This window comes from Aulonocara stuartgranti, assembly GCF_965226115.1.
Source record: "Aulonocara stuartgranti genome assembly, chromosome: 10".
NCBI lineage: Eukaryota > Metazoa > Chordata > Actinopteri > Cichliformes > Cichlidae > Aulonocara > Aulonocara stuartgranti.
The window spans coordinates 5,198,037-5,337,854 of NC_138946.1; the positions used below are offsets into that span (position 1 = coordinate 5,198,037).

The window sequence follows — 139,818 nt, forward strand, 5'->3', positions numbered from 1 at the left end:
CAGAGCTGAACTGAACAAGTACACGACAGAAAGCCTCATCATTTACCTGTCCGAGTATCACAATCACATTTACATTCACAACAATGTGCAAAAAGTAGCCGTTATACTCAGATTTAATAAATAATTATGTTTTTGTGTACCATCCTTTACCCAAGTTAACAGCTTGAAAAGGTTTGTCCAAAGAGAATTAAAGTTAAAGTTCTTCAGTCCAAATGACAATTTGGTTTTCCAGTAATTTCATCATTTTAAAAAAAATATTAGTTTACATGTATCATGTTGAATGAATCGAAGACAATTGTATATTAACTAAATGTTCAATATTATCCACATTTACATGGATACATCTGAAAATGCTGTTTGCACATCAAAGGTTTCCATCCAAGAAAAGCATTATAAACATATACTGCAGCATATGTTTATAGTACTTCAGTATATTAATGGAAGTTATTGAGGAGGAAACAAAACAATTAAATTTAACAAACAAAACAAAAACCCAAGTTTGAAATCAGGCAGGTCTGCACTTTTTCCTTCTGCCTAGAATTCCCTGCTGATATTTTTTAATAAAAGAAATTATTAAACAGACTTAGAACTGCAGCATTGTTACTTAAGTGTGGACTGAAGCCAAAACTGAAGACACATCTTTGTTTTCAGATGCAGACAAAAAATAAAACTGAAGTGCAAAAATCAGTACTCCGTACACTCAGTGCAGTGATGAGCTGTCAGAACAGGACTGGAAGAATATAATTACAGAATATCATCTCTAACAGGTGATTGATGTACAGTGTAAGGCTGTAACAGCACAACGCTCCCAGGACTCCAGGAAAACCTATTTTAAAGTGACCTCTGAAAGCAGCACGTCACACTTAGACGTACAAAGACGCAAAGTGAAACGGCTCACTACAAACTCTGGAGCACAAACTGGAAAAGAAATTAAACGCTACAGCAGTTTGAGGACAGGTAAAACCTACCAACTCCTCCTCGGAAAACTTTATTCACCATTAGTCACTTTAAAAACTGTGCACAGGACGACAGCATTTACACTGGAAGACTGTCTGTTTTACTTAGGATTTTAAAGTCAGGCTCAATTAAGGAGAACTCAGTGGGTACCATGTGCCCCGTTTGTTTGATTAGCATCATTAGAGTACACAGAGACCCAGGCTTAAGCAGGGCACTTAAACAGCTGCCTTTATGAAAATTGTGTTACGCAGTTAACAAATTGTTCCAATTAAACTACAAGATGCATAAAATTATGATCCTAATGCTCCTATGGAAGAGTGCTGCCCAAAGGTGTTTGAAAGAGACAAGCAAGCATGATAGAGAAGAGTCGAGATGCTGAGACAAAGTAAAGCGCTCTCAGGGGCAGATTATTAAGCACATGTAATTAAAGGGCAGGAAAGGAGGACTACTGTACGTAGTGCAAATGCAGCCTAAAAAAACAAACAAACAAAAAACAAAACCCAGACATTTCTGCAGCCGCAATGATTCAGTACCAGTGGACACCGTGTGCGTCTTTTAATCAAAACTAGAGGAGACTGGGTGATGCAATTAGAAGAAACAGATTCACAAAATCCAATCAGGTTTTTTTTTTTAGCATTTGAGAGAAAGATGGCACAGCTATGTGGATGAGTATGACCAACGTGGTGCTGGTTTATGAAATATTAGTCAAATATAACCTAAAGAGCACGGCTGCCTATAACAGTGCTGTTAAAGGATTTTGATAAATTAAGCAAAAAATAAATAAATAAATAAAAAAAACTGAATTTGACCAGCACCCAGACACAAAATGAGGAAGAAAAAAATGTTTATTTTAAATAAAATTTAAACAAGCAGTTAAAAATAAATGTAAATATGTCTGGTCTGTTTTACATGGGTGGAGTTCAGAGAATGTGATTTACAAATGTGCACATGTCACCGAGTAATCTACATCAACTACAGTGACTTATTACAAAGACCAAGTGCAAGTTCGGGACGGGACGCAATTTGGCACAGGAACTGAGGTTAAAAGAGGAACGATAAGGCCTTGTATGTACAGGAACATGCCTCAGGTAAAATACATCCACCTCTGAGTGTGAATGTGTCTGTACATACATTTACACTATGTACTGATTGTTCTCTTGTTTGTGTGGCAGCAAGCTCTCTGCCCACCACCGACTACATCCTAATACTGATTCAGATGGATGTGAACAGAACTGAAAAAAATAAACAAAACAACCTTTTTGTTAAGGATTGGCTGCTGCTTTGAATCAAGTACTTCTTAATAAGAGCTGATGTGCTATTTACTCTTCACAGGCTCAGATGGTTCAGATTTCTGACTGTAAAACAACAGAACAAATGAATAACAAAAACCTTTAGATGAACACAAAGCTCACTGGAAGAGCCATCATCTCTCTGTAACAGTGTCAACTCTGTTGTACCTTCATCTCTCTTATTACTGTGACTACCAGTAACAGTCACTTTGTCACGTGTACCACTCATTCGCGCCATTCCTCTGTTCAGCAGTTAAAATGAGATTTTCTGAGCAAATTTCATGCACCATCTTTCCCCTAAAACAAAGCTTTCTACACATTCTTTTTAAAATCTAACACCCTTTTTCCTCCGTACGTGCATCAGCTGTGTCTAAGAATCCTGAGCAAATAATTAGAAATTTTCACTCTGTCCTCAGAAAGTCCAAGTTTAAAAATCCAGTTATGCAATCCACACTAATCTATTTCTCATCAGCTGAGAAAAACAAAACAAAACACATTGTCCTCTAAGCTTTCCCTCTTTTGCTAGAACTACGCATTTAGCTGCCTGAGGAGTGTGAAATGGTGAGCGAAATCATTAACCACAGCAGTCTTTAAAACAGAATCAGTAACAATAAAAAAAAACAAACAAACAAAAAAAAAAACCCACAAACAAACAAAAAAAACAACCTTGAAATGAAACTGGTTTTCGTTCAAAGGGAGTGTGAATATAGATTTGCCAAATCGCCTGGTGCCATGCTCATGCCCCACTTATCTCTGACACAGTCCAACCGACCCACACAGTCGCACTACCGGCTCTTGTTAAAATGGGAGCTTCTTCAGCTGCTCAAAGGTGATGAAGAACTGAGAAGTATGTTAAGGAAACAGACAGTGGATTGGCAGATACAAATACTTCAATGCATTTACCTTGCAAAAAAAGTTGGTATTCAAATTGCACCAATGAAAACACTGACAGAGAGCATCATTGCCAGCACTACGATGGTTCATGGGGTAGGCTGAACAAACTCACCAAGTCCATTACTTGATTGCCATACAAGTCAATTTAATTTGTACTGTGCAAAAGTCTCAAGCCTCCTTTAATTTCTTTATATTTTTCGTTCAAGGAGCCAGACTTTCTTTAAAAGTACAGCCAGTGGCCAGCCGTTACCAAAAAAAAAAAAAAAAAGTTATTTAGCAATACAAAACAAACAAAAAGAAACATACTTCACTCATAAATATAAACTGATTAGTGTGTAATTATGTTATCTAAGAAACTGATGCATTCTCATAAATGCATAAAATGAATCCAATAAAAATACATAGGAGTAGGCACTGGTTTTGAACAGTGGCTGAGATGGACATCATCCTTCTGCTTAATGGAGTAATGGAATGCAAAGGTCGAGGAGAGGAGAACTCATAGGCATTTATGTGACATGGAGGCAGTGAAATTAATTAAGTTGAGGATAAAATAAGCTTTCTATACATTTGAACCTTGAATACAGGAGGAGCGATGCAGTTTTCGTCCTGGTCGTGGAACACTGGACCAGCTCTTTATCCTCTCGAGGATACTCGAGGGCGCATGGGAGTTTGCCCAACCGGTCTACATGTGTTTTGTGGACTTGGAGAAGGCATTCGACCGTGTCCCTCGGGGGGTCCTGTGGAGGGTGCTCTGGCAGTATGGGGTGTCTGGCCCATTGCTATGGGCCATTCAGTCCTTATACGACCGTTGCAAGAGCTTGGTCCGCATAGCCGGCAATAAGTCTGACTCGTTCCTGGTGGGTGATGGGCTCCGCCAGGGCTGCCCTTTGTCTCCGGTTCTGTTCATAATTTTTATGGACAGAATTTCTAGGTGTAGCAAGTGGCGGAAGGCTTTCACTTCAGTGGTCTCAGGATCTCATCTCTGCTTTTTGCAGAGGATGTGGTTCTGTTGGCTTCATCAGGTGATGGCATCCAGCTCGCCTTGGAACGGTTTGCAGCCAAGTGTGAAGTTGTGGGAATGAGAATCAGCACCTCCAAATCTGAGGCCATGGTCCTCAGCCGGAAAAGGGTGGAGTGCCCACTCCGGGTCAGGGTCTCGTCCCTGACCTGGAGGGGTCTTGTTCATGAGTGACGGGAGAAGGGAGCCGGAGATCGACAGACGGATTGGTGTAGCGGTTGCAATGATGCGGACGCTGTACCGGTCTGTTGTGGTGAAGAGAGAGCTGAGTGTAAAAGCGAAGCTCTCAATTTACCGGTCGATCCACGTCCCTCCCCTCACCTATGGTCATGAGCTGTGGGTAGTGACCGAAAGAACGAGATCGTGAACACAAGCTGCGGAAATGGGCTTCCTCCGAAGGGTGGCTGGCCTCTCCCTTAGAGATAGGGTGATAAGTTCGGCCATTTGGGAGGGGCTCAGAGTAGAGCCACTGCTCCTCCACATCAAAAGGAGACAGTTGAGGTGGTTCGGGTATCTGAAAAGGATGCCTCCTGGGCGAGGTTTTCCAGGCATGTCCCACTGGGAAGAGGCCCCGGGGCAGACCCAGATCATGCTGGAGAGATTATATCTCTCGGCTGGCCTGGGAACGCCTGGGTGTTCCCCCAGATAAGCTGGAGGAGGTGACTATGGAGAGGGAGGTCTGGGCTTCTCTGCTTGGGCTGCTGCCCTCGCGACCCAGCCCCGGATAAGTGGAAGAAAATGGATGGATGGACAAAATAAGAAGTGGCAGGCCTAAAAACTGGAAGTCATGTCCACTGGGATTTATAACTACCCTGGTATACCATAACACCATGATATAGCCCGAGTCTAATAGGGATGGCCAAATGCTAAATTTTAAAGTACTAGCAGTTTTTTTCCATATTATATATCTAGATTTACTGTTTCTGATCCTATTCCAGGTCTTTTATGGAATTAATTATTTTTCTAAGAACTAGAAATGATCCAAGTTCAAGTTTTGTTTACTTTAAAGGATACAATGATGTTCCAAGGTCCCAGTCGTAGCCAGTTAGGCCAAAATCCCTTGTAGAGAGCAAAGAAGCCTTCATTCCTCCACGTCTGCATCAGTCCATCCAATGTTCCTTTGTAAATGGGGTTTCCAGACAAAACTCGCTGGTTCATCATTCGAGTTCTGACCACATCTACAGGATTGGAGGCCAGTGCCCCCGCCAAGCCACATGCAAAACTTGAACTGCAGAAAAACACAGAATGCAGATTAACTACAGCTGTTGCCACTGCACAGCTAAAGACAGACTTTAAGAATAGTTTAAACTTACATGAAATGTGCTAAAATAGTGTCTCCCATGAGGCCGGAACGAAGGAGGTGCTTCTTTGTTATGTCATAGACAGGAAGTTCCACTCCGACAACAATAGCTGCTCGCTGTGCTGTGGGGATGACACCCTGAAGACGTGAAGGATGGAGAAAATGAATCAGACCGTAACACACTTACAGTGCAACTCAGTGAACAGAATGAAGCAAGATGGGTGCCTATTTTCCTTGGGGGCATAGAAAAGTTGCTTTTAGGCTTTGTGCTAAACTGTGGATAGATTGGACCAGATTAATTTGTAAAGAAATCACGTGAAGAGCTAGACCAGACCTTACTGTAACTTTTATGGTCAAAAACACCTTGACCTAGCTATACAGCGAAATGCAGCACTCACTCTCCACAGCCCTCTGGTGCCCTCTGTCTGGTAGATGTTGATGAAGTTGGACATCATGCTGCCTTGGAGCAGGCTGCCCTGTGCCTGCATTCTGATCTAAAACAAATGGAAACACAAAACAGTTGCTAAACCTTTGGCTCATGGATTAGGTTTAAAAACAGAAAAAGGTTCAACTATAAAGTTACTAGTATTATGTTTCATGAGTGAGTATTTCTCAGCATATCAGTGTCACAACTGCTGTTTAATAAATAATAAAGCAGTGCTTTGATATTGACAGCACACACATTCCAATATCCTAGGGCTTACTGCCAACATTAGTAGTCACCTTGAGAACATCTGTAGGGTTGGCCAAAGAGGACGACAGGACTCCAGACACGACGCCGCAGAAGACGTTGATGACCATCGTCTCATCTGTCACAAAATTACACAAATTGAGTCAAGGCAGAGCCAAAACCAACCAGCAAACTAGCAAATACTAGATCATCCTATAATTAACTATGAATTGATGTCTAAAGGGTTATTTCTAGAGATAACGTAAATTTTATGAACACTTAATTCTTGCTTTGTGTATCAGTTTTGGTACACTATTGCATCTTCTCTGGGTCTAAACATCAGTGTAATTATTTAGAACAGCAACCGAGACAACTCAGTACAATTATTATTATTCTTCTTAATGTCTGTAGATTACAGAACAAAGTGTTAATTTTGCAAGGATCCAGTTACTGTATAGTGTATACAGTTTAAAATATAAATACAATTTCTTTAATGCAAACTAACTTAAAGTGTTGACTTTTTGTGACATTAACAAAAAAAAAAAAAAACCCCACATATTGGCATTATTTTAGGGCCTGTTTTGAAACATCTGTTGAGGAAGAAAAGTTCAATTGTTTTTGCACCTTGTACTTTCAACATCTCACATCAACGTCTGATCACAATGAGAAAAATCGACATATCAAAGAATCAACCCTTTTAAATATCTTACATCCTTAAAAAATGACAAATCAAGAGTAGAGCTCAACTGATATATCAGTCTCTCTCATTTCAGCATTAGTGTAAATGTTGATGTTGTTGTTCACACTTTTTTACATTTCTTATAATGCTGAAAATAATCCTCATGAAAATGTATAAATGGTATTATCACAGTTCAGTGTTTACAGCTGTTTCTAGACAGATATGAGAGTTTTCTTGCAGTCCAACAGTACTAGCCATTAAAGTCTGAGCATGCGCTAAAAAAAAACGAAACCCAAAGTTGCCAAAAATAAATTTAAATTAAAAAAAGGAAATGGCCTGAAAACAACAACATAAAGCAGAATGGAGTAGGCAACACGGCTAAGCAGACAATGCATAGTCAAGTGACACCTTAATGGCAAGTTGTTAACTAACTTGTATAAGATCTTTTGCTAGTAGGTGAGAACCTACCCAACCTCTGACTATTTTTCTCTTTAAATGCATACTACAGAATATTGTGTATCAACAGTAGCAAATGATACACTGGAATTATTTGAACTCCACAGAAATCATTATTAGCCTCAAAAAGAAACATTAGCCGTTAGCCTGTCTCTTAACTAGAGCCTGTCTGAAATGAAGTTCTCTTAATTTTGAGTAAAAGCTACAAAATTAGGATAGCTATTTCTGGAAGGTGGAAAGGTTAAAAATATGCTAAAAGGCACCAAGTTGAAATTACAGATTCCTATTCAGAGCTCTTATCAAGCACACAGTACTTCACAGTCAGTTTTAAGAGAAGAGAGAAGGAGAAAATCAAAGGCGTAACCATTGTTTGGCTTATCTAATTTTCTCATATTTTCTATAATCTACATTGTGCATACTGGCTTAAAAACATTCAGATGGTTGATCTCATTTGTAGTAACCAAATGTGGTGTCTACACTGGATCAAGGAATAGAAATCTGACATTAGCAGTACAACAGTGTAATCGCTGTGTTGCTTATTAAGGACAGAAATGTACACATTTCCCTGTGATTTGTGGTCTCAAATAAGGTCAGTGCAAGTACAAGCTGGCAAGTGTGCTGACAAATGCCATCTAAATTCAATTTTATTATATTTTATACTGACTTTTGTTATTTAGCATCAAACCACAACAACTATTGCCAAGGTGGCTGGGATGGTGCCTCCCCCCCTCCCACTTATGTCTTTGGATGACAGTTACTTAAACTAAATTAGGCAGGTGCATAAATTTGGACACCCCAACAGAAAAATTACATCAATATTTAGTAGATCCTCCTTTTACAGAAATAACACCTCCAAACACTTCTTATAGCTTCCAATGAGAGTCTGGATTCTGGTTGAAGGTATTTTGGACCTTTTGTCTTTACAAAACATCTCCAGTTCAGTCGGGTTTGATGGTTTCAGAGCATGGACAGCCCGCTTTAAGTCACACCATAGATTTTCAATAATATTCAGGTCTGGGGACTGAGATGGCCATTCCAGAACATTGTACTTGTTCCTCCTGCATTCGTCTCCCATACAGCATCTCCTCGTGCAAAGTGCACTGAATAGTTGAACGATGGACAGTGACACCATCTGCAGGAAGATGATGTTGTAGGTCTTTGGAGCTGGTGTGTGGGTTGACTATGACCGTTCTCACCATCCTTTCCCTCTGCTTATCTAAGATTTTCCTTGACCTGTCACTTCCAGCCTCAATTACAATTGTGGTCTTCCATTTCCTCACTATGTTCCTCACAGTGGAAACTGACAGCTGAAATCTCCGAGATAGTTTTTTGTATACTTCCCCTAAACCATGATGTTGAACAATCTCTTTGAGAGTTGTTTTGAGGCTCCCATGTAGCCACTCTCAAGAGAAGATGCAAAGAGGAGAAAAACTTGCAATTGGCCACCCTAAATACCCTTTCTCGTGACTGGATTTACCTGTGTATGTAGGTCAAGGGTCAATGAGCTTACCAAACAAATTTTATGTTTCAATAATTAGTGCTAAAGGTATTCAAATCAATAAAACAACAAGGGTGCCCAAATTTATGCACCTGCCTAATTTAGTTTAAGTAACTATTGCACACTTTCTGTAAATCCTATAAACTTCATTTCACTTCTCAAATATCATTGTGTTTGTCTGCTATAAGATATATTTAAATGAAATTGCTGATCCAAACAACCAATGATTTATGAAGGAAAAACGTGAAAATTATCAGGGGTGCCCAAACTTTTGCATACCACAGTATATAAAAAGGAAGCCAATTTCAGTCTCAAACAACATCACTTTCCTTTTCTGGCAAAAATAAAAAAATAAAAAAAAATTATGCAATTTTGTGCTGTGCACACTTAATATCAAATATATGTTTGACAAATGGATAAAAGCTTATCAGAGTATCAGTATCAAAACAGCCTCTTTCATAGTTTCCTGCCTTTTCCATCCCCACTCATCTTTCTGTCCCTTCCTTCCTTCCTTACTGGACGCACTTTGCCTGTTGTTTAGCTTGCAAATTACTGCCGGGATGTTAACTCACTCACTTCCAGATGGGTCAACACAGGTGTTGTACTGTCGCTCTATTCAGAGGAAATATGTTGGAAAAAAGAAATGTCCAACTTAACCTGGGTAAAATGTTGGGACCTCAGTGTGTGTTTATCAAGGCTGATTTTGATTTTTAACAAATAAAGGACATCCGCTCAGCTAAGGTGAATGTATTTTATTCATTACCAGGGGCAAATTATCATATAACTGCTTTACTTTCAACCATTTCCAACAAACATACAAACATCATTAACCTCTTTTCATCCACTTAATCTCAAACAAGTGACAACACAACATCCAATATTTTGCAATCCAAACAAGGAAGAAAAGATTTGCAAGGGGTTTTTTCATGTTTGATGCACAAAACTAGCATTGATTGCAAACAAAGAAAAAAGAATGAGCATGAAAAAATGAAAAGCAAGAGAAGCACGGTCATGCACAATCAATTTTTGGTTCACCTGCCATGGAGACTTTTATAGTTATGAAACTGCACCAGCCCCAGATTTATCCAAATGAAGAGCATTTTAGAAGCCGAATTTTGTGTTAATTATTCCACACTACAATGTTAAATGACTCTGATATTCTGCTGTTTGGTTTGAAGGGTTAAAAATATGACTTGCATAGTAATAAAAAAAATAAAAAAATACTGGCTTGAAGTCAAATTGAGGTAAATCAGTGCACTGCGGAGTTTAGTTATGCTCTATTCCTTTCAATGTCAGTATATCTTGATGATCAACTCAACACTTGGCAAGAAAAAGAGAACTGGCTGTTGTGTCTCAGGGAGCCGTTAGAGAAGGACATTTATTGATATTCACTCTTAATGGTTCTAATCCTAGGCTTCAAAGTTCGCCTTAAAGATCATGGCAGGCTTGTAAAGAGCTCGCTTTGTGTAGACAGTTTTTACCATTTAAAAAATAAATAAATAAACAGCAATATTAATCTTTTCCCCTTTCTCCTGTCTAATTCCAAGCATCCACTCTTCAAGGCCAACACCACAAACCTCTACTAGTTCCTGTCCACCACTAAATTAGATATTGTCAGCAGCCACCAGCGAAGAAGACGACGAAGAAAGATCGTCAATAATAATGATGACGTTGCTGGGAAAAAAATGATCAAACATCTTAATGAGTGTAGTTGTAACACATTATCTTTGCCTGAGTTGTGCTCCCTGTTGCTGTGCATATGCAGAGCTGCCTACATTTTAACTGTGCTAAGTCCAGCAGAACCTGCGTGAGCAGAAAATAAGCAAAGGGAGTTCTGTCAAAAAAAATTTCTCTGGAGCATCTCTATTTCAGCCTGCCATTAAGTGTTTGGCCTTTACCTTTGTGACAGATCCCTTTCCTCTCCTGGGAACACACAAGTGAATAACATAGTATGTTTAAACCATTTGGAGTTCATTTTGTAAGCTTACTGATCCTCAAGATGCAATGCAAATATCACTCACACTTCAACGGTGATTTGATTCCAGTTGGAAACACAAATCCCCTTTGGAGGGGTGTCAGAAAGGGCATCGGGCTCAAAACTCTGCCAATCTCTCAAACCATTAGCTACTTGTTATGGCGAATCTTGTAAGGAAGATCCTAAATATCCATTTAGTCATCATTACTGGGTATGCTGATGGAAGACCTCCCCCAAAACAAAACAAAAAAACAACAACAACAAAAAGAAAACCCTTTATAGGGGTGGGTAACATAGAGGGATAGGGCTGCACCATAAACAGAACCCAATTTAGCTTTTTAGCCTCCACAACAATCCCAGATTTAGACTTTTTGTTTTTATTTCACTTTATTTTCAGTTAGTTTACTTGTCTGTGTTCAGCTTTTAATTATTTGAAAATGTTTAGTTTTAGTTTCCTATTGTTTCAGTGGTAGTTTATAATTTTCCATTAGTACAGTTTGGAGGGTGTTCAGATATTTGGAGAAATTTAGAAAGAAAAAAGATCAACAGCATCACAAATGCACCTCTGTGTAAAGCAGGGGTAAGGGCAACTCCAGGCCTCGAGGGCCAGTGTCCTGCAGGTTTTAGATATCACCCTGGGTCAACACACCTGAATCACATGATTAGTTCTTACCAGGCCTCTGGAGAACTACAAGACATGGTGAGGAGTTAATTTAGCCATTTGAATCAGCTGTGTTGGATCAAGGACACATCTAAAACCTGCAGGACACCGGCCCTCAAGGACTGGAGTTGCATATCAGTGCTGTAAAGAGATGACCAAAGTGCCACATAACTGTCTTGGGTTTTCTATTTCCCTCCCAAAAAGTCAAAGTTCTATTTATTGCACAGCCCAGTGTCTTTACCCATACGGAAAGAAAATAATAAATGATATGTGATTACTCATGAAGTGGCCACTTTCATGAGTAAATGATATAAGGCTTACATGATTTACTCATGAAATGTCTTCCTATTACTTCAATATCTGTTTGAGTAGATCAAGCATACAAGTTTCATTATATATACTTTTTAAGGATCTTATATCTGTTTTCACTCTTATATGTCTTTCCATACAAGTTTCACACAAGACAGATTCAAACTTTATAAGATTTATATATATCTTTTCCATATGGGTATATTAACACATTAGCTAAAATGCTTTACATAGTTTTTCCATTTCATATGTTAAAAGGGGTCAAAGATATGACTCTGAATAGCAGCATCAGTTAACCAGCTAAAATGCAAATGTAAGAAAATGACTCTCTGTCCGTTCTGTTTTTATTATAGGCAAGATCAGATAGCTTAAAAAGCATTTGCTTACTGTAATCTCTGGTTTTGGCTGAGCCCAAACTAAAATCTTGCAAATCAAATGCATGTTAAAGGACATTGTATCAGTTTACTGTGATAGGTAATATAATAATTGTTATTCTAAATTTTATGCCGTATTAAAACACCTACATGGTTGGCCAGTTGTCTGGTTTAGCTTCACCCAAGTATGCTATACTATCAAGTTTTCAGCTGGGTTCTGTGTAACTAACTAATGAAACCCTGTGAATTAAAGACAGTCTAAAATTTGCCTTTTAAGGAGAACTTAGTAAAGGGACACAAAAAAAAAAAAAAAAAAAAAAGATATTAGAGTTAGAAATAGTGGTACCAACCTTCTGGCTGACTGACAAATAGCCTCTTCAGAGAATTGTAGGTTCCTATCTCTATTGTCCCAGAGCCTGTCTGAAAGTAGCCTGTAAATTCTGTGAGGAGAAGTATTGCTAACATGGGAATGGCTGGTGATATTAAAGTCCTGTTTGTGGCACATTAGTATAGGTGAGGGGGCAAACTCCTCAAGATGGGTGGTGACCATGGTGGTCATGGTGCGCTTACCTGCTGCTCTCTGGCAGGTAGCTCCATGCCCTCCTGGGTTTTAAATGCACCTTAGAACACACATGCATCAACACTACAATGAGCGGGTGGAGGGAGGTTTGGAGTCTTCTTTCACCCCCGTTCTCTGCGGCCTGCTGGAGCGGGGGGGCTAGGAGGAGGAGTTGGCCGTCCGACTGCGGTCTGGAGTGTGGGGCCTCCCTGCTGCTGCGGAGTCGGGGCGGTCTGCCTCTCCCCACCGCAGGGAAAAGGGTAACACCACCTGGGTCTGGGTGCACTTCCCCCCTCCAGGGGCAAGGGTACCTAGACCCGGTTTGTAGAGTACGCTTGGGGAGTGTGATCGTGTGTACAGCGTCTCTTCATGTCTGTCTCCACGTTGGTTGAGTGTGGAGTAAGTGCATATGAGAGCATGAGGGTGGGAATGGATGTTTGTGTCTGTGTGTGCCTGTATGTCTGTGTCTATATGTCAGTTAAGAAAAACCACATGGTGAACAACCATCCAGCTTTTCTCCTTCAGAAGGTGAGTACCAAAGGGCTGAAGATGAGTGTGGCTGATAAATGAGAAGCAAATGAGTCCCACACTTTCCCACACTTTTTGCTTTTCTCAGACTGCAACATCCTCAACTTGTGTCTTATTCCACCCACGAGAAATGTGAGCAGAGGAGTGGAGGCAATATGAATTTAACAGAATGAGAACATATTTGCCTCTGCGCCTCAGTTAAAGAGGGCATGTGGTGCAGCTTCATCATAAATTGGTTTGTTACTGCCCACCTACTGATGTATGCTACGATCTCAGATGTAACAGCGCTCATGACATGGTACCATTTAGGACTTAGTTAAATTGAGAAGGGTGCAACATGACCAAATGTGAAATCATACACACAAGAGCAAAAAGTCTGATTAGCAGCTTCCCCTGCTTGCCTGTTCTCTATGCTCTCCACACGAATTTTAAGAATTCAAACATTTTTCAGTATGGTGGAAAAAGACCGATTTCCTGGTCACTGGCAGGAGGATAGAGGACAGAAGAGACAAGGAGGCATAATTTAGAGAACTCAGAGGACTTTAGGCTTTACTTGGGCAGCCAACCCAAGTATATTAATTATTTTCCCGCCTTGTGGTTTCCCTAACAGCTCGCCAGCTAGCTACTCTGGCAATCCATGATATTACTGACCTTCCACCAGCTCCAATCCAAGATAGTGGAGTTGGAGTTCATCCACAGGGTGAGAGACAGCTGACTACATTGTTCAGGTATTTATGGCCACAAAGTACTTCACAAATATTTCCACTGGAGAATTTATTAACTGTGTTATTCAATAACTCATTTAAGAAAATGTGTGCAAAGAAAGGAGTCACAAATGTGAACACAGGGTTGCTTAATTATGGGTTTTTTTGGTCCAGTAAGACTATAGATATTCATCACGATCACTCAAAAGGAAGGGATTTATTGAATAAGAAAAGAGTTGTTTAACTAGATTTCCTATGAACCCGGACCTCGTGCATGTGTACAAGTGGCAAATAAAATATTTTATCTTCATCTTTCTTAAACTTTTATTATACCTTACCTAACAAAAGCTAAATAAACTAAACCAAACATACAGCAGCATGGCAGGGATTTTTATTAAGGGGTAAAAATCAAGGAAAGAGATGTGTTGAAGGCCAAAAGAGAAAATTATTTCAAAGTAGAAGCAGCACAAATATTGTTTAGGCTGAAATTCAAATTCATTTATTGCATAGCCCTGTGTACAGACACCTTGCAGCTCATATAGTTATATTTTTTTGCATATCATATATTTTTACTATATTTCTCATATGCTGTCTTTATACATTTATTATTCCTTTAAATGATCACTTATTCTATTTCTCCATTTTATATGAGCATTTTTTGCATCTGTTGTGGACAGCAAAGGAAAAATTTAGTTGTACAGGGAAACATGTTGGGAAATATTTTGTTATATGCAGATATTTTGTGCATATGACAATAACACTTTGAAACTTCAATGTGAGAAACACTGACAGTGGTGAGTTTATTTTTAACCAGTGGAGTGCATTCATATTTACTGAGGTTCATATCCCGACCAACCTAAGCTGCTGACCACTCTAACCATACGTGACCCGACTCCCTTCTACCCCCCTTCCACAAAATATCATGAAGCTAAAATAGAATACTAAACTGCTTTAACAGAGCAGCCAGCAGCAGCCTGCGTCACCCATATATGATATCAGAAGTGAGTAGCAAGTAAGACTATTTGACTGCACAATGAGAGAAAAGAAAATGAGATCTCCCTGTCTTCTAGGAACAATAATTTACCTGGGACTGTATGCACACTCCCTGGAAATAAGAGCTGGTAGGACTGAAATTCTAAGGAAATCTTTATTCAAATAACCCCCACTTAAACTTACAGCGGAGTCTTATTTCAAAGTGTATTAGCTCTCAGTAAAGCTCAAATGAAAAACACTGGCGAGGGGGGCAGTCGCTTCTCTGCAGCACAAGCAATGTAGACAGGGAGATAGCAGAATTATTTATAACATTAGAGAAAATATTAAATACAAATGGACTTTCCTACATATAAGAAATGATGGAGCCAATCAATGAGGTTTTGGCATTCCACCAAAGAGATATAAACCAGATTTTTTAACATTGTTGCTACAGAGTTAAATTTATTAAGACTTTTCTGTACATCAAATGGCCCAGAAAATACAGGAAATGCTAAGACATCCGTTAGGTAAAGCAACACAGGCTCTTTGCCAACACTGCTTATGTGCACAGTCAGCCTACAAAGGCTCAGCTGAGTCAGAAAACAAAAACGTATTAAGCAAAGACAGGAATTTTTAATCTTGATCAAGCAATAGCATTCATGTAAACTAGAGAGATGCATCACGGAAAACCTTTCTACAGTGAAACTATGACATGTTATGCAGATCAAATGAGTGGCCTAAAAGATAATATTCCATACCCAGAGTAGAGCGCCCGAATGCCCTCCTCCTTCCCGATCCTGAACAGAGCATGGAACATGCCTCTGTAGCGCACCTCTGTGTACTGAGACTGACCTTGGACCTGTAGTCTGGTCTTAGTAAGGTCAATGGGAAATGTGCCTGAGAATGAAAAATAATGATAAATAGGGATTAAAAACACATTTTATGTGGTTTATTATTTTATTTTATTTATTTTATTATTTTAAAAAGACTCAGAATACAGAAACAAATGTATATCATGTAGCTCTATGTTCATATCATATACAGTAAACATCAATCATGTTAAAAGAGAAATCTTCTACTGAAGTCAATAGATGAGTTCTACAAGAGGAAAGATAGTGGTAGAAGCATAACTTCCAGAAAGTTTATTTTTGGCGTTTAAAAAAACAAACAAAAACAAACAAACAAAAAAAGATTAGTCTGAAATGAACACCTCAAAATTACATATTGATTATGACAAAACTATTATTAACAGTTACTTTAATCAGCACTCAAACCACAGATTATTCAACAGAATTAAACATTTACTTATTGTTTATATTAAAAAGAAGCATGTATTTTTTAGTTGCAGAACTTCTCATTCAGTTGCAAAAAAATAAACAAACAGGTCCATGTAAAATGGACTAACCCTGTCAGAACCGAGCAGAGAGTAAATCTGAACTTTTATGGAGACATTTGAGTGAAAGAATATGATGGGCTGAAAGCCAAAGTGTTGTTAAAATTTAAGTTTGAATGCCTCCATGGCTCTTGCTACTGGTTACTTGCTCTTAGAATGTCATTGTGTTATTAGTTTTACAACCCAATTCTAAGCAACATGTATTTAAACACAGGAAATGTATTTTTCTTCATTCTTTAAGACTCTAAATAGAGCAACAGATGAAATGTTTTAATTTTGTCTCATGTTCTCTGGGGGGAAAAAAAATAGAATAGCCCTTTATTGTCACTGTACATGTACAATGAAATTGGAGGTGCTCCACACCAACTGTACCGGAACAAAATATATAAATAGTAGACAATAGGATTAAATAGCAAAGAGTAGCTGATGAAGAGTGATTTAAATGGGCTTTTGCATGGAGCAAAAAATCTAAATATGATTTTGAATGTGATGATTGTGTGAGAGACACAAACTGAGGCTAAACACCAGACTTTTGTCAGCACTCAACAATCTGGACTGAACTTTGTGAATGCCACACACCTGCGATTGCAGAATGGGGAACACAATTATCACCAAATGGCTTTGACATTTTCTCTGCTACATGCACCATTTCCCTTTTTGGAGCCAGTGTTATCTGTAGTGATGCATTTTCCTACAATACTGGCGGTTAACCATTTGCATACAACGCGCTCTACTCGTGTTACATTAAAGCATATACCCCCGACTCCCAAAAAAATATATACAAAAAAACCCCAAAAATACACCTGATGGTCAATGTGTGGATATTGCGGCGCACCACGTACCGAATTCTGCGACAATCGAGGCCATCCCTCCGTAGATAAACGGCTTCCAGTTCAAGTTAGCCATCTCCGTGGCGGCGGCTGCTGCTTCCACCTGCTGCAGCCCCGCTAAAAATAGAAGAAGACCACCCAGACAGAGGTCAACGCAGTGCTGCCACCTCAGACAATACAACATGTCGACAAACATTGAGGTAAAAGAGGATGCTACAGATCAACGAAGTGCCTCAGCATCAGCATCCCAGCATACTGCGCCGGAAAGAGACGCCCCGCAGTATCGAACGCGGTGAGGAGAGCCGTCATATTTGTTGTGACCCTACTATTGGCTTATAATAAAGTCAATAACATTTTCGGCGTCTTGATTGGCTGGGGTGCAAGAGGCGGGCACGGAATGCGTTACCGATAGCAACAGTGCCAAGAGAAATAAATGAAGTTATTTATTATTACTACTAGTCATAGAATGACAAAGAAGCTATTTTATTAATGAAATCTAAATCATATGATGATATATACAGTTTTAATCATTTTATAAAATGGTCTTTTTTTTTCTTTTTTCTTTTTTTTTACAGAGATGATCGCCCACCTGCTTCCAGCGTTCCGCCTCGAAACAGATGGCTGCTGCTAGGCTAAATGCTACTTCTAAAAAATTACTAGCCGGTCTGTTAGCAAATTTACCAACTGGCAACCAGTTACTGTCAAACTGAACGTACCTGTGCTGTAGATAAAGTCCGCGACCTTCTATGCAGCTTGGTTTCCCATGTGTCAGAGAATAACTATGCATTGACTTTAATAAAATGCCAGCGGAAAACTTCTCACCTTTCGTTAGCTTCCCATTTACGCTAGCGCCAACTGTGGCAGAATTTGTAAAAACAGGATTTCCGTTAACACTTTCAAAATAAAACGCCTTTTGTCTAACTAAAGTAATCAAGCAATGTAATTTATGTCGTTACGGTTAAAGCAGTGTTCACACAAATAAAACATAAATAAACAAAGTAATGCTAAATGTAATTTCAGGTGGCTAAAAATGAAAACAGTGATCTTAAAATAAAGTTTCATGGAATAAACAATTTTAAACTAGTGATTTAGCTAGGCTACTGATGGTTTACTGTTGTTGCACTTATTTCTAAATGTTTATTGGGTGTTCATCTATACAAATATATAATTAACCACCACAGCTGATAGATCTTCAGGAAAGCTGAATTTGTTTTATTGGAGTTGTACTGTGGAACAGGTCTTCCCCTGAACAGTGTGAAACACGCAGTCATACAAAAGTAAGAAAAGTACATAGTTTTCTAATATCTTTTCAGGTAGCACATTAAATTAAAATCCATCCACAGCATTCAAACTGTGATATATTTAATCACACCCTAGCGTTTTCATCATCATATTTCTTTAATGAACCCTTACTCCTTTATCTTTGTGCTCTCAGTTGTATGGCAACACATATTCGGCATTTTTTTTTTCTTGCGTGTTTGCAACAGATGAGAGACTCCATTCTCAATAAAACATAAAATCGGCAACTTGAAACAACCCAAGTTTTTATTTTTTTCCGATTTCTTAATGAAATTGATTTTACATACGATGCAAAGTTTTCTTTCTTATTTTATTATGATTTCCTGTTGGATTCTTTCACACCTAACTGCTCTAATGCTAAAGTGTTTGTTTTCTTCTTCTTCTGGCTGCTCCAGAAGAAGCAGCTTGAGGTTGACATATCAGATCATCTGCCCCCATCTCACCTAATCCATATCCTCGTCTTTGACGCCAACCCTCTACACGTCCGCCTTCACTACCTCCTCTGCAGTCTTATTTCCCTCCTGCCTGGCAGCTCCATATTCAACATCCTTTGTCCAGTACTTGCACTATCCCTCCTCTGTACATGTCCAAACCATCTCAGCCTTCTCTTTGTAACTTTGTCTGAGCTGTCACTCTGATTTACTCATTTCTAATCCTTTCATTCCTGATGTAAATCTTCAGCTCTGCCTCCCGGCAGTGCTACCATTTCAAAACTGTACATCAGAGTAGGCCTCACTACCATCTTGTAAACCTTCCCTTTCACTCTTTTTGCTATCCTTTAGCCAAAAATCACCCCTGACAGTCATCTACGCCCACCTCCTCGACTCTGCCTGTGCTCTCTTCCTCACCTCTCTTGTGCATTGTCTAATGGCTGTTGGTTTGCATGGTTGACCCGTTGTATTTAAACTTACCCATGCAACCTAACTACCTTCACTACCTGCAAGTGTTACAAAATAAATTCACTCCCATTACTTTAGCATTAAAAAAAAGTACCCACCCCCCTCAAACTGCATCTGTTTGGTGCTTTAAGCACCTGAGAGTTGCTCATCAGGTAGCTGCACAGCATGAAAACATACTTCCATTAGGGACACAAATAAAAATGCTGTGCACAAATGACATTACCTTTCAAAATATGACACCTGAAATTTTTCATATGATGAAATGTTGATCTACAGTTTCACTTATGTAATAGGAGTAAAGGGCATAAGGGCAACATGGTTCAGCTAACATGTCTAAGGCTTATGTTTCTTGTACAACCGTGGCACATATTTGCAATGAATGAGCCAAGTGTTACTGCAGTGTTTAAGCTTTAGTAGTTAGTCCAGGTTGCATTCACTGGGTTTTGATTATGATCTACTGTCTTGTTTTTATCATTCTCTTTCCTTTTCAGGAGCATCATGCTCCTCTGTTTCTTGTGGATTTTCCTGCATTTTGAACCTGTGAAGACAGCACTTACATCACAGGATACAGTAGAAACAGAACACAAAAACAGCTCTTTGGTAGTTATTAGCAGAGGGAAGAAAGTTTGCGCTTGCATTTCAAACATTACAACTCACAGAGCCTCCCGGAATTTAAATCAGCAAATTTTCGGCTACCCAGATTCTTTTATGTAAATAAAAAAAACTGCAGTAAACCCCTTAAATGCTTTTAAAAGAGGACTGCTGATGTCCTTTCCACATCACTCACATGTCAAACAGCAAATATCCACAATGCTAAACTTCATCAGTAGAAAAATATACATTGGCTAGGTATTCTTCTCCTCTACATTTAAAATATAGTTGGAAAATATCAATAATAAACAAAAACGGGCAGTTGGAGCCAAATTCAAGGGAAACTGAGTGAATGGAAACTCTGCAGTCCGAAAGTTTAGGGATGCATTTCCTCTGTTTCTTCTTCTAGAGGGCATTCTTGATGAAATCCAGCCTTACTTGTTCAGGCACAGGAAGTGGTGTGGAATCACAGAGTGGTGCGCAGCAGCCGAATGGCTCGCTGGTAAAGCTGTTGGACAACTGACACCAGATTCCTAAAGGAGAAAAGACTGAGTTTGAAAAAAAAAAAACAGGATGGAGAGAGAATCGCTCCAAAATTTAGTGTAGATTCACTTCTTTAACACTACGTCGTACATACTGGTGACCTGTGCTGCTCTTTCAGATCTACCATCTGAACATCTGTGTGATAGATATACAAATTGTCATGACCAGTGACCACTGATCAGTAGTCACGAGTACCATTCACAGAGAGTTGGCTGCAATCACACCATTGTAGGATGGTGAAAGATGTACCCTTTGGCCCCCTCCTCGATTCAGAGATGGTCTTTCCCTTTTCACGTAAATGGCCTCCTTGACTGTCCGCTCAAACCAGCGTTCCTCCCTGTCCAGGATGTGCACATCCTCACCACTGAAAGAGTGTCCACTGCCCTGTAGATGTAAATAGACTGCAGAGTCCTGGCCTGACGAGGTAGCTCTTCTGTGTTCTGCTATCCGCTTAGCCAGAGGTAGTTTGGTTTCCTCGATGTATAAAACACGGTTTACAATTTGCATATTAATTATCATGACACTGACCTCACAGTGCATTGCTAGTCAGTGGGCTGGTTTCAGTCATTATGCAAATGTAGTTTATAAGGTTGGAAACCTGCAGTCAGCAGAGACTGAAGAAGTCACTTGGATGAGTGACGAAACGTTTTCCTACTGAAACCGCTACGTCCAGATCAACAGAATCAACCTTTTGTGATTTCCTTACCTGGATGATTGAGCATAGTTGTTAACAAAATTCTAACGATACCATCTGAATGTCACAGATATTTAGACTCATCAGACCAGGCAACATTTTTCATCTTCTGCTGCTTCAAGATTCAAAGTGTTGTGCCTTTCGGGATGCTTTGCAAACCTTTGTTGTGATGAGTAGTTAGTCACGTTACTGTTGCCTCCCAATCAGCTTGTAGCAGTCTGGCCTTTTCCTCTGTCTGATATCAACAAGGCATTTACCCCTGCTTTTTCAGACCATTCTCTGTAAAGTCTAGACACGGTTTTGAGTTAAAATCCCAGTGGATCAGTAGTTTCTGAAATAGTCTGACAGCAGCAACCATATCATTCACCTTCAGAGTGACTTAAATCACCTTTTGTCTCCATTTTACTGTGCGCAGAATGCTGCTACTATGTGATTGGGCGATCAAATATTTGCAGTGATGAGCAGTGAGTAAACAGTGAGTGTATGTTTTATGGATACTCACTGATGCAATCCTGCGGACCACCAAGCGTCTTTGTCTTTCCTTTGCCTTATTCCCCCCCTTCCTTTAGCAGTCCAGCATGAAGGCAGTTTATAGCTTAAGCAACTATTTTATTCAGACCCACAGTGGAGTGAAGATTACTTATTTACTTTTTTGTGTGTTTCTTTAGAGATTAGTCTGGATTAGAAACTGAGCCTACAGCTTAGCTGCTTCTAGCACAGGCTATAAGGGGTGAATCAAAGATTAAGCAAAATCCTTTGACATAATGATTAATATGTAAAGCTTGAACTTTTAATTGCATTCCTCTCCCTCATTTCCTGTCATTTAGCTACTGTCTGGTTGTTGTAAAGCCATAAACATGATTAAAAACATTATTTAAAAAAATATGTATGAGGTTACTCCGCTGTTTTTCATCTATATCAGGGGTCAGCAACCTTTAACACCCAAAGAGCCATTTGGACGCGATTTCCACGCAAAAGAAAACACTGGGAGCCGCAAATACTTTTTGACATCTAAAATGAAGATAACACTGTATATATTGTTTTTTTACCTTTATGCTTTGTGTAAACAATTAAGGTGTGTTGCTTAAATCCATGAAGTACAGAGAAAATTACATTTTATTTATGTAATTAACACATTTTGAACTCTTAAAGAAATATAACAAAAGGAAAGACACCCAGCTGAACTAAAATAATCCATGTAGGAAACAAAAACTGTTGTGAGCCGCCACCCTTATATCGCCTTTGGGCTTTTGGAGCCTTGACTTGACTTTTAAAAAAATGATTGGGAATAATTAGCACAGACGTTAAGGCGCCTTGTCGCCTTAACGTCTGTGTTATCTATGCTGTTGTGTTGGTATGTATTGGGCTGTGCGCTTTAACACCGGCTGTATATATACCGGCTGTAAATATGCTCTCTCTGTATAGAGAGAGCATATTTCTCCTGTTTTGGCTTCCCTTCACTGGTTTCCTGTTAAATCCAGAATTGAATTCAAAATCCTGCTCCTCACATACAAGGTCTTAAATAATCAGGCCCCATCTTATCTCAATGACCTTGTAGTACCATATCACCCTATTAGAGCACTTCGCTCTCGCTCTGCAGGCCTACTTGTTGTTCCTAGAGTATTTAAAAGTAGAATGGGAGGCAGAGCCTTCAGTTTTCAGGCCCCTCTTCTGTGGAACCAGCTTCCAGTTTGGATTCGGGGGACAGACACTATCTCTACTTTTAAGATTAGGCTTAAAAATGTCCTTTTTGCTAAAGCATATAGTTAGGGCTGGACCAGGTGACCCTGAATCCTCCCTTAGTTATGCTGCAATAGACGTAGGCTGCCGGGGATTCCCATGATGCATTGAGTTTTTCCTTTCCAGTCACCTTTCTCACTCACTATGTGTTAATAGACCTCTCTGCATTGAATCATATCTGTTATTAACCTCTGTCTCTCTTCCATAGCATGTCTTCTATCCTGTCTTCCTTCTCTCACCCCAAGCAGTCGCAGCAGATGGCCCCGCCCCTCCCTGAGCCTGGTTCTGCTGGAGGTTTCTTCCTGTTAAAAGGGAGTTTTTCCTTCCCACTGTCGCCAAAGTGCTTGCTCATCGGGGGTCATATGATTGTTGGGTTTTTCTCTGTATCTATGAAGCGCCTTGAGGCGACTTTTGTTGTGATTTGGAGCTATCTAAATAAAATTGAATTGAATTGAATTGAATATACATACAGCAACCGTGTGTGAAAAGTAGTCAATAAAGAGATGCTGAAAAGCATGTTCATGGAAACATCGTCGGGTCTGCCGTGATATGTTTACAACGGGACTTCTGCTCCTGAACCTCTGCGCACAGCGTCTGCAAATCGGGGCTGTACGAAGTCACTTTCATCTTTACGCAGAACTGTAAGCTGTCGTCTGTGAGGCGTGAGCGGTGTTTGTTTTTAACATAGTTCACGGTGGAGAACAGCTGCTGACATAATGTGGATCCGAACATCCAGAATTGTCTTACCTGGGGTTGAAAGTCTCGATAAATGCACGGCGTTTCGGTGGGTATATCGGCTTCCGCAAGTGTGACGCTTATTTTGAGCGATCAAAAAAAATAATAGAATATAATTTTATATTTATATTTCAATATCACAATAATCTTCCAGTTTAGAACTACAAGTTAAAAAAGTACTAACAGAAATAAAATACACTTCAGCTACTTACTTAAAAAAAAAAAAAATTATTTTCCCAAACCACGCAGAGCCGCACTAAAAGGACTAAAGAGCCGCATGCGGCTCCAGAGCCACAGGTTGCCGACCCCTGATCTATATGAAAACGCAGACTTACCGAGCTCCGGCAGAGAAGCAGTTGTTGCGGTTTGGATGGAGGCAGAAGAGCGAGGCCACGCAGTAAACACAGCACAACAACATGGACAGCAGGCGCCTCTTTAAAGACATCTTCAGTCTGGCAAAACACAGAAGCAACAGGTAACACTTGAAAACTTGGCATTCTCCTCCAATATGCTGTTTACACACGGGGTTAAAAATTGCAACAAAAAAAGTAACATTATTATTATTATTACATTATAAAGTGTTTCTTCTTTAGAGACTCTAAGCTTGTAAAACCTGTTCAAATATCTAATCTTGAATGCTACATTCTATAATTCATTCACGTATTACGGGTTGTACGGAAGCTCCAAATGCAATTTCATTGTTCTCTGACAATGACAATAAATAAATAAATAAATAAATAAAAATAAATAAATAAATATTAAATGATGGAGGGAGTGTGAAAAAATATATGTGACAAATCTTATATCATGAGCTTAATGCAGGAATTCAAAGTCTACTGAAGGTCACACTGTTGTGTATTAGCCCAAAATCCCCTGTCCTCCATCATCCTGACAGCATCACTCACACAACACCATCCTAACCTTAAGAGTTGTTCTCAGAAGAAATCTTTACTGACAGACTGATATTCCAAAATTTAGAAAATCCTTGCTTTGGTTGAAAACAAAAAAAACTCTGAAACTCCTTCAAATCAAACCCCAGATGGAGAAAATCCCTCGCTGTGACTGTAGGAGTATAAACACAATCAGAGCTCCCTGGGCGGGAGGGCTGCTGGGCACTGGGCACAATTACTGCTGACCCACGCTTTGTTTTTGAACGGTCCTGAAAGGTCTAGCAGGAGTGAATAACATTCTCACATTGTGTGTGTGTTGGAGCTATTTTAGTGTGTTGAGAGGGAGGGTTGCATGTGATAAAAGAGAGATTCTTTCCCCTCAGGTTGCTGTGGACTAAGCTAGTTGAACCTGTGTCCTGCTGGTGTGGGCTCACAGACGAGGTGTGACAGCAATCAGGCTGGACTGACATATTCAAATCAGGTTTTGCAGAGTACATATAAATAGTTTTACAGGACTCCTGTCCTGATCTCTCTGTTAGCTTCATTTGTCATGTATAACATGAGACTGTTCACACTGGACATATGGAAGTTGTAAGATGATGATTTTAGAATCACTGATTTGTCGGCCTTGGAAGTATCAACAGAGGCTTTTGAGGATAACAAAACAGTATAGACCCAGTGATTGTGTCACATTAGGAACTCTGCACTGCTATTGGTTCTCTGTTCTGATCCTGCAGGAGGTTTGCAACTGTGTCTACGGGCTCTTATGTCTGTCACATGTACTTAGTGTAAATATGCGCTCATCTGTGAAGAGAACAAGGTGCCAGTGGCACACCTGCCAGTTCTGGTGTTCTCTGGTTGATGCCAGACAAGCTGCTCACAGACCAGTATGATGCAAAGGTCCCGCTAAAGGATGCTGGGACCACAAGCCAAGCTTATGCAGTTAGTTTCCTACAGTTTGGTTAGAAACATTCCCATGAGTAGCCCACTGCCGGTCATTTTGTAGGCCTCTGACAGTGTGCCTATGTTCTTCCTTGCACATAAGAGCAGATATGGGTCTAGGCCTAGCCTTGTTGCCTTGTGTATTTATTGTTTGAGTCTCCCCTTTCTCTTTGTTTTTACTGTGTATGCCCTTGTTCTGTCTTCCTTGATCCCACAATTTAATTCTTTCTTGCCCCATTCCCATCTTTTTCTTAGACTTTGTTTATTTTCTCTTTTGTCATCAATAACGTGCTTTTTTTCATTAAAACTGTCTGAAACTCATTGCCTGCTATACAATGACGAGGCCACAAGCAAAAAGCAAAATTAGAAAGAAAAAAAAATCACTAGGAATAAGAAAAGAGCAATGGTCTTTGGTCACTGCTTGTGAAACCATTCCCCCTTTTGGGGGTTGGCTTCTTGTTGCTTCTGTGGCACACCTGTCATTAATTTCATTTACATTAAAAGCAGGTGAAGTGGATTCATACTGGTTTATGCTCCCTAGCTGGACAGATCCCTTTATCCCTGAAGCTTAACCAAACATTAATTTTCATCTTCCTGGATATGAATGTCAGCATGCAAATGTAACATGCAATAGATAAAACAGGAGCTTCAATAAAGAGGCCACAACAGATTGTAGGTTAACTGATTATAATTAATAAAATGTATATTAAACACTTAACTTTCTTATTTCTTAAGAGTTATCAAAGTCCTTTGTTTTCCAGCCAGAACTCCAATAAACCAAACTAATAATCTGCAGAATGAAGCCCAGCAGCAGTCTTCACACCTGCTGGCAATCAACCTACTTCTCAGTTTGTGCCTCTTATCTGATTGGCTGTTGCCTCCTGTCCGGTTCCCAGTTTTCCCAAGTCACAGCAACATTTTCCTGTTAGCAGAAAACACAGGGTACTCATCAGTATAAAAGGAATTTGATTAGTTTTGCAAAAACCATAAACAAAATCTGACTTGAAAAGTCTTTGGTGCTAAAGTTGTAAAAAATTGCAAGAAAAAGTAATAAAAATAGTTTGAAGTGTTACAAGACAGGCTGAATGTAAAACTCTGTACTAAAAATTTCATTGCAATCTATCCAACAGTCACCTTGTTGTAGTCTAGAGCGAAGGGGTGGATGGATCAGCTGATGTAAATATTTCATTGCATGCACGGTACCCCCCCTTCATCCCACACCCCAAAAACATGCATGGCCCTTGGTGGACAAACAAAGAAGCAAATACTTGCATACTAGCAAATACTGCACAGTTGTGAAAAATAAACTATGGAGTCACTTTTTTTATTTTGATGTTTTCCCTCTCTAAAAACTCTGTTGAGTAAGGTGAAAGCTCAAGTGGGGTGCTGTTTCTGGTGACTGATAATATGTCAGTAATTGTTTTTTTGTTTTGTTTTGTTTTTTTTGCATAAGGAGACAAGATTTATTCCATCTATATATTCTGGCACTGTCAGGGTTGGTTGAAGGAGGACTCAAATGCATGACTTTCTGAATGGAAAAACCGTGTTTACCATGAAAAGAAACTATGAAACAGTGCCAATAATCCACAGTGCATGCGTTCCTAATCTGGATGCCATGATTCTTCTCGTTGATACGTGGTGATGCTTTGTCCTCCTTGGTGCCTATGTACAACAGTGTGCTGCTCCCACCACACATTTCCGCAACCTAGAAACAAGAGATGCCACAGTGAGTACAGTCCCATCCACCGGCTGACAAAAAACACTCTAACCATTCCAACAGGAGATGAAAACACAGTGATATGAGTTTGAGAACTAACTGCATAACAATCCCAACTGCCACTCCACTGTTCTCTTAAGTAGGCCTCCTTGATTAGGCAGATCGTCAACAGGTGAGTGATTAATCCCAGGTGTGGCTGGCTCAAAGGCAGGAGACTCTACAGGCCTTGCGTTGCAGCTAAACTAACACACCACAACACACACACACAAACGTTTACACAGGGAAACGAGGGACCAGGAGCATATCACACCAACAAACACATGAACCTGACGCATGACCAAAAATGACACATGAGCCCCTGACACACACGGAGATGCAGAGGCACATTGGCGACATAGATTATCCACTTCATTCCAATCAAGAAAACACTGATGCCCATCTTCTTTTTGTTTTTCAAGAACCTTTCAAATTTATTCTCTTCTATTAGGTAATAATATGTTCTGCATATTCACTGAGACAGAGCGAAACGCAAAGCACAAGCAATGTATGAACAAAAGTGAGTGAATGCAGCTTAGTAAGGCATTTATGGAGACAGATAGGGGAGAAGAAGAAGAAGTAAAACCTGAACGTATCATGGAACAGGCTGTGCTAGTTTATCATCATGACACTGTGACTTGTTTTTCATTAAACATTATTTGTTTATATGTATAAATCTATGACTCTTTGAATCTTGGGAACAAAAGTACCATAAGATCACCCCATATGGAGGAGATTGGACTGAATGAATGTGAAAATAAATTTGCCTAACTTAACATTTAAGTTGCACTAATAAATTTTCAATAAACAAAATGACTAATGAATGTGATTTGGACATATCATTGTACACTGAACCTTTCTATCCAGTCTTTCTATATATCTAAAAGCTCCTGCAAATTCTGATGCTAACTGCAAGTCTGCAGCTGAGTCACTTACACCTCTCGTCTCCAGAACTTTTAATGCGTACAGTGCCTGCTTTCAAAATCACTGCATTGTGAAAAATGAAGCATTATTTAATGAAAACTCTCATCAGCACATCTGAAAATGTAGACTTTTATATATATATGTATATATATGTGAGTCACACTGAACTCAGCTGCAAACTTAAAAGTGATAACTTCTACACTTCTACACTCAAAAATATGATTCTGCACCCTCAATAAACATGCAGCAATAACTTTGATTAAACACAGCTGAAATATATAAAATCTAACGTTAATATATTTAAAAATAATAATAATCATTAAGGAAATGTGCCCTTTTGGCAGTACTTTATTAAAAACATGAAGCCTGTTACACATTAAGCATGGGTAACAGGTAAACAGACTATGAAGCTAATCATTACCATATTTTGATAAGATTTGATCGCATTATAGTGATATTTTTCTTCAGCTGGATATAGCTGCCATTTGCAGGTTTTAGAAGCTGGTGTGATGCCAGGTACTGTTTGAAGTGTGTGCAGAGAGAAAGCATCATTAGTCTGATCTATTTGTGTGTGAATCCTAGTGGAAAATTGTCCCATCAAGCCAGATGTCTCTCCTGGGGACTCTGGAGCCAAAATAGGATGCTAGCCAGCAGGGTTGGAGTTCAACTAAGCCCATTCAGCACTGCACATTAGCTGCTTCTGCTTTTAATGTTACCGCGTCACAGGTAATGATCAACAGAAAAAAACAACAGCTTAATTCTTAACACAAAAGTCTGAAAATGTGTCTCTTTTCAGCTCCGCTGTCACACGTCCCCGTGTTATTGCACTTCTGGACACTCAAACAATAAACCTGCAGTCCACAGGGCAAAATTTGCTTGGATACATGTGGTGATAATATGCTATCACAGTACTCTGAAATGTAATATAATGTATGCTGCTGGCTTTTTTATGGAGGAGCAAACTGGATGAATCAACATAATCCAAACCATTGTTTTGCTTACATTTTAACTGAAAAGTAAATATCTACTTTATGTGGTTTGTTTTGTTTTATTAATGTTGCTCACAGTTAATTTCCACATGTGCATCCTTTTACTCTCTGTAACACTATCACCAAAAGGGAAAAACACCCCAGGTGCTCAGCAAAACAACACATTCATTTATTAAAATAGGAAAGATATTTACCATTTTATGTGGTAGAAAGTTTCATTATAAATATGTTAGGAATATTAGCATTTTTACATACCTATGATATCTATAGTTACAGTTAAATTGTTCAAATTTATGGGAACTTTTAAGGGTCTGTTTTAGGTGGAAGCTCGTTTCCTCTGCCAAAAAAACCCCAACCTTGTTTTTGTTTTTTGCACCTCATTTTTCCCTCAATATTGTCAAAATTATCTACACTGATTTACAGATGTTAAGCCCAAAATTTGTCTGGTAGATGCCCCAATAAATGTTTTCTTTTCCACCCATGAAAAGTTTCCATACTTTAAGATTTTGTTTCTGAAAAAGCGCTGTAGCAAAATAATAGTTATTTGATGTAACTCCAGTTCCGGCATGTGCTACAAAATGTAGCTGTTTGCTGTCACCAGAGGGCAGTGCCAAAAATATGTGCAACAACCAGTAATGTGTGTTCCTCTTGTTCATGTTTGGAAGTCATAGGCAGAGAACATCTGTATGAAACCAAGTCTTAGAAACTCTCTGCTTTTGGCAAGTGATTGAGCATTTAATTTAATTCCATTGTATTAGTTATTTAGGTTGGCACCAAGTCTGGCTCCACTCCTCCAATAACCACAAGTAATAGTGAGCAATAGTACTAATACCCGAGCCAACAAATTTACAGAAGTACAGAAGTTTTAAACCTTAGCTTAGCTTTGACAAATGTGCTTCACAAGTAGCGATAAGGTGGGAAAGCACAGTTACTAGGATGTGTGTTTTTCCTTTAGTTGTTTTTTGCTATAAATAGTGATATATATAGTTTAAAGTTGAGTTAAAAGACTGTATTACACAGCCTCTTCTTACATGTTTCTCACAGTCGCAGAACTAAAAAGCTAAATCTTATTTGGTGGTTTACTATTATTAGTTACTCACCCACTGTAAATGATTTATGTCTTCCCTAAAAGGAAGCTTTAGTGCTAACCTGCCCTAGTTAAAAAAAACAACCCTCTCGATTAAAGATGATAAATACAATAAAGTGATTATGAAAGTAGGAATCTTCCGGCATGGAAGAGAGAGAATGAGAGAAGAGGGGAAAGCTGGGACAAGGTTCAACCACAAAGAGGCAACAGCAGCAGCGGATGAGCAGTGAAGGGGATATATGTGCTCTCTACGATGGTGTGTGTGTGTGTCTGCAGACTGTGTGTGAGAGGGGAGGGGATAAGAGAGACCTGCTGATATTGTTGCATTTCTGTCCTCCTTCCATTAGTTGAAAGGATTTTAAGGATACAGCCGAGTTTGCCGAGATCCAATGGATGCTTTTCAGAACAAGCTAACTCTCTTAAAGTTCTTTACTGCAAGCTAGATTCATTTAATGGGGAATTGTTGAGAAGATTCTTCTGCTTGCGGTGATTGAACGCACGCTTCTTCAGTTTAGTCACATTTTTAGCCACTGGACTGAGTACTGTGATATCTGATGTTTCATTTGGTACGTTAAACAGCCTAAAAAAAGTTCAAAACTTGTTTTTAAGGACCTTTGCGAATTTTTTTTTTTTTTTGCTAGATTCACGTTTTGTGTTTTGACGTACAATGACTGTAAGAGTTAAATCTCTGATTGTGATCACAACAATATTGACCCATTGCAGCTATACACTGGCTTTGTGAATTTAACCGGACAAGCATACGTCTTAGCGCCTTTTAGGATGACTCCTGACAACATAGGCTCCAACCAACCCACAGTGACCTCCTTTGACCACTCCCCTTGGGTGATGGGTATGATGCTCAGCGTCGCCTCTTCCCTCATCATCTCCACAAACCTGCTCGTGGCAGCTGCTTTACTTAAGCTACTCCTCAAGAAGTGTAGCCAGAGCTGGTGCTTTGTCCTCAACTTGGCACTCGCTGACAGTCTGGTTGGCGTAGCCATCACTGGCCTGGCCACAGAAGACCTCAGCAGGAATGTCAGTCTTGCTGATCGTCCCTCAAACACTACGCCTTCCACTGGCCAGGACAAGACCCGCTGCCTGCTGCGAATGGCATTTGTGATATCACCCTGCATAGCATCCATCATGTCCATGTTTCTCATCTCACTGGACCGCTATGCTGCCATCAAGATACCCCTGCGATACTCGCTGCTGTCTGGGAAGGGGACGGCAGCTGGAGCCTTGCTGGTTCTGTGGATCATTTCACTCACCATGGGATTCATGCCAGGTGAGAAACAGAAATGATCAATCAGTGTGTTGAAATATGCAGAGGACTGTGCTTTTATGTAATCTAAAGGCATATGTAAGAAGGGGCTATACAAGGTTTAGACTCTGGATTTGACCTAAGAGTTCAAATGCTCCTCTTTGAAATTTCTACCTGGAAAAGAAAAGGCCCAGATTTAGTCACTGCTCCAAAACTGTAAGTTCAAATTATATACCACTGGACTTTACGGATGAGAAACACAAATCACAAATGTACTTTGTATTCACCTCGAGAGTCCTCGAGGAAGGCTTTTTCAGGATGTTGCAGATCACATTGAGATTGCCTGTGTGCACTTTTGAGTGTGGCTTCCTTTTGACCGATACGTTTCTATCATATGAGTATTCAGGGTGTTTTACTCCCGTAATGAGAGGCCTACAAGCATGCACGGTAAAATTTGAACAGCTGCAGTCCAGTGAGACAGATCATGTAACTCCATTGTTTCATTCCTCTCCAATGGCAAATCTAATAAGTGGCCTCTTGCAAGTGTTCCATTCATCTAAACTGCAAAAGCAACAAAAACTGATGTCACTGCTTAATATGAAACTCTCAGTCCAAGCTTTTGTTTCTGCATGTTCTCCTCGTGTCTTCTTCTTCTTCGGGCCTTTATGGTCGCCACAGTGGATCATCTCTCTGAATGTCCTCCATCACTACATCCATGAGCCTCCTCTGAAGCCTCCTCCTCCTTTCCTCCTGCACCACTGACCTTTCCTTACCACCTTCTCTTCCCAGAATTTCTCCTTAGCAGTCCTTTGCACTTCCTGATTCATTAACTCCTCCATCCATCATCCACTCTTTCATTCATCAGAAACGAGCCTTCTATTTTCTCAACACACTCTCTTTACTTGTTAGCAAGTTTATCTCTATTCTTAACCACACTAACCTGTTACACGTCCTTTGCAGCTTGATGAATCTCTCCAGAGAATCAATGGAAGCCATTTTTTTCCTTCCTTGAGGTCAAGTCTCAACTCATTTAAGCCTTTTACTTTCTTTTTTCCACCACTCTCTTTGCTTCTAATTCACCTGGTCTCCTGCACACACAACAGCACCAGAGGCAGTTATTAATCCAAGTCCTGACCGATTTGTGGAAATCTCATTCTGAATGATTTGCATGCTTGAGTTGACCAAGATCTTATGCCCGATGCTCTTCCTGACACAACCCTCCACATTTACCCTGGCATGGGATCGGCACTGGGATTACACTGGCTTGTGACCTGGTTGTTTGTACTCCTGGTGCGGTGCTAAGTACCTAATTTTTTAGTATGAGCCCTTAAATACTGTTTTTCTACCCATCTTTTAACACTGCTAGTGTTGTTTTGAACAGATAGCTTAAGGAATACCAATTAGATGAATGCCTAATTAAGGCCCTGGCTGGTGCGGACCTGCATGTAAGGGTTTGTACTGGCCAGATCAATCAACCTGATGCAAATACACAAAGTTAATGTGATGCAAAACCCTGCCAAAGGCTTTTACATTCTATTGCATTACATTCAGCCGGCCTACGTTTGGAGGTAATGCACCAAGAAATGCAATTATGTGCTGTTAAAGGGAGAAAAAAAAAGACTCAACAAATGTAGGCAATGCAGGGTTGAAGTATTTTTATAGAGGATACTTTTTCATAGAAAAAGTGCAGACTCATTGTACTGCACATATATTTTTCCCTTCAAAACAGTCACTATTTTCTTGGAGCCAGTGTAGTGTTGTCTCCAGGGTCAAGATACGCTGCAATACTATAAAAAGAAAGGAAATGAGTTATTACAGTCACCTTGTTATTTCTAAAATGTATGAAGTTTTTGCATTGTTTGATTTGTAATCTGAGCATATCAATATATAAAGAATATATTAAAAAAACACCTCATGTCCTCTTGTCCTCAGTTATGGTGCGGCAGCTGCAGGTGGAATCAAGCTATGATGGCTTCTGTGCCTTCTTCTCTGTGATTCACAATGTGGCCATCGTCATTTTCCTCAGCGTCGTCTTTTTCCCAGTGCTCGCCATCTTCATCTACATCTACCTGGATATCCTGAAGATCGCCAGCAACCACCAGAAGCAGATCTGCCGTGTCAGGCAAGCAAGCTCCTGGAACGGTGACCACCACAGGCAACATAGCCAGCATCAGCCTCACCATTCATATCTGAGGATCAGTTACTGGAGTCACGTCAAGGCCCTGAGGACGGTGGCGGTGCTCGTGGGCTGCTTCTTAGTCCTCTGGTGCCCCTTCTTTGTGGTGTCCATAGTGCACATTCTTTGTAAAAGCTGTGCTCTCAAAGCTGTGATTGAGAATCATATATGGCTGCTGGGACTCTCCAACTCACTAATCAACCCTATAGTGTATGCCATTTGGCAAAGGGAAGTGCGGCTGCAGTTGGTAGCCATGTTTTCCTGCATTACAGGCAGCTCATTGGCAGCCAGAGCAACTGTCACAGAGAGAGGCGACCCACAACCAAATGTGCAGACTCAAGCCTCTGCTTCTAGAAGAGACACACTAAACCCTGCACTCTTGCAACCAATCACCAATGATGAAGCTCATGCAGGACCACAAACGGCCACAACAAGTCTGTGAAATAAACTGGGAAACTCGAGATATACTACAAAAACACATGTGAATGATTCTCTGAGGGATAAAGCATTGATTAATAGGCTTTGTAACCCCTGAAGTACATTATTATTATTATTATCACTAAATATGATGCTTTTTTTAAGTACCATATTTGCACCTCAGGCTTCAATGTGATTTCACCCAATTCCTTCAAGCCTGACTACGAACAGGCCACGGAGCTAATAAAGTTCAAGTCAAAACTTTTGCTTTCTTTGTTTGTCTAATTTAATTATTTGAATTATGCTATAGTTCTGATGCATATTTGATCTGCTTAATCTGTATAATATTTTGGCAGGGAAAAAAATCACAAATATCATCTGACAGTAAAGGGGAAATCAGGTTTATTATGTCATCGGTTTTAACCATATATTTATTAGTTATGATAAATTATGAAAAACCAGGGTAATTCCTGAAATATTTAGGAGTGAGGCCAGTACTTCTCTTTGGTACTCCCTGTGCTGAATGACTGTAGGAGGGAGAAATGTGAGCACAACAACATTTATGTATAACTTGGATATTTATTCCGTTGCTCCATGTGAAACGAGGGGTCAGAGGTCAGTGATAGCAGGGGGCAGGAAGTTCAGTGCTTCAGTTCACAGACTTTGACGTGCACTCCTGATAAGTCTGGAGGGGTTCAGACCAGTCCCAAGATTAGAATGACTATAATTACCGAATATTTACGCCCTTTATGCCCACTTACTGCAAGCCTGATATTCCACAGAGACTCACAGAGGACATTGTCTGTGTACAGCCTGGAGAAATCCCACAAGGACGTGGGATGAGAAGCCTGTTAGAAAGTCAGTATAGAAGTCTCTGGAATCTCCTGGCTCTCTATAAATGACTTTGATGTCACACCGTGGTTTGTGGAGCCATGTTTTTACTTTGATAATTTCTGCCAACATCCATGTCAGTTTCTTTAGCCAGAAGTGTTCATATTTAGATGACGGGGTGGAGTGCTAAGTTATCAGACTAACTGATAATTTGTCAAAATGCTGATAAAATACTGGAATTTCACTCACAAACTCTGGAGCACATCACAGTGGTCTGGTTAGGTCCTGGGTTCAAATCCACCATGTAGCTGGGGCCCTTCTGTTTCGAGTTTGCATGCTTTCCTGTGCCTTAATAAGCTTCTTGAATTGGATGGGCAAAAGAAGGTGGATGGATGAAACTGCAGCACAGAAAACTACAGAGCAGACCTTAGTATTACACAAACAGTTGTCCCACAGGTAGGTCCTGGCAGGAGGGACATGTGTGCAGTAGCTAGCACTACCACCTCACAGCAAGAAGGTCCTGTTCTCCCTATATCGGTGTGGGTTCTTGTGGTGTACTCAGGCTTCCTTCCATCAACTGGCCCTTGATGTAAATGTGATTATGAATGGTTGTATGTCTCTGTTAGTTGGCCCTGTGATACAACCAAGGTCAAGAGGTCGACCAGTGATACAGTGTTTACACTTTACCTTTCACACAAAGCAGCTGTACCAAAAGGACATTAGCTTTTTACATCAAAACTTCACTACAGAACTTGGGATAACACAACAGTGTTGTGTAGTGGGGCTCAGGTGATCGATCCCAGTCTGTATGTCTCGGGCAAGATACTAACCACACGTTGCTCTCCGATGCATCCATCGGAGTATGAATATGTGTGAATGTTAGATAGGAAGCACTTAGAAACAGCGTAGAAAAAAGTTCTTGGGTGAATGTACAAGTTGAATGTACAGCACAAAAGCGCTATATAAGAACAGGTCCATTTACAACCAGAACATGTAGCAGTCTTCAGTTACAGTGACCACACAGTCAGTTAATGAGCTGAAGTGCTGCCACTGTTATTACACAAGTAGTGCAGTTAGCTCTTAAGTGATTATTAAACTGGCAACATTCACAAGAGTCTGAAGAATTCTCATCTTTTTAGGACCTAAATACTCTTAGTTGCTATAAAATCCTTTTAACCATCATTTTGATAATTTTACTGACAAAATCTTCAACTGGATAAAGATGGAAATTTCCAGATTTATCACAGGAAAAAACAAAATTGACAACCTTATCTTGCATTTAAAATTACAGCCTATGGCTTTAGATATGCAGCGTCTCTTTGGTGAAAAGTAAACTGAAGTCATACGGCTCATAAACAACATGCAGCTGCATGTCTGGAAACAGGCGGAACTGATAACGTTATCAATTCTCTTGGACACATTTTGTTTTCATCCTCTTTTATTACATCCATGTAATTTCAGCTGATGACTCTCAGATAGCCGATGAGCCGGCTGTTTTTCGGAGTAGCAGCTATTGCAAATGTAACATTTCATACCTGGATAACTGTTCAGTCATGGAGACTTCCTTGTCTACTTAAATCTTGAAATTACCGTCCACTTTACATGTCAGCAGTCTGTATCAACAAGGCAGTTACACCAGCAAATGTCAGAGATTTCAGCATGAGCTTAGATAGCTGACATTTACTTTAGACTGATAGGCTGCAGCATCTACATTAAGCATAATAAGCTCAGCTAAAAATCGGAACAAATATTTGTCATTACATCATGCTGCTCTGTGCCAGCATGGTCACTCAGATTACTTTTGCCGTAGACATCACTCATTATAGTTACAGTGAATGTTAAAAATGGTCATTGGTGGCTGACTCTGAGAGACTCTGTCAACGTCCTTTTTTAGTAGCTCTAAGGCCCAAATCTCAACTACCACAAACTTTAGTTCACCCTCCTTCTGTTCAAAACACATAAAATTCCCACTTTTTAAAGTTTTTGTTCTTTACATACCGAGTGTGTTTTTCAAATGCGAATTTATCGTGTTACGTACTTACACACCCAAACATGAACTTCTTGATGAAATAGGAATCTCCACATTCTTCCTTTTTTTGTTTAGACATTATGACCAACTTATAAGATAAGATAAGATAACCTTTATTAGTCCCACACGTGGGAAATTTGTTTTGACACAGCAGAAAGTGGACAGTGCAAAAGTTATATAGCAAAAATTAGAATACAATACAAATAATATACTGTACACAACTGTACAGAATAGAATGGAATAAAATAAAATACTATATACAGTAGAATAAAATAGAATAGAATATACAATAGGATAAAAATAGAATACAAATTCTATATACAACTGAGTAAAAATACTCTTTCTATATTATTATTATATTATTTATATTAATATAGCTCGATGACTTTATTTTTTGTCTTTTGAGGATGAAGTTGCTGCAAAAAAATGCAATCCTTTCAGTGTGTATACACACTGTAGTATGCAAGTTTGCATCTGAAAAACTCTGAAAAAACAACATTTTGTGTTGTTTTTTTCTTTAGACATTAACATGATTTCACATGAGCAGAAAGTACTTTTACAAAAAGAATATTAATTAATCATATAAAACAGCAATTCTATACTGGGGACCTCTCCGGGGTTTACACAGATATTCTCCGCCCATTCCTGCAACCCTGAATGGGATCAGCAATCAGGGACAGAATAAATTTCGGACACATCAAATCTGAAATCTTTATTACAAACAGCTGACAAAAAAAAAAAAATCAAAAACATGGAATTAAATACTGTGTGGATTATAACATCATGGTGGGATTATTTCAAACAGGAATGCTCTTTGAATCTATAAATACAGCTGAAAATTCAATTCAGAATTAAAAACCAAGCAATCAAATAATCTGCACTCTTTAGTTAGAGCCTGAGGTAGATGTTTAGTGCCTCTTTGTATGTTTGTGTGTGTGTGTGTGTGTGTGTGTGTGTGTGTGTGTGTGTGTGTGTGTACATGTTAAAAGATCTTTGTGAGGACAGAAAATTGGCATGCCACTGTACTTGTGAGGACGAACAGTCACTTATGGAGACAAAATGCCTGTTCACACAAGTTTGAAGGTATTTTTGAGGCTCAAAATGTGGTTAAAGTGTCAGGGTTACTATTAGGTCATGATTAGGTTTAGGCTACGGGTTATAGTATGGTATTCATTTTTGACGGTAAGGCTAGGGAAAGCATTATGCCAATGAGAGTGAGGACCTCTAAAGTCCTCCAAAGTAATCCGATTACTTTTTTAAAGTAACGGGTAAAGTAAGGGATTACTATTGCAAAAAAGTAATGAGATTACTGTTACTTTCCCGTAAGCACGCTGCATTACTGCATTACTAAACTGTCGTGATTTTGTTTGTTAGAGTGTCACATGACAATGATTTACGAGCGACATCCGTGGCAGCAACAGACGTGTGTAGATCAACAATGGATAATATGGAGTGCAGGAGAGAGTTTGACCATGCAGCATTTAAAGCATGGACGTACTTACATTACTTTAAGTTTTATTCCGTAAAAAGTGACAAAAACATTAGCGTCTGCTGTACAGTCTGTGTGGGAAGAAAGCTACTTTCCACAGCAAAAACTTGAACTTCAAATCTGAGCAAGCACCGAGCACGCTGCCACGGGAACGTGAAATTCACAGAGAAACCCCCGGATCCTCCCACTGACGTGACACTGGTCCTCACTAAGATATGAAAACATGTGTGCATGTGTGTGTATGTGCGTGTGTGTGTATGCATGCATTAGCTAGCTGCACTGCTGCTGCCTCTACGTCCTCAGTGGGCTGAAGAACGGGTGCCACAGTGCCTCCTCCAGGGTGATCCGTCTGGACACATCATATTCCAACATGCAGCTGAGCAGATCGAACAACTGCCTCTCCTCCTCGTTCTGCGTCTGCATGTACAGCTGAGAGACAGAAATAATCAGATTTCCTACAGCTACCAGTCCCAGCTCACAGCTGAAGCTGACTGGTTGATGTGAGTGCCGGGTACCTTGAGAGGTCGACAGTGTTTCCTGATGTATTCATCGTCCCAGTTCAGACACTCGCTGTGCACATAATGCTTCTTCCTACACAGATTACATGCACAGTGTTTATATTCAGTTGCAGACAAAAACACTCTGTCAACACACACAACACACTACTTCAAATTACACCTGGAGCTGAGGAGAGCATATTCACAAAAGAGATCATGGATAAGCTCTATATCACCATTTGGAGACCCTTGCTGCTAAATTTCATTTTCCTGCAGATGCACAATCTTTTTAATCAAAGTGTTATTTTATATATTTTTTGTTCTTTGTGCACAGTTCCTTGGACAGTTCTTTAGAAAAATGCTGCATATAAGAGTTGTTTATTGGCACATGCACAGTGTCTGTTTGCACAAATGAAATGCAGCATTTCTGCCATGTTTAATATGATTTCTTTTGGATTTCACTGAAAGTGTCTCTGTCATCATCTGCATCTGTGGGTGCAAATATGCATTCATTTGCAGACTATGGGGAAATTCAGCTGAACTTTGTGCTATATGAAAAGTTACATTCAGAGTATTCACCTCAGTGTTCAGATGTATGTAATGAAGTGCTCTTTCAGTATGCAGTGCAGGCTGAGTGCAGGAGTGCCAGTTAAGGCACTCCTGCACTTAACTGGGACTCAATTAGGGATGCTTTTATGCAGTCTCCATGGGTACGAACGACCTATGAGACCCTGAGAATGGTGCAGAAAACCCTTTGGGAAGGATCTTTGTAGGGGCAATGCATAATTAGACTGCTCTATGAGCCCTTTTGTCTAGTCATGGTTTCATGCCATGTTCTCAAATGTCCTTAGTTATCATTTGTTGCTCTTCTTTATTCGCTCTCCTATTATTAGTTCTGTGTTTTCTCTTGTAAGTTGTAAGTATGACTTTTCAACAACCACAGTCCTCCAGCTTCTTGATTTCATTTGTCTTTGACATCAAAATACAAGAACAATTGATTCACACGTGTGTGTGTGTGTGTGTGTGTGTGTGTGTGTGTGTGTGTGTGTGTGTGTGTGTGTGTGTGTGTGTGTGTGTGTGTGTGTGTAGCTATTTGTGTAGCTACCTGGTCTGTTTGAGCAGATGTGGAGGGACCGGTCCGAGGACTTTCTCCATCATGGCCAGATGTTCTTTACTGTCATGGGTCTGAAACAAAACCAGCAGTTATACTACTGTGTGTGCGTGCACGTGTGTGTGTCTGTGTGCGTGCACGTGTGTGTGTCTGTGTGTGTGTGTGTACCAGGAAGAGTGCGCGTCCTAGGTAAAACTCCATCATGACACAGCCCAGACTCCAAACGTCACATGACTGGTTCCAGCCCAGACCTGAAATGTAGATAACTGAGCTTAATTCTCTGAGTGTTCATGTAGGAGTGTGTGTGCATGTGTCAGTTGTTTGTGTACCAAGTATGACTTCTGGAGCTCGGTAGTAACGCGTTGAAACCAGGGATTCATGGGGTTCGTGGTCAAATGTGGCATTGCCAAAGTCCACAACCTTCACATCAAGACTCCTCAGCCTCTTCTCCTTACACTCCTGACATAAAAATGGACGCATACACACAAACAGGAACACACACACACACTCTCTAGTAAACATCCTTCATCACATAGCAAACCTTAAAATAAAACCATGACGTGATATTGCACTCTTACCAAGTCCTCATTATACTCCAGGTCATAGTCAGAGCGCACAAACAGGATGTTCTCTGGCTTCAGGTCTGTGTGGGTCAGTTTGTTACGGTGCAGAACTGCAAAACACACAAAAATACACAATACAATTGTGCATGAAATCAACAATTTTTTAAACTGAGCAACACAGTGTTCGACTGTCCCTGTAGAAGGCAAAAAAAACCTTTTTTTTTAATGAATCAGTAATTTTGCCTGTTTGTCAGCTACTGTTGATCAAAATAGTGGCAGACAAGCTAACAGGGTTACGCTTTGTTGCACTACATTAGTTTTGATTTCTCTCCTAAAATGATGTAAAAACCCACAAACAATAAAAAAGTCTTTAGAAACTAAGAGATGTTTCAGTCCCAAGATTGCCAACGTAAACAGTCACCTACAACGCCCAGTCTCACAGAAGTAAACACCCGACTCACAGCACACAGCTTTGAAGATCTGGAAGGCCATGCGTCTAATCTGCTCCACGCTGAACGGCAGGAACTCATTCTGTCGGAGAAACTCAAAGATACTGAGGCCGAGCAGCTCGAACACGATGCAGACGTGGCCTTCATGCTCGAACCAGTCCAGCATCCTCACGCAGGCGCTGTCAGAAGACACGTTAAATCACTTTAATAACGCAATCGCTGGAGATTAGAATGAGAAATGAATGCAAACAGCAATAACACAGCTATTCTTTCCTGCAGCCCATCAGTTAAACAAGAAGAAAAAAGATTTAACTGAATGCTGTCAAGGAAAAATGTAACCCCCTGGATTTCATGTAAGCTACACTTACAATCTGTTATCATCATCCAGGCAGTTGATTTCCTCCAGCACAGCGATCTCAGACCTCGCTACTTCACAGAAACACTCAATGTTCCTCACTATCTTCACAGCTACGTGCTCATCTCTGTTGAACAGACACACGACATGCAGAGGTGTATATGAGGTTTAAAGCTGATATGGACCTCTGAATGTTGAAAACAAAAAAAAACATATAATCTCGAAGCACTAGAAATACCCAGCAATTCCAAGGATTTTTCAGCATGCGTGCTTACTTCTCTCTGTCTATACACTTCACTACTTTTCCAAATGCTCCTTCTCCAAGTGCAGAGACAACTTCATCTGGAAAGGACAGACAGATATTTATTTGGATCACCAGTGCAGTCCAGAGCAGAGCACTTTTAAAACACTCTAAAACACACTTCCTGCAGCTTCTGACTTGTCACAAACACATTTGAAAAGTCAACTAGTCGCTTTCCTTTCATTCTTCTTCCACAGCCAGACGATTGTGTGATGCTTCCAAATTATGGCATAAGGTTCAGTTCAAGTTTAATCACAAACCATTTGGTTAATTTTCAGTAATGCATTCCAGCAAATTAAAAAGTGAAAGGTTTAGCATCCTGGACTAAGTGCCTGAGAGTACATTTATTGTACAAAAGAGGAATTGAATTAAATAATAAGCCAGTTCCTCTGTACCAGTGAAAGTAGTCAGGTGATCACGGTAACAGGAAACTATTTCTAGAGTTGCTATTCTGGTGTCAGTTGCCCTTTTAGAAGAAAAAAAGCATAAGGGGAAAGGGGGGGGGGAATGTGATAAGTACATCTTTCTTTCATCACGAGGCCGATGTGATAGGCCAGGTGGCCCTCTTCATCATCCTCACAGCTCTTTCCCCTCTGACCCTCCTCCACTTCATCATCATTGGCGCTGCCAGCGTTGTCATCAGCCTGAGCGTTGGTTGTGTTTCAGTCAGATATATGGATAAGAAGCAAAAGAGAAAAACAGAGTGTCAATTTGAAAAATGTCCATTTTTTCATAGAATTTAATTCCAATAATGGGATAGTTTGAAATCATAAAAGACTCAGTTCTGTCCTTTTTTATATATTAAGATAAAATCATAGAAGTGTTGAGAAGCCATTAGATTATATAAGAAATGTCTAGCAAGCTAAAGTTTTCCAAACAGCAATTTAATTGCCGATGTTCTGGGATGTGTTCCCATTCAAAATAAGACGAAAGTTCAACTACAAAAATATATTTTATATACAGATCCTATTTCATCGACTGAATCACAGTGGATTATTTGGGGTAATCATATTACACAAGACCCTGCTGTTGCCATATTAGATGATGCTCCTAGTTTTGATGGGTTACTCATTCACACCTGTTATTTTTCATCTGAATTAGCAACAAATAATATAATGTAATCCACTGTATATAATGTAATTAATTAACTAATGTTAATGTACTTAACAATAAGGAAAAAAAGCCTCAGGCAAACTTAGGGGGACTGAGCAGAAAGAAGATTATCCAACCAAGTTATGAGTTTCTGAGGTGGTGCGGTGGATGCACTGGTTGAAACTTCCAGTCTTTGTATCCGTTTGTAGATCAGGTTTGGAGTCATCGCCATCTACCAAAGGACAGAGAGAGAAAGACTTCAAAACAGTTCCAGGAAACACAGACAATAATTAACCTGTATGAGGATCACAGTAACAGATATTATTAAAGGCCAAAACCTAAGAGGAAATAACGTTACCTCTCCAGTACTCGGAGTTGTCATCCTTTCTGCCCATTGCAGTGTTATCAACACTCTACCTGACTCAGGCCTCTTCTCCACACTCTGGTAGTGTCTGCAAATGTAAGGAGAACTTATTTTCAAAAAAGGCTTTGTGAAAGCTTTAAAAAGCAAAAAGGACATTTCGCATTTAGCTTCACAGACTAAGGAGTGAATCGCACACTTTAGCATTAAACTTTACACACACGTGTGAGGCAGCGTTATCGTACTAGAATTTAGGAATGACAGGTGCCAAACAAACCGGTACAAACATTATCGATACAAATATAGAAATTCTTTACTGGCACATTATCAGCATTTTAAGCTTAGGATCTTTTACTCTTAGATGAGGCCAGTACAAATTCCCACGAGGCAGTGGGAATGTAATCTTGCACTCATGTAATATATATGTTATTTATGCATATTTATATTCATGATTTTATGAACTGTTTTTATTTATGTAAAATGGCTAACGGCAGCAGTGGAAACTTGAGTGATGTAGCTTTTATTAAAAAACCAAAAATCTCTGGTACTTTGAATAGACTACTTTGTTCGTGAATATAGATTAACATTTATATCACCAAAGTAGCGAACAACATTAAAAATGCTTTCCATGAGTAGAATATAACACAGACAACATGCTTTTCTGTGCTGGTAAACATAAAGTGCTTCTAAAAATAGTCAGGAGCATTATAATTTACTGTTGCTGCACCTGAATGAGAAATTTCACTCTTAAGAGTGAAGTAGAGAAACTCTTCTCTGTTTTTTGGAATAATATAGTTGCTCTCCGTGCTATACCTCATATTCTTAACTTTAAGAACATGAGGTATAGCACACAGTCTCAAGGGTTTTGGTTCTTTATCACTGACCTTTTAGAAAACCCTATATTAGGATGTTCTGTGCAGAAGGTGAAGTTAGGGATGTGTAGGTAGCATGATAGCATAATGGTCCATGGGAGATTGTGACCAGCTGTTTAAACATATAAACTGAAAGACAAATCCTTCATGCTTGTCAAAATATGCAGTTTCTTAGTCAACTAAGAGTAGTAGAAGCCCCAAGCTTATTCAGTCACTCAGAATAAGTGAAACTTCTAATAGTCAAAACTACTGCAGTGTGTTTTTGAACTGCGTCATGAAATAACTGCATTTTGGTTTCGCATATGAGACGTTGAGGAGTTTTGCTCTTGAGGGGCTTTTAGGTGTTCCTTTGCAGGGTTCTCTTCCTCCCTCCTGAGACATAGATCTGTCTCTCTGTGCCCGTCTGGGTCGGCTGTCTCTGATCGACTGTAAATCAGCAGTGAGGATGGCTCACTCTCACTGACAACATGTAGGACCGTTGTCACTCACTTAAGAATATCCAACACTCACTCACCAGCCACTGCCAGGAGCACAGAGTACGCCACTCCTAATTACTGATAGGCAGAATAAGAAACCAATACAGCTGAAGGATAGGGCCCAGTAAAAGTGCAGCCACCAAGACATGATCTATTTAAAACATGCTGGTTTACATAAAGGCAATGCCAGTCATTTGTGCCTGTAGTCATCTGTATAGGGATTGATTATTTTTGGCTAGGCAGTGATTTTATTATTACCCAATTGCTTATTTTCTCTAACAAAACTAATTTAACTCTATTTTTGGACATGAAAAACAAAATCTTCTTCTTAGAAGATCTTCTCTTACTGCTCCAAACAAAATTCACTGCCTAAATTTTAAATCTAGAACAAAGTACAAGGTGTTCCTGATCGGATGTGCTGACAGTGTGGGTCTTGTTTTAGCCATATGCCACATTTTTACAAGCTAGGAAAGGATTTCAAATTATATTGCGCACATTTTGATGTTAAAAAATTTGGACAATAACTTAACCCTGACCGAATATGGTTAACACCTGACTGATGTTAGGAGGTCAACCATGGAGGCCTCAGACTGACAACACCGTTGGGTTATGAGGTGCAAATAACACTTCTTGAAACACAATAACTTCCTAACAAAACACAATGGCAAAATATTTTTTTAAAAGCTTTTTTGTTTTTGAGTTATTATCTTGAAGTGTTCTTGTGCAAATACAAACTGGGGAAAGGAAATGCTGTTTGGATTAAAATCAGGTCAGAGTTATGGTACCTTGTTACTGTAAGTAAAAGGGAAGCTACTTCCTTCAGGAATGATTAAAAGAAACAGCTGTTGACTGGATATAAATCAGGAGGCAGTCAGCAGTCTGAAGATTTAAGATCTCTGCAGAGGGCTGCTTTGTGACATCAGCCTGCTTTCTTCTTTACTTCTAATAACAATTTCATAACCTCAAGAGTCTTTGTCATTTGAAAATTACCATAAAATGCTCTCTGGACAACTGCTGAAACAGCCAAAGTTGCTAAAGTTGACTTTTACTGTGTTCCTTTAAGTTCTATTCCTTTGTACCCTTTTTCTATATTACGTAATAGGATAAATTTCAATCTGGATGGTTGAGATAGGTGAGTGACTGCTTTAATTGGAGGGGATTATTTAGTTCAGTTCAGTTGTAGTTTAACAGGTCATCTGATACAGCTGAAAATACACTTAGATGAAATCTAACAACAGCTCTAACTGTGCTCTGAAAGCTGTCCAGACCACAGAGCTCCAACAATCAGCACTGTGTCTGCTAACACACTGCTGCTGTGTACAGTCCATGCATGCGACACACTAAGAATACTGCAGGACAGAATGAGATTCTGTCTTTTCACACCACAGGTTAAATAAAGCAGCAAAGTGAAATGGCTATGAAAAAAATAAATAAAAATTCTGGTTGGCTGGTTAGCTTATTATTGTGTGTCATATAGAGTATTGCTAAAATGCTGGATGTTTATATTAAATGTGAACTAAGCTTCAAATAATGAAAAAAGCTCAGACTTACATTGGCTCTAAATGCTCCTTCCAGACTGATTATTATTATCATTATCATTATTATTTTTATCATTATTGGCTCTGTAAGCACAGGATACCCACCCCCCTTCAAATCTGTTGTTTACAAAGAGCATCCAATCAGAATGAAGCTGGCTTATCTTAAAGGGGGTAAAAGGATAAACCATTCCAATGCCCATGATGTTTTTTTTTCTGTGCATTTATCCTTTTCACAGTAGTGGACATAGTTCTTATAATTTTCATTTTAAACATTTGGTGCACGGTTCATATTTTTTACTTGCATTGCAGCCTACTGCATATCTCCATCAGTTTATAAACAGAAAATCTTTTATAGATTATTTTTATATTTTAAAAGTTGGTATTTTAAAATTTTTTTGCTTTTTTTTTTCACCCCACGCCCCCATTGGATGTTTGTCACTGAAGCAATAAGAAAAATTCCTCGACTGTACAAACTCATTTAGCTATAAAAGTAACAATTTAAGAAAAAAAATCAAATCGAAATAAAATATAATAATATATATCATATAATAAGAACCATACATTATTGTTTGAAGTCAATAATAAACTACTTTAAAAAGCAACATTTGTAACAATTTGCAAAACAGTTAACTGGTTACAACAGATTTTGCAGTGTTTAGTGATAGTGATCTATCTGCTTACCTGTATTTGGAATTGAAGCTGTGGAGTCTTCTGCTTCTCTTCTATCTGCTTTTTGGGCTCTTGCAGGTCTGTTCAAGCAACTTATCGTCCTCTTCTTTAGCTTCCTTGGGCCACTATTCCACGCCCCACCAAAGCAACACAACCACTTGTTGTCACATGGCATAGCTGCCAAAGAAGGAATGGGAAAAATGGCGTCCGTGGTGCAATAAAATATTATGTCCTTCAGGAAACCAAGCCATGGACATTCCGGTATACTTCAAGGCAGTAAAATCCTCTGCCAGCTGTAATGAAAAAGGACACGGGGGCTGCTCCTGCCTCGACCCTTGGCCTCACCCCGTAAAGGCTCCTCTTTCATCCTTCAGGAGAAAACATAGTGTACTGTGTCTGAAACTGTGGATACAGGATGATGCAGGACATTAGGTGATGTACTCTATGAATGACATGGGGCACACGATCCACCAGCAAATCATACATAACTGTGGTTCCATGTAAGCACAGTGCCACATTAAGGCTTGGATCCACAAAACGTAAGCTATTACTCACTGATACTGTTTTAGAGCAGTATCTTTTATTTTCCGATCTTTAAATTAAATGTTGCAAAGCTAATATAACATAACAAATAATAATAATAATAATAAAGTCTAAATACAGCAAATAACAACAAAACATGTTGAAATGTAAGCATAGAACCAGAGTTATGTTTGATAACTACTACTTCGTGAGGTTAAAGTTTTCTCTTGAACACTTAACTTTTGTTGGTATGTGCTGACAAACCCAGAAACATGAAAACTGGTTATTCATTCTTCTTGGGATGCTTTATGAGTAAAGAGTTTGTTTTTGGTTCATTTGACAAATTATCATAGATGAAGGACTAAAGGGGATGACATGCATCCAAAATCAAAATGTGGAATAATACCACTGGTTTAATACAAAGACCTACTTAGAGTTCCCAGAAAGTCTAGAACTAATGTTATTATATTGTCAATCTCACTGCTAAATTAGTTGCTAACAGGTTTGTTCTGCTGTATCAGATTGAATTTAGTTTACAGCCTACATAGCTCTGCACTAAAGTGTGAGTGTGATATTCAGTCATCTCTGAATCTTAGAATCTCTGGTCTGATTTAAACCTCTCAACCTTTTAAAAACCCAAACCCCGTCACAGTTCTTGCATATGGTGTTGCTCAGAGTTCATTTCTAGGCCCATAGTTGATTCAGAGGGATCATAGAAGGATCACCTTTTTTCACTGCTTCACAGATGACTGTTCATAAATGCGCTAATTTAAATAAATCCTGTAGTGTTGATCATCCTGGGTCAAAAAGAAATTAACAGCGTACATAATCAAATGAAGGAAAAACCAACTGATGCTTAAACATTAGTAGTTAAAATTTATGTTTGGCTGTTAAAATATCTTAAGTTTTACAACTAAATTTTAGAACGACACAAATACTCCTCTAAATATGGTCTAAATGCGGTCTTTTCAATTAGCTGCAAATGTTCAGGGTTTGTGCAATGATGTCAATGCTGGATTTGTCCAGATGAGCTCCATTTTATTACCTCCTGTGATAGAAATGTTGAAATTCCTTTAAAAACGTCAAAAAAAGCTGCAGCTGCTACTTGTACACATCCAGTTTCACTTAAAAGCAGCTTTATTTACATTTAACACAATGTATACATAAATATTGTAGTCCAAAATATATTTAAATCAGTCTTGTTTATTTGATTCACAGTTTAAGATAAGATAAGATTTAATGAAACCTGATAAAAAACGTATTTAATTGGGTAAGAGGACATGAAAGCGCACTGTTGCATCACTTTGATACTGTTTCACGCCCACCACTACTTAGATTTCTTTTCAAAAACATTCAAAGTAAAGATATCCGCACCTTTAACAACTGGCATTCTTCAAATTCTGAGACAAGAACATGACCGGAGGCTCACCTAAAGAGCTTATTGAAAACGATCTCATGGAAAAAGTGAGCGTCAGAAGTCATTCGAGGAACAGATGGAGAGAGGAAAGGAAGGCTTCTTGACATGGAATAAGAGGTTTTACTTGGCACACATGGAAAATCTGAGGCACTGGAAAGCTGCGTTAGTAGCTCGAGTAAACTGAACTTGAGAACAAACGCTAAAACTATTGGCCTTGACTTTTAACTGCATTGTGTGACAGAGTAATCAGTGAATGACAGGATTGCTGTATATATACACTGCAGCTGATGAGTACTCGAATGGGGACAGGTGTGCAGTTCAGAGCCTAAAACGAGCTGAAGGAGCCACGCCCACAGACAGACAGAAGGGGAAACGGAGACTTTTGTCGTGCCAAAGTAGGTATCCCCGACAGAATTTGTTTCCCCTGTGCTGGGAGCACGCAGGAAGTACTGATGTTTTCATTTTGTGAAAAAGTGAAAAATTAGTATCATTACATTACCATTCAGTTAGAGGGTTACAACAGAAAATTATATATTTATTCCCCAGGGGGTATCAGATGGGATTATTTTAATAAACCATAAACATTTTGGCTAATAACTATTTTTATTCTCCTGTAACTTTACTATATAAAGAGCTAAATCCTCCAAAGTTTCAGGAGTAATGCGTCATAATAAGAAGTGTTTGTGAACGAAAAATCAGCAATGTGGGATACTGTTTGTCCGTGATTTACACAGGGGGAACAAATTGTGGCAGGATCAGCCTGATATTATTTGTATCCCACTATAACTTTGTTGTATAAAGAGCTAACATCTCAAAAATGTCAGGAGTAGTTAGTCATTATAAGAAGTGTTTGTAAACTAAAAATCAACAATGTGGGATACTGTTTGTCCGTGATTTGGACAGTCCAGCGTATGCTCACGACGCAACAGGAGTAATGCGTCATAATAAGAAGTGTTTGTGAACGAAAAATCAGCAATGTGGGATACTGTTTGTCCGTGATTTACACAGGGGGAACAAATTGTGGCAGGATCAGCCTGATATTATTTGTATCCCACTATAACTTTGTTGTATAAAGAGCTAACATCTCAAAAATGTCAGGAGTAGTTAGTCATTATAAGAAGTGTTTGTAAACTAAAAATCAACAATGTGGGATACTGTTTGTCCGTGATTTGGACAGTCCAGCGTATGCTCACGACGCAAGGGGAAACAAATTCTGTCGGGGATACCTAGTTTGCCACGACACCGGCAATAAGTCTGACTCGTTCCCGGTGGGTGAATGGCTCCGCCAGGGCTGCCCTTTGTCACCGATTCTGTTCATAATTTTTATGGACAGGATTTCTAGGCGCAGCCAAGTGGCGGAGGGCTTTCACTTCGGTGGCCTCAGAATCTCGTCTCTGCTTTTCACGGATGATGTGGTTCTGTTGGCTTCATCGGGTGAAGGCCTCCAGCTCGCACTGGAACGGTTTGCAGCTGAGTGTGAAGCAGCGGGAATGAGGATTAGCACCTCCAAATCTGAGGCCATGGTTCTCAGCCGGAAAAGGGTGGAGTGCCCACTCCGGGTCGGGGATGAGTTCCTGCCCCAAGTGGAGGAGTTCAAGTATCTCGGGGTCTATGTAGATAACTAGGAAAAGTGAAAACTTCATGGTTCTACTAATGTATAGAGAGGAAGAAATAATTTTAGGACTCTAACAAATACTATAATAATACATATGCTTTATGGTTGCCTCTACTTTAAACTTTAAATGGTTTCAGGAAAACTTATACTAACCCTAGTTTAAGCCTCAGACCTTCCTGGTTGACGCTAACAAAAGCTAATGTTAGCCTCTTATTTGGGCTGCTAAAGTAAAGGCTTTTAGCTAGCTGACCAGCATAGATTAATTTGGCGATTAACAGACTAGAGTGGTAATATTATTGAAAGTTTATTTTCACCTCAGCACATTTATCATTATGTCCATTCTGTAGCACATAGAAATGTTTAATTAATATTTGCAAATAGACACATTTTCCTTGTGACTGTATCTTTACTCCAAGATTTGTTGAAAATGTAATTTATGTAACGCTGAGCAGCATTTCAAGTATGTTGAATATTTTTGTACTTGTGCTAATGTGATTGTGCTAATATGATTAAATAATAATAATTATAACTAAATAAATAAATAATAACTATATCTTGATTGAAGTATAATATAAGCACAGTGCTGGTGTGCAGGGGTGTTATATGCCTTGTGGGGGATGCTGTCATATTATAAACTGTAATGTCTGTATCAAGCTTTTAGGCTAATATATGCAGAGATATATGTGTCTTTCTTAAAAATTCAAGTCCTTAGAGATTATTTGAGAAGTGGATCAACACCTATCACTAATTGAACCACTCTAAAACCTGCAGTGGAAAAATGTTCCTTATTTAGTCTGTGAACACACACTTTGGTTTTCCAGGTCAGAGAAATGGCCAAGAAAATCTGGTGATGATCGAGCTGGTCTCAGGAAATGAAGAAAAAGCCTGATCACCTTCTCTACAAATACAAGGTGAGTTTAATGTTGTGGTTGTTTAGTTTTTCAAGGTATGTATCTTAATTTATTTATAAACTGCTTATGTTGCAACAGCATGTTATTTGTATGCAACTCTACGTGTATTATAATCCTTTGTATTTTTATTCATTTTTTAGCTTAAACATAAACAACAGCAACAAAAAACAACTTTTTAAAATGTCTTTTTGTTTCTCTTTTTTTCCTCTGAATAAGTTCCTGTATGAACTGAACAACTCAGAAAATCTAAGAAAAAGCTTATTTGTGTATTTTATTTAAAGCTCAGATGGAACTTGATGGACTAAGATGCAGGCTGCATTCAGGACTTTCTCACACTGGCATATGAAGTCGTACCAAGAGAAAGTGTGCACACACAACGTGTCACTTTGTGCTTGCTCTTCCTCTACCCTCTGGTGTCACTTTGTAATCACTTGTCTTATTATGGTCTTATTTGTTGCAGTTTAGGGTCTGTGCACATAAGCAGAGGTTTTTGCTTGGGAAGTAACTGTGACCTCGTTTTCAGAGGCTTCTCTAACATTTAGTGGTTGTGCAAATATGTACTTTTTCCTCTACTTAAAGTTAAACAGCTAAGACAATTTGAAAACAAACAAAAAACAAAAAAAGGTATGCATTGAGGATTTTGAACTATGCTGTTTAAGTGTTGTCACTGCTGAGGATTTGTGGACACAGATGATCTTTTTTCACTTAGCCGCTGTTTACAGTTTGTCTTCATCCGGACAAGCGCTTATTATTGTACTTTGCCCCTCACTGTCTTTCATCTGTGTTCGGAGTCTGCATGCAGAACATGCACAAGCATGCATATAGTTTTTTGCATTTTTTCTTGCACCTAGAGTCAAGTTCTGGGGCTGTCTCTGTCTCTTTTGGGACCACTTTTTTTTTTCTCTTAGTGAAGGGGATGTCCTGGCAAAACGTCAGTTCTACACCTGCCGACTGCGAGCACATTGATGATGTTCTCAACAAAATTACAAATCGTTTCTGTGGTGGCTTAATCTGCGTGACCTGATAGAAACTGCTGCCACTGCTCCTGTGTAACACTGCAATTCGTCTAGGAATAGCCTCATATCATTTGCTGTGACTTCACTCCTGACATTTTCAGGATTACTCTTAGATGTTTTATTTCCCATTGTGTTTTAATCTGTATTTGTTTCCTGATCATTTACTCTCTCTTTGTTAAAGATAGTGTTTGAAAATCCGATCATTGATATAGGTGTTCCACTGTAAACTTTAAACTTCTTTAAATAGACTCTGGTGTGGCGTCAACAGTCAACAAATCTTGACTCAAAGTTTGTTATATTGTAAGGTAAAGACCCCACAGAGTTGATCCAGGACAAATGTTCACAAAAATTCACTTTGTTGATGAAGTAAATGCAATTCAGTAATCAAAAGTGAGTGGCTATAACTGACTACATGTGTATACTGTATCATGAGTGGACAGACATGGATGAAAACCACACCATAACTGTTTGGCTGAGGCAAAATAACCACAAGGCAGTGATTCTAACTTAAAGGTACTCTGGATATTATTAAATGTAAACATATCGTTAAATATTACATTTTTTGTTTGTCAGGTGTTCTGTTTGAATAAAACACTTTGGAGCCACTTGAATGAATGTATATAAACACGTTTACATTTGGGCAAACTGATTTCAAGGAAATAAAAATGCTCAAATTTGAAAGTTTGTGAGTCATTTAATGACAAGTTGGGTGCTGTCATTATATTTTAGTATAGTTTTTGAGTTGAGGAGAGTGAAGAATAGTTAACATTAATTGTACCAATGTTATTGTGTACTAAGCACAGATTAATGTAAAAGGTTTTAATTTACAAAATTTTGCGCAAGTGGTGTATTAGGTTGTAATTGTATAGAAATATAGGATATAAAGAAGTACATTTAATGAGTTACAGTGAAAAGAAGTGCCTGAGAATGGTATATAAACAGAACTTTCAATTTTTCTATTAAAGGAAAATATCAGTTAGTGATACAGAAAATTTAGTTTTCTGTTTGTTTTAGCTGAAGGAAATGTCCATAAATAGTACAGAGAGTATACTGTAAATCTACAGAATTTTCCGTTTTATCATTTATGGAAAAGTCTGTCAACTGCCACAAAAAAACAAAATAAAATTTTTTCTACTGAACTCTTTATTACAGTGTATAATTTATCAGTTTCTGTTTTTTCCTTCATCCTAAAGACTTGTCGTTCATTCAGGTGTGCAGACATTTTTAACCTGATATTTTAGTCACCTGAATCTGACATTTCTTTTATATTTAGAACTTAGTTTGAGTTCCAAAATCCTATTTTATCTTAAAATTTGGACTTTTTCATTGTATATTCTTCTCTTTTTAGCCAATAATCAGGCTTTAAACTTTATTGAAGTTTTTTTTAGGAATATCCTTTACAGAACAACAAGTTCTGAAATGTCAATTCAATTCTTTAAAACATAAAGTCCTCAGTAGATAATTTAACATATTTCCTGAATAACATGAACAGTTTTCATTTACAATTTAACAACAGAACCAGTATATAAATAGTCTGTGTGCTATATTGTATTGTTCTTTATAGTATCAACCCACTGGACAGTTTATGTGATTGATATGTGTGTGTGATTAGAGGTTGCTGGACTAAGGAGATCAATTCTTTTTTCTTTTTTTTCAGAAAAAGAAGACAACGAGCTCCTGGTTAGCAATATTTCCACGCATGTGATTCATTACAGACATGCAGTCATAGTGAGGACGTGACACATTTAATTTAGTGCAGAGCACAGACACACTCTCTCTCTCTCACACACACACACACACACACACACACACACACACACACACCACTTTCTAATGAAGAGTGTCCTTTTCACTGCCAGATGTATTGACAGACAGATGTGAAAGCTCTCAGCTGTGATTAGAATATAGTCAATCAGTCACACAAACCAGCAGAGTTACAGTACGGCACGAGCAGACAGACACGGATACAACTGTGTGTCGCAAACTGGGAATTTTGTGTTTGTTATTGTGTTTTTTTATTTTTCTTACTTAAGGCTGCTTGTTGTCTCAGAAAAAGTGAGGAAGTGATTCAACAGGGCTAAAAAGCTTTAGGCGTGATGGCTGTTGGAGATTGTTTGGCTTTCAAACAGGTAGTGCTCGACTGCGTTATCTGGCAGCATCTGAACATGTTAACATTATGGTTGCTTTTAGGTTGGGGACATAAATCTTATTAGACTGCATCTAGAACCATTTACAGATCAATTTTATAATGCCATTAACCTTTGTATACTGTTCATATTTGTTCATGAATCTAGTTCAGGTGAGTTGTGACCCAGGCCAATCATAATAAGTCATTTTGAATCATAGATTGATTTAGAATGTAGAAATAGCTCGTCTGACATCAGTAAACAATTGTTAAAGTCTAATTAATGTTTCCAAGAGCATCGAGAGCGTGTTTTTTAGGATTTACAACTCTTATTTTCAGTGATAAATGTGTATTTTCACACATCATTTTACCTAAAACATGAAAAACTAACTGCCATAATGACTTTAAAGTAGTTTTTTAAAAGCGAAAAGGGAAGAACTTTCTGGAACTGTTCTGTTTTATTATATAACCACCACAATCATTAGACACTGTCTTCACTGCTGTATTATAAAGACAGTCCTCGTAAGTACAATCTAGAATTATCAATATTAGTTTGCTTTTTGCAAACTAGTCTGTACATTTAATGCGGTGTTCGGAAACCTTGCATGTGTGGGACTTGCACATCTGTTTCCCACACTCACTGAAATGGCAGCACATTAGTGGATCTAAAATCCATCTGAACTTAGGCCTGGAACAGCCCCAGGGGAAAGTAAAGATTTTATTCACATTTTGGATACTTTTAGGAAAAATCATCAAATTTCAGGATAAAAGAATGACACTTAAGGTATTTTTAGTGCTGTCAAATGTTATAACAGGTCAAAGTTTGCCTGAAAATTATGAATAAAATAATAAAATAAAATAAACTGGTCCACCTACACATCACTACAGCATCATTTCAACAGGAGCCCCTGGCCCTACAGCTGAGACACTCTCATACAGATTCTGTGTAACATTAGATCTGTCCAAATGTTGGATGGTTTACATTCGGTCATTCATATGACCACAAGAGGGCCCCTTTATACCTGTGGCTGTTCAGCCCCCTTCAAAATTGACCACTCCTTTTTTGTTTTTGTTCTCGTGGGGTCAAGCTTGACTGTAAAGTTCACATGTCCACATTCTTTTGATGTATTAACCTTTAGGCAGACAACTGTTTATTTGATTCCTTGTATTGAAAAAGGCTCCAGGAGTACACTGTACATTATATCCTACATCAGGCCAATGAAGCTTATTGAATTGGACTGTATTGCGAGAGAGGCTCCTCATACTTTAATGGAGTTCAAAAGTTGACTGGACCGGACAGCCTCTCTTACTTTAATGTCTGCTTGAATCATGGTACCAGTGTGTGTGTGTGTGTGTGTGTGTGTGTGTGTGTGTGTGTGTGTGTGTGTGTGTGTGTGTGTGTGTGTGTGTGTGCGCGCGCTCTCTGCAGCAGGCCATACTTCAGCAGCAGCAGAATTTGAGCCAGATCATCTCTCTCTCTCCATTTCTCTGTCTCTCTCTCTCTCACCATCAGCTGTGATTACTTTGGTAAAACAGCACTGCGTCGCAGTGAACCAATTTTCCTAATGCACAGCCTTCACGCACACGCAGAGACTATGGTTATTGATGAGGTAAATGGGGAGGGGGCCAAGTGGGGGCATACAGACTGCTGGGAAATTAAGAGACAGAGAGAGAGAGAGAGAGAGAGAGAGAGAGGGATAGTGGGAATGAGACAGAAGGACAAGCTGGATGGGGACAAAGGGAGGGACAACGAGAGATACAGATAGAAAGGGATGGAGAGGAGGAAGAAGAAGGAAAGGGCTGGCAATGACGTGGACATTAAGATGTGTAGACTGTAACTGGAGCGAGACTGCAAGATAACGAGCAGATAAAGCAAAGGATGTGAAGAGGGAGACGAGGAAGGATGCAGGAATAAGTATTAAGATTGTGTCTTTCCAAATAGAAGATGGAGTAGTTTGATTCTCTGGTAGGAGGGACTGAAAATGGGGAGGGGGATAGATGGTTTTACTTTTTAACTTCTGAAAGAAAATATACAATTAAAAAGAAATGCAAAGGGAGAGATGGGTGGAAATCATACTGATCCGTTGATAGTCATCGTGAGATACAGGAAGTAAAGTGAGACGTTTCACTCCTGGAGGTAGTGATGAGTTCATGGGTGTCTGAGGAAAAGGAAAAATGAAGACTGGACGTCTTGGGCTCTGGATATAGAGAAATCTGCTGGGGTAATGGCTGAAATGTAACAGAAGTTCTGCAGGGAGAAAACAGCTATTTGAAGAAGCTTCATTAACAAGCAACTTGGAACATTTGGAAGGTTGTGCTTGCTATGCATCTTTTCATTTGTGTTCACAGAGCAGAGATGGCTGAAAAAATGTTGCCAAAAATTGTGATTGTTTTTTGTTTAGGTAGCCACAACCTAAAATCAACACAAGGTGCTCAAGCCCAATGAAGATTTTCAAAGGAAGAAGGGAAAACTATTTTAAGAAGAGCATGAGAGATGAGCTGTCTGCTTGCAGAGGTGGGAAAGAGTGCAGTATACTGGAACTTCCCTTTGCTTAATGTCCAGTAGTATCCACTAGAAATCTAATTTAACATGACAACTTTAAAGAAAAACAGACTCCCTCCAGGAACCTCCCATAATGTGTTTGTCCAGCAAATCCCAAAGCTGAAATCTTGTACCGAAAGAGGCTCTGTAACCATGAGATATCATTCCATTTGAAGTTAAAATCTCACACCCCTCATCTACGAGAAACCTCTCCTTCAGACACATGTCTGTTTACAGATAGGAACAGCAGCTTTACAAGATTCTTTGTCGAAATTTTTGTCAATCAAGGCCAAGTTGAGGTTTCCAGGAGTTTAATATCCCTCTGGATCTTGTGCTTTGGTTTAAACTTCCTTTTAAGGCATTTGACGTTACAATATCCACCAAGAAATCATCTTCAAGAGGAACTGAATCATTTGGATCCTGTATTTAAGGTTTGATATCCACTTGGACTTCTTTTCAAGAAATGTGTGATTGTCTTTACATTTAAGAAGGAAGCTCTTTGTAAAAAACAATTCAAATGACATATAGTATTAAGCTTCTGTCACTATCAGGATCACTTTTTTATGTACATTTGATACAGTATTCATCAAGAAATTGAGGTCAATTCTTCATCAAATGCATCTCTGCAAGAGTTTTCACTAAAAAAAGACCAAAGTCTATACAACAACATGTGTTTTGTGGTCTTTGTCCACCAACAATGTCTATTTCTGAAGTTTTTTTTTGAACAAGTATGAGCTCTTTATGGTGTGCCAAGAAGTTCAAAACTACTCTACTAACTAAAACTGGGTAGTTATAGAAGAGGAAAACAAGAAGACACAAGAAAGAAAGAAATTCTCTGAAACTTCCCAAGAAAGCTTCCTGCTGGGATCTGGAATTTCATATTAAAAATATTTCTACCAGAACTTCTCTTTAAGCAGTATTATCCACCAAGAATCTAAAGTTTACCTTCACTCAAGGACATTTCCAAGATTGTGTATGTCATGGTCCACGTCCATCCAGAAATACCCCCCATAAAGGTTTTTCCAACTCCTTTTGAGCTACCAAGATGTTCAAAACCAGACTGAAATCCTGCTAGATGAAACTGGGTGCTGATAGGAGGAGGAAGAGTAAGTGCAACGACAGCAAAATTAGAAGAATCTTGTTTTGTATGTTTGTTTTTTCATTTTTATGCAACTGCACTCTCCGAAATGCTCACATTCAGTTACTAGTCTTCAAAAAAAATTCCTCATTGCCGTGTGAAGTTTGCGCTTCGCAGGAGTGCTGCAGCATGGGACTCAGCTGCTTCAAGTCCTGGAAGCATGACAGTACGGGCCACAAAGGTAAGCCACACACACCATCGCTAATCTCTCCCAAACTCCAGCTGTGTGAGTTAGTGTGTGTTGCCCTTGAGTGACACTTGTTAAATGCTGAGTCAGGGTCTTCAGATTCAGGTGACTGTGTGTGTGTGTGTGTGTGTTTTAGTGTGCTTCAGACATATGTGTCTGTGTGTTTCATGTGACTTTGAGGAGTACAGACAGTGGAGCATGAAAGGATGAAAGGATGAGAGGAGAGAGGAAAGCGTCAAGAGTCAGTGATTAAAGTGGGGAGATGTCTCTGTGTCCTGATGCTGGTTATATCAGAAGGTTAATGCATATTTGAATGGATGTGACACTGCGGTATATATATAGATACAACAGTGCTGCTTTGCTGAAGTCCAGCTTACACAGGATTACTATTCTAAAAATACAACAATGCCACAATAGAAAATATAGAATTTCCTCAAAACAAAATTGTGTTCATCATTATAACTATAAATTAAATTACTAAAAGAAGATCTAGTCTGCTTTTGTCTGTAGACGTGGTTGAGATAGCCTGCTGAAGTTCAAAATGTGGAAGCAACTTGGAACTTGGCATGGATGTCAATGCCAGACAGGCTGGTCTGAGTATTTCAGAAACTGCTGATCTTCTGGGATTTTTCTGCACAAGCCTGTCTGTAGGGTTTAAAGGGAACTGCCTAAAAAAAGACAAACTATCCAGTGAGCAGTTCTTTGGGTGAAAATGCCTTGTTGATGCAGAAATCAGAGGGAAATGACTGTTTCAAGGTGATAAGAAGACGACAGTGAGTCAAATAACAATTCATTACAACCAAACTTTGAAGTTAAGCTCAGCTAAGAACAGACACCTGGAGCTACAGTTTGCAGGGACTGACCAAATTCAGCAGCTTTGATTTCTGCTGTGACCTTTGGAATTGTAGCATCAGACTGCTCACATGAAAGCATGGATCCATCCTGATATTTTCTTTGCACACTTTGGGTCCCTTAGGACCAACTGAGCATCACTTAACTGCCACAGCCTAGCTGAGTATTGTTGCTGCTTAAGCCCATTCCTTTATGACCACAGTGTACCCATCTTCTAATGGCTGATGCTTCTAGCAGGATAACACACCGTGTCACAAAGCTCACTGTACTCAAATGTCCTCCACAGTCACCAAATCTCAATCCAGTAGAGCACATTTGAGCTCATCATGGCATCAGCTGCATGAATTTTATCACATCAACATGGACCAAAACCTCAGAGGAATGTTTCCAGCACCTTATTGAATCTGTGCCACAAAGAATAATCGTAATCCAGTAAGACAGGCTGCTGCAACCCCACACTCTACCACAGAAGCTCCGCCTTCCTGCTGCTCCAGTGTGTGTTCATGATGGGCAGCCAATCATAAGAAAGCTTAAAGGGAAGAGAAGGAAAAGAGATAAAACAGTTTGATTCAGGAAGTCGATGCACAGTGAGGCTGCTCCAAGGCCCTGTATAAAATATATGAGGATTATTGTCAACTGTGAATAAAGCAATGAAGGTTTAGTAAAGAGCACATAGAAGCAACTAGGTTTTTTGTGTCCAAGCCAAATCAGACTTTAAAGGTTTTACTCATCAAGTGTGGAGAGGTCTAATGTTAGTATGACAAAGTCTGTCATTTGAGGCAACATGAGGCATAAACAGGAGATCAATCTATGTGGCAAACAATCAAGGAGCATCAATAGAACCGTCCAGCAGTCACACACAAGGAAATAAAAAAAGTGGGGAATCCAGGAAGACCTGAATTACTTTACTACAGTGAATACGAGATGATCTGCCATCCGAGGAAAAGACATCCGTGGGTAAATACACTGAGGAGACCAATGACTAACTGGGCGCAGGTGTGACAGCCTAAACCCAGCTGAAACTAATGAGGAGGGGCGAACGATAACAGAATAAAACAGAACACTTTCAAATAAAATGACATCAACCCAATATCACACCATTATTCTGCTTTTACAAGTGATAATCATTAAACAGCATAAGAGAAGTGCAATAAAGTTGTTTTTTTAAATTATGATCTGATGTTTTATAAAAGTACTATGAGGATAGGTAATAATATCTGGATTTATTATAACAAGTCCAGACTTGACCTGAGTAAGCTCCTTAACATCTCCCCATTTGTGCGTTTGTAGGTAACAGAGATGTGTTGGCCAGCCCAGGCTCCTATTTCTTTTTATCCAACAGCGCCGGTCAGGGTGACGAGTGGCTGAAGAGCCTTAACAAGGGTGTCTGGATCCCTTTCACGGGTACATATATTCATTGGCTTTATTTCTCATTCTTCACTGGTACACAGCTTAAAAATATCCTGCTTTCATTTGGTTTTGCTCGATATATATGAAGGGTATCTGAGATTAAGGATTGAGATGTGTTGTTATACAAACACAACACTTTGGCGCTGTAAGCATCCCAGATACAGTTCATGCATGCATCCCTGCCTCCTCTTGCTCATGTTGTCAAATTGACTCTATGCGACTAGAGCTATGTGATGTGCAAGGTCACCTACAAGTCTTACCTAACACTGTAAAGTCTTATTATTGTTTATGATTTGAAGACTCTTCAGAGAGAGCACTCAGTAAATCTTTCCCTCTTGCAGGGGTCTTTGGTCAGCGCCTGGAGGAAACGGTGCTGTATGAGCGGCGTTATGGGGTGCGTTTGGTTCCTCTGGTGGTGGAGCAATGCGTGACCTTCATTCGAGAGCGAGGTCTGCATGAAGTGGGCTTGTTTCGCCAGCCTGGACGGGCCAGTTTAGTCAAAGAGCTGCAGGAGGCTTTCGATTCAGGAGAGAGGCCATCCTTCGATAGGTAAAGTTCCTCTCTGAATGTTCCCTTTGCTTTTCTTCTGATCTGCTCTCTTAAGATAAAACGTTTTATCTGCAGTAACACAGACGTCCACACGGTGGCATCACTGTTGAAGCTCTACCTCAGACAGCTGCCTGAACCGCTGGTTCCTTACAGCCACTACCAGGACTTCCTGCTCTGTGGCCAAAAGCTGTCAAGTGACCGCACACTGGTAACTGCACACTGCACCATCAAGCAGTTTGTTTGATTAAAAGCAGCTTCGCCCCTCTGGAAATCTGCACTCTTATTTTAGCCTTCAGTGGTTTAACATGTCACATTGATGCATTGCTCTCCTTTTTCTTTTAGGGTTTGAGGGAGTTAAGAATTCTTCTTCATGAGTTACCAGTTGCAAACTTCAACCTGCTCAACTTTATCTGCCAGTAAGACCACCCCTTAATAATAATAATAGTAAAGTAAGAATAATAGTCAAACCGAATGAGTGTTTTTTTGATTAGTCTTGTCATGGGTACTGGAAATGTGTGTGTGTTTGTGCAGGTTTCTGACTGAGGTCCACAGTTACTCCTGCACCAACAAGATGAGTGTCCAGAATTTGGCCACCGTGTTTGGACCAAACATCCTCCGAGCCAAAGCTGAAGACCCACAAAGCATCGTGGGAGGTAAACAGGACATGAACACTTGTGCCATCTGTAGATTTTATTTTAAAGGCAGACACAGCCTCCAAGTCTGAAAAGAGAGTAAATGCAGAAATGCCATAAACCGTCATGATTTTTATTGGCCACAAGGGGGTGACTCTACTACTCGTGTCATGGGTATGACCTTGATGATTGACCTGAAGATGAGTTTCTCACTAGTCACTTATTTCAGATATTCTTTAGTACAGCATGAAGCTCATTTTTAAAAGTTATGGTCCCATATTTAGAGTTAAATGGATGATAAAGCAGGGTAAGCTTTAGGGTGTGTCTTCTTTGTGACTGACAAGCAGAGATGGGCAGTAACGCGTTACTTTTTTCAAGTAATGAGTAAAGTAAGGGATTACTATTGCAAAAACGGTAATTAGATTACCGCTACTTTCCCGTAGGAACGCTGCATTACTGCGTTACTAAAACCGTGATTTTTTTTTTTGCAAGAATGTCTCATGACAGTGACGTAAGCAAGTGCGACGTTCGTGACAACAGCTGTGTGCAGATCAACAATGGATAATATATCGAGTGCAGCGTTTAAAGCGTGGAAGTACTGACCTTACTTTAAGTTTGATTCCATAAAAAGTGACAAAAACATTAGTGTCCGTTGTGCGTGGGAAGAAAACTTCTTTTTACAGCGAAAAACCCCCTAAACTTCCAAGCAAGCACCGAGTGCGCTACGACGTAATGGGAAATGCACAGAGAAACTCGCGGATTCGTCCACTGACCGCTGCGGCACACCTGCACCAGGGTAAACCTCCGCCTACCCCACTCCTGGTTTACAGGTGAAAATAGAGCAACAGGACCGCTGAGTCTTTGATTTTATTTATTTTCTGCTGTGTTTTACTTGCATCTATTTGAAAGAGTGAGTGTAAACACAAAAAAATATTTTATTTTATGTGCTGGAATGTGCAGAAAATAGGTTTACATATTAAACAAATTTCTTCCAGTCAGAGAATGTTGCATATAATTAAATTTTTGCTTGATGCATAAAGTTAAAAGATTAAAACTAATAAAACAAGTTTTAAAAAAGGAGACTTTTCCATTTGATTACATTTTGTATGATGGATTATGCAGAAAAAGTAGAATTGAGCCAAAAGATCTATCGCTTTATCACCTCTTCAGGTTGTAAATCGTGTTTTTAAAAAGTAACTAAGTAATTAATTACTTTTGAAAATAAGTAATCAGTAAAGTAATGGGATTACTTTTTTGGGGAAGTAATCAGTAATTAGTTACTGATTACTTTTTTCAAGTAACTTGACCAACACTGCTGACAAGTCACTTTCAAAACACCAAAAAGCCAGAATATACACTGTGGAGTAGCTTTAATAAATATCTTTATAAATATCTATATATATTGTATTGTGTGTATTTTTATGTATTCCTCTCATTGATACATAGCTATTTTGATCGATACTTTTGATAGCTCTTTTAATTACTAGTATTTTTGTGTGTATGTGAGTTTTTAAGCCACTTTTATCTGCACTGTAACAAAAAATAATTTCCCCCAGGGATCAATAAAGTATTCTGATTCTGATTCTGATTCAGTTGCCGTTGGTTGATAGTCACCAAAATAAATGTTGTTGAATCTTTCTACAATCACAAATAAAGAATCTTAACATTAATCTTAATATGTACGGTATGCCAAGGTTTAAATGATGATGTCATCGTTTAGAAGTGTAATTCACAAATTAGTCAGCTGCATGACTCCCTGTTTGCTTAGCTGTGATGCTATTATGCTCCATGTGCTGCAGCCAGTGCTTCTTTCTTTCTTAAGTTAATATTAGAACACAGTGAGCAGCATACACACCCGACTAGCCTGATATAATAGTGGTCATCTGATTGGTCTGACTGCAGTGAATTTTCTAAGGTTGTGAACACAAGCAGCGAGGTCTAATGAGAATATCTGTCTGTGCTCTAGGTGCAGCGCTGGTCCAGGTGTTAATGTTAGAGCTGATCACAGAACACGAGTCTCTGTTTGCAAAAATTTCTCCACCCATCTATGCCCGCCCAACTAGAAGTTCACATGGATCTCCAAGCGCTCTGAAGCAGCCTCATCTCCACCCGTTTCCCTGCCCTCGCCAGCTGTCTTTGCCTCTCATAGCGGAGCGTTTCAGGGAGACGGGACAGCCTGCTGCAGACGCAGAGAGCTCCAGGTAAAACTGACCTGCTCTAACAACTTCACCATCAGCTAACAATCGCAATGTGGAAACCTCACAACTCAAAACTTACACTGTCTCTGGGTGCTCTGGGTACCAAGTCAGTACTCACAAATAGGTCCTAATGTAAGGATTAGTAATATGTCGATAGACACAAATTTTAATGACAGAAGACATCTAGGGAGAAGCTACACCACAAAAACAAAGGCCAGGGAAGAGGAAAGACACACACACACACTCATACACACACAAGGCATTACTCAAGGACAACATTTACACAGAGGGCGAAGGACTGACACTTCCCACGAATGGAAAACCGATGACACCACTGGCCGAGTGAGAGGAGAAAACACAATTTACAGGGAGGAGGAAGAGATAGGACAAAGCTCAGAGGGAGAAAGGAGCAAGACACAATTCACTTAGCAAAGAAAAATATGAGGACACATTTCAGATACAGAAGATACAGGAGGATGGAGAGAAGGGCGGAGCTCACACAGACCCAAAGAGGTAAAATAGAGAAAGGCAGGGCTGTGACTGTCAGACAACAAATGGCAGCTAAGAGAGGACACGAATCTCCAGATCCAAATCTAAAAGGTCTGGAATGAGACAACAACAAACAAACAAGAGACAGGTTTGTGCACAGCTGTAAACAATAGAGATCATGGCCAACTCATGCTCACTGTCAACATGTCAACTTTGTCAGTAGCCACTGGCCTCAGATTGTGATGCGCTGGGTATTTCAGCCTAAACCTAGCCAAACCAAAGTAGGAGCAACTTAAAGTGCAATAAATAGGTGTAAAGAGGGCTCAACAATTTGGCTTCTGGTTCTTTTTTGTGGAATTCTGTAGTTTTGTTGTTCCTTATTAAAATCAGTGCCTCAGAAAATGATGATATTTGGGTATACCTTGATTATTATTGTAGGGTCTCTAGCTTACAATATAAAGCATCTTGAGGTGGCTGTTGTTGTGATTTGGTGCTAAATAAATAAAATTAAATACAATTAAAATATGACGAGACCGGGTTTCTAACCAAGCATCAACTTGTGATGTCTTGGGAATGAGAATATGTGGCTTCACCCACACCTCACCTGCTTGCCATAGGTACCTGTCCTCTTCTGTTTTCCTCCAGACTCTTCTATCTAAGCCTTGCTCATGTGCTTCCTGTGCAAGAGATGGATCCCAGATAATCATCCCCAGTCTTTGTGTCTATCCCAACAACCTGTTCTTCCTTCACATCTTTACTTGCATTCTTTCATTGTCACTTGATGTCATTAAAACTTTTAAAGTTTGCAAGAAAAATGATTTCAGCTGCAAGAATGTGCCTCAACTTCAAATTCTAACTTTTTGTTGTTGTTGTCTAGCTGTGCCTTCTCAGCTGCTGCCAAATCAGACTTGTCTTCCGGTCCGAAAAGGAATCTCGGACATCGCTACACCTCCTCCCACCCGGGGAACTGTTTCTACCCCACACCCTCCTCCAGTCAGCCCACTCAGCACCACTCTGACAGACATAACGTCGACTGTCACCAACATAACACTCACCAAATAGCACCCAGTGGAAATGTTCAAGCCTCTGAAACCAGCTTCCAGGTGCCAGAAAATTCTAAGCCCAGACCAGAGCTCATGGGCTGGACCAAAGTTTGGCCAGGCCCAGGAGAGGCCAGCTCTGCTTTCTGGAGCTCTGCTGGTGCTGAGGAAGAGGGTGCAGTGCCAGAAACAGCCAGTGGGGGCAGCAGTGAGGGTCAGGAGGAGAGCACCCCTTCCGCCTATGACAATCTGAGCAAAGTGTCTCTACACCCACCAATGATGGATGTCACTGATGGACATTTGAAAATGAACTCTTCCGGAGGCCACATTGGAACTGGTGAAGATGAGGCAGAGCTTGAAGAAGTGGAGCGCACGAGGGATTCCTCTTCATGGTCTTCCTGCGAGGTTTTACCATTGGATGAAAGCAGTGATGATGTCGGTGTAGTTAGTCCAGTCAGAAATGGAGGGTTGCCTTCAAATCAGGAAGCAGAGAAGGAAAACAGTGACAAAGACGATCATGAAGATAGCAACGAGGATGATGATGAAAACAGTGATAACGACCATGACGACCACACCCACCACCCAAACTCTCCAGCCTCGGGTTCAGTACGCAGTGGCAGCCCTCTTAGTACAGGCAGCTCAGATGTCTTCCTTCCCTCAGGTTCTCCTGATCTCCAGGGGGCTGAAGATCATCTACAACCCAGGGACACCCACTCACTCCTGGATGAGCTGCGGCAAAGGATGGCCCAGCAGAAGTCTGAGTACCAGACCAGGATACAGAGGTGAGACACCTTCAGTGTATTCAATTCAGTTTATCTATATAGTGCCAAATCATGTTGCCTGAAAGCACTTTAAGATGAAGAGCCAACAATAATGGAAATCACAACAATCAGACAACCACCTATGAGAAAGCACTCGTCGACAGTGGCAAGGAAAAACTCCCTTGTAACAGAATCAGCATAAATGATCCTATATAATGTGTGGCGTGCCACCAGTGTTTGCTTAAAGCCTTCACCACGTTTTATGGTGTCTCTGCAGGTTGGAGCGCTGCAATGACGTCCTTGAGAGGCAGGTTGCAGTCCTGCGGGCCAGCCTGGAGCAGCAGAAGCGCAGCCAAAGTGTTGCTGAAATCAAGATTCGCAAGATGGAGCGAGCCAAAGCAGACGCCGACCGCCGAAACACCAAACTGCAGAGAGACATGGAGCTGTTTTTCCAGATGTATGGAGATATCAGGAGAAGTGAAGAAGACAAAAAAGGGAGAGTAGGAGGGAGTATCTGAAGATGTGTATTGACAGATCTGGATAAGCCTGCAATGGAGGGCACTAAACAGTGTGAAAGGAGGAGGGGGAGAAAGACGCTCTCAGCATGGACGTCGACCTTCTCCAAGTTGAAAACGTCACAGATGACCCACACATCTGAGATGCTTGGATTACGATGTGTTATGACCACATGTCAGAGAATTCCAGCTTTGTTCACTTTTTGTGTCCATGTAGTAGAGGGAACACTAATGCTGGTCTTCTCTAAAACTATGCTTAGGTGGACTGCTCGATCTATCGCTGCCCAGTTACTCGACTTTCTTCTTGGATTTTCAGGCTGCTGCAGAGTCACAGATACACCTCAGAGATATTCTAACACGAGCTTCCTGACGTGGATTATGACCTGACATATGAGGAATATGTCAGGATATTCAGAAAGACAGAACTCAGGTGACCAGATCCCAACAAACAAATGTAGGACAAAGACTGTTTGTGTGGAACAATGTGGGACGCATAATCTAAAATTTTGATATTGATTTGACTTTCCCAGCGTTTCCTGCTGAGTAAACAGTAACCATAAAGAGAAGCTAAAGTGGTTTTTCAGTGATCATCTCTAGGTTGTTGTTGGCATGCATCCATAAACCACATAGATCTTTTTGAACAAGCTCACATGCACTTTCATATTTTTCATCCTACAAAATTAAAAAACCTTTCACCAAAATGTCTTTCATCAAAGTGAGCCGGTATCAACTTTGTTGTCCTAAATGGAAAGACTGGTTTGAAATAACATTTGTTTCACAGGTCAAATCATCAGAGCAGTCTGGGTTACTTTGTAAAGATCTCTGAGTCAGGTGGACCAACACTGGCTGACAGACTGTTTTACGTCATGTACGGACTGGATGTGGTTAAACATGACTTCTGTTTTTTAGGGAACTAGACTGACACACGCTGCAGGAAATCTCTGAGGCTCGAGATGCACTGCAACAGAAGCAGAGGGGAAATGTTTTTCTTTCTACAGTGTAGTGTGCCAAATAACTTGAAGACTGCATGATGATGCATTTCCAAATAACAATAAAAAAAAAAAAAAACTTGTTAAAATAAAAACTTGATTTTTTTTTTCTTTGTTGCCCGTCAGTCAGCCACAGACTTTCTATAAAAGGAAGATGTAGCACTTCTTCAGAACTTTAAAGATGTCAACTGAAACAGAGTGGATGTTAACTGAACCTAAACCCAAACCTTAGATGGGTTACAAGTTGGCATCCTAACATCCACCAGCTAACAAAAAGCACCAACAACAGGCTGTATATAAAAGACCGTAGTTGTTTCTGGATCTATAAAAATTAAGCTAAATTAAATTCATAGTTATAAAACAGGAGACCACTATAACTGTAAATGGATCTATAATTGCAATAAACACTGCTGTTGAGTGTATCGTCTCAATCAGGAGTTTAAAGTCTGCAAAATGTTCATTTTAGAAATTATGGTAACATTTAGAGCTTAAAAGCACGATAAAGCAGAATGTGGGAGATAAACAACTATTAAGTGATGTCACTGTGCGTATATAACTGTTTTTATTTTAGATATAAAATGAACAGATAAATGTAACTGTTCTGGCAGGAGGGTCCGTTTAAAATGTTTGACGAAACAGATTTTAAACACACACAATGAACACTTGACTCCTGTGTGGCTGATGAGAGTTTAACATTTATTCAGGAAATCCAGGAAAACTTCTTTGAACCATTAATTGGTAAAAAACAAAACAAAAAACCAAACAAACATTACTTCAGTCACTACTACAGAGTCACACGTACATACAGAGGAGGTTCGGTTCTGATGCTTCGGTCTGGAGGAAGATTCAAAGGGTCACACTTTAAACACAAACCACTTGTGAACATAAAAATAACAGCAAAAAAACAAAAAAATAGCTACACATCTAACAACAGTGTGGCGTTTGCTTTTGTGTCCAGGGTTGTTCACACAGGACCAAAAGGAAACAACATGTGACTAAACACCACAGCAGAGTTACAGGTGGCAGATGACATGGACTTTGAACTTTCCACTTCATGAAATCGTCCACTGCTGTGTTACAAAACACGCCAAATCTATTCCCAACAAAGGGACCGTTTCCACTTCATAACAAGAGTGCATCATCAGTAACTCCAACCAGGATCTACCTTTTCATTTAGCGGTGGAACTACAGCGCCCAGTATTTTCTAAGAAGCATAGCATGCATCATCCTGCAGAGACTTTGCATATAACATCGATAATTACCAGTAAGCTAGCATTGTAGGACCACTAAGAGAAGTAAAATAAAACCTTGCATTACATTTACTTCCTTGTATATTAAGGCCTTTTAGAGATGAAGAACATTTGTTTGCACACTGTTGCAACTGGGGAGAACACCCCCCCAACAAAAAAAACTGCCAAAAGCAGAAAGAGCATCGGTGAAGGTTTCTGCAGGATGCTCACTGGGCACACATCAGCTAATAAGCACTAACTACAAACAGGAATTCTTCCCATCGTTTAGCTTTTCTTCCTAAATTTACTAAGATAGTTTTTTCTCATACCCAAAAAGGGAATAAAATCTTTTGCAAAAGAGGAAGTGGAAAAAAAACAAGCAAACTTCAATCTATACATTAAATATCCCACAAAACAAAACAAAAACCATTTTCTGCAAAAGAAATAACTGGAACGTTTGAGGAGCCTGACAATTTTCCTGAGACAAAACTTGTTACAATATAATTAGAGAATCGTTGTCTGTTTATTTTGTCTGATACTGAACTGCACCCGAGAAATTTATTATTTATTCATCCCAAAATGGAAGAAAAATATTTTAGTGACAGGCAGAACATATCAGAGGAAGCTTTAGCATCGTTACCCTGGAGGGCTGCGTGACAGCAGAGGGTCTGGGGTTGAGTTAGAAGTTATGATGAGGATAAAGTGCGTTAGTATATGATACTTATAAACTTGGATCGCAACCATCTTCAGTTTCAGCTTCAGCTTCACCAACATAAGCTCCTCACTTCATTGTGGGGTGATTCATGCTGACCTGGTTGGTCAATGCGTTTGATTTTACATCCAAGAAACACTGAATATGCATCACGGTTTTCTTTTTTGTTTTTCAAATGTATATACCATGTTTGTTTTTAAATGGGAAAGATGGTGGACAGCACAGTGGTTATCTTAAGTGGTTAGAGCTGCTGTTAAAAGGTCCCATGAAATAGTTTAAGTTCCACAGTTGATATTTCAAAAATATTTACATAAAGCTGCTCACCCCCAAATCTATGGAGGAATGGGAAAAGTCATTACCAGCATAATTTCAGGTCAGAGACGTTTAAGCCTTTGGATAAGGGGGGGGGGGGGAGATCTAAATTGAAACATGATTGCAAGAGTCCTTCTCTGGCAGGTCAGATGATAATCAGTCAGTTAGTCAGATTTACTGGTTCACTTTTATTTTGAGGCAAAACCACAAGCTTGGATTAACTGACCAAAAACCAGATTATTACAGTAATTAAAGGTCAAACGTGATTAGGATGTCTGTCTGTAAATTGTGATGTTTGACCGTCAGTTTGGGTGCTTAGCTTACAGCTCAGCCACCCTGCCACCTAAATTAGACTAAGTGGAGGTTTGTTTACAACGTTCTCCATCAAACTCCTGTGTGGCAAATAGTGTTGCATTTGCAGATCCAAGGCAGGTACTTGGTGGGTTAAATTATGGCTTAACGACAGAAATTTATACAGGACTGTTTAGGCAGTGCAAAATCTGTTGGATTTATATTTGGAAGAGTAACCGGACCTCGTTAATAACCTAAATACGGTAACATTTGAAAAGATTTGGACTTAAAAAAGGAAAACAAGGAGAACTGGAATACACTGAACTAAGCACGAGGACGTCATCATTTCATGGGACCTGTGGTGTCTGTGCGTCAGGCAGCTTGCGTTCTCAGAAGCCGGAGGGCGTCAGGATGTTCATATCTCTCGGTTTGAGCTTGTGTGTTCGGGTTCCATGCCGCCGACCCTCCACCGTGGGAATCTCCATTGTTGGTGGAGACACCTTCTGAATGGAAGCGCTGTCGGCCAGTCGAGCCTGCGTCTTCATCACCTCCATCGGGGTCGGCTTCTGAGCGCCACGGTACGCCTGCAGAGCAAAGCCTGCTGGGAAAAAAAGATGATAATACAACTTGCAAGAGGCTCAGAAGGTGGTTGATATAAAGTGACAATATTTTAAAAAATTAAAAAATAAAAATCAATACATTTTAAACATTTTACAACATGTGTCCATAAATAACGGTTTCTTTTTAAATTATTATCTCTTTGAATTCATTGTCAGAGCCAATTAATAAAAATAAATAATTCCCATTATAACACAGACACACAACCCACACCACCAAAACCCCCAAAATAAAACAAACACACCCAAAACTACTTCTCCATCTTCAAGAAAACCCCCTCAGCCTAATTTAATCTCTTACCCCCCCCCCCCCAAAAAAAACAAAAAATAACAATAGTAGTAATAATAATAATAATAATAATAATAATAAAGAATCTGATTCTCCCACCACACTATAAATATAAAGCAGCTGTCTGTTTTTTTGTTTTTTTTAACAAACTCTATAAAAGTTGTGAAATTCTGAAAGAAACGTCTTTTGAAAGAAAAAAAATTCTTTAAGCTGTAAAAAATCTCATTCACTCAGGTCCCTGCAAACATTACTTTTCTCGGGTTACCTACCGAAAGTCATCCTGGGAAGAAGATTTTAAAAGTCTCTGATTCAAACTGAACATCCCACATGAACATCCCACAAACGCAGTTTCTCAAAAGTCATCGGTGAGCTGTAGTTTTATATCAATGCAATGAAGAAATCTCAGCTCGCCATTGCTAAAAGTCAATGACTGATCAGTCTCTCAGGGTTGTCAGCCCTGAATGTTGTTCAGTGTTTACTGTCAGTCTGAAGTTCATTCAATCACCCATTAACCCCACTCCTGGACTGAACTGGTCATATGGGCCTTTGTTCTTCCATAGTGAGGGGTTATTTTAGTTTCTTACCGCAGCGCTTCATGTTTGTACTCTTTATTTTGTTTATTGAATTGAACACGTCTCATGGGAATTCTGAGGAGAACCTTTTTCGAGTTTTGTTTACACAAGACAAGCAAACAGTCAAGTCATTTCCACAGGCTTCAAACTGAGGCTGTGCTGTTACCTGCAGTTGTGGAGTCTGATCCCAGGTCAGAGGTCGACTTATGGACAGGTGGTCGCGGTCCGAAGACACCCCATCGTTCCACTACACCTCCTCCTCCTCCTCCCCCGACGTCTACTCCAGCCATGTCCAAACTGCTGTTGGAGGAGGAGGCAATACTGAGCTCTGAACTCGAACTGCCGAACCAGCCTCTTCACAAACACACAAAGTGTAAACACGGTTAGGTTTTTAGCATTTATCACATTGTTGGGTTTAGATGGGCAGGCTGATAACCTGAGGACACTGAGTGTAAGTGTGTGGTTGTACCTGCGCTGTGATTTAGGGGAGCTGTGTGGTGTGTTGGATGGAGTGGAGTGGGCGGAGGAGCTCTGGCGCTCTTCCTTGGCCTCCATGCTCTGGATCTGGAGTTTCTACAATAGAAATAACAAAACACACTGTAAACCTTTGACCTCTGTGAAAATGTAACAGTTACTTTACTCACTTTGAAACAAACATGCTGCTTGCAGGGCAAATGCTTTTATTTGTATTGTATTTATTTTTATACCAGGGACAACACATAAATAACACTGCATTTAAACAAAAATGCAACCGACACAGTATATGTAGGACTTCTAGCTAGGGCTGCTCGATTATGGCAAAAATGATAATCACGATTATTTTCACTGAAATTGAGATCACGATTATTTGACGATATTTATTTAACCCTTTAAGACCTACTATAGAACCAAGTCCACCAGAGCTTATATTATTTTTTTTACATGCTGTAGTGCCATTTGTGGGAGCATTTCAAGTTGCTATACATCAATACAACTGTTATAGCCCATATTTTAATAATATGTATGCATTAAGTCCATAGTAATTACATAAATTGCAAAAAAGTGCAATAAACTACAAAAAAAATTAAAAATCGCTTTTGTTTTGTTTACATATATTTCTACTTGGAGAAATTTAAGAGGTTTATCCAATAAAGTTGCAAAAAATAGTTTCCCACCACAGGAAATTTATTTTGAGTGTCTTCATAGTTTTATTTTGGAGATACAGCAATTTTTATATACTGCAGGAAAAACAAAAAACAATCCTATGATGCAAATTTGCAAAGAAAACAGCATGTGCATCATTTTACTGTGGGAAGTGTTACGAACAGCTGATAGGAACGGCAAAGCGTGTTTCTGGAATATTATGTTTTTGTTCCTGCAAGCGCTTTTTATGCAATTTTTGCAAAGCTATATGTGGAAGGAAACCGTGACCGAGGACAAGCTGATGGCATAAGATGTAAGTACAACTCCTCCGGTTTCATATGCAAAACAAATTATTGCGCTAGCTTACACGGTTCAGGTTCTACAGGGATTTAACAATAGTTACGCAAAACGGAGCGTGCAGCTCTGACCGGCTTTAAAGGGTTAACAATGACTTTAAAAAAATAATATAAAATAGTGTGCAACACCACTGAAGTTTTTTTTTTTTTTTTTTAAACTCTCTTTTCAACCAGCGGCAGTCACTCTCCAAATAACTTCTGCTTAGCTTTCCGAGCTTCCCTCGGGTCCTCTTAATCAGCGGTCTCCAACCTTTTTTGCGCCACGGACCGGTTTATGCCCGACAATATTTTCACGGACCGGCCTTTAAGGTGTCGCGGATAAATGAGGGAGGGGCTAATAATCGGCTCAGTCATTTTTAATGATCGTTGAAAGCCCAGATCGTAATCGTGATTAAAATTCGATTAATTGAGCAGCCCTACTTCTAGCCACAGCTAATTTGCAGACTATGACCCTGGTTAGGCTTTTTAAGGATTTGTAATAACAAGCAACTAAGGCAGAACACCCTGAAGCACGGGAAATTGAAGAGAAAGAGGAAGTGTTTGAAACAGCAGTTCCTCCAAAGGCAACGTCAGGTCATCATTGGATCCTTGCTAAATCCAGAATCAATATTTAAAATCCTCCTCCTCACATATAAGTACTTGAATAATCCTTCCCCATCTTATCTTAAAGACCTTGTAGTACAGCATCACTCCAACAGAGCACTTCTCTACAGTGTTTAAAAGTAGAATGGGAGGCAGAGCCTTCAGCTATTAGGCCTTCTATTCTGAGGAAACGGCTCCCAGTTTAATTTGGGAAACAAACACCTTCTCTACTTTTAAGATAAGGCTTTTGTTAAAGCATATAGTTGGGGCTGGATCCAGTGACCCTGAATCCTGTCTTAGTGACGCTGCAATAGGTCTAGGCTGAAAGAGGTTTCCCATGATGCACTTCACTCGCCTCTTTCACTCACTAAGTGTTTATACACCTCTCTGCATTTAATGATTAGTGATTATTAATTTCCACCTCACTCCTACAGTGTCACTTTTGTCCCGTCTTCCTCCCATCATTCCCAACTGGTCGTGGCAGATTGCTGCCACTCTCCGAGCTTGGTTCTGCAGGAGTTTTTTTCCTGTTAAAAGGGAGTTTTTCCTTCCCACTGTTGCCAACTGCTTGCTCATAGTGGGTTGTCTGATTGTTGAGGTTGTCCTCTCTGTTATTGTAACAATATAAAGCACCTTGAGGTGACTGTTGTTTTAATGTGGCATTATATAAAAAAAATTAAATAGAAGTTTTATTGTTATTTTCTTCCAAATATTATGGTCTCCTGCACGTGTGCATGCGCATTGGCTTCCTTTGTTAGTTTTCGGTTCCCTGCTGGGTATCATCTATGTGCAGTCTATTGTAATATCATTCTAAAAACAGCTGGAGCCCTTTGATAATAAACTCCCACTAAAACAGTAGAACTGGTGAGCCAAACAAGAATTAAATGATACAGCCTAAAACCAGTAACAACAGGTGCAGCAGCTTACTTCTGATGATCACGAATGGAGCATTGGATACGGCCATAAATGATTTTTTTTTGATTTAATGCATATTTGCTGATGACTGGCACTGGTCTTTTCTCAGTGGGAATTTATGGATTCTGTTCCACATTGCACATTTAATTGGTGGAAACAGTTATGCGAGCAATCTCGTTAGCCATCAACCAGGTTGGTGGCATAAAGTAAAAATTCAATTCAAGGCTGATTTAGCAACCATGAGAAATAATCAGCTGCATTTTGGGTGCACACGGAATACACGTGTGTCTGACCTGGATTGTTTCGGGCACGCGATGGTGATGTCTCGTTTCCTCAGCAGTGAGGCCTTTGTGGGGTGTGTAGCCGGTGTCAGAGAGCCCTGCCGTCTGCTCAAACTTATATACGCTATCCTGAGTTTGCTCTGAAACAGAGAAAAGCAGTTTGATTCTAATGTGAATGCATTTTCATGCACAATTATTATAAATTCAAACAATGAGTAAACAAGCTACTTTGTACCAGAACTTTTTCTGTAAGTTTGCACATTTTCTTCTTCCAAATTAATCCTAAAGTATTTAATTAAATTACATTGTCTGTACCACTTCGTCCAGTCCATGATGTAAAATTATTTCTGCTATAGTATTTGATCAAACTTGTCAAGAACACTCACTCAGATAAATGCACCCTTAATACAGAATATCATCATTAACAGGAGTAACATACTGTTGATGAGAGAATTCATGATGATGGAAGAAGCCTTGGTTTTCACCACAGCTTGTGGTCTAGAGGCTCCAGTGTCCTGCGCTGCAGACTGACTCGCATCACTCTCATCCTCCTGGTGAGAAAACATCATCAGCACCCACGCACTGAAAATACGGGCAGTTTAATAGTAAAGCAGCGTGTGTCACCTCAGCCAGGTGTGTGAACTTCCTTTCGGGTATGATTGGTCGTTTCCACAGGTTGTTGATACTGATGTCATGAGGCGGTGTGGACATGGGGGCCTCCAGATTATCGTCATAGCTGATGGCACGCCGGGTCATTCCGACAGGAAGCTTCATCCCACCCATCCCAGATCCCTCGATGGCTGCAAACACAAAAAATAATCCCAATGGGGACTAAACACCAGCTCTCCCTCGTCTAGTGCAGTCTCCAAAATCATTCTGAGATGCGTTTTAGCAGGATTTCCCACATTCGCTGCTTGAGATTGTGGTTCAATCTTCATATTGTGTCAGACTGTAGCCCTGAAGCTTACCTACAGGTTCATGACAATGCATGTCCCCTACATGGTCAGTTCAGACATAAGCTGACCTTTTACCTGCTCAGAACACGTCATGTTAGACTGTGCAGTTGTGGAAACGCCACAGCTAATTATCTATCATGTACCCTGCCTTCTGCCCTCTCCACCATGCCTAAAACACATGGATTATTTAAAATACTATAAATATTGCTAAGGCAGAAAATCCTGCTGTGTGAGAAAAGACACCTGTGGATACACCCTGACCCAACAAAAGCCACTGTGAGTGCCTTCATATGGACAATGAAGTGGAAAACATGGAAGTGAAACAAAGACAAATTATTTGATCATTTTTTAATTCTCTCCCTGTAAGGATGAGAGATGCCAAAATTATGCAATTTTTCTCAGCAATATGCTGCAAAGACAAGCGTGCTGATTAGATATTCAACTTCATTTTATTCAATTAAGCATCTGTGAAGTATGGTTTGCTGCTACAAATCGAAGCTTAAAATATGCCACATTTCTCCCCAAGTTTCATTTATTCTGCATGACTCATTTATAAAAAAATATCATGCTTTAAACTAAACTCTGTAGAAAAACAAAAACAACTCCTGATCTCTTAACCACAACTAAGAAACCATGACTGGCAACAGTCACATGCCAACAATTTGCATTGGGAGGAAAACTTGAACATATGCAAAAAATAAAATAATGAAACAAAGCTCAAAAACTGTATAAAGAGGAGAAAGTTACGAACGGGTTGTTAAAATGTAACTTTCAGGAGCAATGACGTCAGAAAGCCCGTCATTACCCGCAGCAATTTTCACACCTTAAAAAAAACGAAAAAAACAAACAAAAACAAAACACTTTCGTAAACATAGTTAATGTTTGCAAAGAAAAGGTAAAAAAGGTATAAACTCAAATCCATGTCCTCTCTTAAACCTGACCTTGTTGAATTAAATCCACCTGACACTTTTGCACTTAAGCAACAACTGAAAATTAAATTTAAAAGCATAATTTAAAATATATAAAGTCTAAAAATATTAAGCCAGCACTGACTTTTTGTTTTGACCCGGACCCAAATGACAGTCTCCCGTGTTAAAAAGGGTCCATTCATCCACCGCAGCCTGCTCCTTACACTGCTTCTCTTTATATCAGCTCACCTGACTTCTGAAGGCAAAACTTCAGAAGAACGCCCCCCACCCCACAAACATCAACCATGTGTTAGAAAGCTTTTTCAAGTTTTCCTTTTGGTAAAAAGCCTCGAAGATAATCATCTGTAACATGTTAAAAAAATAAATAAATAAAAGGGTTGTGTCATCTGTGGACACAAAATATTGCATTACACACCCACAATTACCACTTGCGACACTAGTTTTAACGTTTTTAAGGTTATGACATCTCAACTATGTGGCTGGTATGATATGTAGCGCTGATCCTGGAACAATATTAATCATCCAGTTGCAGGAACAACACAAACATGGGGAAATCCAGTATGTCATACTGGCACCATGAGAACTAAACCGTAAACCTAAATGTAAGGCTAAGTCCAAAAAAGAGTCTAACTTTTAACTTTGTCTAACTGACAAATGGCTTCATTCATGTTGCTTGGACAAAGCTTGTTCAACCACCTTTCAAGCAGGAAAAAAATGATTCATGTAGCCAACAACTGCAGGTGTCCTCTTATCAAAACAGCAACTTCATGATTGCCTGCATGTTACACATCTAGAGGAAATATACTTGTAGCTAGAAGTATTAAAACAAGGCTTACACTCTTCCCAAACAGGCAACAATACAACGAAATAAAAGCCTTATTCAGATGCTTCTACATAGCTGCAAGCGCACTATTCTTTCTGCATACATGAACAGAATGGCCCAAATCTAACAATGGAAAACTAGTCCTGACTGAAATTTGAATACTCCTGTCATAGGAATTACTCACCTGGTAAATCTCCAGAACCAGACATGGTTGGAGTAAAGATGAGGAACAAGTTAGACCAGAATAGGACCTAAAAAAGAAGAAAGGAGATTCAACATGTGTTTTTTACATAAATATTTACCCCCCTCTGATTAAAACAGCAACTCATAAACAAAGAGTAGAACAGTGGTTGACAGGCTCCTACCTTCCCGTTTTGCTGCACTGGTGTAAACTAGGTGGTTTGGTGGGTTTTGTTATGATGGTTGGTGAGACACACAGAAACGCCTCTGGCAATGCATTGTGGGAGAGCAGCAAGGCCAGCAGAGCAACTACAGAGACACCAGAGTTCAAAAGGTCAGCTGTGAGAAATTTCAGTTTGAAGGCAAACCCTTGTTACACTAAATTAAGAGAGGTTGAACATCCTTCGTCGAATACGACAACAATACTTTATGAAACTGTAATGTTGTAAAAAATGTATTTTAAGGCATGAAAGAGCGCAAAACCAACTATAATCTCAAAGTGAAAGAGAAACATCTAGTGCTACCGAGAAAGATAGTGAAATGAATGAGCACAGACCATTATCCTGTTCTGTAACACTGACATAGCCACCGCTTGCCTGCAGGATTATTCCAGAGGATGATTGCAGACAGGCTGCATTACATAATCCCTGCTGCAGCAGCAAGGTGCATGCAACACCGGTAATGACCACTTCAAAATAAAAGCTTAGATTTCAATCAGGCACACGCTGAAGGTTTCCTTAAACACATATTTCCTACCACATGGAACAAAAACATGCACGCCATACCCTCCAACACTGTAAACACGACGGCTGGGAGGATGCAGAGGTGACTGACTGGTGATCTTGGAAATAAACAAACTGCGACCTCTTCCGGGACAATTTCTCAAACTATCATGCAGAAATGTATCTGTCTAAGAATTTCAATCACAGGGTGAATTAAAAGAAGCTTAAAGCAGATATATGGAGAAATCGTCACAGGGTTAGCCGTAATAAAGGCCACTGCCCCTGCACACGCAGAACTCCACTGAGGAAATTCGTATTTTATAGTCTAATGTTATAAAGGTAACCGCCCCATGCCTGTACAATTGCTTTTGGGATAACATATTATCATGATTTTAAATTCAGAAGCTAATGAGCCAATAGCATGCCATGAGATTCCTGCACGCCGATAATGTGCAGGTCAAAGAGAATAGATAGGTCTATAACAATTTAGCACAGCTTCACTAAAACTGGTGCAGTTTGGCACGTTTTAAACCTTCCCGAATTTGAGAGTGGTTGTTACATATTCACAAAAAGCCTAGCACTGAGTTTTTCACGTTTACAAAACAAACCAAAACCTGCCGCATAGTTCAGTTATTTATTTTCTGAGTGGAGTCTGGCGGAACGAGATAGCGGAACCAGTCTGAGCTGGACAAAAAGACACAAAACAGCTGACGACTGACGGTATTTTAAAACGGTTTTATCAGCAAAGTTAGCATTGCTTTGTTTGCCTTTTCTTACCGGAGGTAATGACGGCTTCAAAGTGACGATTGAAATATGGATGACCCTCCAATGTCGACCAGCGCGCGAAGAGAACAACAGACTTGTTGGGTAGCAGCCATTATTGGGTTCGATAAATAACAGCCGCTTCCTTGACGGTTCCCTTTGCTTGTTCTCGCGCATTCTCATCTCATCGCGAGAATTGGCCATCACACGTGTGCCTTTCCGTACTTGAGAGGACACTGTCACAGTCATTGGGTGTAACGCAGTACCTGTAACAGTACCGGTAACTACAAATAAAAACAATTTCTACTTCAAAAATCTTTTTTTTCTTTGTTATGTTTTATTAAAATAACCTCTTATATTTTGGAGATTAAATATGCAATAAAAATCCTAATAATAATAATTATCTCAGAAAAGTGTTGCCTGCCCACCTCTCCCATAAAGGGAATTTATACATACAACAACAACAACAATAATAATAATAATAATAATAATAATAATAATAATAATAATAATAACAACATTTATTCAAATAAATATCTTGAAGTTGCACAGTAAATATAACTTACAGGATATATTACACCAAAAAAAAAAAAAAAAAAGTCCAAAAGCTACATCTCAGACTCTACAGGTTTCAGTTAGCATGCTAAATGTTCATGAGAGGGGAATTAGAAAAATACTAAACAAGTATGGTTTGTTTGGGAAGGTTTCAAGGAGAAATCCTCTTCTTTCTCTCAAACTACAACAAAAACAACAACAACAACATGGCAGCACAACTTAGGTTTCCAAAGTTACATGTGAGCAAACCACAAGACTTGTGTGACCAGACCAAAGTGGAGATGATTGGCTACTGTCTTAATTCAGTAAGCCAGCAAAAACAAAAATAAAATAAGGGCAAACATTATGAAATAAATAGTATTGTTAAACAGAAAGGAGACAAGAGGAGAGGAAGTGAAGAAGAGAGTGTGTGGAGAGTGATGATTTGTGACAGACAGCAGCAACAGTGAAAAGAAAGGTTTACAACATGGTAGTGAGAATTGCTATGATGGATGGTTTGGAAATGGTTTTTACACTTTGAAGAAGACAGGAAGTCGAGCTGGAGGTTGCAACGGTGAAGATGTTAGAATTTTCATTGGCAGTAACCTGAAGGGGGAAGGTGGATACATCAGAGGGACAGCCCAGGTAGAGCAGTTTGGTGACAAAAGATAGAGAGGCAAGCCTGAGCTGGTTTGGACATGTGCAGAGGTGGAACAGAGGAAACACTGGATGTAGGATGCTGAAGGAGGACACGCAGAAGGTTGGTGTGGCACAGGAGGATGCTAGGGATAGGGCGGGATAACCTGATGATCAGCTGTGGCAACCCAGTATTACAGGAAAGAGTGCAACAGCATGGTTCAAGATAATGCATCTTATTAAAGAGTTATATTATTAAATTGTTTAACCAGCATTTAAATGCTAGAAGCAAAGAAATATCTGTTATTTTGAGTAAAGGCAAGAGAAATAATGCTACAAAGATTAATTTGCAGAGTTATTATTATTTTTATTTTATCAAGTCTCCTTTTGTATAAATTTAAAAAGAAAGTAAAGTTACACTTTTCAAATATGTGATTATGTAAATCAGGGGTCACCAACCTTTTTGAAAGTGAGAGCTACTTCTTGGGTACCGATTAATGTGAAGGGCTACCAGTTTGACACACACTTCTCAAATAACAAATTTCCTCAGTTTAACTTAATTATGTGTTATCATTAATAATTAATGATATTCATCTATGTACGGACACTAATTATGTTAATTATTTTTCACCATAATTATAAAGAATGCAATTAGGAAACAAGGTAGGAAACATAAATATCAATATGCAACGCTTTATTTCTATATATCTTTGCAAGTATTTACATTTTGAAGTGATCACTTCTACAACATTTTCACTTACCACTAACAAATTTTAACAAATCGTGCACTGTTACATACATTATTTTTGTATGTATGTAACATACAAAAAATCAACTTTCAAATTTTACAGAACTTTTCACCAAATTGGCAGCATTTTAAAGCAAATTGTCACATGTTACACTTAACAAACACATTTGTTTTTCAATAATTAAATTCAACTTTGACATGACACTGTAATGTTGCCACTGAGAACATCTAATATGGCTTTCTTTGTCTGTTAGTGGGAAACCTGGCATTGCATGCTGTTCACCAGTGTGTTGTAATCTGGGGTATAACTTGACACTGCAACTCTGAGTGAGTCTTGCAGATGTGCATCGGAGAGGCGTGTTCTGTGTTTGTTCTTGATGAAGTTCATGTCAGAAAAGGCTGATTCACAAAGATAGGTTGAACCAAACAGGCTGGCAACCTTCATAGCTGCTGTGCACACACCACTGTACTTTTCTGTGTCAACAAGGCACCAAAAGTTTGGTGCACCCAGATAGGCTTTGAGGTGGACGTCATTTTGCAATGTTACAATTTCGATTTCCACCTGTCCAGCATCCAAGCTGAACATTGAACTTAGTTGCTCAGCAATGCATGTTGTGTCCACATTCATGAAAGGATTGGAAACAAATGAGACACATGGCTCAAGCTGATCAAGGTCACAAAACCTGTTCTCAAACTCTTGACCAAGTCGGTTTATGACTTGAGTGTACTTTTCTGCAACTTTGTCAAAAGTCTCAGATGCAGAAGCATTGTCTTTCAGCACCATCTGCACAGAGGGAAAGTGCAGCACCTTTTTTCTCTGTAAATGCACAGAGAAAATGTTCATCTGGGCTTTAAATCCATTTAAAGCACTTATCATGTCAGCAACAGTCTTACCTTTGCCTTGCAGCTCACAGTTCAAATGGTTCAGTTTCCCAGTAATGTCTGTTAAAAACACAAGGTCAAGTGTCCACTCAGTGTCCTCCAGCAGAGATGTGTCTTCCCCTTTGGATTGCATGAACTCCTTGATTTCACCCAAAAGTGACAAAAAACGAAGCAAAATCCGTCCCCTGCTGAGCCATCGGATTTCCGTATGTAGTAGCAGGTCACCATATTCAGCTGACAGCTCCTCCAATAGCACCTTGAATGTTCTGTGCTGTTTAGCTCTGGAGCGGATGCTGTTTATGATCTTCACGACGGGAGTCATGACGTGCTCGAAGCCGATCACCTTTGCGCATAACGCCTGCTGGTGAATGATGCAGTGGTAATGCATGAAGTTTGGGAACTCTGTGTCACCTTTACAGTGAGCGATGAATCCCGTATGTCGGCCGATCATAGCAGGAGCCCCGTCGGTAGTCACTGATACCAGCTTTTCCAACGGTACCTTTTTCTTCGCGAAAAACTCCTTCACCGCGTTATAGATGTCAACTCCCTTCGTTGTTGTCTTTAGCGGCAGTAGTGTCAGAAGTTCTTCTTTTGTGGAGAAACCATCAAATACCATCCGGATAAAGACCATCAGCTGTGCTGTACTGCTGCTGTCGACGGACTCGTCACACTGGATGCTAAACCAACTGCACTTTGCCAGATCCTGATCCAACTGATCGGCCAAGTTCCCGGACATAGCCGACACTCTTCTAACAATTGTAGTTGCCCCCAGCTGGACATCAGAGAGAGTGGAGATTACATCGTTTCCATATTTCTCGTCTTTAAGCACAGTTTTTGCAATTATCATCATTGCTTCTTTGAAATACTCCCCGGTCTCGTGAAAAAAGACTGCTGTTTGCTCAAACCTGCCTTTAATTCGCGGGCCTTTTCCGCTCGCAGTGTGCTGCCCTTTGGGTAGTTAGCATGGTAGCTTGTGTGACACGTTCGGAAATGTCTCTCCACGTTGTGCCGCTTTGCCGTTGCCACAGTTGCCCCGCAAATGAGACACACGCATGAATCTTTCACAGAGGTAAAAAAGAACTCTTCCTCCCATTCACTGTGAAAATTATATGTTTTCTTCCTTTTTTCCGCCATGTTTTCCTCATCTCCTCACCTTTGCCTTTGCTGGTCTTCACGGCAACTGTTTCCGTGGAGACCAGCTAGCACTAAATATTAGATCATGATCTAATATTTAATAATAAACTTTTTATATATATATATTATCTCTAACAAATTAACGCCAATGCAATTGTGATAAAAAAAAATAGCAAGAAAAAATAAAAATAGATGCAGCTTACTGGTAAGTTGTTATGGTGAGCTATTTTTAGAACAGGCCCGCGGGCGACTCATGTGGTCCTTGCGGGCGACCTGGTGCCCGCGGGCACCGTGTTGGTGACCCCTGATGTAAATGTTAATAAAAACACAGCTAATGAGTAAAAAATTGTTACAAAACTAATAATACTGCAAACACTTCTACACTCTGCCTTTGGTCAAATATAATTTTACAGCCGTGCTGAACATTTTATGCAACCAATTTCACATAAACAAAAACTAAGCAACATCTTATTGTCATGAGTTTATATATACTCACTGATTTACTAAAACCTGTGCTTACATTTGAACTTACATTATGTGTAATTGTTTTAGTTGTTCAGTGTTTGTCTGTAACATAAGTGAGTGTTTGTCTCCGCCTAGCGGCTGACTTGCATCATTTTTAATGTCTAACTTCACTGGCTACCTGCATTTTCTTCAGGTACAGCCTATATAAAGTCCAACCTGACATACAACACATTAATGAAGGGAGAACACCTCTTCAGCATTTAGCACAGGTGTACAGGTAAAGTGTTTGGCGGTGTTGGAGGAGCATGCAGCACACATTCCCCGCACAGCCAAGATCAGGGCGTGGTGGTAACTCGTTTATTACAGGTTACAAACTATGTGGCCATTGAGACGAAGCGCAGTCAGTTTGAACTTTGTAGGTCGTGAGCAGCGTTTTCGCCCTGCGCCCTCCCACTTTGTGGCGCGCACACCAGGATTTGCATACAGAGGAGTAGAGCGCCCGCCTCCCTCAAGAGTTTGGTTTTCCTTTCCAAGCAGTACGTTTCTGACCAGACTTTGCTCGGCAGAGGTGGAAGTTAAACTCGGGTGGATCGACTCCTCCGCCCAGCCAGCGCTGACAGACCTGCTCTGTTTTATCCCGCTGTGCGTTTTCCCCACTTCAGCTGTCGCTCCGTCGGTTTTGTGACGTTCTGGGCCGATCCATCAAGATGTCTCAGATGAACAAGAAAACGATCACGACGACGACCAGCTTCAGGAATCTACAGGCCTCTCCGGAGCCGATGGTTACAAGGCTTGTCTCCCCCAGCCCTGTGTTCTCCGGGAGCTCCGTGTCGTCGGTGACACCGATGTCTCAGGTGTCTCAGGTGTCCGCGGTGCCGTACGCGGTAAACGGCGCAAGCTATGGGACGTTGCGGTACCTGGTCCCTGTGCAGCAGCAGCAGCAGCAGCAGTCCTTCGTCCTGATGCAGCAGCCTATGATGCAGCAGCCTGTGATGCAGCAGGTGGTGTCCCCGATGTACCTGCAGAATATGCAACAGCTGAGCATCAGCAACCAAAACGACTACATGTACCAGGATCTCAGCATGACAGAGGTGAGGTCATGCGCGCATTCAACCAGTATTCCCCCCACAACTCTTATTATTTAGTCAGTTCAAAAGTCTAAGAAATACTGGGAGTCAAACCAAAAAAGGAATATGGTTTACTGACAGCAACTAAGAATGAAGATTTCTTAAGATATGTTATTTCCAATACCCACAATAATCACCCACATTAAACTCTTCTTTGTTGGTGTGATGCAAAACACCACAGAGAGTTTCCAAAACATGAGATCCTTGCAGAAGCTTCATTAGAAATCAGATATCTTCAGGCAGCACTTTCAGGGATTTCTTTTTAATATAAAAATTACTTTTTTCCACCACTGCTTTTATATTACTTGTGTTTGTTTTCCATGTGTGTTTGAAATTAATCATCTGACATTTTAATGACCACTAAATAACTCATTATTGGTTAACACAACAAAACACACCTTTCAACTTTTCATGTATTTTGAAATGTATTTTCTTTGGACGCCTGGAATGTAAATGTGTCTCTAAAGCACATTCGGTTATCTTCTGTTATTTACATTAGATATAAATAAACTAGACATTTTTCATACTGTTATACTGTTATATGTTTGCATTTCCCCCAAAATAATTTATTTAACACAGTACAGTGGGCTACGTACTGACTGATTTCACTCACTAAAACTAAGCGTTTTACCCATTAGAGATAAAAACACAAGCATAAAATGCTAAATATGAGTATCAGTACAGATTTGGTGGTTTTGATGCAATCTACTAGATCTTGTGTTGGTATAAATCAGTTTCTGCTCACACATGGCTGTTAAGCATCTTTAGATGGGTGATTGGTTTAAGTTGCAGTCAGCTATCAGAGCAGGGAGGCTGCTGTGTGCAGATAGTATGGGTCAGCCATCAGGAAAGCATTAGCCATGTAAGCATGTTCCTAATATGGCATCAGCTTCTCATTTCTCTCACTGTGCTGTAAATTTTCTCAAGGCTGAGGTGATGTTTGTGCAGTTGAAGACACTTTTTCTGATTTGCTGGCATGAAGGAGGAATTTATATTTTTACTATGTAAATATAAAATTGAGCCTTTCCCATTTAATACGGACGATCGTGGCTCAAAGAGTTGGCAGTTTGTCTTGTAACCGGAAGGTTGCGGGTTCGAGCCCCGGCTCGGACAGTCTCGGTCACCTATCACCTACTGGTGATGGCCAGAGGGGTCGATGGGGCGATATGGCAGCCTCTGTCAGTCTGCCCCAGGGCAGCTGTGGCTACAACTGTAGCTTGCCTCCACCAGTGTGAGAGTGAATGAATAGTGGAATTGTAAAGCGCCTCGAGGGCCCTGAAAAGCGCTATATAAATGCAATCCATTATACTGCATATTAGTGATGGGAATTCTGGCTCTTTCGGCTTGGCTCACTAAAAAGAGCCGGCTCTAAGGGCCGTTTCGTTCGCGACCGACACATCACTACTGCATATGCTATTTTTTTTAAGTGGGGTTTAGCAGAGTGAAAATATGTCATGTGTATCGCTTCATTAGATTAAAAACAATATGCAGAGTAAAGTAAATATCCAGAATAAAGCCAGAAATCATTTAGTTGAAAATTCTTTAACATTATTTTATGTCTTTAAAGAAATGCATGAGTACATAAATACTTACTTGTATTACAGCAAGAACTTCTGTTAATTATATACAAACACAGAGAGCACAACCAATCGCTCACATTGAAGCTACACATGGAGGTCGTCGTACCGTGTCTGCAAAACATCTTCTAGAAGGGGGCTAGTAGACTTGTTGAATAACTGTTAGTAGTTGAGGTGGGGGTCTTTTCTTTAGATTTAGATACTCTGTACAGTATTTAGTTTCCTTAACTGATTACCCAGTAAATTATTGCTGTGCTGAAAAGGCAGATAATGTATGACCCAGATGTTCAGGCTTCAGGCTCCTATTAATGCTCAGGTAAAGGCACTTTTTTCTGCTCTTAGCTCTTTATGAGGTCAGTTAGAAAGGAAAATAGTCATCTCAGGCACATGACTCTGGCTGTGAGAACAGCAGCACCATCCACTTGTAGTTAAAATCATCAGTTTGTAAGGTGAAGCCAATTAGAAGAAGCCACGGGCTAACTGATGAATAACTTTAATGGTGAAGTATACAAAGCTACTATAGTAGAGGTAAGAATAAAGTGCTTTAAATGTCTTGCATTATCTCCCCACATTTATTCAAGGATTAAGGAACTTTTGCCAGCTCGGCCCATTGCCAGTAAAACAAACAGCCTAGAGCTCGGTCGCTGGCAAAATACGATATGGCATCATTAGCAGTACGTCCTCATGATCACTACCAAGTGTGCTCTAGGTCTCTTGAGTTTTGCCACCTGAGTACACTCAGCCTGCGCTCCGATTTCTCTGAATCTTAATCTTCCTTGATCATTTGTTGATTTACGAGACACCGGTGTGGTCCTCCAATTCCCAAACATTTCCCTGCTCCAGTAATTGCTTCCTGAATATGTTGGCCTCTGTGCCTGCAATGGTTTACACAAGGTTTCTGCTGCAGGCTGAAAACATTTGAATTATATCAGCTTTCTACATTTTTATCTGCCTCTTTAATGATGATTTTATTTCATATATCTAGCGTCAAGTGCAGCAGAATTGAAAAACTTCCTCTGCGTCTTTTTTTACTTTGGCTACTTACAATTTCAGGCTCATTCTGCTGCTTAAGCCACTGCATTGAAAGCTAAGTGCTCACACCGTGTGTGATAAAGAAGTGCTGCCACACCCCGTCTGACTGCTGAGGCGGCACGCCCTGACTTTTGAAGACTCATTTATTGTTCCACCTGATGGGATCTACATCTGCTCAAGTAGACTCTGGTGATCGAGTGTTTAACTTCGTCTTTCGTTTTTTTAATTATTGAAGGAGCTGAAGCTGATTTGTTGTGCCAGTAACTTACAGGACTTTCACTTTAGAAAAAGCTGCCATGCTCTATAGTTAGCTCTTAATGACTGGAGGCTGTGCATGTAGTATAGTAATGTAGTAGTACTACATGCTGTATTTGACCGTTTATCATTTTTATGTTACTCTTGGCACTCGTTTGCATTGTTTATAGTTCAAGTAATCATCAAAGGTGTTTGTTAACCCTTTATTGACCAAGATTCATAAAGGCCTCAAATACCTATTTTTTATCTTGGCTATAAAATTGTAAAAAGATTAAAATCTCATCATTCAGGAAAGTAAGGGAATAGAAGCAGACATAGTAAATCTAGGCAGAGGGGATTCGTTCTGTGTTCAGACAACAATACCTTCTGAATGTCTTGCGCTGTCATTATACACTGATTATTCCCATACAGCCTTCTTTCTTAAACTGTTTAATTTTATCTCTGTTGGAAACGGTAATGAAGTTGCAGTCATTTAAAGAGGACTTGTAAAATGGGCTTGGTAGCAGGCCCATGGTAGATAAAGGGTTAAACATCATTTTTGAAACAGTTCGTTGTCCAGACGTCTCACTTTAATAGGACTGACTGATTAGGAATGGGAATTCGAGTAACTTACAAGAGCATCCTGGAGAATTGCACACAACATATCACAATTCAATGCCTCAGTGGGCAAGAAAGGAAAAAATAAGAGCCACAAAGTAGGGATTCTCATGGGTAAAGCATGTTTCATTTAAAATACAACATCTGGCGCTGGTGTATTGGTGTACCGATTTGTTTTCTGATTTTTAAAGCATTGCAAAACTTTTAATTGGCGTGTGCATCCGTGTATACTTTTATTATCAATAGATTCATGGGGAAAAATAGCTGAGCATTTCAGATTTCTACTGTGTCTTAGCTGCAAACCTCATGACCCATGGACCGCTTTTTGTCTAATTCACAGCTTGTTTGCCTCATTGGAATGTATTTTGATTTTTACTGGCTCGGATTCAATTTTTGGTTTTGTTAATGCCTTCAGAGTGAAAAAAAAAACAAGTGTCAACAATTCTCACAATGTCAGGAAGCCCTTTTTTAAAATTTCTAAAGCATACAAGGCTAAAGCAGCTGTATTCAAATTTCTGGCATGTTGTTGCTGGGTAGACGCCCTCAAATGGGAAATAATAAGCTTTCTAATTTTTCCAAGTTGCACTTAACTTCCCAATGAGCTCCATTTATTTTGCACTGTTATTTATTAGTGCTCTGAACTGGATATCCTGAAGGTCATGATACAAAATCACAAATTCAGATTTATTTAAACACACTGTATGTTGGACATAGAGTTTGTATACCATGTAATTATTTATTTGAAGAGTACAAGGAAGAACCTGGGAAACGAATAAGTAAAATGGGGTTGAGTGTTGTAGGACAGTGAGGCCATGTTTGGGTCTAGCAGAGCAAGATTCATGTTACTAACGGGCCTCAGCTTCTGACTGCTCTGATGGCTCAGTTTCAGATTCAGTTTTTTCTACTAGTGGATTCATATTGCATCACAGAGTGGTGCAGCTTGTTTCAAACAGGGCTTCTCAAAGCCCAGTATAAGATAAATGATGATTATTTTGATGGGGTTCAATGGGTTTTATGGGTGTCCCAAGGACTGAGGTCTCTTGTAGTTCTCTTTATGTCTGACAGTCTCTTCTTTCTTCTCTCCCTCTTTTGCCAACTGTTTCAGAGCACCAGCAGGAAGTCTTCATCTGTGTTCAGCCATTCAACCAGTCCTATCAAGAGCCCTGCGACAAGTGTTGAGGAGGAGGTAAGGACCTCACATTCACCCAGTCACAAAAGCCTCCTTACTGGGTACAAAATGCTCTATAAAGCAGAAGTCTCTGTACTGCCTAAGCATTAGCTCATCACCAGGGATGGGTTCTTCACGATTCCGATTCCATTTTCGATTCTGTTTAACGATTCGATTCTTTATCGATTCTTTTTTTAAAAAGGAGAACACTAAGGTCGATTAGCTTAGAACTTTGTTTTATATCTTCTCTTTGAACAAGATAGAAATTTAGAGGTAACATGGCCTTACAAACCCAGCAGTGAGATCTTAAGAGATCCACAGCCTACGGCTCTTCAATGGGTGTCACAGGGTCCCCAGGAAAAAAATTGTAAATGTAAAATAATAAAATAAATATTCTTCTGTAGCAATAACAAAGTATAACATAAATTATTCTGTAGCAATTACACAAGAATATCCAGTAATGTCCCTGCCTACAATTAAACACATTCACTTACCGAAAATCGAGGGCATCTGCTGTGGCAACCTTTGACCACAAACTTAGACACTGCTCGGTGACATTCGTCTATCCTGGCCTGAAAGGAGACGCTACCGGTAGACTGCAGCGAGAACTGCCAGCATCTGAGCCAGCCAGACTCTGTCTGTCTCTCTCATCATAGTCACCTAAATGCACAGTAATGGCAGGTTTTGTAATAAGGCAGATCGCGCTAACATAATATGCACTGTTAGTTGATTATTTACCTGCCGCATTAATGGGAGAGGACGTGCGAACGTTACCGCTGCTGCTGGGTTGGATTTCACGAGTCTGGAGCGAATTAAAAACATGACATTCATTTAAGGTCATCGTGTGTTTTGTGAGCAAATTCTTTTGCATATTCGTAGTGTTTCCTCCCTTAAATGAAATATCTACTTTGCAAGTATTGCAAGTTGCCCTGTTGTCATCCGTTCTCGTAAAGTATAACCAAACTTTTGAGCCTTTGAGCCGCTTAGCGACATGTTTCCTGCCAGGTAAATGACGCTCCGCAACGTGGTGACGTCATTCGGGGCGACTGGAATCAACAAGGGAATCGTTTGCAAAAATGGCAAACAATTCCAAGGAATTGGAACAGTGGGAACCGGTTCTCAACAAGAACCAGTTTTCGATACCCATCCCTACTCATCACTGATTTTAAAGCTACAAGAGCACAAGCTTCAAATCTATTTAAAGTATATTTAGTTTGTTTCATGGTGTTAAGATGAACGAAAAGTGCAAATAATGATAAGAATAATATTTGAAAAAAGTCAGCAGCAATAGGAATACAGGTCGAAACTCCACCAACAGACATTTCATGTCAGTGATGAACACATCATTAGGCAAATGAGACTGTAGCTTGTTATAACAAGTCAGAGGTGGGTCCATTGTCTGACAGTGTCATTTCAAGATTAAAAAGAAAAACTTAGAGAGAAGAGGTTTTGCACCACACCACAGTCTAGTTCAACAGGTTCATGCTGCAAGCATTCAAGAGCAAGGAAACCCCCAAACTGTGTTTGACATGTAAACGCAAAGGATGGACTGCATTACAGTTATATACAAATTAAATCAACAGTAATTCAACATAAATGTGAAGTTGTGAGGCAGAGAGTGACTGGACAGTTAAAACGTTTAAATCTATCTTTTGTTTCTGCCGCATTTCAGCGAATATTTAAACATGTACATTAGTTGTGTGGTTAGAAACATGCTGCACATTGATGTCTAATCACCGAAAGACTGTTTGCTTGTACCTGAGCATCAGCACTGATGCAACAAAAAAATAATCAAAATTTAAACCCAAAAGACAAGACTTCAACTTGTTATGAATCAAATTATGAATTTGATAATCTGAACACAGAAAAATCTGATCATAGTCCAATATTTTTGATACAACAATTGTTGGTTTCTGTCTGTAGTTACAGACACTTTGAAGTCAAAGCTGTTTCTTCAACATGAAAATTGAAAAAGACGGAAAAATGCAGAAGGGGTGTGGAGTTCGTCTGTCAGTTAGGCAGGGACACACCCATCAGTCTCAACATGGGAACACTAGTTCATCAAAGTACAGTAGCATAGCAAGTGTTTTCTGTTTTTTATCTGGTTTTGTTTTAAAATGAATTCAGCCAGGGGCAACTCATTGCACATGCATGCTTTCTGTGCAGGCAGCAACGCCCTGCTTTACAGTCACACTGTTATCACAGCACTTTGTTCGTAATCACAGGACCAGAAACGGTCACAACATTGACAAACCATGCTGGGTGGGTGTGAAAATTGAGGTGTGTCTGGCCACTTCCCAGAGGCCTTTGCTGTAGGTGGATGCATTCTTTTGATTTGAACTTGCAGTGTCATGTATATGGCTGTTGTTACAGGAGGGAGGATCTTTGATTTATCGAGCTGGTGTGGCATTTTTTCTTGGCACAGCCGAAGAAAATCCTGTGTATCTAAACACACTGTTAAGTCTGTTAAGTCCACTAACAAATTAATCAGCCAGTCCACAGTTATGTAATACTTTATCACTGACATATTTCCACTTTTATGACCTTTGACTTGTTTATTGTGAAGGTAAAGCTGCTTTTGACCACTTGATAAAAAAGAAATGGCTTGTGTAAATGAAACCCTAGTTAACTATTCCAATGCTGTAAAACTTTGCAATTCAACAAATATTGTACCAGCCTGATTATAGGTAGCTACATTGCCTTATAAGCTTACAGCATTGTCATTTGCATGTTTTGATAGTCTGATGAAAATATCACAAGCCACTTTTTATCAGCATCGGTGAAGCCCGTCTGGTCAAACTCATTCACTTCCTGTGTTCTTTCTTTGCTTTTATGACTTTTTCATCTTTTTCTATGTCTTCTTTGGTATTTTTGTCTTTTTCTTCATTTCTTTTCACTTAATCTTAGAATAAAATGGTTTGATATGAAAAGGTAAAACTTCGTAATCACAGTCTTTGCTCGTACATCAACCATCTGCAGAGTGTCCTGGAGTTACCCCTGCCTCTAATCTGCTTTCGCTCCAACTTGCTCGCAGCGTTCTTTCCCGTCAGCTCGTCAGTGACAACTTATTACTAATCAGCTTTTCTTGACCTGCTTGAAGAATTCTTTCTTGATGATTTCATTTTTAGTGAGGATAAAGTGACATGAAGCAAATTGTGGTTGACCTGACTTTTTTTTTTCTCAGAAAAAGAAATGTCTGTCAGTCTGCTCCTGACTTTAATGATGGTTTTCATTTTTAACATTTTTTGAAGTCATTTGAAGCCACTTTGAGCACAAACGCCACTCTTACTGTGTGACACATTCTTGGAAATTTGACTAAAACATTTCTCAACACACAGCATGTTTGTAATGAACACGGACCCACCGGTGAGGCCGGAAAGATTGGAGGGCTAAAATTGTCCATCTCCGTGGGAGGGGAACAAGTTCAGAAAACAAAACCCAAAACATGATGGATTCTTGTAGTGTGCAGAGACGGCTGGAGTGCTGTTGAATGTCACGGAGGCCTTTTGACCTTTGTTATCTGAGGACTGAAAGACATTCCCTGAGCACTTGAGAGCGGTGGGGATTGGTTATTAGATGCAAATGCAGATGCTAATTGGCAGACTGGTCATTTACCTCTCACCTTTTTCCATATTCATCATCAGCCATAGCGCAATGAGGCTGCACAGTGTGGATAAGAGGTAGAATCTGAAGCGTAAAGGGAAATTCACCCATGAGCTGCAACCTCCAGGCCTGAAAAGTGAAGCCAATGCATACCTGCTAGAAACTGCAGTTCTGCAGGCTGACTCCAAAGGCACATCAATCTTGTTAAAATGCCCATCTATACAATAGAAATATGCACACTTAAAGCACGATACAAAGAGCTGTAAAGGGCTTTTACTTTAGGGTAAGGTAACATATATACATTTAAATACTATGATCTGACTGTTAGATGCACAGGCGGTTACCTCACATCTGTTAGATTCTAACAGATGTGAGGTAACTGCCTCACATCTGTGTAGGTTCTACATCATCCAGGTAATCGTTGAGCGCTTGAAATGAAGAGAACTGGACTTGTGTGTTTCACCTCTCATCCAAAAGGCTTTTTCAGTTCTAAATGAACTGATAGAGAGTCCCAGCTACTCTTTTTGGAGGCTGTTCACATTTTTGTTTTGGTTTGAATGAAGTCATGTTTCATAGGCTGTACAGTGTGTGACAGCAGCAGATAAAATGTTTCCAAAAGCAACACGACGCGACTGATTAACAAAGAGTATCAGTTAACCCTGAATGGAAGGTGTGGCATAACTGAATCTTCTCAAGATCAAACTCTGTTTTGTAGATCTGACTTGTATCAGGCGCCTACAGAGAAGAAAATGAATATAGCGCTTCCTTTGCACTGACCAGGTAACCATTACCGCTGTGACCTACATCATGTTTGTCACCAGCCAAGTCTCGGCTTAAATTCTAGCGATAAACACGGGAAGATCAAAGGAGAAAAAAGTTGCCGGACCAGTTTTGAAAATGTTACCCACAGTGAAAAAAAACATTTAACCTATTCTCTCTCACACACACACACACAACATAAACAGACTTCCACAGGCACGCAAGGGACGCTTCTCTAAAATGCATCACTACCTAAAATGCTGCTGTCACAGAGCCAATCAGCGTGCAGTGACCGTAGGACACTCTACACCGCTCCACTGCTTTGCATGCAAATGAAAGTTTACAGTTGCAGGTCTGTACAGGCTGAAGTTAAAATTCTATATATTTGCATATTTATGACCTGGGAGCGGGTTTGACTGTGACATCTGGTGCAATGAAACGCAAATTTCACATGGTAGCAGATTCATGTGTTACATGAAGGCCCCAGCTTTTGCAAGGTATAGTAAAAAGCATGTCTGCACATGTGTTTCTTGCTTTATTCGAAGCAAAATCTTGTTGCTTGAGGATAGGATTCATTTTTATTAAACAGAAGGGCTTTTGTCTGTGTGGCAGTAGTTTTGGCCTGTTCATTCACCCTGCCAGGTTCATGTTTTCCCACTTTTGTGCGAAAGCACTTGGATTACCTGCACGGAGCAAGTTTTAGAGCATAACACGGTTCTCTGACGAACGAGAACAGGGGTGCAGCTAAAGAATGTTTTCATAATTACTCTGATTTTTTCTTCATGAATTAATGCTTATGACAGAAGATGTTGCAATCAGTTTTTTAACAAAATAAAGAAAAAATGAAGAAGAAAAACAGTTGTCCAAAATAAACAGATATGAGCTTAGAATAACAGGGGAGGGATCTTAAGGTTTGGAGACTCTATCTCAAAGGTCATCTTAGGGCAGATTAGCTCCAAGGAACTCCTGTTCTGACTTGGATGAATGTTGGGAAGGAATGTCGTAATTGTTTTAACTTTGAACCTCAAATTTAACATATTTGTCAAACTGTCTCAACCTTTATGTGTCAGTAGAAGGACGAGGAGGGTTTTTACATGTGTCCCACAGGACCAGACCGTTAATAAGGAACGGTACTGTGGAGTCCTCAGGGACAACATTTGGCTGTGGATTTGCCTTCCTGTGAATTTTTCATGTGCTTGCATGGAGTGATTTAAAAATAGCAGCAGGGCTAGAACGGGTGCAGAGGTGCACAGAGACGACCCCGAAGAGGAGATCTGTCTGATTTAATGACTTATGATTCAGCAAGCACATAGTAAATTCTCACATAGTAAAGGTCAACGCATTAATGTGTGGCTTTATAGTTTCTCTTAGGAAGATATCTGATGTGGAAGCAACATTCAGCATTTTTTCTGTCTTTTACAATGGATGGAAACTTCTACATCTCTGATGCCGTGTAAAGAATCAGATTTCAAGGATTCCCTGAAGTATTTCGTGCTCTGACAAAAATTCTCTGCCAAATGAAAAACTACAGGTTCATGGGTAATTAAGCAGGATGGTTGTTGACAGACATGTTTGGTGTGGAGGATGCAGTCTTTGCGACTATCTTCTGTGAATGTGATTAGCTGTGTTTGAGCTGAAGGTTTCTGAAGGTTTATGCGCCGATGCTTCCTTAGAGGGTTTTTCTCACAGCTGTGTGGTATGTGAGGTTTTCAAGCCTAATTATAGGATGGTGAAGAAGGGAGTCACATTGAGGTGAAGCAAGAATGATGATATCATGTTTTAAATGTTTAAATTTAAGGAATCTCTTAGGAATTATCACTGTCCACTTTTTTATCTTGTTAAAAAGATCAACAGCTGATCAAACAGGTGATCCACACAGATCCAGCCTGTCTGACGTGAGTTTCCTGTCATATTTTCTGCAGTGTCAACTCCTTTCAAACATCAGCAAGTTTCAAAGAGCTGAAATGCATCATGTTTTTTATCATGAGTATACCATCTGCTCCTCAGTCTTCTCTGCTGATAAACACCCACAGACACAGAGTTATAACCTTATGCTGCAATCACTTTGGCTTCAGTGAGGTTTTCAGTTGAGTTGACTTCATAGTCAAGTTCAAGTTTTCAAATTTTTTCGTTGTCAGTGTCATGTTTTATTTTTTCTTTGAAGCTAATGGATTATACATTTTGTTTTGGTTTGGGGTTGTGAAAGTTGAACTGCCATTAAATTAGCAGATTAAAAGTCATTTATCAATTGTAGTTCAAAAAGCCGGCACAGCTATGTTGATCTCATTCATGCTTGTTGTCTTTTTTTCTCACAATTTATTGAAGGCACATAAATGAGAGAAATACAGACTGGTGATCTGTTCAGAGTGAGCCCCAGCTTTTGCCCTCTTCATATCCAAAAGCCCAGAGATGTTTTTGTAATTATAGTCATTATTTGATGTACACGTTGTGTAAATAATACTTTCTGGTGTAGCTGGATTCTTGTAGGATATCACTATCACATGTGAATCCGTCTTGCCTTCAAGACAAACTGTGGTTTGGCTGGCCTTTTTTGTTTTCAGTGACTGAATCCATCTTCACGAGCATGCACTATATGTCAGTGCTGTTGCTGAGCTACAAACTACATGAACTGTGGTTCATCCAAGCATCTAATCATTAAGGTAACACAGTCTGTACCTGTTAAAGGTCAAACTTAATAGTCATAATCACAGAAGCCCCTGCACTATAATTGGAAACCCAACACATGCAGTGTTGCCAGCTAACAAATATCCCACCTGTTCAATGCATCCTGTTGAGTTCCTGTTTTAGTTTTACTCGGTGGCTTCCAGTGTAGGAGTTATTTATTTCCTACTGAGGGAAAACTGTGGACAAAACTGTGAACTAAAGGTCTGGCTTAAAACAGCATTAAACTCTATTGTAATAATATCCCATTTTAATGTTTATTTTTAATAAGATTAAAATGTCTCTTGTCTCACTTTTGTGAATGAAGGATTTTACACGTCTGATGTCTTTAAAAATTTAATTTAATGTTTGTTCAGGCTTGCCAAGATGTCGACAGATCAGCAGGTGTCTCTGCCGTTCACATGATGGCCGATTGCTCAGCAGAAACTTATATATGAGTCTCAATAGGAAGTTCAGTTTATGCTGTTTCAGTCTGCCAACAGTAGATGGCTATGTGCAAGCAGCTTTGCAACCCACCTTCACCTCAGTTCCACATTTTAATGCGGCTTCTGACTGTTCCTGGCTCAATAATTCATAATAATTTAAAATTATTAAAATTTATTAAATAATTTAAAAAGTCTTAAAAAGACAGACTGAGTCATGCATGATAAGGATTTTTTCTTCAGTATGCACACACAAAGGCACTCACAGAGACTCACACAAAGAGGCTTGTGTGGTAACGTGACTCTTCTCTCTCCAGTAACAATCTCTAGTGTTTCTCAGTCACTCAGGCTTCTGAGAGCCTGTGTGGCTCATGCACTGACCTGCACACACACACACACACACACGGACGCACACACACATTGACCAGAAGGCCTGCCATGGTGAAGAAGTGAGGTGATGATGTATTGAGTTACTGCTCTTTGTGGAAGCTCCATTCATAGCCCGTGACAGTCAGCTACTGAAGGCTGAAAAAGTTTTGTTTGCATTCAAAACAGGAAGCTGCTGCCTTTTCAACTTTTTTTTAACCACGTTTACTTAAAATACCTGATTTCTTATCACAGGTAAAAACAATCTTATCTCCAGTTAAGAAGAAGAAAATCAACCTGGAGCACCTCAACCATTTGAGATGGTAAACATGAAACGCAATTACCCTCATACTGCTGAAAGGCTGTAACTAATGATTATTTGCATTAACCTGTAGTGACATACTGACTGGTATTATTTTTGAGTAGCTAACACATTTTTAGGCTTTAAAATAGCACAAAAAAAGTGAACATTGTAACAAACACTGAGCATTGAGCTCAGGGGTCAAGTTTAATTTCAGGCTCTTTGAGCAAAAAACTGGATTTTTGCTCAAAGAGCCTTAAACTTATTGACCTGATATATAAATGTATGCAATTTGAAGATTTTGTTGCAGTTTTATATCTTTTTGATATCCGTTTGTTTTTTTGGTTTTTTTAATCTAAGACGTGTGGGAAGTGGCTTTAAAAGACTGTTGAATTAGTGTGTGGATCCACCGTGACATTCATACCAGTTGTCTGTCGTGCATTGTGAGAGATTTTATTCATTGGAACTACCCACATTGCTACCAAGCTGTAGGTGCATGTTTACAGACAAAAGAGATCACAGATCAACTCATTTAAGTCACTTTAAATGGGACTGGTGAGTGTAGCTGTGGAATATAGTTTATTAAAAAAAGGAGGATATTTACACTTTTGACACTAACCTGTGAAAACTAATAATATTATATAGATTACACGCCATTACCAGCATGTCTGCTGATAGCAAGCGGCTTGTTTTAGAGTCGTGTTTGTGTCCAGAGTGATCTGCCTGTCAGTCATTTCTACACTCCTTTTCTCTGCAGACACTCCCACCTCCACGCTGTTATAGTTTTTGTGTAGCCGCCTCATTCCTTTTGTTTCCCATTTTTCTCTTACTGTTTAAGAATTAGAAACAGGAGAAAGTAGTGCCAGTCTTTGGCACTGCTGTGACCTTTGAGCTCTGTGTGGGATCATTAACCAACCTCGAGGTTTCACAGTGTCTAGATAGGATTTACAGCCTGTCGAATACCAGAGTTGTGCGTCATCTGAGTCGCTTGTTTTTTCTTCCTCCGTGAGAGCTGGACCTGTTTTAATAAACAAAATCGCTCTTTGTGTGATTTATTATATAAAAACGTGCATTTTACTTACTGTTTATCATGCTTTTGTGCTGCTTTCATTGTCTGTTGTGCCTCACATCTCATAATACAATACAATTTTATTTATATAGCACATTTAAAAACCAGATGTAGGCCAAAGTGCTTCACAGAAACCAAATAAATACAAGTAAATAAAATAATAAAATAAAATAGGTACAAATAAAATATACTAACAGGTGGGAGACTTAACTTAGTACGTAACACAGATCATGCGCATGAAACTTACTGTGGGTTTTTTCAGGATTAGAGGGATGTTTATATTTTCACTTTGCAAAAATTAAAGATAACATTGAGATAAGCCTTTCTTTCTGTTGAGGGATTAAAGTTTTGAAACTTCAGCAGTTTTTTTGGTTTAGTCAGGCTTGTCTCACACAGGTAAGCGATTGTCTTGCATTTCTGGCTTCCCAGAGCTTGTGAGAAGTTACCTGAGCTTGTTGCTGTCTTTCAGGCATTTAAACAGTTTCACTACATGTGTTTTTCTTCCCTTCTCTGGAATTTCCTTGACCCTTATTTTAACAATAGTAACACCCACCTCCTGTGCCACTGTTTCCTGATAGGACTTACACAGCAGTTTATTATATGAGCCATGCATAAAGGAAACCTGCCGCATTACAACCAAGGTTCCCACTGGTAGTGTTTATGTACCGTATATGCTGAAATACTAGTTCATCAGTAAAAGCTGTAAATTATGATGTAATCTGTTGACACAACCTTGCAGTAATGTCTTTGTGTATGTGTGCAGTGTTTAATCGTGTGGAGGGAAAAAACTATTTTTTGCATGAATTATAGAAAAATCCTGCAGAGTTCTTTTGTTTGTAGTCTTGTGTATGTCTCTTTTATGAGCAAAACATTTTAAAACACCTTTCTCTTTAGCACTGTGCAACACAGTATTAGTGAATAAACACCTCTCTGACAGTGGTGAAAGAAGCTGCACCTGTAGTGCTCTGTGCAGGACCTGCTGACTCTCCAATGGCACAATGCTTTGAACTTGGTGGGAAATTCCAGCTTGTGATCTTCCCTCGAGCTTGTGTGGAATCTGGCTGAACCACTTTGCTCAGCCACGGTTTGGATGTGTAGGAAGAAATATCTTATCTTATCCTTATCTTTGTTTAGTCCAACGTATTTAGTATTAAAAAGAAATTTCTGAGTTTACCATTCCGGAAAGATCATTCACGCAGGTGTTTTTAAATAAATAAATGCAGAGAAATCTTTAAAAAAGTCCTAGAACATAATAAAGTAGCTGTTTTTGCAGCTTTAATGCCATGATTTTCAGTGTTAGCGCCAGTGTTGGTCGTCAAATAGGCCAAATTGCTGTGTTTAAATACCTGAGTTTAAAAGTGCCATAAGTAGAATTCAACACGTAAAAATACTTTTTAAGTAAGAACTGGAGCGTTAGTAGTGGAATGTACTTTAAAGTACCAAAAGTAAAAAGTACTCGTTCTGTACTAACAGAATGCATAAGCAGGAATAGGAATTGTTTTAGCTGTGGTGCCAGACTCTTTATGTTGATGCTGGCATTCTCACAGATGTACATTGCAAAACCATGACATCACACTCATTGCAACTTCTGTGCACCCAAGTCACAGGTAGGCCTTAAAAAAACCTGCTAGTACATACTGTGCTCAGAGTCAGGCAATAACATGATCACACTGACAGTAAAAACCTGTGTAGGGTTCTTTTTTCACATAAAAGTCAGGATGAATTATACCTGTGAACTGTAAAATAAAAAGAAAAAAACTGAACAGTATGTGCCTGTTGATGAGTCTTTATTAGTTTTATTACTGTTATTTATAAGGTGTTATTAATTTAATTGTTAATACTGAGCCTTTAAGCAGTGGTGGAAAGGGTGCAACTAGTGATTTATAACATTAAAAACATGTCAGACAGTTCAGTCTAGTTTTAGTTTTACATTTTAATGCATGAAAAAAAGTTAAAACTTTAAAACGTAAAACTCGTCACAGTTTTAAGTTTTCGTATTTTTTAAGTCAAAACTTAAATAACGGGAACATCACCTCCCTGTTTGCTCTTTGAAACTGTAAACAAAGAGCCCCAGCTGTACGTTACTTTTTACTAAGCAATTTTAAAATTCACCCTCTTCCGTTGTGGCGAAGAGGGAGCTGAGTGTAAAAGCGAAGCTCTCAATTTACCGGTCGATCTACGTCCCTACCCTCACCTATGGCCACGAGCTGTGGGTAGTGACCGAAAGAACGAGATCGCGGATACAAGAGGCAGAAATGAGCTTCCTCCGAAGGGTGGCTGGCCTCTCCCTTAGAGATAGGGTGAGAAGTTCGGCCATCCGGGAGGGGCTCAGAGTAGAGCCGCTGCTCCTCCACATCGAAAGGAGCCAGCTGAGGTGGTTCAGGTATCTGACAAGGATGCCTCCTGGGCACCTCCTGGGTGAGGTGTTCCAGGCATGTCCCACCGGGAGGAGGCCCCGGGGCAGACCCAGGACACGCTGGAGAGATTATATCTCTCGGCTGGCCTGGGAACACCTTGGTATTCCCCCCGGATAAGCTGGAGGAGGTGGCTGGGGAGAGGGAGGTCTGGGCTTCTCTGCTTGGGCTGCTGCCCCCGCGACCCGGCCTCGGATAAAGCGGATGAAGATGGATGGATGGATGGAATTTTAAAATTGTGAAAAAGTTAAAAAACTACAGCTTGACTATTCCTGTAAAATCTGTATCCCTGTGAAAATGCCTGCCAAATATTGTATTAGTGAAACATATCTCTCCTGTAGTGGACAGAAAGTGAAATTAGATATAAAATCAAAGTGCAGTTATTATGTTAATGACTGGTTGTCCATGTACATAATAGCTCTTGAGCAATAACATGTTTAAAGATTTAATATGACAGTATCGACTCATTTGGTTCATCTTAGTTTTTTTCTCCTCGTGTGTAAACTTGAATGAAATATTAATGTCTCGAATTATGGGCAAAACACAAACATGCCTGAAAAACCATTTAGTGTTTTTTTCCTCTCAGTCACTCTCTGTCTCTCTGTTCCTCTGTAAATAATTATAGCCACTACTTGGGACTTTCCCTCAGCTCAAAAGATTCAGAGATGAGATTGTCTTGTTGTAAGATGTCACTGAAGGTCTGGAGGGTTGAGTTGTGAATAAGTGCTTTTTAACAGCCAGCATTTTGCAATTCTCTGCTGTTACATGCACATAGCTGCAGCTGACAGATGTGTTTGGCTTTGATTGAGTGTAGTTTGGAAGTGCAGCATGGTGAAGGCCAGCAGGTCAGGGAAGCCCCTTCAGCATTTCAACACAATGGTTCTTCTTCGCATAAAGCCATAAAGACAATTCTGCAGAAGTATTTAAGTGTCCTGCACAGTCTTGACCTTAACCCCATCAGCTTCAGACATGAACTGGAATGCAAACTGCCAGCCAAGCCTTGTCTCCCCACATATTTAAGTAATCCTTATGTAAATAAAAGAGTGCAGCCTCCTGGTAGTTGGCTTTTAACCCTTCCTAGAAAGTCCTCTCAAGAATAGTGGGGCCTTTGAAGCAGCAGTTTAATAAGCTGCAATTTTTAATGTGTTTATTTAACCTTTAAAAAGGTTTAAGATGTCGTTTAGTGCAGCTGTGATTTGGTCTGCTAAGGATTTCTTTTCTTTTCAAGCGTGATCCCTGTTGGCAGGTGTTCAGCATGTAGCTGAGAAGAAAATTTACTTAAAGCACAAAATTGCATTCCTTACAGTTATCGGCTGAGAAACAGACAAAAGATGACAGATTCATGTCATCATACTGACTCGTCCTGAATTGCTTTGTGTGGCTTATTTCCTGCTGTCTTTACATTTGTGTTAAATCACTTCTGGTGATTTTCTTTGAAAATGTTTAAAATACCTTTCTGGAGCAAGAACCAACAGGTTACCTAACAGACTTATTTACTTTACTTGTGATCTGAACGTTATTTACTCATTGATTGATTTGATGTGTGCTGTCCAGATTTGCAGAAATGTCTGCTTTCTCTTGAATACGATTCAGTGTCTGTTTCCGAGAGCCTTTGGCTAACTAACCATGAAAAAAGACTGAAAAAGGACTTAATCATGTCATTCGGATAAAACACAGTGCTTATGGATCTGTTTCTGTCCTGGTACTTCTAGGTTGAATTGGAGGTAGAAGAGGAGGAGGAAGAGGAGGAGGGGGATGCTGTAGAAGTGGAGGAGGTGGAGATTGTTAATGTCATACAGTCGAAACCACCTCCAGTGATAGAGAAGATCTCAAGGAGGGAGGTGAGGACTGAGTTGAAGGAGATACCAGAGCCAACAAAGCTGGACACACGTTACTTCGGCGAGCTGCTGGCTGATGTCTACAGGAAGAACTGCGACATCCACTCCTACATCTCCGAGCATGTGTCCAAGATCCGTGGACAGTAAGTAAACTTTAGGCATTTAAGTTCACATCTACATCAGTGTACACACAAGATTAAAATTACTTTATCTATTTGGTGCTAATTTACAAAAACAGCTACCTCAAGATGCTTTATATTGTAAGTTACACACCCCACAAAATTAGAGGGAAAATCTCAACAATCAATACATCCCCTATGAACAAGCACTTGGCAACAATAGGGAGGAAGTACTTCCTCTTAACAGGAAGTAACCTCTGGCAGAACTCGGCTTAGAGAACGGCAGCTTTGCGCCTCAACTAGTCGATGGGAGTGAAGGAAAAGAAAAGAGAGCATAGGGAGAGGGGACAAAAGCCACTATAAGAGAGAAGACAGTAATAAAACACATGGGGAGTGAATGACGTGAGCACAGAAGAAACCTTCAATGCATCATGGGAAGACCGCCAGCAGCCTGAGCCATAACTAATGGATGTTTCTGGGTCATCTGATCCAGCATTAATGATATGCTTCATTCAGTTCATTTAAAAAACAAAACAAAACAATATACTTTTTAATATTTTTTTTTTACTGTATAATCATAAAAGTAGATAAGATGTCTGTCGTCTGAATTCAAACTTGAAGCTGTTTTCAGAGGAGAGGCTCCGCCTCCCATTCTAAAACTTTAAGAACCACTGAATAAACAAGTAGCAAATGGCCTGTTCGTGCTGGTGGTTGTGAAATGAAAACGATGCAATCCTTTTATAGCAAAGTAAAGTTTGGTAGTTTTAGCCTGTTGACATATCTTGTTCTTTGTTGCAAATTTGGATTGCTCAACTTCTGATTGTGTAGGAAGAGTTGGTGAAGGAACAAATCACAGCAAAAATGACGCGTTGGTCAGTCAATAAAATTTTTCCTCTTCCCTTAAGTGTTGCAGGAGTTCCTGCATTGGAAAAAGGAACAAACACAGACAGATTTCAGGTATGATAGTAAGATATGGTACTAATCCTTTAAGATATAATGGAGCCTGATTATTCAAGACTTTGTAGGTGAGATGAAGGATTTTAAATTCAGTTCTGGAGCCTACTATAGTCTCTCCTTCTAGACTGTGTTTTTAAAAAAAAAAAAAGCCTGATAATAAGGAATTCCAATTGTTCCAGATGTGTGGACTAGTTTCTTAGTATCACAGGATGTGACAGGATGTTTCTCATTTTAGGAATATTTTTGGCGTGAATATAACTGGGTATCATTTGCATAGCAGTTAAACTATATGCAGTGTTTTGTAATAAAATAGCCTAAGGGAAGAGTCTTCATAATTTGAGGTTAAATCCAAGCTTACATTTGATTTTTATTTAATTTTAGCATTTTAACCTCTATTCTTATATAAAGCAGATGCAAGAACTACTTGAAAAGAATGAGTTTATGAAAAAAACTCACACAGCGTTCTTGCTCCCTGTTTCAACTTCTTGCACTGCTATTTAAGCAGTGATGTGAAATGAAGACATCTATTGTCTGGTTCTCAGACATGCTCTGCAACACTTTTAGTGCAGAATGCAAAGCTGGCCATGACCTAGTCAAAACACAAAGCTTTTATTTTGTGTGATATGCTTTTAAAAAAAGAAAAGTTTTAACTGAGAAGTATGGATTTATTTTGAAGAGGAAATTTCAAATATCTTACTCTGGAATAAGTAAAGTACCAGGGGACAAAAGGAAACCCCGGTCCTTATTACCAGACAAATAGCCTTTCGCAAAGAAATCTTCCATTTCTACCAGATTTTGGAGTTTAGCACAACTGAGAAACATCTGTGTCATGCTTTGGTTAAATTACCCAATGCGTCATGCTCCACTGCATTAGAGGGAGTTGTCTTTCAAACCATTACGGAGTTGTTCACCTCCACGTTATGATGAAACCTTTCTATCATGAGGGGAGGGGCCTCCATGATGACTCCAGTCCACACAGACATGAAAAACTAAAAAACCTGTGGGAGATCTTTTACTGACACCTGCACGATCTGCAACCCCATCGTCAAGCACCAATCATCTAACGGAAGAATTGTTTTCATTCCTCAAGTGAACTTTGAGAGATCAGAACAACGAATGATGATGTGTAATTTTATGTTGGATGTTTCTTTAACATCACACCTTTCTGTTTGTCCACGGAAAGGTGAGATGTTATACGCATACATCGTTTTGAATTGGACTGCTGTACACCATTTAGATAAGCTGTGTGAGATTGTCATGGAGACAGACACTGGGTTTGGCAGCTTGGATTAGTTTCATGTGCAACATGCTCAAACAGGTTGAAGGCGAGTTTCGGGTTGGCTTCTCTCGCTCGTAACTCCCGCAGTTTCTCGTCTCTGATCTCCTTACAGTACCTCGCAGTTCCCCTTCAAATTCCCAGGTGAGGTCATGCAGTACCTCTGGTGAAGCCCATTCAGATATCCACACACCCAGCATGTCGCTCCCCATTTTATAATCAATATACTAAAGATGGAGATGAACCACAGCACTGGATCTATACAGTGTGTGAGCACTGTTTGCAGCTGCTGTGGGAGACAACAGAACTGTGGTGATCAGTGTCACCTGCAAACTGTGTGATTGCTCTGTCATTTGGGAGAGATTCGGTGCTTTGGACACGAGTGTGACAAGTTGGAGTTTTGTTGGAGATGGTTTACATTAAAGAAACAGGAAAGCATTTTCAAATCAGATTGAAAACTTGATCAAAAGATTCTTCGTGCTGTGTTTGAGCTGTGCAAGAGTGATAATAGCATTCTGGATCACGTGTTTTGGAATTTTCTTGTGCTTTTGGGATTGCTGACAGTGGATTCTGCAGTTTTTGATTTGTATTTTTTTAATTGTGTATATAGCTGTACACATGTTGTCTGTGAATCATAAGGAGTGCCTGCACAGTATGTACACCTGAAAACGTAACCTGGTACAGCACGTGTATTTTAAATCATCCATGCTGATTTTGCACATGTTCACCGTCATCAGTTTCTGCTTAATTTTCACATCACTCTGCATGTTAGTACAGGAAACCAAGGTAAGAAAAAAGGATGAACTGTAGGTCAGGTTTGCTAAAAAGGCCAAAGGGAGTGAAATGGAGCTCCAATAAGTTAACACCCAGTTGATTCATGAGGTGTGGGTGAGTGAGAGGGTAGCCATAACTTTTCACCTTCCTGCCAACCACCTACATGTCTCTAAATCACCGAGCACAGATGTACTTACTTGTTCCACACTATTGCACGTGCGCTGACTCACAGTCCAGACTAAGCAATTAGGCTGAAATAAATATCACGCTGACAAGTCTGATGAGATTCAGGGTGTTTTCATATAATCAAGAAATGTTTCCATGAAAAGCTGAAAACCTCTTTAAAATGCTGCAGCTGTCATTAGCCAGATCGCACACCTTGATGAATATGGATGGGACAGAGGAGCTAGTCAGAGTGGCACCAACAGGCGCTCCTCTGGGCACACAGGAAAACACACGAACTTATCCACACATAGAAAAGCACAGCACCAGGAAATGATCCTAAGATTTCATGTGACCTTAAGTATGGTGCCTAATCTCAGTATGGTCCTAAATTAAAAATTTCAACCATAAAATAAGTTTGTGCACCAAAAGGAGCCCAAATCGTTGATGCATCATCAGAGATGAACAGGTTTTTGTTCAGATAGAACAAAACACGCCTACTGGAGCTCTTTCCAGTCACGCTGTTTTACTCATTGTTTTCCTTGCTTTGTGTTCCAGGAAACACCAGATGGATTTGGGAAAAGATTCCATGGTGAGAAACAATCTTCCATCACACAAGTAACTGATAAGTGAATCTGAGGAGATCTCAGAGAGACACAACAACATTAGCTGCGGTCAAAATGAGTCACAACCTTGAAACTAATCAGATTTCAGACATTTTCTGCAGAATATGAGAGATTTTGACTAAAGTCCCCGGAAACAAAAACTAAAGTAAAAGTGTTTTTTTTGTGATCAACATTTTATTGATTTAAAACGGGGTTGGGGGGGGTGTACAGACATATACAGCACAACTGTAAACTGCAGTAGCAAAGCAAACATTGGTCACAAGGCATAGGGACAGCAAAGAAAAAACACAAAAACACAAAGTTAAAACCAATTATTGCCTCTTCCAGGAGATAACTCTGGATGAGTCAAAACCAATAACACGGATAAGACATCGTCTCCAGAATGATTCCATACAAATGTCAGGACTGAACCATTGCCTCGTAATAGTCTTCTTTGCGGATGTGAATCCAGCGAACAACATTTTGCATTGTATTTGTTTTAAGGAGATTTCAGAGGTATCATTAAGGAGACAAAGACCAGGATTGGGAACATAAAAAACTTCCAGTACCTCAGATAACACAGAGTTCACAAAGACCCAAAAATTGGATACAACAGGACAGTCCCAAAACATGTGCAAAAACGTGCCAGGTGATGAATAAGTAAAAGTGTTTTTGTCATTCTTTAACTTCAGGTGGATAAAGAGGAGGTGGAGGCTTTGATTCCAAAAGGAGCTACTGAACTGACCAAGCAACAAATGCGCTACCTGCTACAGGTAAGTGACAGACAGAAAGATTCCAATAATACACAAGTTTAATTAATAACACATTTTGCTATCAATGAGAATATAATCCCACAAATTCAAGCCTGTCACCTGACGATGCCTGGTCTCGTCTTATCTGAGAAGCTAAGCAGCGTCAGGCCCGGTTAGTACTTGGATAGATGGGAGCTGGGATTCCTCCAGCTGTCTTAGCTAACCACATGTCTTAGTTAATTATAGGCTGAATTCCAGCCTTCCTCTTATTTAAAAGGTTCTTGAAAGAAACAGGACTAGTGAAGGTTAGCTTGATCTTCTTATGGCCTCTGACAGTGGATTCAGCTCTGTGTTTATCCTGTTAGACCTTAGTAAAGCGCTCAATACTGTGTATTGGACCTCATAATCATATCCAGACAAGGTCATTAATAAGGTCAAACTAGTTACCGTTTGAAATTCTGTCTGTACCAGTAGCATCTGTGTTGGGCCGCCTAAAACAGCAGAATATGTGCTTTTTAAATAATATTTACGACTGCAAAGCATTGAGCTTCACACCTTTGTTTTTTCTGTCCCCTCTCTGGTGTTACCTTCTCTGTGTTTGTGTGTCAGACTCGTCTCACTGCAGATAAGAGCATGCGTCTGCTGCTGTCCACCTTCAACAGTTTGAGAGAGGAGCTCATGCACATGTCGGAGGACCTGCGGGTAAGAAGGAGAAAAACACTTCAGACAAGTCCCAGCTCAGTCACCATAACTCAGACACTGTCCTCTGCAGCACAGTGCTTGGTATCTGGATAAAAAGTAGGGTGGATCGGCTTTGTGTCTTCTTGGAATCTTGGAGAGAAACTGGAACCGCTAGTTTGACTCTGCGGCGACAGCAAAAGAAAATAAAAAACTGTGGTAACAAACACAAACAGGAGTATAAATCAAAGCTGTCAGATCATCTTTAAGCAACTGAGAAAACTCCAGTACATGACAACAAACAAGCAAACATCTCCTAAGAAAGAAAGTCAAAGAAAAAATGCTAACACTTTATAATATTGTAGGGGAATAAATATAGTGGTACATTCAATATGCTTCTATATTAAACATTCAAATTTCGGTATTAATGGGTTTAAGTCAGGAGTGTAAATGTGACCGTAACATCAACACCTCATGGTTCTGCCATGTCCACTTGAACCTATTTGGTTGATAACGACTTCAGTGTAACATCAGCACTGAGGGAAGAACATGACAGAGGGTGTGGTTACATAAGTAACATTCAGATCTGTACAGCAGCGTCTGTCAGGGTAGAACAGTATGCGCCCAAAGGCTTCACGCATCGTATATGAGCTTTTTCACAGGGGTGCGAGTTACTTAAATAGTTTCAATTAGACAGGCACGTACAGGACACCAGAAAGATAGTATCAAACTATTAATGAGGTGTGGTGAGTCACATTCATTGTGCTTACATTTCTGAAGAAAAACAATTAACGTTTTAAACTGACAAGGAATCAAAAATGCAAATGTGTGTTTTCTCTGATTCCAACAACAAGCCCAGCGTAATGACTAATCTGAATCCAGAAGCAAAGAAGAAGGCATGTCAGCGATCATGAAGTATATGATTATTACTGTTAAAGATGTGATATGTCTGTCTGATATTACAGCGTCTGGAGAGTGAGAAGGACTCTTTGGAGAGAGATCTGAGTTTCAAAACAGACCAGGCTCGGCAGTATGACTCCCTCCTGGCGACCGTCCGAGAAAACAACAGACAGCTCCAGGTACTCCACGTGTGTCTGTCTGTTAGTGTGTGTGCCAAATATTCATGAACAAAATTTGTTTCTCCAAATTGTGCTTGGAGAAACCACCGTTTTGATGAGTAACTTGTATTTGGTTTGTTTCATAATACCACAAAAACACTGGAGGGGAAAAGAGCCAGTTTAATTCCAGTACAGTTTCTTTTAATGTCAGTGTCTACATACAGAGACAGAACCCGAACTATCAGACAATCATGAGCAAGCATGGCAGGGTTTTGGAAGAGGAGACCTGCAGGCAAAACCAGGCTGAGGGAGAGGCTGGTACTACAGTATGAAATGGACCAATGAGAGGCTACAAAATTACTTTAAACAGCCAAAATTATTAAGATTTTCAGTGTCAGAGGTTTCTTTTAGTGGCCTCTCTCTGCTTAGCAGGTAGAACTTGGTTACCCAAGGCTAAAAAATATTAAATTTTTTGTTGCCTTTATCTTTAGGTCTCTACACCAGAACAAGCTACTGTAGTTTACCAAAGTGCTTGCAAAGCCAGCTGTCAGTCAAAGTGCCCATGAGTCCAATATACAGATGTAAAATTAAAAATTCACCACCATAGTGTTGGCATCCAGTGATGGGGGATCACAAGCCAGTGTGCTCCTAGTGCCTGTTCCCTGCATAAATGGAGAGGGTTAAACGTTTGCGTTAAATCAAATGTTCTGATCATCAAGAATGAGATACTGGAAATGGGAGAAAATGTGCTACTGTTGGGTGAAGACAGAGGAGGAAAGGCAGGTGTGTAAATGTGAGATTAGGGACACTAAATGTAGGGCCTGTGAGTAGTAAAGGGAGAGAGCTGGTTGATATGATGGCGAGATGAAACATAGATATGTTGTGTATTCAGGAGACAAGGGTGGAAGGGAGGTGGATTCAAACTGTTCTACGATGGTGTAGATAGGAAGAAAAATGGAGTAGTTGCGATCTTGAACCAAGACTATGTGAATAGTGTTGAGGTAGAGAGAGCGCCAGACAGGGTCTAGAGTTTCATGCTGGAAATAATAAGAAAATATGATGAATGTTTAAAGTGTGTCAAGGAGCTTGCAAAGAAAAGCGTCTGGACTTCTTTAAGTTGCATGAAGACGTTTCACCTCTCATCCGAGAAGCTTCTTCAGTTCTAAGGTCAAATGGTGGAGAGTCCCAGATATAAACCTAGTGGGAGTTTCCCCCCACAGAGGGACAAAAGGACCCCCTGATGATCCTCTAATTCCCTGAGCCAAGGTGGGAAACTGGGCGTGGGTCCCAATCAGCCAGAGTTTCGGGTGAGTTCATTGTGAAACCTGGCCCCACCTTATCATAAGAATTCCTGAGGTCAGATGGCCCAGGATGTGAGTGGGCGTTAAGGCGTCTGGGAAGGGATCTCAAAACTGGATTATAGATGGCAGAGAGTTGGTGTCGTAAACCCCCGCCTCTGTTCAAAGATGGTCGCTCACAGTGGACATAGATGGCTTCTTTCACTCCTCTTTCAAACCATCTGTCCTCTCTGTCCAAAATGTGAACATTGGCATCCTCGAAAGAGTGACCTTTATCCTTAAGATGCAGATGGACTGCTGAGTCTTGTCCTGTGGAGGTGGCTCTTCTGTGTTGTGCCATGCGCTTGTGAAGTGGCTGTTTGGTCTCTCCAATGTAGAGGTCTGAGCATTCCTCACTGCACTGTACAGCATACACCACATTGTTAAGTCTGTGTTTTGGCGTTTTGTCTTTCGGGTGAACCAGTTTTTGTCTGAGCGTGTTGCTGGGTCTGAAATGCACCGGGATGTCATGCTTGGAGAAAACTCTCCTGAGTTTTAAAGTGTGTGCCCCACAGGTTGGAAGTCAGTTGAAAGAGAGGATTTCTGGACTAAGTGTTAGAAGAGAGTCTTCATTGAGGAGAGAGTGGTGATTGGAGCGGACTTCAATGGACATGTAGGTGAAGGGAGCAGGGAGCAGAGGAGGTCCTGGGTAGCTATGGTGTTAAGGAGAGAAATGTTAAAGGATACATTGCGGTTGTTAAGGTGACTGCTGTCATTTCCACTAATAGTCACAGAGAAGTATTTTACTACAGTTGAAGGCTGTGTGTAAAAAAATCAAAAAACGAACTTTACGTATTATCACAACACTATGAAAATTGCCAGAAAAAAAGGCGATTCCATTCTTTCACGCGTGCCGACTATGAAAACAGAATTCCAGAAATCCAGAGTTTTCTGGAGGCATGTTTGCAAAGACAACAGAGAGCTATGACCTGTTTTGCCTTCAAGCATGGGCAGGACTCAGTTGCACTCTTCATAGAAAGTGTTTCATTGCAGTCACTGGCCAGCGTTACTGTGCAAATAGTGGAGATGTTTCACTTAAGGATCAAAATGAGGAAAACCTGAACAACCCAGCTATTTTTTTTAATCTTTGAAAATGTGTGCTGCTTCTGTGAATCTATCTGCATGGGTTCATGTATCAGAGAAGGAGAAATGTAAGTAGCTTTGCTACTTTTGCTTGTCAGTTCATCTAAAAAGGCAATTCTTTATTTGGAATGAGGACACGCAAGATGTTTGTAGTGATTCCTCAGAGTATGGATTACTGCATATGCACAAATAGCAGGTCGACGTTGAGGCAAGAATTTGACCTTCAGTTTAACAAATAATACTCTTCGACACAGTCAGGCACTGCAGTTTCTGACTGTGTTGGATTCGGGCGTCTACATAGCGTCTATGTGTGTTGTCTTTCTGCAGCTGTCTGTGAAGGAATCCCAGGCCGCCCAGCGTTCACTGGAGAGCCAGATCATGAGCAAACAAAGTAGCGACTCGAATCGTGACTTCAAGCTGAAAGAGATGGAAGCAAGAATGAAAGCAATGGAGAATGAGAACAAGATGCTCCGACAGAAGGTAAAGCTGGATATGCTTTTTTCCCCTACATCTCTTTAAATAAAGAAAGTTATGCAGTTATTTAGCAAAATGTGTTTTTGAAATCTTTTGTCTTTTTGTCTTGTCTGTCCCTCCTATCAGCTGGCTGGACAAGGTAGCAGCTCCACCTTTCAGATCAAAACAGACGAATTATCCCGTCAGTACAATGAGCAGCTCAGCACCTTGACTCGAGAGAAAGATCGGGAGATCGAGAGGCTGAGGGTAAGACAGGAAGAACTAGATTCTCATCAAAATGAAAAAAAAAAAAAAAAATAGACCACAGAAGTTTGGTTTTCAGATAGGTAAGTGGCGAGCTACAGAAGCTGCACAAAAGTTGATTTGTCGCCAAAGATCTGCCTGCCTAATATTGCATTGGTCCCTGTTCGGCTGCCAAAACAGCCCTGACTCATCGAGGCATGGACTCCACTAGACCCTTGAAGGTGTGCTGTGGTATCTGGCACAAAGATGTTAGCAACAGAGCCTTGTCAGTCCTGTAAGTTGCGAGGTGGGGCCTCTACGGATCAGATGTGTTTTTCCAGCACATCGCACAGATGCTCGATTGGATTGAGATCTGGGGAATTTGGAGGCTTGTCGTTGTGCTCCTCAAACCGTTCCTGAACCATTTTCACTCTGTGGGAGGCCACATTATCCTGCTGCAAGAGGTCACAGCCATCAGGGAACATTGTTTCCATGAAAGGATGTACGTGGTCTGCAACAGTGCTTACGTATGTAGTATGTGTCAAAATAACATCCACATGGATAGCAGGACCCAAGGTTTAACAGCACAACATTGCCCACAGTGTCACAATGCTTCCTGTTTGCCTGCTTCCCATAGTGAGTGCTGGTACCAGAAACCATGAAATAATGATTAATGTTAGATGACGGTGCATCCCGGTGCTTGTATTTAAGGAAGGCATTGTTTTTCGCTTGCACGTTGTTGGCAGTTTCAGTTGCATGTTATAGGCCAGAAACATAAAAATATATCTTCTAACATGCTCCCAGTCGTAGTCTTACCTAAACTCATTTTTTTTCCTGGTTTGCTCTCCGTCTCTTGCTCTAATCTCTCCAGACCCAGATAACAAGGATTCAGACAGAGGTCACCACTGACAGGTCGTCCTCAGAGAAGAGTCTTCAACTGAAGATCACAGAGCTTCTCACCATGTTGGAGCAGCAGAAGACCACCATCTCCAAACAAGAGGAGGTCTGCAACACACAACACATCAACACTGTGTTTAATTTTGTGCCAGTCAAAGATGGAAGACTATCAAAAGGATCAGTCGAGACAAACCGGCGCTCTCAGAATCAAGAGACTAAATAGAATCAGCTGGATATTATATAAAATAGCTGTTTTTCAGTTCGTTTTATAAAGAATCTGTTAAACCTTAAATACAGATCAAGTATTAATTATATCTGGAGACCTGGCTGTGATGAAAAGCAGACCAACAGGTTTGTAATGATGGACTAAAACAAAGATGAGTGGGTACAGCTGCCTGTGTTCAACTTTGAGTTCAAATAGCCCCACCTCTAATTTCCACCCTCTCACAGTTGTTAAGAAGAGGGAAAACCTATAGAAATAACTTTTTTCTACAGGCTCTGACCCTGCCTGTTGCTGCTGTAAAAGTTTGGTATTTTGACACTAAAAGCCATTTGGGAATGGAGATGGAGTCAGTTAGCAGCCTCACGTGGCCATTTGAGGTACTGCAAAGCCATTCAGTTTGAATTTAACTAAAGTGGGGTTATTTTTCCACACAATATCAGCTTCAATATCAATATAGTCACAAAGTTTAATACTGAGATCTGCATATGCGGAAGCAGTCTGATTAGATGTTTCTAGGTAGAAATAGGCTTTTTATATGTAGAATATAAACTGATAGTGAAGGTAATGATTTTACCGTCTGCCATTTTTCACATCCGAAAAAAAGGGTAACTTGTGAAGCTCCTGTGAGATCGTCCGACTCATTCTGTTCACTGATCCTGCTGTGTTTCCAGTTAAAACCAGTCTGGATTCAATTATGTGCAAACTGCAAAAGCAATTTTAGTAAAGCACAATTTTCCTTTATCACCATCAGACTTACTACATTTTGGATGATCAACAGATTTGTCTTTAGTCATGCAGAAACAAACTGAATGCTAAAAATGAAGTTTGTAAATGAAGAAAACAAAGCCAGCACCTTTCAGGTCCAACTACATTCCTCTGACTGAAAGATGATAGTTCATTTAATTTCAAAATCTGTTGCTTTCATTCAAATTCTGTTCTTTTCATTCAAATTCCGGTGCTTTCATTCTATTTTTTTGTTTTCATTCAAATTCTGTTGTTTTTATTCAAATTCGATTCTTCTCATTCTAATTCTTTTCTTTTCATTTTAATTCCGTTGTTTTCATTCAAATTCCCGTGCTTTCATTCTAATGCTTTTGTTTTCATTCAAATTCTGTTGTTTTCATTCAAATTCTGTTGTTTTTATTCAAATGCTGTTCTTCTCATTCTAATTCTACTCTTTTTATTCAAATTCCCGTTGTTTTCATTCTAATGCTTTTGTTTTCATTCAAATTGCGTTGCTTTAATTCAAATACTGTTCTTTTCATTCAAATTATTTTCTTTTCATTTCAATTCCCGTGCTTTCATTCTAATTCTTTTGTTTTCATTCAAAATCTGTTCTTTTCATTCACATTCCGTTGTTTTCATTCAAATATGATTCTTCTCATTCTAATTCTGTTCTTTTCATTTTAATTCTGTTGTTTTCATTCTAATTCCATTGTTTTCATTCAAAATCTGTTGTTTAACCTCAGGCGCGTTTGATTACCTCAGGTGGCTCACATCACATACCAGCGCAATTAAAACTGCACAAACTGCAGGAAATAGTTTTGCTCGACATTCATTTGCTGTGAAGTTAACAGTAAAAAAGACTATAAATTCCATACCATGTGTTGGTACTCGAGTTCCATTTTACTCTGACACATTTAAAAAATTGCCTAAATGAATGCAAAGTGACTGGAATGAGTGTGAGCTATCTGTGTGGAGCACAATGTGCCGTTTAACTGACGGCTTCTTGTGGTCCTCAGGAGATCAGAAGGCTGATGCAGGACAGGAACAGCAGCTCCAAGAATGTCACTAAGACCATCATCACCAAAAGGTACGAAATAACTATGGCTACGTTCACACTGCAGGCGAAAGCGCATCAAATCCGATTTTTTTGACCCTATGCGACCCATATCCGATCATGCTATGACAGTGTGAACGGCGCAAATCCGATATTTTCAAATCCGATCTGGGTCACTTTCGTATGTGGTACTGAATCCGATACATATCCGATGTTTTAGAAAGCGACTGCTGTTTGAACGGTCAAGTCGCATTAAATCCGCCTTTTACGTCACCGACACAAGACTGAAGCCAATTATCAGCGCCCGAGAAGACATCGCGAACGCTTCCTGGCCATCCAGTGTAGATGTCAGTGAAACTGTTGGGAAGACAACGTAAACATTTTATTTGTACTGTATAATCTGCAGATTCTGACAGAAATCTGCAGCTATCCTTTGAAGCACCGCTCCTCTAAAACAGCAATAAGGATCATTATTAGGTTATTTACATTATTATGTAAATAACAAAATAACTTAAAGCAAAAATTGGGAAACGTAAAGTCCGAAGTCTTTATATTAACGGCCATCAGTCAAACAATACTGTTTGTTCTTGGTCTAAACAGAGCGCGTTGTGTGTGACATCTTCTGTTGCGCATGCGGGCCGCTTTGAGCGTTCACACTAGAGCGCGTTTGCTGTCGCATTTTATTTGTAGTGTGAACGAGGAGACAAAAAAATCGGATTTGATCAAAAAATCGGAATTGAGCATTAAGACCTGCAGTGTGAACGTAGCCTAAGACAGATTGCTGCCAGACAAGATAACTTTATATCAAGTTAACTTATGTTAAGTGACCCTTAACTCTGCTGATTCTACTGACTGAGTTCTTGCTAGCTCATGCTGAAAATGCTTTGAAGCAACGTGACGTGTAGGACTAACCCAGCAACCACAGTCAAAGCCTGACGTTATCTTCTCAGGTCTTTGAACGGTGGGCATCTTTTACATAAGGCAGGTCATTAAATGTGGCACTGAAAGACACCCATTTGGACACACAGTAAAAGAGTGGGATTTATCTTAAGTGGAATGACATGAAAACCAAACCTTTAATAGCCTTTATTCTTGATTTTTAATCACAAATTTCACAGGAGTACTTGTACAGCTTGCCGGTGTGGCTCTTCTTAATTAATGCGATTATGGAACGTGTTGTTTGGCCGAAGAGAGAAAAAGGAGAAAAACACAATAGAACAAAATTATTTAATCTATTGTGTTTTGGGGAGATCTGTTTTTTTAAACTGCCACCTATTACACTTTCAAAAAGATAAGTGACAGTTGAATCACTTGAATGCAGTATATACAGACAAATTCTAACCATCCACGTGACTCACAATCTGAGAATAACAACTAAATGTGCGTTTGCAGGTACAGGAACCAGTACCCGATCCTTGGTCTGCTCAGTGATGATTACCAGGTCACCTCACCTGTCAAAGAAGACAAGACCATCGTCATCGAGAGAAGTGGACAGATGATCAAACAGGTAAAAACAGGAGGCGAGAGTGAAGGGTGAGAGTGAGCAGGTCACTTTCACTGAGCTGCTCTACATTCCACACTGATTTAATGAGCGACAGCAGTGCACCTGTACATACAGCTGCATTAAAAAATATTAGGTTTGTTGAAAAAGAAATTACCAAAAGTTCATATGTTCTTGAATTTACATGTATGTGTTTATAATTCGACGTGATTTGAACTGAGATTCTGACAGAAAAACTGACAAACTGCACAAAATGTAAAGACTTTTGTGAGACTTTAAGTTAATTTTGCAGATTTACAACCTGATGCAAACAAAAAAAACTGACAAAGGTGAAAATAAACGAATAAAACAATCCACATGTGGGCACACGGCTAGATTTTATATCAATTGATTGTCAAGCAGCTTCATTACATGTGCAACAAAGTCTATCATCATTATCGGCTCTTAAGTGACAAATAGAATGTTAAAAAGGGGAAATTCAAACTTCAAACTTGGAGTTTATTTCATGCATAATGTCAAATCTTAAAAGAGTTCAAGTAAATCAGTGTTCATTATTCAGAAATAATAAATATAAAAACTGCACTTTTTGCGTGCTGTGAAAGCAAGATATCTTATTTTATTATTGACCTACACTGTTTGAAGTTTTCAGCTAAACAGCAAAGCCCTGATTATACTGTCTGTGTCTGCATGTGCCAGTTTTCCCGTGACTACATCGACTTGTCAAGTCCTCCTGCTCATATCTGAGATTGTTTTTATTTTTCTGATCATGAATTGTAACATTAAAGTATTTTGCAATGAAGCAGTAAAGGAGTAATCTACTGTGAAGGAATGTGATAGTCGGGACTCTGAGAATCCGTAAGACCGAGGCTGTTCAAATTGTGGAAACTGTGTTTTCTTTGCATCTTCTCCATTAAACAAGTGAAGCGTTTGCATATTTAAACTGAATTATAACAGCTCTACCTGTTTTTTTTATTTTGAAACAGGAAATCATTACAACCCCTTAAAGACACACTGCTTCTCTCCGACAGGAATGAACTATGACCAACCAGAAGATCCAGATGTCACCCCCTATTCCCCTGCATGCTCCTCCCCCTCCCCTCAGGGCTCCCAGGGATGGTGGTGGTTGAAATCCCCTTCTTTGCCCCTAAATTTGGGATCTTTGCTTTGACCAAATTGTTTGGGGTGACAATTTTATCAAAATTTTCATTTTTTTCCCTTGTAACTAATAAAAAGGGAATTAATAATCTACTAATCACAGGCCAAATCTGATCAGATGATGCTACAGCCAGTTATGGATTGAGGCACGGGTAAAAAGAGTCACGACAACTGGGAACACGCTGAGATTAGAGTTGAACTGTCCGACGTGGATGGATGCTTCCTCTCTTTTCTCACCTTTATAACCTCATTCTGCTGGTTTCACTAAATTTAACATTCAGTCTTATTTGGTTTGACTCTGCACTTTAGCACATTAATACAAAGCACTCAATGGAATCACTAAACAAGTGATTCTGCAATATACTGCAATACAGTCATCTGTGATACCTCACAAAGTTGGTATTTAAAGAAGAAATGGGAAAGATTGTACACTATGACCTGAAATTTAAAATCTTTCAGGCTTAGTCTGATATACAAGAATATTCACAGGAGATTGTATTGTGATATATTGCTCTGTTGATGATTATCTGTCCCATCTCTACCCAGCTGGGGCAAGATAAGTTTGGATTTGGTTCCACGTGGATGTTTGTCTTCCCATGCTGTAAAATTCTTGGATGGAAATAGTTTAAGTTTTGTTTCTAAGGAAGTAATATTCTTATTTATTTCCCATTTTCTTTCTAGAGGAAGGAGATTGTTTGAAATATATATACTTTATATGCTCTCTGTTCAGTTTATTAAGCCTACCTGTGCATCCTCATGCATCATAGTACAACGTGTCCGTTTTTGTTCATTCTTTGAACTGGCTGCACTAGACAGATATACCTAATAAAGTGACTTCAGTATTCTTAACTGTGAACACTATGAATAAGCTTTTCTAGAAAAGCTCTCCTGACAGAGGTTTGCAAATCTATGCTTCTGTCTAAACACGAGAAGTTGTAAAAGAAACTGTCAAATCTGCTTAATTACCTTTGAAATCACTAAATGTCAAAAGATTGGATCAACGAGACAAGAAGTCTGCAGCTAACCGAAGGAAAACAATGCACCGCTGTGGAACCAAATGCTAAGTACCAAAGTGTCAGCCTCCAGTTGTCACCGATGTGTGTTTTGCCAAGACTGGTACCATGTAGCATGTAGCATGCAATCCTCCTCAAAGCCACCACAGCCATTCTTGCCCAGGGGACGAGGAAGTGGATGCATTTCTATGACTGCTACTCTGCATGTAAATATTTGTGTATATTTGTAAGCTGGGCGTGCTTAGTGTATGATCTCTCCAGTGCGCGTGTGGAATAATCCCCCTCTGCACTGCGGTTCTCATGATCATTTAACAAACGTTCTTAACGGGTAGTTTACTTCTGTTTAGTGCTAAGTGACTGTTTTTTTTGTTCAGTGCATTTTACTTTATTTGTAAGTTTTCTATGACTCAGAGGTGAATGGGTTCACATGTAGCTTTCATGTGCGATCTCGGGTTCGGGGTGTGTGATGCCTCACATTCGTGTGAGAAAATTCAGGCTTGATTGGATGCCTCCGGGTGCGAAGCATCACATTGGGCGGGAGGGTGGGAGGGGAATATAGCTGGAACTGAAGCATGATTTTGGGAAGGGGGGGTGTTAAGATGGTGCAAGAAGATTTAAAGCACAATATCATATAAACTTTATGCCCGAGTCTGTTTCTGTTTCAGCTTCTTTTTTCTACTCTTCTTACATACAAGCAGAAGGCTTTGTGTCTACTGGGTAGCACTCATACCCCTTTTCCACCGATGCAGGTGCCCAGTTGATAGCCAGTTCCGTGTGTTTCTACCAAGGAAAGACCAGTGCCCATGCCAAAAAACCTGGCATCAGAACGGCACCACAAAATTTCCCGGCCGAGAGTTGGGATCACTGACATCAGTGGTGTGGGAGGGGCTACCACAAGAAAGTGAAGAATGATTGGTAGGTACAGCCCACAGTTTCTGGCTGCCATGATTTTCTTAAAATAGAACTTACCTCAACTCCCCCCTGCGGGTTTGGTCACACTGCGTGCAACGTATGAAAATACGTCCTAAAACCTGTTGCATTGTGGTGCTGAAGACAGAACTGGCTCAACACTATTACTGGCACCAGTATCAGATGGTGTTAAAGAGGTATTGAAGGCACTGTAGCCTGCTTTACTGGCTCATCAGCAGCTTGTGGTTTACATGAAATAGAACACTGAAACTGCTGACTTTAAACTGAGGCTGTGTATTTGTTACTGCGCCACAAGCTTAAAAAAAAATCTGCTAATAACCGAATGTCAGGGTTGGATGGTAATAAATTATATTAAGGGCAAATGTATTTGCAGAACTCAAAAGAAAATTCAGAATTTTAAATGTATGATTTTAAAGTAATTAAACAGTTTTTGGATTAGATTTGTTTTTCTGTTTTGAATTTATTGTAAGACAGTTCTAATGAAAAAAAACAACTTCCATACAAAGTTAATTTTCAACATAATCTGACCCAAAATGATGAAAGCATAGAGAAGGTCCAGTTATTGTTTTCATCCTCTTTTTAAAAAACAACCACCAATCCGTGATTGTCTACTAAACCTGCTTATGTTGTCGTTGATTTGTATTGTAGTATACTGATGCTGATGATGGGGTATAAAATACAGTTAATGATTGTTTGTAAGTGATATAGACAACAGTGAAGTAATATTACAAGATCTTTGTAAAACAATGTGTAGTTCTTGCTTTAAAGAACAGCACAAACTGGCTACAACCCGAATAGAAAGACGTGAGAGGTAAAAGTGATGGTGACGCCTCGACTGGCAGCTTTATTTAAATGCATTTAAATCAACTCCAGTGCTCGAGAGCTACTTTTCCTTTTTTTTACCCCAACACAGCTGAATCAAATGATTGGATTATCTCTTCAGCATGCCATCAAGTTTGGCAAAGGCCTGGTAACAAGCCATTCATTTGATTCAGGTGTGTCGGAACAAGGATGCATCTAAAAGCTGCAGGACAGTAGCTCTCCAGGACTAGAGTTGGACACCCCTGATTTCCTTTCAGTGGTACAAGCAAAACAGCAGTCTTGACCATCAGCAGTGAAAAGTGGCTTTATGCAGAGCTGTAGAAATAAAAGCATTTTCTTCTCTTTGATCTTTGTTCTTTGGCCAGTCTCAAATATGACTTCTACTTTACAATCTACTGTGCTGAAAACTGAAGTCACCGCTTTGACAAGTCGAGACGCATGTTTTACGGGTGCCATTCAATAAAACATTTCTTGAATATGATGAAGGCAAGCTGAGGAGCTGTGAGACACACGTTTCCTTAATTCTGATACTTGACTTCTTGCTCATTTGGGTACTGAGGTTCTCATATCTGTCCTGTTCTGGTTGGAGCTGGTTTGTGCTCTTCTATGAAAGTCCAGCACACACATATTGGAGTATTTTACTGCAAGGAATAACTGATGAGGTTTAATTTGTGTATTTTCAATATTTTGAGGGAATCATCAACCCCCAAATGCTCCTAGCTGTATTTGGTGCTTATGTATCGAGCGCACCAGTTTTCGTTGTGGTAAAATGCAATGCAAAGCAGGTTTTGTACTGATCAGTAAGGCTTTTAACAAAGTGAACTTAAAACAGGGAGTGTAATGTCCCACTGGAACACCACAGTGAATAAATGAGCTCCTGCATACCTGTATATTCTATTAAATGTCACAAATTAATAATGATTATATTGATATATCAGACCAATTTATCTATAAATTGAAAACATCTCCATTTCTGAGTCCAAACTTTAAAGAAGTTCTGAAGTAGTACTAACCCAAATTAAGTACGGCTCCTCTTGTGGTTTGCTGCTAAGTAATTTTACTGATCACCTGTTTTGCTGTCCCTCTAGTGCAGAGGTGCCTCGAACTCTTGAGGCCTGGAGTTCCCCACCTCTGCTCTAGTGTGTACAGGACTTGCAGCGTATAAACTGTACTACAGTCTCTGACTATTACATATTACATATTCCTCTCTTTCTGTCTCCTTGATTGTATATTTCTGCAGTTTATCGTGTCAAAAACATGTACAGATTTTTTTTTTTTTTTGCTGTGATGTGGTCTCAATGAGTTTCACACTGAACTGAATTCCTAACTATTTTAGTGTGTGCAACACATTCGGGTACTATAACTGGTTTTACAGGCTGCAGCTCTGATTTATAGCCTACTGAAAAAAACGCAAAGCCTCACACAGTGTCAACCACACTGCAAAAACACTCCTTGCACTAAACATCTGATTGACTCTAAAGACAGAAGAGTCGCCCAGTGGACACTCAGCTGCATTTCTGCAGGAAGCCTGTAAAACGATTTTTGACTTTGTGGAACCTGAAGTGCCTTAATGTGTTTACCATGTTAGCTACACGGATCATTTTAAACTTTGTGGTAACGGCTCTCTGATCGCCAAACGAGGTGCCTTCATTTGCTTGCTATCCTGATTAAACCCTGCCTTTCTTTTCCAGCAAAGGATCATCTGTGTGTTGAGCTAAATTAATTGGTTGTAGCTAATATGCAAAAAGATCTAAATGTCTAAATATATTTTCATATGCAAACTGTTTTCTTTATTTTTTCATTCCGAGAGAATTTGCCTCAGTCCTGTTTCAGCTGAGGTGGATTGCAATTAAAATGAGTAATATATCTTTGAAGAAGTGCACTTGTGTTTGTACTTAAATTAAGATACAGCCTGAACGAAGCATTTATCAGATTATGGTCTTACTAAAGGCTCAGTTCACCCAAATGAAAGCACAGGTGTCTGACTTCCCTCTGTCCACACTGCTGGCTTTCACTTGTATGTATCTGGACTTTTTAAAAATCTATTCAGACTCCCTGTAACAAATTATCCAAACCTGAAGCTCCACATACTGGGTTAAGAAACAGAATACAAGTCACTTAAACTGGTTTAAAGTCTACAATGACAAGGATAAAAGCAGCTCTTTTTACTTTAAGCCCTTAAAGTTGTTTCTTTTTTTACTGTCTTCACAATAGAAAAGCACATTTGTGCTCCTTTCCCTCCTTAAAGGGTATAAGAATGTCAAAACAACTGTATTAGTACGCTCATCTTCAAGTCTCATGAGGCTGCTGGTCCAAGAATGGTCAGCAGGGGGAGCCAGCTCCCCTGAGCAGCTCTCTCTCCACTTGGGGTCAATGAGTGGAGCTGATGGAGCAGAGAGACAGAGAATGAGGTCATGGCAGCTCTGTAGGGCTTGGCTCACTTGGCTGCTAGTCAACCATTTTGACTTCAGTCAGTGTTCTCAAAGCCCACATGGTCGCAGAAAGCAGAAACCATCTCAGAGAACAGTCATTACTGGGAAGTAAAAGATTACATGCAAACAGGATTAAAGCGATCAGACTACAAATAATCGGATTTTCTAAATTGTTTATTATTATCATCTGATTTTAGACTCTGAAAACATGTTACTTAATGGGCAGGACATTTATTTAGGATTTTGTTTGCGCAGATTAAAGAAACTTTTTTAAGACTTTGGTTTCCCGTTTTAATATTACTGTTTGTAAAGCACTTTATCCTGTCTATTTATCTTTCTTTTTCTTAGCTAATCTCCAAGCATGGAATTCTATTCGCTGCAGCATGGGCTGAATATTATTTGTTCTGACTGATAACCATGCTAGTTTCATGATGTGGCTCTCCGTGTTTCCTCTTTGCTCACTGACACATTTCTTGACTCGATTATGCAGCTCTTTCCGTGTGGGCATTATGAATTAAATATGAGGAAATATATGGAAAAAGAGAAACAAAGATGTTATCCAAACCTGGGTTCAGTCACAACAAGTTCCATTTTCTTTAAAATAATTTTTCAATGTGCTGCACCACAGAAGAAAAGACCGAGGAACAGAAACTTTAATTTTGCTAAAACAAACGTCACCGGTTTAGAGGTTTGATTATATGCACTAACACAACTAACAAATGAATAATCAGCTACAAATTAGCGTTTTTTGTATTAAATATTCATTAATAATTAGTATTAATAATGTTAATAAACCAGGGGATTTAAATGTGAATTCATGCAAATCATAAGCTTAAATACAATTTAAACTTTATGGCCATAAAGTGCATGAAACTGCATTTACCTTTCCTTTCTCTGATGTCAGCAGGACAATAAAAGTTAATGCTAAACAAAGACTGTAGCTCTTACAAAACTGAGTTGTTGTTAACAGTTACACACGCTTGTTTTCATACTTGGTTCATAGTATGACTTGGCAAAACATTCACCTGCTCGTTGATTATTTATTATAATACATTTAAATGAATTTAGTAAATTCTCATTTATCAATGCAAACTTAAACAGCTAGCCATTTAAACATCCAGCTGATTCAGAGCTAGTAAATTTTCCAGTTTCCACCAGCGATTTGCAAACCTCATTGGAACAATGTTGCTGAAAACAGGTGTTTATTAATTCTGGAGGAAAGACGGTTGGTAAGAATGAATCACAACAGTGTCAGTTTGTTGTAAACTGAAGTGTTCTTTGTTGTATTTTAAATAGATGTTGATCTGCCACAACATCAAAACCACATGTCTAATATCATGTAAATCTCCCTTGTGCTGCAAACCCCAGTGGTGTTTGGAACTGAATGGATCCTTTGGCCTAATGTGGATTGGAGGGTGGGCCTTGAGGCTTGTTTTAGTACATCCAGAGATGTGGGGAGTTCGGAGGCTGGGTCAATGTCTTGGACACTTCATCGGGTTACCTTAGTCATTCCTGAGCATTTTTCACAATGTCAGGGCACATTGTCCTACTGGGGGAGGTCCTTACTGGTGGGGAATGCTGTAGCCATGTGGTGTGGGAGGGTGGGAGTAGTGGCGTCAGGATGCCTGGACCAAGCAGAACATCAGTTTGTTACAAGATCATAAATGTTAGTCACCGACTGTAGCTTTTAATGTTGTCGATGACTCATGTGGGTTGTAATATGAGTATATAGGGAATTTCTTGTAGTAGATTTAAAGTTATGTAAACATTAGATAGTAAAAATTAAGACTAACAGAAAATTTAATCAAAACTCCTGTTTCAACGTTGTACTGACCCATCCATCCTCCCTGACCTCCACTAGTCCTAAAAAGGCAATTTCTGCTTCTCTTTTCTCAATGTTGGCTTTTGTCGTAACATAAACACTGTTCACCCCCTTGCATTTGCACAATTATTTTTTTTTCTATGAAAATATAATCTCATGCCACATCTCTATCAAATTCAAGCTTATGCATCATGTACAAACACACACACTCTCTCTCTCTCTCTCTCTCTCTCTCTCTCTCTCTCTCTCTCTCTCTCTCTCTCTCTCTCTCTCTCTCTCTCTCTCTCTCTCTCTCTCTGTAAACCCAATATCCTCTGAGGCCCGGGGGTTTCAGAGTGTAAAGGCAGTGGAGAGACAGGAAGAGAGTGACTGCATTATCCACATCAAAGAGCCAGTTATCAGCCATAATCAATGTTTTCCCATTACGCACTCCAGTCATCCTTTCTCGTTCACTCTCTCTCCCTCTCTCTATCTCTCTCTAATCAGATCAATATGCTTTATTGGCATGAATGGATGTACCTTATGAATATTGGCAAATAATGGTGAATTAATCAGCAAGTTGCCAATATACAGGAGGAGGATGATAAATGTTTGAAAGTAATTTGGGACTCTTTTGTAAGTTGTACTTTTGGCTGCGAAGTATAAATACCACATACTCTGAGGGTCTTGGGGTGTAACGTTTCTTCTGAGACAACATCTGTGGTCGAGAGGGGTATGACGGTCAACCAACTTTGTTGACTCGCTTCAAATTGGTTGACTGTTAAGCAAAACCTTTGAGAGCAGTGGTTTTTCAGTGGGCCACAGTTCCTCTTGCAGACCAGCCAGGAATTTGAACAACTTTGATTCAGCTAGGTTTCAGTACACTACCCGTGTCAGAAGGGTCAGTGGCTGATTATTGGCCAGTATATGTAAATGGCTATGGCTTGGCAATCTTTGTGTAGCACCTTATTATTCCATAGTTTGATGGTTGAAAGAGGCACAGTTCCACTTCCATTGCTGTGATAGTTGAAACATTTGTTGTCAAACCATTTTACTACAATCACCCTCCAGGAGACATATAAGCAAAAGATCCTTTCTTCAGTCACTTCTTTGCTTATCATCAAGGGGAGGCCCACTGATCCAGCTTGATCACATAAGACATAGTTGTATGTGCCAGAATCCATTAGCGCCTTAATAGTCACAAGTAAGATGTTCTTTGGCATCAGCAGACACTGGTCCACCAAAAGTGGTTGCCCAAAAAGAATGATCATATTTAGGTTCCCAGAAATGAGAGCATAGTTCCACAAACAGAATAAAAGATGATGTGGGTATCCTAATGTCACCCATTTGCCTGAGGATTTGCATTTTTATGTCCAAATATGCTATATTTAGACAGTAGTAGTAGGTTATCACCTAACGTTAGTAAGCTTCATATTGGTGCATTACCCAAAAACAAATACAATAACTAACTAATCGCCATAACTGAAGCACAGTCTGTTTGGATAGTCTGTGCCACACAGCGAGCCTATTTTCTCTTCTCATTCCCATCTCCCCAAACCGGTGGTGAGGTGTTTACCTCACAATACAAGGTGCCTAGAGGAGACTATTGTAGTAACATGGTGTTATAAATTTAACATTAAACATGAAACATCTATGTCTATGGCAAAGTCCTCACTTTTTTAAAGACGGCCTCAAGTGGGCAATACAGGAAATTCAGTTTTTCTTGGATCAGAAATATATCAGTTTACAACTGTTTGTCGATACCATAGGTAAGAATTAATTAAACTATAGTTTAATAAATTAAACTATTAAATTAAATTATATAAATTATAAATATATATATATAAAATATAATATAATATAATATAAATATATAAAATATAAATTAAAGAGTAAAAACAGAACAGTAATCTCATCGAAACTAGAAAAGGAAAAAATTGTGGTTCTGCGATGATTTGCAAATAATTGCGAAAAAACAACTGATTGAGCAGAGGTTGCATGTGCAGCACTCTCAACCTCTGAGGGACCGTTTTTGATTGCAAGGCCACTGCAGAGGACATTGAGTGGGAGGCAGTGGGTTGGATTGTGATTCTTAATAATTGTCGTCAATCACTCTTAGATTGGCTAAGCTTTGCCAATAACTGCTTTCTAATTTGTAAATGTATACATATTGCCAACACGTTGCAATCAACCTGAGTCAGTCTACACCACAATAAGTGCAACTCGTCTGCAACTCGTCTGCAATGCATCTTTTTGCAATAGGATAATTGCCATGCGGTTGTATTTGTGTATAAAAGCAAGGCCATTTGTGAAGACATTTCTGTTTCAAATCGTTTTAAATCATTGACTTTCTGACTGGAATCTGAATATAAGTTGAACTTGAATTGTTTAATGTTTCTGCATACAGAAACAACAAACAAATTGAAAACAGATGGCAGCAGATTTGCAATTTTTGCCTATTTATCAGAGATAATCACTGTGTTATCCCAAACTAATTGCATGCAACTCTATCTTATTGCCGTTTCATCACCGTCTCGATGCAGAAAGTCACTTTCAAGACAGCAACTGCCTGCAAGTGGTTGCAGACCTCGTCTTCAAAGCAATCATTTTGAAAGTCAAGTTCACTGCACGCCATTGCAAAAATTATGGACATGCTGGTCTCCAATTGCTGTTTTCCCTGCTTTAACTGTATCATTAAACAACGCTAGAGGAGAAATTCTTGATCTACTGCCTCTAAACAAGAATATTACAGTGGTCTTGGATTCATGTATGATTTAAGTGTTAGTTAGTTAAACTAGATATCTGTTTTTGCCCACCCAATTCAAATAAAGGATTTATTTACCAGATAGGATAGCAGCCATTGTCACAAAAATAATAGAAGAAGTTGTTCTGAATATTGAGAACACATCATAAATAGATAATTGTTAAACAATTATATGATGATAACAATAATTGTAATTATATAACTAATAATATGAGAATTCAAGAATAAAGCAAATTTTAAAAAAACAAACAAACAAACAAACAAGCCATAATATTCACTTTTTTTGTCGTTTATCCATATTGACCTCTTTACTTCATACAACCAGGCCTATCGACCCCTCTCTTTGACTAACCAGGCATCATGCCTGGGGTCAATGACCTACTGAAGCCCCCTGCTTGGCTGTGGGGTCGGGAAGTGCGTGCAAGTGTGTGGTGGGTACACAGTAAAATAACACATGATCGCCAACCCCCTGCTTCCACACTGGGTCACAGCCAGGCATTTAAGTAGGGGAAAAGGCTGTAGCTCACAATGATGCAAATCACACTGCACTGCACTGAAAAGCACAGATTGATCTGCCTTGTAAATTTTAGCTATTATATTTCCATTGTTCTGTTCCTACAGTTTAATAATTTCGTTTTAAATGCTCGGACCTAACATGGCTTTATTTATATATTTGATCTGTTTTCAGAATAAACAAGAGATTCCTACTTTTACAGGGTTAACATCACTCAGGAACTCTAGTCATATAGTATATATATGAAATAATTTTTCTCACTCATTCAACACTACTGAGTAGTCTGGGTGGATCTCCAGGTTGTGTGTCAGCCTGGATATTTTCAGTTTTCCCCAAGTCATGGCAGTCACCACTCTCCCTGCCTCACGCTCTTCCTTTGTCTCTCCACCCTGCCAGGAAAGTGTTGACAGCTCTCATCTTTCATCCATTTGATGTAATTATGCTTCTCAATCCACATTTGAAGCTCTCCATTCACATTTTATGGTGGGATAAAAGGCCACATAGTGTTCTCACACAGTTCTCAGCTTCCCAACATAAACTTAGGTAAAGTTATGGTTCCTAAATTGCCTTATAAAAAATATCCTGAAAGACTGATCTTTTGTTTTCCTGTTTTTGAGATAAAAGAAATATTTGCATCTTATTTGTGACTCATTCTTGCATCCACTGTGAATATGTGTAACAAGTTTTATTACAAGTCATTATTAAGCCAAAAGAGGCTGTAAGCATAGAAAACCTGCTAGAAAAGTCAGTTTCAAATCTTGAACATAAAGCTTAATTGTCACCTGTTAAATACCACTTTAAATATTTTTGTTTTAACCAACAGAAACTTTCATGTTTGAAATATAAAGCCTTCTAGTTCCAAAAATAACTTGGGTTTATAATGCCAATTTCCCACCTTCATCACAGATGTACAGGTAGTAATTTTATTTTTGGACATATGCTTTGGGGAAGGTTTATAAAATGGTAGTGAGACCTGCTGTGATGCATGGTTTGAAGGTGGTGGTACCAACAAAAAAGCTGAAGGTACTACGATTTTCATTGGAAGTGACGGGGATAAACAGCATAAGAAATCAATACATCAGAGGGACAGTTGAGCAGTTTGGAGTCAAAGTTACAGAGGCAAGGCTGTGATGGTTTGGACACCTGCAGAGGAAGGATAGTGGATATATCAGACAAAGGATGATGGATATGGAGCTGCCAGATGGAGGAAAAGAGGAAGACCACAGAGGAGGTTAATGGATGTAGTGAAGGGAAACATGCAGACTGCTGGTGTGACAGAAGGAGATGCTAGAGATAGGGTGAGATGGACTTAGATGACCAATTGTAATCCCCATAAAGGAAGCAGGCCAAAGAAGAAGAAGACAACACATGTTAAAATTGTATTAAGGCTTAAAGTTATTTTTAATTAGGGGACTGGGTACTCTGAATGACAAATGAAGGCAGTTTTGTCTTGTTCAAAGCTCAGTTGGTCTTCCCCTGAGAAGTTAATTTTCCAGTCAAAGAGCATTTTGTTTAAAAGCCAAAATCTTTTGTCCCATTTAATATTACACAAACCTACAGATTCCTACAGCAAATTCGCATAAACAATGTAAAAGATTCAAATTCTGGATGTAAAAAGCTGAATTCTTAATAATTAATAACAAGAAGTCAGGTTGTATTGAAGTCCATAGGAAAAGGAGCTATAATGCTATTATGATTTATAACCACAGTAAACTCTTTTTGGATTCGTTTGTGGTCTCAATCTCTAGTCTTATTGAAAAAACAATATATATTGTTTTTACAACATAGTGTTTATTTTGTAAATTGTTTCCCTATTTAGAAAAAGATCTATGATAAAGCAGAGTATGCTATAGGGCAGGCCAACCCTGTGATGAGTCGTTTCAGACTTTGCTTGTCACCTCCCATTTTTAAAATGGCAATAATGGCAACAATCAAAATGAGCTTGAAGCTTAAGATCACCCACAAACCAATGCATGATGGTTAGGTCCTTGTTTCATATAACTTCCAGCTCTTCTCCAAATAACAGGTGTTAAATAACGTGTTCCAAAGTAATGTTGTAACGCAAAACTGTGCTGAACTCAGTACGTACATGTTCATGTACATTGAGGAGTAAAATGATAGTGGTCTACAGTGGTCCCTCGCTATAACGTTTCGCAGCTTTGCTGTTTCGGGGATTTTTTTTTGTGCAATTTTGCAAATTTCCCACGTGTGGGACTAATAAAGGTTATCTTATATATTTTTTTTAAACAGCGCATTGTGTTCTGCATCCTGATTGATTAACAGCCAATCTCGTGCTGTGTCTCCTGTACAGTACAGAATGCATTCAGCTTGTGAAATTTACATAAATCTTTGATTGCTAGTAGTGTGACTCTGAAATTCTGTAATGTGTGTTTGTAAGTTTTCTCCCCAACAAACAACAATGTCGATGAAATGTTTTGCACCGTCAAAGGCACCTGCGGGTTTCATTCTATAATACTGGACTTTTTTTTCTACAAAGGTTTGAACTTTGAGGGTGTTTAAACAAGAGAGAAAAGTGTGAAAATGTTCATGCCTGTCTGAGAAAAGTGTATAAAGTGTGTAGTGAGGGGTTTTACAGCTTTAAAACATCTATAATAATTGTAAAAAATAAAGTTGGCTTCTTCGCGGATTTATTTTTAGAGCGTAACCCCCGCAATAAACGAGGGAACACTGTACACCTTTTATGGTGTGCTAATATGGACAGTATTAAAAGTTAAAAAAAATGAAAATGTCCATGGACATTACTTTTATTTAGTAAAAATAAATGTAATGTCCATATCAACACTCCTCAAGAGTGACGAGAGCACAATGGTGAAATGCAAACTGTGTCCAGGACAATAAGAACTACATTATACTGCTAACACAGCTTGTGATCTTTGCAAACATCTGCATGGCTGACATGCTAAAGCAAAGCTAGGCAAGAACACAGAATGATGCTAAAGCTGAATGAATGCTGGCTCAGCTCAGCAGCCAGACCCTGAGCTTCAACAGGTAACAAAGACAGTGATGACCTGTCCACCTACCTGTTCATGTTTCTCACATAAGAATCATTGTGTCAGTAGCTTTGAAGCCAGCTAAAGCTTTCTGCTGGTTGCCAACTTTGCTTTGTGTTCATACATAAAAACTAATTGTGTGGGTCCTCATTAGAATCATTGTGTGTGGAACTGTAGCCTGACATTTAAATTGTTAGGTGGTAATTATGTGAAAATATTTTTTGATGCAAAAGTAACATGTACTACAATCTACTTTCGCCAGTGAGTAATTCAATAACTTAATACATTACTTTTTTCTGAGAAACGACCCCAACACTGGTCACAAAGGGTTTCAGAAGAAAATGGCAAAGGATAAAATACCAGTGCACATACAACAGTTGACATCACAATGGTTTCACTTATCTTTTAAATGCAGTCTGCGATTTTGATTAAAGTAGTGGACGAGCACACCAAAACTTCCATTTCAATCATCCCACCATCATGGCCAAATTATTTCATTAATATTTATCACTTGGGACAAACTTCTTATTCCATCCCCAACAACTGCAATTACTAGAAATTTTAAAATAAAGTTTTGATTGACTCTACTGGACATTCAAGGTGGCAAAACTAGCCTACTGAACGCTTATTAAGAATAATGACAAATCATTTGATTCTATCCATCCATCCATCCATCTTCATCCGCTTTATCTGAGGCTGGGTCGCGGAGGCAGCAGCCTAAGCAAAGAGGCCCAGACCTCCCTCTCCCCAGCCACCTCCTCCAGCTTATCCGGGGGAACACCAGGGCGTTCCCAGGCCAGCCGAGAGATATAATCTCTCCAGCGTGTCCTGGGTCTGCCCCGGGGCCTCCTCCCGGTGGGACATGCCTGGAACACCTCACCCAGGAGGCGCCCAGGGGGCATCCTTGTCAGATGCCCGAACCACCTCAGCTGGCTCCTTTCGATGTGGAGCAGCAGCTGCTCTACTCTGAGCCCCTCCCGGATGGCCGAACTTCTCTCCCTATCTCTAAGGGAGAGGCCAGCCACCCTTCGGAGGAAGCTCATTTCTGCCGCTTGTATCCGCGATCTCGTTCTTTCGGTCACTACCCACAGCTCGTGGCCATAGGTGAGGGTAGGGACGTAGATCGACCGGTAAATTGAGAGCTTCGCTTTTACACTCAGCTCCCTCTTCACCACGACGGACCGGTGCAGCGTCTGCATTACTGCAGCTGCAGCCCCAATCCGTCTGTCGATCTCCGGCTCCCTTCTCCCATCACTCGCGAACAAGACCCCGAGATACTTGAACTCCTCCACTTGGGGCAGGAACTCATCCCCGACCCGGAGTGGGCACTCCACCCTTTTCCAGCTGAGAACCATGGCCTCCGATTTGGAGGTGCTGATCCTCATTCCCGCTGCTTCACACTCGGCTGCGAACCGTTCCAGTGCGAGCTGGAGGCCCTCACCCGATGAAGCCAACAGAACCACATCATCCGAAAAATCAGATATGAGATTCTGAGGCCACCAAAGCGAAAGCCCTCCGCCACTTGGCTGCGCCTAGAAATCCTGTCCATAAAAATTATGAACAGAACCGGAGACAAAGGGCAGCCCTGGTGGAGCCCATCACCCACCGGGAACGAGTCTGACTTATTGCCGGCAATGCGAACCAAGCTCTTGCAACGGTTGTATAGGGATCGAATGGCCCGTAGCAATGGGCCAGACACCCCATACTCCCGCAACACCTCCCACAGGACACCCCGAGGGACACGGTCGAATGCCTTCTCCAAGTCCACAAAACACATGTAGACTGGTTGGGCAAACTCCCATGCACCCTCAAGTATCCTCGAGACGATAAAGAGCTGGTCCAGTGTTCCGCGACCAGGACGAAAACCGCATTGTTCCTCCTGTATCCGAGGTTCGACTAGCGGACGAACTCTCCTTTCCAGCACCCTGGCATAGACTTTCCCAGGGAGGCTGAGGAGTGTGATCCCCCTGTAGAGTAATACCAGCCGGCAGGTGTGGCAAGGCATCCAGCACCTAACCAACTATAAGATCAATCTCGGAGCTGCGGACGGTGACCTGGAGCTGGCAGAGGAGCTGAATATCTTCTTTGCCCGCTTTGAGACCAGGGTACCGGAGGTATTGGAGCCACAGCAGCAACACGCCACCCATAGCAGCACCACCCTCACCCTGGAAGAGCACGAGGTGAGGCGCATGCTGCAGGCTGTTAACCCGAGGAAGGCGGCGGGTCCTGATGGTGTGCCAGGTCGAATATTGAGGGATTGTGCAGGACAGCTGGCTGGGATCTTCACCAGGATTTTCAACAAATCCCTCGCACAGGCGACTGTCCCACTCTGCCTGAAGTCCTCCACCATAGTCCCCTTGCCTAAGAAGCCCCACATCACCGGCCTGAATGACTACAGACTGGTGGCACTCACCCCAGTGGTAATGAAATGCTTTGAGAAGCTGGTCCGCAGACACATCACAGCAGCCCTGCCCCGCAGCCTGGATCCACACCAGTTTGCCTACAGAGCAAACCGATCCACGGAAGACGCTGTAGCCACAGCACTCCATGCTGCATTAACTCACCTGGAAGAGCATGGTAGCTATGTGCGGATGCTCTTCGTGGATTACTGCTCAGCTTTTAACACCATCCTTCCACACAAACTGGTGGCCAAGCTACAAGACCTGGGGCTTCCATACAGCACCTGCATGTGGATCAATAGCTTCCTCTCGGGCCGTAGACAGAGAGTCAGAGTTGGCCATCATACATCCTCAGCCCTGAGTCTCAGCACTGGCTCACCCCAGGGCTGTGTGCTCAGTCCACTGCTCTACTCTCTCTACACACACGACTGCACTCCTCGCCACCACAGCAACATCTTTGTGAAATTTGCAGATGACACCACAGTGGTGGGGCTCATTTCCAAAGGAGACGAGTCTACGTACAGAGACGAGGTGGAGCAGCTGACGTCATGGTGTAAGGCCAATAACCTCCTCCTCAACACTTCAAAAACCAAAGAACTCATAATAGACTTCAGAAGGAAAAAGGCAGAGATCCAACCACTATTCATAAATGGGGACTGTGTAGAAAGGGTGGCAAGCTTCCGCTTCCTGGGAGTCAATATAGAGGAGAACCTTTCCTGGAGTGTGAACACCTCCGAGCTGCTGAAAAAGGCCCAACAGAGACTGTACTTCCTGAGAATTCTCAGGAGGAATAACATCACACAGAGACTGCTGGTGTCCTTCTACAGAGCCACCATTGAGAGTGTTCTAACTTACTGCATATGCATCTGGTACACTAGCTGCACAGGGGCTCAGAGGAAAGCACTCCAAGGGATCATTAACACCGCCCAAAAGATCACTGGCTGCCCTCTCCCCACACTGGAAGTTCTACACAACGCCCACTGTTTTAAAAAGGCCCAAAACATCATAAAAGACACCTCACATCCTGGCCACTCCCTGTTCGAACTGTTGCCCTCAGGCAGACGGTACAGGGCAATCAGAGCAAGGACTAATAGACTCAAACACAGCTGTTATCCAACTGCAATAACACATCTGAATACTACAAAAAAATGTCCATCATGCCACTCTTGTGTTAATCTATGCACGGTCTGAAGCATGTGTGTGGGAATGTATGTGAATGTTTTACTGTTATATCTTATTAGTATTTTAAGTATTCTATCTATTTTATTTATTGAATTTTATTGTTTTATTTATATTTTGATATTGCTAGGGATGATGCAATGATCGGGGACCATTCTTAATTTCGTTGTTCTCATGACAATGACAATAAAGTTTCTGATTCTGATTCTGTAGTTGGAACACACCCTCCGGTCCCCCTTCTTAAAGATGGGGACCACCACCCCGGTCTGCCAGTCCACAGGTACTGCCCCTGATCTCCACGCAACATTGCAGAGGCATTTGATTCTATTTTATACATATTTGAGGTTCACATTATGAGTGATATTTCTGTGTCAGTCTGATTGTTAGTGGAATGAAAGGTGGACTCCGTGACCTGCAATGTGCTGCGACATAATTGAGTAACACTGTAAGTGATACGGTAGGTTGGGAGCCTATAGAAAACCCCCTCCCTATCTCCTTTTTCTCTCTTGATCTTTTAATGTCTCAGCTCTGGTTTGTCTCACTTAATTTTATCTTCCCATCTCCTAATCCATCCATCAATGTCTGTTTGTCTCTCACAGACACACACACCCTCTTCTCCCTTCCTTGACTTGCATCACATCGTTTCTCTTTGCAACTCATTTTCGCTTCCATCATCCTTTCTTTTTTTCCTTCTCCCGTGATGAGTGAGTGAATGAGGGGGTGAGGGAATGGGTGTGGGTGAGCAAGCATAGCCTCTGATGCACTCCTGGTCATTAATAAAAGTTTTATACACAGTCAGGAAATGCATTTGAGCTCCGGTGGCTGGAGCTCCTCTCAGACACACAGGAAATGAGCGCTTGGCCGACAGCCAATCCAGCTATTTCAGGGGTTTGTCCGGAGCCAATCAAGTGGGGCCTGGTCAGTTAATGGATGAGTGGCTCTATTCTTCTCTACACCCAAATATCAGCAACAATTAGAAGGTGTGTGTGTGCGCATTTGTGCATTTGGTATAACTGAGCAACACCTAAAAAGTAGGGACTCCAAAAACCAGCCATGTGCAATCATACCTGACCTGACCCAAATGCAGGATTGGATTAATCCTATGCCCAGGAAAGACTGTAAATGTCTCAAACATGTCATACTTAACTAGGGCTGCCACGATTAGTCGGCTAGTCACGATTACGTTGACTATTAAAATCGGCGTTTGAAGCTTTGTAAGATTCTGAAAGACGCAGGAATAAGTTGTAGGATTTAAGAGTGTAATAACGGACTGAAACAGAAGATGGCAGCACTGCATGTCCAGGGATGCCAGCTGCCGTTAAACCCCGAAGAAGAAGAAGAAGAAGCAGTGTCCGGTTTCATAGCGGTGTCCATATTTAGTATCCGCATCCTTTGTAGGCCGCAGAGATGGGCAGTAACGCGTAATGCATTACTGTAATCCGATTACTTTTTTCGAGTAACGAGTAAAGTAAGGGATTACCACTGCAAAAAAGGTAATTAGATTACTGTTACTTTCCCGTAAGCACGCTGCGTTACTGCGTTACTAAAACCGTGATTTGTCTCGCTGTCAGTACGTCAGTGTCTCATGACAATGACGCAAGCGAGTGCCCTGTTCGTGGCAACAGCTGTGTGCAGATCAAAAATGGATAATATATTGAGTGCGGGAGAGAGTATGAGCGTGCAGCGTTTAAAGCGTGGAAGTACTGACCTTACTTTGAGTTTGATTTTGTAAAAAGTGACAAAAACATTAGCGTCCGCTGCTCACCGTGTGGGAAGAAAACTTCTTTTTACAGCGAAAAAACCCCTAAATGTCCAAGCAAGCACCAAATATGCTGCTGCTGGAATGTGACATTCACAGAGAAACTCCTGTATACTTCCACTGACCGAGAATGTAGCTGTGTAAACTTCAAGTATCTGATCGGTTTATCAAGACGTCACACATTTGCAAAAGTGCTCCAACGTTTTCGGAGACATCTGTTATCCACCAGCTCGATAGCTAGCCAGGAGAGTTTATTAAAGTCCACCGAAACAAACTATCATCTTGTCTTTATTTTTAGTTAGCACATACCTTAAACAGTTCAAGCTGTAAGCTAATGATAGTTATATAAGAGCAGACGCATGCTGGTGCAATAACTGTACGTTTTACGTCCAATGGATGCATGATCTGATTAGTCGACTAATCGCAAAAATAATCAGTGACTAGTCGACTATCAAAATAATCGTTTGTGGCAGCCCTATATGAAACACTTAAAGGATGGGCATAAATTTAAAGGATTTGGATTACGTTGGACATTTATGTGACATTCCTTGTCTGTTCCATTCCACAGCATTCTATCAGTGTTGCAGTAATAATTCTGATATGATGATGTCCAGCGGATATAATGTTCACCATCACAGTAAATCAACATTTACTCTTTAACAAGATTTGAGCACACAGCCCAGCTAACACTGATATGCATGTATCCAGATGAAATGAGATGATAGATGCCTTTCACAATATATCATCAAGCAAGCAGGCTTCTTGGTTCTGGACAGTGAGTGTAGCAGGAGCACTGATGAGTTAAAAAGGCACTGTCAAGGTGAAGCACTCTGGTTGAACTCTTGTAAAGCTGTGCACCACAACAGGGCAGTTTTACTTTGCTTGTTTGTTTCTAGCAGAAACATTTCCTACTTATATACGGTATATAAACACATGTCTGTCCCGTCTGTGAGCGCAGAACAACAACTCACAAAGCCGCAGCTCGGAGATGACGTCACACATATGGGTCCAAAGTAGGAAAACCCGGAAATTTTCATCAATCTCGAAAATCTCCCTGGATGCCCCGGACAGAAAGTGAAAAGTGGACATGTCTGGGGAAAAGAGGATGGTTGGTAGCTTGCTATTTTCAATCTAAAGATGATACACCATGTTCTGACTGAGGGATTTCTGAAAAACTGAATCTAAAGCATAAAGCTCTGTTATCATGTCAGACATAAATGAAGACAGTAAACTAAACTGTGGCAATGTTTGTCAGGTTACTGAAGTTGGGCTAGTTGGTATATAATGGTGGCTAACTAGAGAGCTATGTTTAGGATAATATAAACACATTAGCGCAGTGCGATGAATGCTAACTTTTTCCCCCACATAAAAGTTATTAACGTGGCGAATCCCAATGGACAGAGTAAAAATTACAATCTACATGGCAGGAAAAAGAATTTCAATCAGGAGAAGATCTGAGATCTTCTCTTCTCCAGCCACACAAGTACTGGACTGAATCAGTCCAGTACTTGTGCAAGTTTGGGTTGAAATTGTCATCACTATGTTATGGAGGAGGTCATGAGAGAGGTACAAGAGTGGGTGTCTACAGTCAACTGTAAAACATGGTAGAGGCTGTGTCGTGGTTTGTGACTGCATTCAGCCAGTGGTGTTGGGGATCTTATCAAAACTGATGGAATTATAAAAGCAGAAAAGCACCATCAGTTTTCATCCACCATACAATTCCCTCTGGAAAGCATTTGATTCACAGCTTCATTTTTCATCAACACAGTAAAAGGATACCTGGATAGAAAAAAACAGAACACTATCAGGCATTGGTTGACCTTTCCAGAGCCTGGATCTAAACACTAACGGAGTGTGAAATCATCTTGACAAGCATCAGAACAAAAGGAGACAAACACCCAAAGAAGAGCTTTGAAAGTCTTTAAAGAAACCTGTGGAATTATTCCTGAAGACTACTTAAAGAAGTTAAAAGAAAGCTTGCATAAGAGAGTTCAGGCCTGGGTGATGAATAAAGGTAGTCATGCCAATTACTGACTTTTAAGACTTTTGTTAAAATGTATTTAGTTTTTTTTCAATAAATCACTGCACCTAGTTTTTCTTTTCCAAGAAAAATATAACGACAAAACAAGGGGTAACTCAAGGCCTTTGTACAGCACTGTACACCAACACATATATGCAAAGGTAGATAGAGATAGCAAACTGATGATGATACACTATGAGTAAAGGAAATCAAATCAAGATGATGGGAAGAATGCAAGACCATGTAACCATCCATATCTTTTAGTAGGATGGTTACTATAGTCATAAAAAGTCTAATCTCAGCTCCACCCAGTTTCCTTCCTTATAAGCTAAATTTGGAATTTCTGGCACTTGGCATTGCCATGAAGGAGGGTAAACCCAAACTTCAGGGTTCAAAACACATGTTCGGAAACCACACAGGAAACCACATGGCAGCACTCTTTTTACAGCCTGTGGTTTAACTATTCTACAAACTTTCATCATTCCTCACCTTTAACTAAAAACCATGTCAAGCAAAACCACTAAAATGACTCATCAGTCATTTCACATCGATTCATCAAACCCGTCAGCACTGCAGTTCTCAGACTAACCTTGAAGCATAAGAAGTAAGGAGATATTTCCCCCTTGCTTCCTGTCTGACCGTTCAGCCAGGCACTTCAGATAAAAGCAGTGAAAGGAAAGAGTGTGTGTGTGCACTTCTGTTCACGTGACAGACATACTGTAATGTGTTGTGTAAGTTGATACCCATGTGCTTCATGGGTGGGACGCCTCTTCCATATCCAGAAGGCATTTGTTATTGCAGCACAATGTGACACATAACAAAAATCATACAGAGATACAAGTACACACACACACACGCACACACACGCACACACACGCACACACACAATCACAAAGAGTGCCTCCAGAGTGTGGAGCGCCGGCAGAAATGAATGACTTTGTCAACTGTGTGCTGTAAACCAGGCCATTTGGAATTGATCTCTGCATGACCCAGAACATCTTTCTATCTCTCCCCCTCTTTATCACACACACATTTGTAGTTATTTTCATCAGCTGGCATGCAACTTTCATGTTAGACGAGCAAGAGTTTGCATTTGCTACACATAAAAAGAACGTATAGGCCCGTGTCTATGGATTCTCATTTGTCTTTTATACATTTTCCACACAAATGAGTTCAGTTATGCAGAAAAGTTGAAGTTTTTTGGGAAATTTTGTTTGACAACAATGTCAGGATACAATCTCAAAACATGACATCAGAAATAGCAGCAGCCTTTAGTTTGCATGGAAGACAGTGATCTGTCTGCAAATACTCCCCA

The 139,818-nt window shown here is 39.9% G+C and overlaps 6 protein-coding genes, 1 long non-coding RNA gene and 1 pseudogene across 12 annotated transcripts; 3 read left to right on the forward strand and 5 right to left on the reverse strand.

Moving 5' to 3' along the window:
• Positions 1 to 1,784: 1,784 nt before the first annotated feature.
• slc25a14 (solute carrier family 25 member 14) lies at positions 1,785 to 17,350 on the reverse strand. The gene is made up of 8 exons (XM_082548613.1): positions 17,079 to 17,350; positions 15,573 to 15,740; positions 12,431 to 12,520; positions 6,182 to 6,267; positions 5,857 to 5,952; positions 5,472 to 5,596; positions 5,173 to 5,386; positions 1,785 to 3,086 (listed from the first exon to the last, which is right to left on the reverse strand). The coding sequence occupies exons 1-8, from the start codon at positions 17,260 to 17,262 to the stop codon at positions 3,045 to 3,047; spliced, it is 1,005 nt and encodes a 334-aa protein (XP_082404739.1). The 5' UTR covers positions 17,263 to 17,350; the 3' UTR covers positions 1,785 to 3,044.
• A 2,921-nt stretch (positions 17,351 to 20,271) lies between these two features.
• LOC309716239 lies at positions 20,272 to 27,203 on the reverse strand. Its single transcript, XR_014279392.1, has 4 exons — positions 26,951 to 27,203; positions 26,242 to 26,321; positions 23,903 to 24,019; positions 20,272 to 20,388 (listed from the first exon to the last, which is right to left on the reverse strand). It is a non-coding gene; the product is annotated as an uncharacterized lncRNA (long non-coding RNA).
• Positions 27,204 to 30,781: 3,578 nt separating this feature from the next.
• gpr119 (G protein-coupled receptor 119) lies at positions 30,782 to 34,043 on the forward strand. The gene is made up of 2 exons (XM_082547843.1): positions 30,782 to 31,437; positions 33,346 to 34,043. Exons 1-2 carry the CDS (start codon positions 30,933 to 30,935, stop codon positions 34,029 to 34,031), a joined length of 1,191 nt encoding a protein of 396 aa, XP_082403969.1. The 5' UTR covers positions 30,782 to 30,932; the 3' UTR covers positions 34,032 to 34,043.
• Positions 34,044 to 37,563: 3,520 nt separating this feature from the next.
• Positions 37,564 to 62,522, reverse strand: LOC309716234 (dual specificity protein kinase CLK4-like). The gene is made up of 14 exons (XM_082549913.1): positions 62,159 to 62,522; positions 46,652 to 47,007; positions 43,082 to 43,175; positions 42,861 to 42,955; positions 42,152 to 42,275; positions 41,606 to 41,672; positions 41,344 to 41,457; positions 40,988 to 41,154; positions 40,542 to 40,636; positions 40,293 to 40,422; positions 40,132 to 40,214; positions 39,958 to 40,037; positions 38,871 to 38,946; positions 37,564 to 38,784 (listed from the first exon to the last, which is right to left on the reverse strand). The coding sequence occupies exons 3-14, from the start codon at positions 43,116 to 43,118 to the stop codon at positions 38,647 to 38,649; spliced, it is 1,206 nt and encodes a 401-aa protein (XP_082406039.1). The 5' UTR covers positions 43,119 to 43,175; positions 46,652 to 47,007; positions 62,159 to 62,522; the 3' UTR covers positions 37,564 to 38,646.
• On the forward strand, positions 49,517 to 67,512 carry LOC309716231 (rho GTPase-activating protein 24-like; annotated as a pseudogene). Its single transcript, XR_014280695.1, has 12 exons — positions 49,517 to 50,653; positions 51,015 to 51,104; positions 53,778 to 53,800; positions 56,648 to 58,106; positions 60,255 to 60,368; positions 60,716 to 60,923; positions 60,999 to 61,131; positions 61,266 to 61,339; positions 61,455 to 61,576; positions 63,522 to 63,756; positions 65,120 to 66,064; positions 66,321 to 67,512. The product of XR_014280695.1 is annotated as a rho GTPase-activating protein 24-like (transcript).
• Positions 67,513 to 68,226: 714 nt separating this feature from the next.
• On the reverse strand, positions 68,227 to 79,372 carry kiaa1191 (KIAA1191 ortholog). Of its 3 annotated transcripts, none has more exons than XM_082549937.1 (9): positions 79,213 to 79,372; positions 77,899 to 78,022; positions 77,718 to 77,784; positions 75,450 to 75,625; positions 75,265 to 75,376; positions 74,838 to 74,965; positions 72,039 to 72,142; positions 71,736 to 71,923; positions 68,227 to 70,689 (listed from the first exon to the last, which is right to left on the reverse strand). In XM_082549937.1, the coding sequence occupies exons 3-9, from the start codon at positions 77,740 to 77,742 to the stop codon at positions 70,481 to 70,483; spliced, it is 942 nt and encodes a 313-aa protein (XP_082406063.1). In that variant the 5' UTR covers positions 77,743 to 77,784; positions 77,899 to 78,022; positions 79,213 to 79,372; the 3' UTR covers positions 68,227 to 70,480. The 3 variants fall into 3 exon arrangements, with proteins under 3 accessions (XP_082406063.1, XP_082406061.1, XP_082406062.1); XM_082549935.1 differs by having other exon boundaries at positions 68,227 to 70,692; positions 79,213 to 79,371; XM_082549936.1 differs by lacking the exon at positions 79,213 to 79,372 and adding an exon at positions 78,270 to 78,501 and having other exon boundaries at positions 68,227 to 70,692.
• A 1,993-nt stretch (positions 79,373 to 81,365) lies between these two features.
• LOC309715624 (general transcription factor II-I repeat domain-containing protein 2B-like) lies at positions 81,366 to 82,844 on the reverse strand (the record flags this gene model as incomplete). The annotated part of the gene is made up of 1 exon (XM_082548864.1): positions 81,366 to 82,844. The coding sequence occupies one exon, from the start codon at positions 82,842 to 82,844 to the stop codon at positions 81,366 to 81,368; it is 1,479 nt and encodes a 492-aa protein (XP_082404990.1).
• Positions 82,845 to 82,871: 27 nt separating this feature from the next.
• pof1b (POF1B actin binding protein) lies at positions 82,872 to 119,403 on the forward strand. 3 transcript variants are annotated; one of them, XM_082550107.1, is made up of 13 exons: positions 82,872 to 83,066; positions 89,290 to 89,370; positions 102,681 to 102,949; positions 106,653 to 106,686; positions 107,392 to 107,472; positions 108,061 to 108,153; positions 109,095 to 109,208; positions 111,935 to 112,087; positions 112,208 to 112,327; positions 113,175 to 113,306; positions 115,166 to 115,236; positions 116,596 to 116,710; positions 117,688 to 119,403. In XM_082550107.1, exons 1-13 carry the CDS (start codon positions 83,037 to 83,039, stop codon positions 117,706 to 117,708), a joined length of 1,314 nt encoding a protein of 437 aa, XP_082406233.1. In that variant the 5' UTR covers positions 82,872 to 83,036; the 3' UTR covers positions 117,709 to 119,403. The 3 variants fall into 3 exon arrangements, with proteins under 3 accessions (XP_082406233.1, XP_082406231.1, XP_082406232.1); XM_082550105.1 differs by lacking the exon at positions 82,872 to 83,066 and adding an exon at positions 83,890 to 84,687; XM_082550106.1 differs by lacking the exon at positions 82,872 to 83,066 and adding an exon at positions 83,895 to 84,687 and having other exon boundaries at positions 117,733 to 119,403.
• The last annotated feature ends 20,415 nt before the right edge of the window (positions 119,404 to 139,818 follow it).

Excerpts from the sequence above, each read along its gene's own strand:
- pof1b (XM_082550105.1), top strand. The coding sequence starts at position 84,304 with ATGTCTCAGATGAACAAGAAAACGATCACGACGACGACCAGCTTCAGG. Across the intron at positions 106,687-107,391 it reads ATTTGGGAAAAGATTCCATG|GTGGATAAAGAGGAGGTGGA; the intron begins GTGAGAAACAAT and ends CTTTAACTTCAG. Across the intron at positions 112,328-113,174 it reads GGGAGATCGAGAGGCTGAGG|ACCCAGATAACAAGGATTCA; the intron begins GTAAGACAGGAA and ends TAATCTCTCCAG.
- gpr119 (XM_082547843.1), top strand. The coding sequence starts at position 30,933 with ATGACTCCTGACAACATAGGCTCCAACCAACCCACAGTGACCTCCTTT. Across the intron at positions 31,438-33,345 it reads CACCATGGGATTCATGCCAG|TTATGGTGCGGCAGCTGCAG; the intron begins GTGAGAAACAGA and ends TCTTGTCCTCAG.
- kiaa1191 (XM_082549935.1), bottom strand. The coding sequence starts at position 77,742 with ATGTCTGGTTCTGGAGATTTACCAG. Across the intron at positions 75,626-77,717 it reads TGGTTCTGGAGATTTACCAG|CCATCGAGGGATCTGGGATG; the intron begins GTGAGTAATTCC and ends TTGTGTTTGCAG. Across the intron at positions 75,377-75,449 it reads AGTTCACACACCTGGCTGAG|GAGGATGAGAGTGATGCGAG; the intron begins GTGACACACGCT and ends TTTTCTCACCAG.
- LOC309716234 (XM_082549913.1), bottom strand. The coding sequence starts at position 43,118 with ATGGGCAGAAAGGATGACAACTCCGAGTACTGGAGAG. Across the intron at positions 41,673-42,151 it reads CCTCGTGATGAAAGAAAGAT|ATGAAGTTGTCTCTGCACTT; the intron begins GTACTTATCACA and ends TGTCCTTTCCAG. Across the intron at positions 41,458-41,605 it reads AAGTGTATAGACAGAGAGAA|AGATGAGCACGTAGCTGTGA; the intron begins GTAAGCACGCAT and ends TCTGTTCAACAG.
- slc25a14 (XM_082548613.1), bottom strand. The coding sequence starts at position 17,262 with ATGTTTGTCGACATGTTGTATTGTCTGAGGTGGCAGCACTGCGTTGAC. Across the intron at positions 15,741-17,078 it reads CTCGATTGTCGCAGAATTCG|GCACATTTCCCATTGACCTT; the intron begins GTACGTGGTGCG and ends TTTCATTCTCAG. Across the intron at positions 12,521-15,572 it reads ATTATCTTTTAGGCCACTCA|AATTTACAGGCTACTTTCAG; the intron begins TTTGATCTGCAT and ends TTCTCCTCACAG.